The 108,093-nt window shown below is 39.3% G+C and overlaps 2 protein-coding genes across 17 annotated transcripts; one reads left to right on the forward strand and one right to left on the reverse strand.

The window, feature by feature from the left end:
- The first annotated feature begins 12,208 nt into the window (after window positions 1–12,208).
- Window positions 12,209–49,142, forward strand: HPS3 (HPS3 biogenesis of lysosomal organelles complex 2 subunit 1). Of its 14 annotated transcripts, none has more exons than XM_081063976.1 (18): window positions 12,474–13,059; window positions 19,321–19,812; window positions 20,410–20,581; window positions 20,684–20,769; window positions 23,826–24,018; window positions 28,112–28,193; window positions 30,193–30,347; window positions 31,866–31,974; window positions 32,138–32,179; window positions 33,840–34,021; window positions 34,882–35,062; window positions 35,940–36,173; window positions 37,399–37,584; window positions 37,931–38,119; window positions 39,060–39,167; window positions 43,708–43,914; window positions 44,574–44,664; window positions 48,271–49,142. In XM_081063976.1, the coding sequence occupies exons 2-18, from the start codon at window positions 19,425–19,427 to the stop codon at window positions 48,396–48,398; spliced, it is 2,733 nt and encodes a 910-aa protein (XP_080920102.1). In that variant the 5' UTR covers window positions 12,474–13,059; window positions 19,321–19,424; the 3' UTR covers window positions 48,399–49,142. The 14 variants fall into 14 exon arrangements, 7 of the variants coding, with proteins under 7 accessions (XP_080920099.1, XP_080920102.1, XP_080920097.1 ...); XR_013994279.1 differs by having other exon boundaries at window positions 12,564–12,890; window positions 44,570–44,664; XR_013994282.1 differs by having other exon boundaries at window positions 12,564–12,890; window positions 43,739–43,914; window positions 48,271–49,140.
- Window positions 37,663–98,294, reverse strand: CP (ceruloplasmin). Of its 3 annotated transcripts, none has more exons than XM_081063852.1 (20): window positions 97,797–98,294; window positions 89,534–89,781; window positions 87,530–87,742; window positions 86,354–86,527; window positions 84,326–84,580; window positions 83,162–83,333; window positions 81,745–81,884; window positions 80,410–80,556; window positions 78,649–78,863; window positions 65,531–65,681; window positions 63,534–63,746; window positions 62,241–62,448; window positions 60,597–60,736; window positions 59,281–59,409; window positions 56,684–56,790; window positions 54,855–55,071; window positions 54,338–54,477; window positions 53,074–53,236; window positions 42,179–42,280; window positions 37,663–38,116 (listed from the first exon to the last, which is right to left on the reverse strand). In XM_081063852.1, exons 1-19 carry the CDS (start codon window positions 97,940–97,942, stop codon window positions 42,180–42,182), a joined length of 3,279 nt encoding a protein of 1,092 aa, XP_080919978.1. In that variant the 5' UTR covers window positions 97,943–98,294; the 3' UTR covers window positions 37,663–38,116; window position 42,179. The 3 variants fall into 3 exon arrangements, with proteins under 3 accessions (XP_080919978.1, XP_080919980.1, XP_080919979.1); XM_081063854.1 differs by lacking the exons at window positions 37,663–38,116; window positions 42,179–42,280 and adding exons at window positions 49,447–49,681; window positions 50,795–50,833; XM_081063853.1 differs by lacking the exons at window positions 37,663–38,116; window positions 42,179–42,280 and adding an exon at window positions 49,447–49,681.
- Window positions 98,295–108,093: the final 9,799 nt, after the last annotated feature.

The following is a 108,093-nucleotide window of genomic DNA, read 5'->3' on the forward strand; positions in this document are numbered from 1 at the left end:
CTAAATACCAGCATAACATTGTTTCCAAAAGCTAGTCATTTTCCCAGGTACATGTCCTTGAAACAAACTGAATTGTTTCAACTCCCACTCTGAGAATTCTGTGGTGTTCCAGATTACACAGGCCTTACCCAGGAGATAGTGGTTTCCTCCTCCCTTAGGCCTTGGCTTACTAAGTGTTCCTCCCATGTGGCAGAAGACCAGAGTTGCTGAAGCATCAGGCCTGCCTGCCATCTGTCCCTTCCTTTGCTTCCTGCCCAGGAGCCTTTTCCCAGCCTCAGGAAAGCGTTTCTCTGGGCCATGGAATTATTTCAGGTTCTTGACATGACTGTGGTCAAGGTTCTTTTTGTTTTAATAAATATGGAAGGATTGGTGAATATTTTTCTGCCTCCTTTATGGCTAGAAAATTTAAAGGCAAAATTGCAACTCTAAATATACTTTTGATACTATCAAAACTACTATTTCTTTTTTTTTTTTCATGTGGGAAGCTATATTGTATTGGCAATTCAGTTTTTAGTCATCACAACTTACCAAACCATTGCATTTATAAGCATACCTATGCTAACCCTAAAATTAAGGTCTAACTTACCATTTCAAATAGTCCTTTAGAAAGTTTTATTTAAAAAAAAAACACTGCAGAAAACCAAATACATTACTCAAATTTGAAGGAAAAACAAAGCTTACAAATAGATTTTTAGAGGAATTTAATCTCTTGATCTAATAGAAGTTTCAAGAGACTTAAATTCATAAACAGATTGAAGTTTTAGGATCAGAACTTACTAATATCCTGCTTGAAATGCTAATTTTGTAATATTTATAAATAAAATTTCACTTTCTCAAATACTTTGGGATAAGGTATTGGGTCAAAGAGAAGTAAGGTTAGATGTACTCCCAGATGAACATGACAGCAATGATGACCTAGGTCAGCAAGCTAAAGGCAACACAGCTGGCTGTAAAAATTCAGAAAAATGGAGCTTGTCAGGAAACATCAATAGTTGGCTACATTATAAATTTGTGGGGGAAAAAAGATAACTCAAGAGCAAGACATACATGTTTACCCATAAAACTAATGTAGGTATTTTAAAAGGATGAAGAACGCAGCTGCCTGCTTTTCTAAGAGGAGCTCTTTCAGATATTTCTGATAAGAGATAAATCATTATGCTCTTGTTTAAAACTTACTATTTATTTGAAAGAAAATTTCAATTTAGGAAAGAAGTGGCAATAATTGGTACGTACATTGTTTAAAAAAAATTTTACCAAGTACCAAAGAGAATAATTTTCTGAAATTATTCAAGAAACCTTCCCGTTTGTTATTGGAAGATTGTTTAAAACTTAACTTATTCAGGTTTTTAATCAAATTTCTAATTAACTTTAACAAACTTGAAATGTTATATTTTGAGTAAAAATAATTTTTTAAAGCTTTGTTAAATCTATATATCTTCATTGAGGGGATATGTTTAATTTTTTATACCAAAAATAGGTGAATAAACATTACCTTTGTTAGGAGTATGTGCCAGACACTGTATATACAAATACAAATGAAAATGAATAACATATGATCTCTAAATATACAAAAGAAAATAATGTACGTCTTGCATGGTTTATACAGCAGCAAGTTACACAAAAAGTGATACAAATCACTAAACCGCAAGGGAGACGAACAAAATGGGGTAATAGAGATAAAAAATATTGTGCTCTGGGAACGAGGGAAAGGGTTTCATGGACTATGTAGCAGCTAAGCAGGAAGGGAATGAGGAGTGGATTTCAGTGGGGGTGTTGCGAAGGGGTCTTTAAAGCTAAAGAAAAAGGCACCAAGTCACAGAGACACAGACCATTCAAAAGATAATGGAGTGTTTACTTTGGGTAAAAGGATGTCTAATGAGAGACTTCATAAAACAAAGAAATTAAAATTTCATCCCACTAAATCCACAAAGAATGTAGTTCTGTGTTTCTGAACATCAAATTCCATGTAGAATCTGAGGTGACCTATAAAATTACAAGAGGGTAAATAGTTCCTAAAGACTAAGGCTTGACATGGTTTTTGTTGACATTAATTAGCCAATAGGTTGTCCTGCTGTCCTCTATCCACTCCTTACCATCAATGCCACACTTAGTGAGAAACTTCCTTAATGGATGTTGTCTTTGACCAAAATAAACTAAAACTAAAATAATACAAAACAAACAAAAATCCAAAACAAAACTAAAAGAGACCATTACAGCAGGCTTTAACCCTTCTCTCTTCTTTTCTTTAAATTATCATGCTGGGTTCCTCTCTATTTAGAAGGCATCTCTTATCTCCAGGTGCCATCATTTGTGGACAGTCACACTAGCCATTCTTTAGTATTTAATGGTCATGGTTCAAGTGTCACAGCTTCCTTACAAGTTTCCTCCCTAAGCAGTTGCCCTTTGGAAATGAAACCCAGAGAGGTTAAATGATGTACTCAAGAGAGTACACAGTGAAAAGGAACAGACCCTGTGGTGTGTAAGGGGACCGGTCAGGAGCTGAGATCCCAGGACAGGGAACTAGCTTGATTCTTTGTGCCCTTCCAAGTCTAATACAGCATGTGCATTTGTGTGAATGTTTGTCTGTTTACCAATACGTTGCACTTTTTGAGTCCACATGAACAGGCTGTATAAATGGCTGGGTGTCTCCTTCAGTTTATTTTTAGAATATGATAATTTATAATAAGGACATCATTGAATATGAATGTTTAGGTACACGTGTGTGAATTTCCCTATCTAGTGAATGGTACCACCATACCCCAGGCCAGCTTCAAGTAATGCATCATCCCCTGTAAAATCAGTAACCATTCTTTTTCTAGCCTACCTCCTAAATACTACCAACATATCTCATTGTCATAATATCACCTCCCATCAACCTCCACTGCTCCTAATCTAGAACCCAGGTCACTATCTTTTCTTCCCACAATTGCCTGCTTTCAATCCTCTCATAGACTTCACAATGAAGCTGTTTTTTTTTCTGAAACCCTATTCAGAGCAAATAAGGCCTCTGCCTAGAGATCTAGTGTCTGCATACTCATTGGGGATAACGTCTACGTTGCTCACTCCTGCTTTAGGTGGTCTTTCTTAGGGGAAGGTAGTCTTGCCCTCACCTCTCTCCCCACAAAATGGTGAAGTTCTATTGATTAGTTCCGTTCTCTTCTCTGGGCCTGTGGGAGATGCCTCTGCCAGGGATCTCGGTGCTGGCTGTACCCCTTGCCGGGCTCCTGCCTTTTGGTTCTTCTGGTTTCAGCTGGAACCTCGGTGGTGGCTCTGGGACGCTTTCCCCACCCACACGCTTCCGCGAAACGCAGTAATTAAAACACAGACCCTTCTACCCGTGCTGTTTTGTCAGTTTGCTGGTTAGCCTTTTCCAGGTCGTGAGCTCTGGAAAGAATAAATCCTATGCTGTAGGAAGGTCAGATAGAGTCTTGATTAAGAGGCAAAGGGAGGAGCAATAGTCACGCCCACAGGCCTTCGGACTACACCAATCCACGCCTCAGGGGAGGGCAGGACAGCACGTGCCTACTTCCCACAAGATAAAGCCCCGCGCTGCAGAGCTCAGCGTGCGCGTGGAATTGGGCACGCGTATCCGGAGCCTGGAACCGACGATTCCCAGAAGCTTGTGGGAATGCATCCTCTTCATCCAGGACTCTTACTTCCCAAAAAGCCCCGCAGGGCTTCGCTCAGCTTTAGGAAAGTTTTCTTTCACCAGAAATGCAGAGGGAGGGATTAACCCGTATCTTTCCCTCCGTGGGCAATCCCTAGCTTCCCCAGGATGGCGTTTGCGAAGCCTCGTTTAGATTTGTCACAATTCATCAGATCATGGTGTCATTAGAAGTTCGAAGAAACGGAAATTTTGCAGGGAGTGGAAGGGGCGGGAATCTCCTCACGTATCAGGTCTGCTACAACTCACACTGGCTAGGAAGGTCACTTGGTCCCCAGGGATCCCAGTGGCCTAGGAGTCACTACAGGTGGTGGCCACGGGGAATCTGCTGTACAAAGCGAGGTAGGGGCCGTGGAGTCGCAGGCTGTTCTCAGTCTGTTTCCAGGGAAGCTACCTAAATGGGGCGCCTGGCTCCCCTTCTCCCTTGCTCTTGATCTTCAGTCCTCAGATTCCACTCCATTCCTGCCTCAGGGACTCAACTCTGCTAGTCTATGTGCAAGGATCCATCCCACCCCGACCCCACCCCGTCCCTAAATCTTCAGCCTCTACCCTCCAACACTGATATCCTAGCGTCTTCTGTCCGACCCTACAATCCCATACTTTATCCTTGTACTCTGGCATCATCCAGTGTTACCTTGTATTGAAAATGTCACACCTCTACTGCCACAGGTTAGTCCTGGGCTTTCAGAAGCCTGCCTTGAGAGAACCGTTCTGTACTTGGGCCTCAGTTTCCCCACTTGATTTGAAGCCCCTTGGATTCAGGACAGAGAGGTAGGTGTATGTCAAGATGGCTGGGCTAGGAAATACCTTTCATTGGGCCTTATTCCCCTCATTTATGAAGTGGAGACAGTTATCCTTCACCAGAGGTCCAGTCTGTCAGCCTTCCCTAGCCAGCAGTGCAACGTCTGCCTTCCACCCCACAAGAGAAATCAAAACTGCAAGGCATAGCAGAGAGACATCACCACTCCTCTCCGGATACTTCTGGCTCGACTCAGTTATGTCACTGTGTTTGGCAGTTGCAGGAATCAGGGTCATGCTTAGGAGCTAGAAACAGAACCTAGAAGCAGCTGGTGAAGGAGCATGCACCGTGGAAGTTGAGAAGATGAGGCCACCTATGGGGGAGGACGCCCCAGAAGAGAAGGGGAAGTTGGAGAACCAGCCAAGTTTCAGTTCCACAAGGCGTCAGTGATTCTTGTGTGATCTTGATGACCTCACCTCTCTAGGCCTCTGTTTCCCTTTCTAGATGTTGTGGTGCAGGGACATGGGGTGGAGGAGAGTGGTCACTGACACTGTTTCCCTGTGTTAGGAGCATTCCTGCAAGAAAATCAGATTTCAGGTTTTCATTGCACCACCAGAGGTCACTATTGACTAGGTATTTATCTGAAGAGCCTTTTAGTTTACAGTTTGAAGACAGCCCTGTTATTTTCACAATTTCATGCACGTTAGTTAGAAAAATGAAACAATGTCCCAGGTAAAGGCTTCGAATTATTCAGCGTCCTGAACACAGAAGGAAAGCCAGTGGTTCCCAAAATTTATTGCATATTGGAATTTTTAAAAGATACTAATGCTTGGCCTTTGTTTCCAGACGTTCTGATTTCACTGATAAAGGGTGCAGTGTGGACATCCGTACTTTTAAGCTCCCCAATAATTTCAACTTCAAAGGAGAAAAGCGGGAGGCCTTGGGGAAGCAGCTCCAACTGGAGACAATAATGGCTCCTCTGTGCCATTTAGATTCCCAGGAACAAGAGCCTCATTGGAGTGACCAGGGACTTAATTACAAAATGATGATAGCAGCTTTCACTTACTAAGTACTTATAATGTGCCAGGCACGTCTTACCCTTAACAGGTTTTAGTTCACTAGATGCTGTCATTTCCACTTCACAAAGAGGAAACTGAGACACAGAATGGTTAATTTGCCAACCACCACACAACATAACTAGCAAATTGGAGAGCCAAGGTTCAAATCCAGGCAGTCTGTTTCCAAGAGCACAAACTCTTTACCACTATACTATTCTACTTCTTAATCCACAATGAAGTTTCCCCTTTTTTTCCCTACTTGGTCAATGTTCCCTCCATTAGTGCTCAGATCCATTTTCATCCCTCCTTCATCCTCTACTCTCATCTCCAAGGCCTATATTTCTGGCCATTGTTCATTCTTAAATTACTCAGGTTTTAGCACCACATAACATTGTGTTCTGTGGGGAGATCCAGGAATATAACAATTATTTTCTCACCATTTGGCAGGCCCCTCACTAAAAACTTTATGTGTATTATTTCATAAGAGGTTCACAAGAGCAGAATTGTAGGTGAAGAAACAGTCTTGGCGAAGTGTAGTAACTTGTTCAGCTGAAATGGGTTGGTCTCAGGCTCTCGGCCCTGACTTTACTCAGGGTATTTCCATCTGTCTTACCAGGGTCCCAGGAAATATTTATCAAAAAGGGAAAGAAAAAGAAAAAGAAAGGAAGAAAGGAAAGAGAAAAAAGGAAGGAGAGGTTTCTTCTGTTAAAGATATTAATATCATAGAACAGATACAAATTTCCTTAGTCTGAGACTGAGTGAAGAGGTGGTTTTCCCAACGTCGTATCTTCAGGATGCAATTTTGAAGCACTCTCATCTGGAATTTCCCTTTGGCGTGGGCTGGTATCTTTTTCTGGGTATGTTATCTGTCACCAGCTAAGGAGCAAGCTCTATGTTTCACATTTCCTCACTTCCCTCAGTGTGTTGGCTTGTATGTAGTAGAATCAAAGAATCATCCGGTGCGTTTAGAAATGGGTGACATCTTGGAGATCATCTTGTTCACTCCCATCAGTCTGCAGATGTGGAGACTTGGGTCTCCGGAGACTGAATGTTTGCCCCATGATCACAGTTAGTTGTGAAGCTGGGATTAGTTGCAAAGCTAGGATTAGTAGGTCATCTTGACTATTGATTCAATGCTCTTGACATTCTTCCAAACTCAATAAATGTTGATTTGTGCATTGGTTTCTTCTAATGTCAAAATGACCCATGTCATGGTTGGTATAACATATAATACATAAGAAAGCTAAAAACTATTTCTTGAGATAGTTACCGATGTGAATAGTTTTTGGCTTTAATAAGATTTTAGATTCATCTAGCCAAATAGTTTAGTGAATGGTTCTCAGAGTTTGATCTGGAGATCAGCAGTATTAATATCACCTGGGAATTTTTAAGAACTACAATGTCTCTGACTCCACCCTAGACTTATTGAATCAAAAATGCTGGGGTTAGGAACAGCAAAATGTATTTTCACAAGTCCTCCAGGAGAGTCTGATACACACTCAGGTTTGTGACCCACTGGTTTAATGTGAAGTGTCTATTCGTTTGACTTAAGAAATATATAACTAGAATGAAAAGACTAATTGTCATTAGTCTTTGCAAACGGAGGGGCGCTCACAGTACGAGTGTAGGTTATCAATGAATGTAGGGCAGAATGAGGTGTGGAGAGCAACTCTCCATTTCTGTAGAAGCCATCAAACCGATCTAAACACCAAGAGCAGTAAAATTCACTTCAGTACAAGATTATGATCTTCGTGTCACTTTATTGTCATAGTGCCAGCCTCTGACTGCCCTAGCTTTGCACAGGGGTGTAAGTGCCAGACCATCAGTGGAGATGAGGGGTGCCCAACAAGGCCTTCGTAGTCTTCTGAGATTTCCACAGCTGGAGCCCACTTCTGCTTGAGGCCTCTACAATTCATATTAATAACAAGGATTCTGTTAAAATAATGTGTCTTCCCGAGTTTCAGTTGTGATTATGAGGCTTGCTTTCAGCAACGCATAAAGAAGAGGGAGTCCACGTGGTCCGCCATCTCTCCAGGCTGGAGTCTGCTGAGCTGTTTGTATTCCCCATTGATTTTCCATAGTAGGTCTCTATACATTGTTGCTGCATTCTTGTGACTGGGAGGCTTTTCCATCAGTTTCCCGTTCTTTCCTTCCACTCTGGACTAGGGCTGTAAGAACCCAGAGGTGCCGTGAGAACCCCCACCACCTCCAAACTATTCTTGGCTGCATGGGAACCCTGATCATTTCCGCCCTGCCCTGGGGTACATGTCAGTCCTCACCTCAGCACTTCTGCAGGGCCTTGGGCGTCTCTTTGGGCCAGCTTTGTTTTCTTGTTGTTACTTTCTGGTCCTTAGCTCTTGGATTCTTTAAATCTGAGATTTCTGTCATCTTGTCCCCTCTGGCCCATCTTGTGACTAGTGGGGAGCCTGGGTTTCGACAGAGCCAGGCCCGTTAGGGACACACAAGTCCTTTAACGCCCTTGTGTCCCACAAGCCCTCCCTCTGTTACTCTATTTAGTATTCTTTGGAAGGGGTTGACCCCAAGAAAGAAGATACCTACCAAAAAGGGCTGCTACTGTCTAAATTTAACAACAGAGCCTAGCAGCCGTTTCTAAACAGAGGTCTCTCATACGAGCCACACTTTAGGGAGAAGCCGGCATTAAACTGCTGCCTCCCACACTGACCTGCCTGTCTGCACTGTTCCTGCGGGCTGAGCCAACCCTCATAAAGGAGTTCCTGAGATCATATCTCAACCAATACGATAGAGACTGTCCCTGTCCAATTGGAGCTGTGCAGCCATATCCTCATTAGCATCTTCACCAACCAATCAGGGAGGCTCCATTCCATGCAATCAGGATAGTGCTTTTTGAAGCAAACAAACTGAGAATTTGGAGTCTGCATTTACCCAAGGATGGGCCAATCAGTGACCACGGGCAGGGACTTCTCGCTCTGTAACTCAGTTCCTCTTTGCCTCCAGTAGTGCACTTTCCCTTTCCACGAAAGGCGGAGGACTGTTTCCCCAGCTGGACCCCAAACACTAAAGACATCTCCCTGGAACAGAGTTGCTGGGGTGGAGCAGAGCAGAGCTGTTTGCGAGGCGCCTCAGCGAGGACCGCCGCATAGCCATGCTGTATCACAGCTGCACTGTTTGCTGTTTGAGTGAATAACATTTCCTCCTCGTTGCACCCCAGATTGGGGCTTCCTGTTGGTGCTGAATTAGTGCCAAAGACCATCATTTGACAGAGGCAACTGGTCCCACCTGATGGCATAATTTTCCAAATCTTTTTGTCCTATGAATCAACCTAAGCTTTTAAAACGTCAAAGACAAGAATTAGATTCTCTGATCCGTTGTGTCTTCCCTTCCCTGAGGGCAATGGGTATAGAATTCCCTGGCTCCTGCTGCCTAAATTGGGAGAAAGGGTCATGGGTCACAGAGAAATGGCAGAAGTAACAGGTAATATATCAGAATGTAAAGGACAGAGGATGCATGAGCCACTTGCCACGTGCCAAGCTCTGTGCTAAATGCTTTAAATGCCTTATCTCATTTAATCCTCTTGACAGTTTTCTAAGGTAGGAAATGAGGAATCTGAGGTTGTGAGAGACTAAATAACTATGACTATATAACTAGAAGGGTTCCATTCAACTGGATCCAAGCTCATTCATTCAGCAAATATTTATCGAGCACTTACTATGTGTCAGGCAATGTTCTCGGTACTGGGAATATAATCATGAAGAAGACAAAGTCTCTACTCTCACTTTGCTTCTTATCTAGTAGAGAAGAAAGACAAACAGCAAACAAGTATGTCAGATAATGATAAAAACTAAATAAGAAATAGAAATAGAAATAGAAAAATAAGGTAGGGTGAGGTGATAGAAAGTACCAGGGATCTGGGGTGACGGGTATGTCAGGTGGAATGTCAGGGAAGTAATATTAGAAAGAAATGGGGGCAGTAAGTCATGGGAAGATCTGGGAACAAGTTCTGGGCACAGGGAACAGCAAGTGTGATGTTGCTTGCAGGATGAACAGCAAGCTGTTCTCCTTATTCTGAGAGAACAAGCAGAGAAAGGGCTTCTGTGTCTAGGGTGCAATGAAAGAGAGTGGTAGGAAATGAGGTTGGAGAGAAACAAAGAGGTTGGCCAGAAAATGTATGGCCTTGCTGGCCAAGCTAAGAAATTTGAGTTTTAATCTGAATATCATGGGAAGCCATTGGAATGTTCTGAGTAGGAAAGTGACACCAGATCTTTCTCCCTCTCTCTTATTTTAAATTTTTGAACAAATTCTTATGAAGTAACTGCTATGTAATTGAGGTTCATACAATGAGATTTACTTTGCCTCCACGTAGCAATAGCGTTAGCCATTCTGTCTTGTTTTCTTAACAAAATTCCACATACTTACAGTATACAATCTCATAGGTTATGACATGTACACACACATAAACCCATTACCAAAATCAAGATAATGAACATGTCCATCACTCCCGAAAGTTTACTCGTGCTCCTTTGGAATCTCTCCCTCACACCCTTGCCCCCAACTCAGAACTAGGCAACCACTGGTATATGTCACTATAGATTAGGTGGTATTTTCTAGAATTGTATATAAATAGGATCATTTATATAAATAATAGTATGCACTATTTTTGTCTAATTATTTTGAGATCTACCCATGTTGTTGCATATCAATAGTCCATTCCTTTTTATTGCTGAGTAGTATTGCATTGTATGGATCAAACAAAATATGTTTACGTATCCATCTGTTGATGGCTATTTGGATTGTTTCCAGTTTTTTACTATTACACATAAGGCTGCTATGAAAATGTGTGTACAGAATTTTAAAGGATATATTCCTTCAATTCTCTTGGCTGGACACCTACAAGTGGAATGGTTGGCTCATACAATAGGTATATATTTAACTAAGAAATTGTCAAACTGTTTCAAAAGTTTTTGTATCACTTGACAATCCACATCAGTTGCTCCGTATCCTCACCAGCACTTGTTATGATCAGTTATTTTTCATTTTAATCATTTTAACAAACATATAGTGGTTTTTAATGTTGGTTTTGACTTGCATTTCCCTAATGACTAACGATGCCAGGCACGTATCCGCACACTAATGTCAAATGCGATGGTGTTAGAAGCTGGGGGCCTTTAAAAGGTGATTAAGATATGAGGATAGAGTTCTCACGAATGAGATTGGTGCTCTTACAAGAGATCCTACAGAGCTCCCTAGGCCCTTCCAGCAAGTGAGAACACATCAGTCAGCATTCTGCAAGCCTGAGGAAGGCCCTCACCCAACTATGGTGGCAACTTGATCTTGGACTTCCCAGACTCCAAACATGTGAGGAATACATTTCTGTTGTTTATAAGCTGCGCGGTCTGTGGTCTTTTGTTAAAGTAGACCAAATGGATTAAGACAGGGGTCATCTGCAAACCAATGAGAGATGACTTAGGAGAAATTGGACCTGCAGACACACCTTGCTCTAGGACTTCTAGCCTCCAGTTAAAAATAAATGTACGTTGTTTAAACCATTCAGTCTGTGGTATTTTGCTATGGCAGCCCTAGCAGTCTACACAGCCTCCCATAAAGAAATGAGGCTGTGCCCACTGCTGCCCCTGCTTTTCTAAAAGGAAAGCAAGTGGGCAGCCCTACTCACAGCTCCCGACAAACATGGAAACTAGGCATATCCCTGACTTTCCCTTAGCTAGCATGTCTGTTTCCTAAGTATCTTAAATGAGTCAAGGGTAGGGACCCTGATAAAAAGGGAGAAGTGGCTTATCTCTAGAAGGGATTGGGGTTCCAGGCTTTGAGCAAATCTTAACCTCTTTCTCCAAAACAGACATTTTATTTTTTATGCAGCTGAAATTACAATTAAATTGTACTTTTAGTTTTGAAATTTTAATTTAGTACTGAAATTGCAATTTTCAGGCTTGAAGGAGAAAATTAATGAAACAGGACAATACGGCAGATATTTGCGAAGGAAAGGGGTGTTCATGAGGATAGTATCTAAAACAAGTGAGTTGCGGTTGTTTTCTTGAGCAGATTTCCGTGAGTTCTCAGCCCTCGCTGGCTGGACAGAGCAACCTGCTGGTCCACACATCTGCCTCACTGCATTTGATAAACCAGTTGTTTCCCAGAGTCCCTCCTGGTTGAGTGAAGCAGAGAATGATCTCACTTAGGGGTACTTGATTCATCTGGAGGACATAGGAAGTAGAGGCAGAGTTTAACTTCGATCGAATTGCACCTACTTTGTCAATTCTTGTAAGGAAGGGCTCATTAAGGTGGCTGAACTAGAAACTGACTGAAGGAAAATTTGGTTTCTTTTTAGTTCTGTCCCTGCGTACCAAAAGCAACATCCCTCAATGTATATTTACATACATATTTTCTGGATTAATTGGAGAGTAACAACAATGGGTTTCATCTAAATCTGTTTTAAAAAATTGGGATTACAGCTACAAACTCCATGTTTGCGATGTCAGGAATAGATACAGGGTACAGACTACGGGACAGTTTTGGGCTGAGAGCCAGAGGATTTAGTCCTTGTCTATCCTCTGGTGCTAAAACTAATCTTTTGTCAAACACCTGGAGTTCACTAGATGATGTCCATGGAGTCTTTCATTCAGCAATTTTTTGTTTTTGTTTGTCCAAGCATGTTCCAGGCATTGCTCTTTCCAACCAAACCATTCTAGAATTCTAAGTACTTCTGAGCCACTCTTCCGTGTGTTTAGCCCTGGGTGGAGCCGTGTGCACCTCACTTCAGTTTTCGCAGCCCTAATCTCCAGAAGCTCATGGCTACTGGGGACACATGGGTGATGCCCCTGAAGCAAGTACGAATGATACAGGACAGCAGATGATGGAACGCTCAAGCTTACTTAAGGGCCTACGCGTCTCTCCTGGCCCAAAGCGAAGGGAAGGACACAGGGGTACCTGCGCCCGCCACCCTCTGAGCGCGGAGCGGTGGCCAGGACTGGGCGGCTGGGTGCAAGGCCCTGGGACCCCGCGCAGGCGGGGCGCGGGCGGCGGCGGGTGTGGCCGCTCTGCCAGCTGCAGCCTCACCCGGCAGCGGCCTCTTTAAGAAGCGGAGCCGCACTGGAGCCCGGCTGGCGCTCACATGACTTAGCTCCGCGCACTCGCTCGCGGAAGTGGTCCCACCTCCGCAGCCGGCGCGGGGTGTCCGGGAGCCCCGCCGGGCCGGCCGACCCGCAGCCCGTCGCCAGGATGGTGCACTTGTACAACCTGCACCCCTTCGGGTCGCAGCAGGTGGTGCCCTGCAAGCTGGAGCCCGAGCGGTTCTGCGGCGGGGGCCCCGACGCGCTGTTCGTGGCGGCGGGCTGCAAGGTGGAGGCGTTCGCCGTGTCGGGCCAGGAGCTGTGCCAGCCGAGGTGCGCCTTCTCCACGCTGGGCCGGGTGCTGCGCCTGGCCTACAGCGAGGCCGGTGAGTAACGACGGGCCGGGGGCGCCCGCGCCCCTGCGCCCCCGCGTGGGCCCGCTTCGCGGCGGAGCGGACGTCCCCGGCGGCTGCTCGGCGTGGGAGAGGGTCTCCGCGCTTCCGGGACCTCGCCGGACGGTCTCGCTTTGCGGCGAGGTTGTCGTGGCAACCACAGGTGAGCGCCCGCGTCTGTAGCGGAGGATGCCGGCTGCTCCACGCGCCCTAGCCAGAAGGGCCTTGGTTGGGTGTCTTGGTTCCACGCAACCCCTTTAAACAAACAACAACAAAAAACAAAGAAAAAAATCTTTTAATATAGAAAAATTAAACCTGTGACAAAAGTAGGGAGAATAGGATCCTGAACCCTCAGGTACCCCGAGGTTCAACAGGTATGCCCTCTCATGGCCAGTCCTTTTACATCTGCACTTTACCCACTTCCTTTTGGAAAGCTCACATTAATCGCTGATTTAAAAACCTGTATAAGTGGAATTCAGGTCTTACACCACCCTGTAACCCATCCCCAAACAGCGCGGCAGCACCCACTACTCTTTCTTCACCAGAAATGTAAAGATATACTAAGAGGGTCCTGTGTGGGTGTGTGTATCCCTATTTTAGAAAACTCCAACATTTAATAATAGGTGCTGTTTCAGATTACAAAAGGATTCACCATAGGATTCTTTTAATTAAAAATATACTTAAAGTTTGATTCCTGCTTTTCAAGAAGGGTGTAAAGATGTATCTTGCAGTATTTATGGTGGAAAACCCCATGGCAGAAGTACTTACTACTAATGAACGTTTTCTGTCTGCAACTGTTGGGATGTGAGGTCATAGAAACTTTTGGGTTTCAGTTTCTATTAAAAAGAAGACAAAAAAAGTAAGTTGAATCACTACATCAGTGATTTCCAGACACTGGGATTTTGTGGATCATTAAACTTGGGGCTACCATACATAGTATCTGTTCATTTTGTCAAGTAAATATATATATTTATATATATGTATATATATATATATATATATATATATATATATATATATATATATATAAACAGCCTTACTCTTTACTGTCACATTGTTTATAAAAGAAAACAAAAACACTTAGCCCCAAGTTTTGGATGTCTTTGCTTTATGACCAATCTATGATACTATTACTATTTTTTTCTTTTTGCCTAGTGAAGACATTAGCAGGGGTCTGCACTGGTCTACAGACGAGTGGTATTCAGACGAGTGGTTTCAAATTGTATTTGAAAACCATTTGTTAGATCTGTAAGTTCTCTTTGAGCAGAAGGTTCTGATTTTGGTATTTGTTATGAAATCTTTCTCATAATCATTTCATAATATTGGTAGTGTTCTCCATCCCACCCCTCTTTTAGGCACAGGAGTTCTCACCTTTAAGAGCTCTCTCTACTGAGTGGCAAACTCACTAGTTTCAACTTTAGAGTATGAGAGAGGGAGGGAGGCAGAGAAACATTATGTTGACAGTATTTGCTCCATTCTTCCAAATGGACATTTATTCTAGAATTGGAAGAGACAGACATTATGTAAACCTCTAGCATTCTTGGCTGTCAGTAGTGATTCTGGGGATCCTTGGATGCCACTGCTGGTGCATAAGAATCACCTGGGAGAGATTTAAAAAATACTGATGCCTGGACCACAACCAGGAGAAACAGTGTCAGTTTCCTGGAGCATGGCCCAGAATTGGAGTGAGTCTAATATTTAGCCAGGACGAAGAACCACTGATTTAGAGCCACAGTGGCTGCTGTAGGCAGAGTAAAATGGTGACCTCATTAATGAGGCCTTGAAAAACAAAGATGTTTTTATAATCCAGTTGGCTGTCTTAAAGAAAGTTCAGGAGTCATGTGGAACGTATTAGCATGGGTCATATAGCTCAAGGGTCACTTCGGGTTCTCAGCTTGAACTTCAGCCTCTGGGTACAGCTATTAATCTGCACACAGCTGACTCCTAGCTATGCTGATATTCAGATAACTTGTCTTCTGTGTCTCAGCTTTTTCTTTTTGGTCTTCTTTCTACCCACTCACAGAAACTTGGACCTGGGGATTCCTGCTCTAAGCCCCCAGTGTCTTCCTCTGTAGCACATCTCCCCATGTCAAAAACAGAATGAATCTTAACGTCAGCCATTTGTTTGCTGTAAATGTTTTGCAGGTCTCTTACCCAAGCAGTAAACACTTTCAATTTTTTTGTTGTTTTTGTTTTGGTCTCTAATTAGCAGGATGATTGTCTCCTTTTATAAAATTTGAGAGTGTCAGGGAGAAAGTAGATAGAAATTTTCAATGACCGGGGTACTCTAAGGTCATTGTCAGTAATGGAAACTTAATTTAGGCATTGTGTATGAAGGGCGGAAGAGGAGATATGAGAACTCATTGCTCTCAAGGGAGAAAGGCCCAGTGGCCCGTGTTGAGTGCTGTGTGGGGAGCTCTAGTGCTGGACACTTGTTTTGGGGGTGTCTAGAGGTGGTGGGTCAGGGAGGACAAGACCACATGGCCCTCATCGCCTGTCCTTTAGCTCAAGTATACTAAATAAGCTCTCTTCTGTCTGGTACCTCCCCCCAAGTCCTACCCTCCCTCAACTTTGCCAAAGTCATAAAACATATTTTGATGAAGCATATGTTATTTCTGCCTTCTGATGTCAATTTCGTCATTGGAGTACAGCGTTTTCCTTAAGCTGGTATCCGTGTTAACCAGATTTATGACCTTGCTACATAAAACAAAAAGTTTACTTATTTTTAAAAATCATTGACTCTCAGCTCAAGAGTAAATATGACAATGATTTTTTAATTTACTTAACGAAGACAGAGCTGTTATAAAATAAAGCCCTGGGCGCATAATGCTTTAAAAAGTTTAGTTCCTTCCTCTTGTAAAGGACTATAACCACCACAGAATCCCCTAGATTTACATCTCCTTTCTAACATTTTGAGAGACGATATAATTGGGGAAATGAGCATCAGCTTTCGAGCTAACCAAATCCAAGTTTAAGTTCCAGCTCCTTCCTTGGTTGGCTGTGTTGCCTTAGGCAAATTACTTAGCTTGTCTGAGCCTCAGATTCCTGATCTCTAAAAGGAGAAGGAGGGAATATTGTAAAGGTCTGTTGTGAGGATTAACTAAGAGAACACTAAAAGTCTGATCATATCAGGTAGACACATTTAGCAAATTCTAGGTCATTATTTATAAAACAAGTTATTAATTTGAAACCACACAAGACAGCCTGGGCACTATCTATAGTTTGCAGATTATATATAAACAGTTGATATATAGACTATCAATGAAATAGGCATATATTTATAGGTGCCTGAATAAAACACTTTTATTATAACTAAACAAATACTCCTAGTTTTAAAAGTAATTTACTGCTAACCTGAATATGACACCAAAGCATGGGCAACAAAAGAAAACAAATAGATAAAATTGGACTTCATACAAATTAAGAACTTTTGTCCAACAACACTGTCAACATATAGAAAAGGCAGTCTGCAGAATGGGAGGAAATATTTGCACAGCATATATATGATAAGGGATTGATATCGAGAATATGTGAAGAACTCCTGTGACTGAACAACAACAACAACAACAACAATAACAAGAAACAATTGAAAAATGGGCAAAGAATTTGAATAGACTTTTCTCCAAGCTGTCAACAAGGACAGGAAAACATGCTCAACATCACTAATCATCAAGGTAATGCAAATCACAACCACAATGAGGTACCATTTTACACCCATTAGGATGGCTATTATAAACAAATAGAGAATAACGGTTGGTGAGGCTGTGGAGAAATTGGAACCCTTGTGCATGGCTGGTGGGAATGTAAAATGGTGGAGCTGCTGTGGAAATCAGTATGGTGGTTCCTCAAAAAAAGAAACAGAATTATCCTGTGAGCCAGCAATTTCACTTCTGGTTAAAGACACAAAATAATTGAAAGCAGGAACTTCTGCAGGTATTTAGACGCCAGTGTTCATAGCAGCATTTCTCTCAAGAGCCGAGATGTGGAAGCATCCCAAATGCCTGTCAACAGATGAAAAGATAAACAAAACGTGGCATATGTTTATCTGTTACGCTCATGTTCATTATAGCATTCCTTACAATAGCCAAGACGTGGAAACAAGCTAAGTGTCCATCGACAGATGAATAGATAAGCGAAATGTGGTGTATACATACCATAGAATATTATTCAGCCTTAAAAAGGAATGAAGATCTGACACAGGCTGCAACACAAATGAACCTTGAAGGCATTATGCTGTGTGAAGTCAACCAGACACAAAAGGACAAATACTGTATGATTCAGTTTATATAATGAGGTAGGGCAGTCAAATTCATAGAGACACAAAGTAGCATGGTGGGAATGCTGGTTGTCGGAGTTTGGCGTGGGCTGGAATGGTAGGGTTGGGAGGTACTGCTGAGTGGATAGAGTTTGAGGGAAAATGAAAAAGTTCTGGAGAGGGTTGTTGGTGACAGATGTTCTACAACATGAATATACTTAATGCCATTGAATTGTACACTTAAAAATGGTGAAAATGGTAACTTTTATGTTCTGTGTACTTTACCACAATAAGAAATTTTAAAAAATAATAATTTACTGAGGGAGGTCTAGGAAGGTGGAGGCCACAAGGCATCCAAACTGCTTCTCTGGAACAGAGTGAGTGAGCCAACTTACTGAGCCCGCAGCGTATATTTAGGCATCCTACCAAGGTCTCCAGGGACAGAGCAGGGACAGCCTCCATCTCTGTGGCACCCGAGGAAGCAGCATCCGAAGGCTTGCCTCTCTGGAGCGCTGGTGCATTTCCGAGGACCAGGTGGCCGGCCCAGCCCAGTGAGCATGTGCAGAAAGGGGCTGCAGCTGCTTCCTTGCTGCATGCAGATACAGGAAGTCAGTGTGCTCACAGTGGTGTTTCCATTGCAGTTCATTGGAAAAGGGCTTGTTTCCCTAATAATGTCACTTTATAGTCACTTCTACATTTTGAAGAACGCCGACTTGTTCCCCCCTCACCCACAAAGTTCTAAAGATTAAAAATTTGAATTAAAAAAAAAAACACTAAACTAGAATATTTTATTTTAGTGTAATTTGGAGGACATGGGAGACTGGTTAAGCAAGTTTGGAAACTCAGACTGCCGAAAAAGAAAAGATACCTATCTGACTACAGATAAATACCTGATACATTATCTGACTAAAAGGTGCCTGGTAAGAGATGCCACAAGCAAAGTCAGAAGTCAAACGATAAACTGTCAAAACCCATTTGCTGTTCATGGCCAATTAACGATTACTGTCACCTTTACCCAGAGAGCTGCTATTAAGAAAAGCCAATCAAACCCCATAAAAAAAGTGGATAACGTGCAGAAGAGAAACTATCCATGGCTGGTGAACAGACGAAAAGATGACCAGCTTTATAAATGGTCTGGAAAAATAACCTAGCATTGGCCAAACATTTTCACTTTTGGGAATCTATGCCATGAAACAAACCCCCAGTGAAAAAATATATATGTATAGGCCTGTTGTTACAGTGTGAAGTATAGTGGGGGGAAATAAACCACAAAAAAACCTGGGAATACTTGAATGTATATCAACAGGGGAATTGTTGAATAAATTATGCCACTTGTATATACGGGATAGTATGGAGCTATTGAAAAAAATGTTAGATACCCGTGTATTGACCTGGAAGGAAAGATTTATTGGTGATTTTTAAAAGTTGCAGATTGTTAAAAAAAAAAAAAAAAGCAGAATACCACCCTGTGGTCCATGTTTATACGAGAGAAAGGTATATAGAAAGGTGCATGCCGGCCTCTGTGTTTTTAACATCGGCTCCTCACGGCCTGCAGGGGAGAAATCATTATGCTTTTCATTTTTTATCTCTTTACCACTTTGACGATTCACAACAAAAAGTAATTATAAAATTACTTTGTAATAAAAAAATCTAGTAAAATCAACAATTAAGGGGGAATTAGCTTAGATTTAAATGTTATTTAATATATATGTACAACTTTTATCCTATTTCTCAGAGTTTACATGAAGATGTGACTTTGTGGGAAGGGGAGGGGGTTGTAGTGTAAATTCTGCTAAATTCAAGAGTTCCTTAATTTATATCTAATTTTAACATCAGGCTAATACTACTGAAGGAGAGCTTTGGAGTTATCGATTCAGAGCTATGAAAAACACTTAGAGCTAATATAAGGAATGAAATGCAAAATTTCTATGTAAGCTACATGAATAATTAATGGGTATGACATTAAAATGGAGAGAGATTGTATTTCAGAAGCTAAATACCTAATATCAGTTAAAAATATACTTAAGATCCTGTTACTTAGGGTTTTGTTCTAGTCAATCTTTGATTCAACCATTTACATTAGGATTCATTAGTAGTTCCTTTTTGCAATGCAAGGTAAGTGGTTGTTTCTAATTACAAATTCTAAGTATAATCTTATTCCCTTCTCAGGAGACTATTTGGTAGCAATTGAAGAGAAAAACAAAGCTACGTTTCTACGTGCTTATGTGAACTGGAGAAGTAAAAGGACGGAAAACTCCCGCGTGTGTATCCGAATGGTCGGCCATGATGTGGAGACACCCTTGTGCGAAACCTTCCGAGACCAGATGTCTATTATTGAAATGCCACTTGCGGAGGCCCCCTTGTGTTTTTCCTGTTGTCCTGTGAAAGGAGACCTTCTGGTGGGCTGCACAAATAAATTAGTCTTATTTAGTTTGAAGTATCAGATCATTAATGAAGAATTATCAATATTGGACTTTGAACGCTCTTTAGTTATACACATACGTAATATCACTCCTGTTGAACTTTCTTTTTGTGTTGGACATGTCGCTGTCATGTCAGACTTAGAAGTCTTAATCCTAAAATTGGAGTCAAACCCTAAAAATGGAGAGAGTGCTAACCACCATCCACATAAGACCAACAGTCCAATGAAACCAGCAGAAGGTAAATGATGAATTTAGCTTGCTTTCTTGTTTTAAGTATAGAGAAAACCCTCACTTCTGGCAATCTCTGAAGGGCTCTGATATATATATAGCCAAACCATATTATTTATAGATTTAATTATTTCTAAAGCATGGGGTTTGGATTTATCATGTGGCTGCCTGTATCTTACTCTGTAGCATGTACATTTATTTCGTAATATTTACCAATAGAAACAATGGAACAACTGCTACTAGATGAGGGGTTTCTAGTCCCAGTTCTCACATTTACTAGTCGAATGACCTTGGGTTCTGAATACTGTCTGAGTTTCGATTTCCTTGTGTAAAATGGGGATGATAATAAATCCTGTTGTACTTTATCAGTCGTGATGAATCGATGAGTAGGTGCTAAAACTTCAAAACCACAAGGCTTCCAAACCAGCCTTGTTAACACATGAGATGTGTGTGTGTGTGTGTGTGTTTGTGTGTGTGTGTGTGTGTGTGTAAATAAATAAAATTACTGTATGTCCACTACATCGGTAACAGGAAATTGTAAAGTCTAATTTTCATTCAAGTATTATTTGGAGTTAAGAAATTCTTTTCTTGAATATTATCTTTTAAGGCATCAGTAATGAAGCTTTACAGCTCGAGTCAGATGATTTTGTTATCTGCCAAAAGCCCATGGAACTTCTTGGTGAAAAAAGTGAACAGTCTGGAATATCTGTTACACTGGAGTCAACGGGTCTAGATGATGAAAAAATAAAATATTTCCATGTTCAGCACCTGCTCTATAGGTATGAGAAAGTTTTTTATTCTCCAGCATTTCATATGTATTTTCCTGCTTAAACTATATGGAAATTAGATATCTTTCCCTCTCTCTCTTTTTATACTCACAGACGTTTTGCTCCTGATATTTCATCCTATGCCTTGGCTGATGACATTAAGTTGCATTCACTTCAGCTGCTACCCATTTACCAGACAGGTAAGTATGACAGTGACACAGTGCAGTGAGGTGAAGGACTCTGGGCTGGGAGGGGAGACTGACATGGGTAATGGGTTAGGTTTTTCTACAGTCTCCCTGGGGCCTTGGATAAGTTCCATAGCAAATCCCTGTGAGCACTAGAAAGGGAAATTGTGTCTGCTAGGAGAAGCCATGGAGAGGACGTGACAGACAAAACCCGTTTCCCTTTTAGAAAAATGGTCGCTAGACTCAAAAAGGGAAATCCGAGCCCTCCTATAGCCAAGGCTTATCTGGGTTCCAGCTGGGTACCTGGCAAAGCTTTTCTGATGATCTTGTGAGCAGTGTGGGAATGTGTGGACTGAAGGGAGATTCGTTTAGAGCAGAGTTTTTCAGGCTTGCTGCACATTGGACTTACTTGGATGCTTTTAAACATAGTGATGCCCAGGCTCTGCATGATGGAGATTCTGACTCAGTCGGTCAGTTCTGGAGCCTGGGCGTTGATATTTTTGAAAAGCTCCCCAAGAGTCTAATGGGCAGCCACGTTTGAGAATCAGCGTTGGGTTCTGTGCTTAGTCCTGGCCTGCTTAACATCTTCAGGTGTTGCCTAGGGAAAGATACAAATATTATTCAGATTAAAAGTGTTTATAATCTCAGTTTTTAAAAATTTATTTTAGTAAACATTGAGTACCTGCTGTGTTGGGTACCGTGCTAGATACCAGGGAACCAGTAATGAGCAAAAGCAGGCAGAGTGCTTGCACACGTGGGCTTATTTCGTGGGGAGGCAGACGATTAGTGATCAGTCCTGAAGAGGAGAGTAGTTATATGCTGAAATGGGTGCTGGGGAAGAACCCTGCCCTGAAAACCTCTAACAGAAGATCCCGACCTCAGTGTTGGTCAGGGAAGGCTCCCCAAGAACAAGGATCCTGAATGATCGGCCCTGGTTTGGGGGTAGAGGTGGTGCAGAAGCAGCAGCAAAGGCGTGTGGGAAGGAGAATCTTGTTTGAGGAACTGAGAAGTGAGACTGCAGGGAGTTGAGCCAGGGAGTGAAGGTTGTGAGAAAAGGCTGGAGACCAGACGACCCGTCGCCATGTTAGAGGCTCCTCTTTTTATCCAGTGGCTTCCCATAACACTTGGGATAAAATCCCCGATTTTTTCCATGGTCTGCATGGCCCTCATTCAGGGCTTTTCTTGTCCCACTCATCCTGCTTACTGTTATCCATCCATGTGGCCTTTCTCTGTTCCTCGGATATGCCACGCACACTCTTGTGTAAGACCTGTTATTTACTGTGCTTAGAATGTGCTTCCCTCAGGTCTTGCATGACTGATGTCTTTGAGTCATTCTGCTCTTTACCCAAAAGTCAACTCACCACAAAAGACTTCTTCAGACCTCTCTCTCAATTTAGCCTGTTCCTTCTCCACATACGGCCGTGTGTTTATCCTGCACCCCAGTCCATGTTCCTAAAAGGGATGTATGCTGTTGTATCCCCGGAACCTAGAACAGTGGCAGTTAGTAGTAGGTATTTGAGGAATATTTACTTAATAGGCAAATGAATGAATATTTACATATTTGAGTGTATATTTGAGTAGAGCTTTTAGAAGATGGATAGTTTGGTGAGGGGAGCCAACATGTGCAAAGTATGAACGCATATGTGTTTGGAGATGAGCGAGTGGTTCATCTGACCAGAGCACAGATGTGTGTGGGAAAGAAGAGAGAAAACACTGGACAGGTTGCTTTGGGCCAGTTATGGAGGATGCAGAATTGGATTTTCTTCTGTTATTAATGGGTATCCTTGAAGAGTATCAATCAAAGCTATACTTTTTAAAAACCTTTGATTTTGAAAACTTCCAAGCACGTAGATGCAATGAAACCCCTGTACCCATCACACAATTTCAACAACGTTGCCTCGTGGCCACTTCTACCCCATCCCATGCTAGATTACTTTGTTGCAGATACCATGGTTTATACCATTTGAGCCATAAATATTAAGTTGGTTTAAAAGTAATTGGGGTTTTTGCAATTTTTAACCTTTTAAACCGCAATTACTTTTGCCCCAATCTAATAGCTCAGCATCTGTTTCTAAAAGGACAGGATTCTTTCTTAAACAAACCCAAAATACATTTCACATTTTTAAAAAGTTCAGTGACATCATCAAATATCCAGTCAGTGTACAAACTTCTCTGATTGTCTAAAGGTTTTTTTCTTTAATTTGTTTGGGTCAGATTCCAAGTAAGGTGCATACATTACAATTGGTTGCTATGTCTCTAAAGTCTCTTTTAATATGTAGGCTCTCGCTTCCTCCCTCTTTCTCTTTGCAATTTTTTTAGCGAGAAAGTGGGCTAATACTGTAGAATTTCCCACAATCTGAATTTTGCTGATTGACTCCCCACAATGTCATTTAACACATTCCTGTCCCCTGTGTTTTCCTGTGATTTGGTAGTTGGATCTAAAACTGACTGTTTAGTATGGGAGCCATTAGCCAGCTACATGTTGCACTTGAAATGTGACTCATCCAAACTGAGATACACTGTAAGTGCAAAATTCACACTAGGTCTTGAAGACTTAGTATAAAAAAAGATCATAAACTATCTCAATGTTTGTTGATTGCTTGTTGACATAATAGTATTTGGGTTACATTGGGTTAATACAATATATTTTTTGTAAATGTGATTACTAGAAAACTAAGTTACATATATGTCTCACGTTGGATTTCTATGGACAGTGCTACTCTAGACTTAGGCTTGATCAGATGATGATGATGATGATTTTTGGCCACACAAGTAGTGTTGAATTCTTTTGGAAGGTACATAGTATCTAGTTGACTCTTTTTGTGCTGTTAACAGCCATTAGTGATGATTACCTAGATCTCTTCAATTATTACGGTTGCAATATGGTGATACTGTAATTGTATCATTCTCTTTTCATTTTTTAACTGGCATTCTTCTATGAAGAGCAACTTCCCCTAAACAACTCTTTGGTTATCTACTGATAGACTTTTTTTTCTTTGCATACAAAAGTCAAGATATTTTTCCCTTTATTTACTGGTTTCATGGCATTTTGTTTTCCTTTTTTCATACAGGTTCTCTTACTTCTGAGAGAAAAAATTCGTATCAGGAAAAAGAGTTGCTGAGTCTCTTTTGTTTTTTCTCATTGCCTCATGTGGGCTATCTCTACATGGTTGTCAAATCTGTTGAATTAATGTCAGTTTATCAATATCCTGAGAGGTCCCAGCAGGCCGTGCTCACGTCACAATTTTTGCATGTCATCACAAGGTATGTTAGTGTCACTTGCCACCCTTTGAGTCACTTCTGTAAATTCTTGAGGTGCTTTCTAAATCTTTAAATGAGAATTGTGTGAACCAGTATATAGCACTGTAAATTAATGATATCCGTTTGTCTTTTGATGGCCCATACCCGCCTTTTTACTGTGTTTCCGTGAAAATAAGACCTAGCCAGACAATCTGTTCTAACACATCTTTTGGAGCAAAAATTAATATAAGAGCCAGTATTATATTATATTATATTATATTATATTATATTATATTATATTATATTAATTATACTATATTCTGTGTAAGACCAGGTCTTACATTAATTTTTGCTCCAAAATATGCATTAGAGCTGATTGTCCGGCTAAGTCTTATTTGGGGGGAAACACGGTAATATCAATGATTTAGATTCTGGTTTTGCCTTTGTTTTATTTTCTTAGACTGGGTGGGGATCTTTGTAAGGAACTATAAGGTTCTTCATGAGGGAAGATTTTCATAGGGAATTCTAATGAAATGTCGTTGGGATCAGTCAGTATATCTAGATTTCTTTTTAGATTTCCTAATTTTTTTTTCACTGCTATTATATCATTTCTGCATGAGTTATTTCATAGTGGTTTAGATCTGTGAAGGGGCCAGAAAGACTATCTGAATGTCCCCTCTGATTAGTGCAGATGGCAAAATAGCGCAGAGATTGGGATTGGTCAAGGTCATGTTGCTAATTGGTGGCAGATGTCTTGAGTCACCTTACCTTAGTATGCTGACATGATCATGGGTTCCTGAGCAGGACTTTGATCTCCTTTCCTTTTATCTCAGCAGTAAGTGATGCTTTTGGTTCTATTTCCTGTGTTTTTTAACTTAGATTTTGTGCGAGGCACTGCATTGGGCCCTCTGGACAATGAACAAGGTACACCACCTGCTTTCTATGGCAGTGACATGAGAGAGGCCCGGGGACACATACACTAGATTGGTGAAAAATGTCCTAAGACTTTATGAAACTGGTATAAGCACTGGCCGGAGAGAAATTACTTCTGGCTGAGTCATATGGGAAAGTTCTTTGTGTTTGAAGTGAGGCCCAAAAGCTAGTTAGAATTTGACAGATAGAGACTGGAAGAGAAGAGCATTATAGATGGAGGTAAGACTATACATAAAGGCTATGTTCAGGAGCACCCAATAATTAATTGTATTGTTAATTAAATTATAAAAAAGAGTAGTGACAACTGAGTGGAGTTGTCAGAATCTCCAGCAGGTGCTGGAGTCTGTTTCAAACAGCACAGGACCCACCTGGAGCTGTGATGCCCCCTCCTGGTGTGGGTGCTGCCCCCTTCTCCTCCTGCTCTCTGATGTAAGGAGAAATGCTGTTGTGTGTTTCTGAAGTGTAGACGGTGAAGGTAGCTAGTCTTCTCAATCTCCAAACTGCTGTACAATGATGTTCTTTAAATATGAAGCAACTGAAATGTCGCTCAGGGCTTTGAAAATCAAACTAAGGAATTTTTTAAGGTTTTGACCCAAGAGAGTGATGTGAGCATTGCTTTAGGACAGGTCGTGTGGCCATTATGGAATAGGGATTGAACGTAGATGAAGAAACTATTGAAGTGGTTCCAGTATGGATAAGGAGAGGTTACGTTTGGTCAGGGCAGTAGCAGTGAGAGGAGAAAGCAGAACGGATAAAAGAGGCTTCGGCAAGAGAGTTACAGATTTGATGTCTGATGGGATAATGGGAATGGAGGAGGCATAAAAACCCCACCACAGTGTGAGCCTGCTTTTACTAAAGAATGGAGCCTGGCGTAGTGTGGGGCGAAAGAGAATTCTGGTTTGTACATTAAAGTTTGAGGTACTTCAAGAATATCAAGAGGAAATGTTAAGTAGGCTTTTGGACACATAGGACTGAAGATTAGGGAAGAGAGAAAAACTTAGATGTTTTATTACCACCAAAAAGAGATGGTTATTAAAGTAGTAAGTATGGCTCCAAGAGTGTGTAGCAGAGAAAAGTGGTTGAACTGAAAACTGGTGAAAGTGATCTTCAGAAAGTGAGAGGAGGCAGAGAAAGAGCTTGAAGAATGCGAGGAAACTGTAGCATCTCAGAAATGAAAGAAAAAATAGAGGGAGAAAGAAGGAATGAAATACTAATTCCTGTACCAGAATATTGATGCCCAAAGACTAGCTATCTTTTCTTTATCTGATTGTGTAGATGTACAGGATACTGAGTTTAGAGAGTGGACACTCTAAACTTATCCGCCCCTCGTCCCATGTCCCCTTAAGTATATTCATGTTTCTTGAAAACTAGTATGTTTATATACCCTAAAAAAAAAAAAAAAAAAAAAAAAAAAAAGGCAACAGAAAAAATTTTTAAGGATTCTGTGAACAATATATTAGGTTGGTGCAGAAGTGACTGCGGTTTATAAGGTTAAAAATAATTGCAAAAACCGCAATTGCTTTTGCACCAACCTAATAAAATTATATAAGATGTCACCCTCAGAAATACATAAATAGAAAAGCCCCCTCCTTACTCCTCAGTCTTAAGCCATGTCAATAATAGGTGTATATTCATCCAACTTTTCAAACAACAATGCATGTACTCCTGTGGTTTGTTTTTCACGGAGGTGGCTCATGTCTCCGCTGTTCAGCAGTTTGCTGCGTCACTTAGCAGCATGTCCCAGACATACCGGTGCAGCACATCTCAGCTCGCTCTGTTCCTTTATACCCCTCCGAGTATTCCAGCAGTAGCCCACAGCTGGACTACTGCAAGTGGAGGTGAGTCAGAGGAGCCAGCCTTTTTATCTCTAGAACCTAACGGTCATTTCTTTTTGTTGTCATAGCCCCGTTCATCTGTCATCCTGGCCCCACCAGGTGTTTTTTGTTGCTCCTCATTGTCTCAGAGTCCCTTCCAATCATTTTAATTCCAAAGAGTGCTCACTCTCTACCCCAGATTTCTAAGCATTGGTGCACCTGTCCCAGCTCTTGTCATGACTCTCGAGGCCATGTCCCAGAACTCTGTGGAAATGGACAGAGATGGCAGTGGGCCGAGGCTGAAGTGGCAGCCCCAGCAAACAGGTGGACAGAGCCCTCACTGGTGCCTCTTATGTGTGCAGTCTCCCACTGTCACGTGTCAGAATACCTATCCTGTTCAAGAGGTGTTTCTCCTGTTTTAAGATCATTGTTAGGTTTGCTGTTAGCCCTTTATCTATTTATTTATTTATGTATTTATTTATTTATGTATTTATTTATTTTTTAATAGTTCACTTTTACTTCTCTAACTTTTTAGTTTGTTTTTAAAAATCATTCCTATGAATTCACTACAAGGTGGGTTTGTAGCAGTTTCTAAGTTAACAGTTTTTAATGTCAGTAGTGGAGTGTTGAATTATCCACATGTCACCGAACCACCAGGCATCTATCTCGCACTTACTGGGGGGTCCCTGGGTTGGTGCAGAAGCAGCTGGGGGTTGTGGAAAGAGATAGAGAGAGGAGTGTGAGGAGTGAAGAGACCTGGCATCTAATGTGGCTCCATTCTCCAGAGAGGCCTTGGACCAGGCATGAACCTTCCCTGCCCTAATCTTTAAAACAAGTTGCTGGAGTAGGTAATTCTGAAGATTCCTTCAGTCTCTGATGATCAGTTCTACCATTGGATGTGGGTTTGCATAATCTCAGTGTGTTGCTCAGTGTAATCCAGGCTCAGTGTTGTCCTCAGATGAGTGGGACAGAGATAATAGTCGGGAAACTTGGGTTCCGATCTTGGTTTTGATAGTGACCTCTCTGTCCCTTGGGCTGACCCTGGGGGCTTCATTTTGTCTGTAAATGAGGGCATTGACCCAGATCCATGGTTCTTAACTAGGAGTGTACAACAGCCAAACGTGCCTGCATTCAGCCCCTAGAGATTATGACTCAGCAGGGGTAAGGTGGGGACCAGTTATGTGTTTCTGTAAAAGGGCTTCTGAGGTGCTCTGCTTGTTAACAAGCAATCCGCCTCGTCAGCATTTGACAGATACTTGAGTCTTCCCCCATGCCGGCCATTGCTCTGCTCACCTGTGAAATCATCCCAGCTGTGGACACGTGGCTTACTGGCCCCCGCCTTGCTCAGTGGCCTCTCTCTTCTTCCTTAGTAACTACCTGCAGTGTTTCACTGTGCGGTGCAGTGCGGCCGCAGCTCGGGAGGAGGACCCAGACATGGACTCCACCGTCAAGGTCAGAACTGGCTCCTGGTGACAGTGAAACGGAAGACAAAGGGAACGTATGAATGCTCATTCACTCTTGGGTCTGAGTGTGGCTAATAGGAAAGATCTTAAAATCCTGTTTATTGAATTAGAACTTTTGAAGGTCAAATAGTATAGGTTGTTTTGTAATTCATGATTTAGATGACAGTATTTAAGATTACTTTGAAAACATCTCATTCAGAACCTAGGTATAATGCACTGTTTTAAAAGATTAGTAAAGAATATGCAGTGTAACTTCCAAGAGAGTACTTTGCAACTAACCCCCCAGTTAGGATTGCCTGTATTTTACAAGTTGGTTTATGTCTATCATAAAAAGGCACCAGGGATGCCTTTTCCTGGAAAAATACGTGTTTAGTAGTGATGGCCGTGTTAACCAGTCAGCCTTCTGTAGCATGGCTGAGGTTCTCTACTACTGTTATACCGTGTTCACCTACGTTCTGATACATGGTAGCGTTTTCTGTGACCTCACTTCTCAAGGACTCTCTTGCTCTGGCCCACCTGTAGCTTTCTGTTGCTGCCCAGGCTGACTGCCTGCCTCCAGCCTCTTGGGAAACCAGAATCACAGCTTCCCCTGTGCCTTTCTGTCTGTGGTTAAGATACACACACAGCCTTTGCAAGAGATTATGTGTTTTAAAAAGAAAGGTTATTTCCCTAGTAAAAATTGAAAGCTGACAGATTCTTTGTTCCTCTCTTCTCCTCATACCTTGCCACTACTTAAAAAAAATTTTTTTTTTTTTAAACCGCAGAAAGATATAGGCTTACATAGATGCTGATTTTGGAGTGAGGGATATATAATACATCAAGGCAGGATCAACCTACATTTGAAAATAAATCATAATTTCAGGTCTCAGCCTCATAAAACTAGAGGGAACAAGGAATAGAGAAAGGGAGAAAAAGGAGGGGTGGGGGGTAGCTGGTGGGAAGGCTGCTCTTGAGACCAGCCCTTCTGATGGTGGCGTGGAGGGAGGACAGTGGCAGCCACACCTCATGGCTCTCCCTTCTCTGCGACGCCACCTTTCTGAAATCCGAGATGCCACCCGAACAAGCACGCAGGCATTTAGCCCGCTTGCTGACTCGGCTTTGGGAGCTGGGTGTCTGAGAAAGATTTCACAGTCTCAGAGTTTGGTCCAAAGTGCACATTATCTTTATCTCCTGCTGCTCTGAGATTTCATCTCCTTGGCACCAGCCAAGGCCACCTTGACTATTCTTAGCAATGAAAAAATAGACGGAGGTGTTTCCCCAAGCACTTAGTACAAAGGGACAGGGAAGATGGCCTCTGAGTCAAAACGGTGTTAACGGAGAGAGCATGGGCCTGGCAGCATTGTGTGTGAGCCACTAGAAAGAGCTCTTCTGGTATCTTTTCTTATCCACTCCAGTTGAATTAATGTTCCCTTGCAGGGACAGCAGCCTGGCTCCTGCTCTAAGGTTTCCTCCAGTTTACCTGATACACCGCAGCCTGTCAACCATTTTAGGCAGTGTTCACACCTGAGGATGAAAGAGTTAGGGGCCATCTGAACACACAAGCATTTCTATCCTATAGACCCATTTCATGTATTCTGTGTGCATTAGAATGTCCCTTTGTAGTGTCTAATTTTGCCTAGAAACTCCATTCAGCTCACTGTTAGTGGGCATTTCTGTGGTGCAGGTTACCACCCCACGGCCGTACTCCTGGAGCCATGCGGGAGTTCTCTCAGCTACCTGTGAGCTGCACCCTTTGTCTGCATTCATTCAGTCAGTAAATACTGAGTAGCAATTTGGCAGGCACATATGAAATAGGTTGTTGGTTCCGTTAAGTTTAGATAGGATAACCTCCTCACTCTGATAAGAATAGGAATTTGAGGTTGTTTTTTGGGGGGGTAGGGGGAGGTTGGGTGGAGCAGGAAAGACTTTATCAAATAAATACACTGAATTTTGAAGATTAAAGTTCATGTCCTTTTTCTTGGTTAAATTTGTGATTTTTCCTTTACTAGGCTTGCCCACCTGTCAGTATGGATGTCTGTGCTTTAAGAATACAGCTTTTCATAGGCTTAAAAGCCATCTGTCAGTTTAAAAACCACATCATACTTTTGACCAGGGCAGACCCTGAGGCCATTCCGGAGAGAAGAGAGTCACCCAAGAGACTTCTGTAAGCATCCCTCTCCCCCAGACATTGCTGCTAACGTTTCTGGAATGAATTGCTACTGGTGTATTTTGTGTGCTTCTTACTGTAATTTTTTTTTTAAATCAAAACGTTGATCAGATGGATTTTCTTGGGTGTTCCCCCACCTTGCCCCTCCCCGCCCCTGCTCCCCCAAGGAAGAAAATAAGGTTTTAATGATCTCTAGAATATCTTTTATAATTGACCTTCGAACCTTTAGAAGAAAATGAATTTTTAAATAGTTTCAGTAAAAATCTGGAATTTTAGATGAGAAGTTAAGGGACATGCTTTTCTGTGTAATTAACAGGGAAGATAGAGCCTCTAATGCTAACCCAAACCACACCTCTATGACCTGTTTTTCTCCTTTGACCTTTCAGTGGTTACACTTTTATCCAAAGATTGTTTTCTGATATTTCAAGTCAAAAGAAATTCACAGTGCATTTCTTACCTTAAAAGCATATTCTTGCTATATGGATATGTACTGATTTACCTTAAAATAAAATTGCAATTCGATGGCACTCATTTCTGGTTGACTCTTTGATTTTCTGCGTTCACACTAGAATGCTTAATTCCAAACCAGTTATGCTTCTATTTGACCTTTTCTGTACTGTGAACTTAGTGGTAGGGGATGCAATCTAATTTGAACAGTCCTCTGTGGAAAATTTAATCAGGAAAGAAAGCTGTTTGGGGAGAAGAAACATGTCGTGTGTTTCAAGTCAAACATTGGTTTTTCTTTTTAACATAAGTTTTTGCTTTTTGGAATTGCTTGTGCCTATGCTTTGTTCCTCCGACAGGAATTATGTTGACTTGTTAACGGGTCACTTACAGAATGCACAGAGTGGTCTGATCTTAAAAGCTTCTAGCGAGAGGAAAAACAACTTGTAATCTTTCACATTTGACATTTGTACAGTGTTATGTATTTTAAATGATTTTTTTTAAATTCTGATTTATTTGAAAATTCATTTGGTCGAAGGTCTGCGTTTTAAAAGTTTGTCAACTACAGAAAATGCATCACATAGTGAAAGCAAGATTAGGGGAGTGCTTTAAGCAGACTTGCAGTTGTGTGAGTCTTGTGCATTTTCCCAGCAGACATGAGTGCTCTGAGGATTGCTCTGTTGGAGCTCAGCTTAGATTTGTGGTATAGGGCGTGCTGGACTCACGGAGGCCACGTGCAGGAGAGATGCCGGGCTCGAGGACTTTCACAGCCAAAGCTCTCTTTCTTTTGAGGGCTCTTGCCTGTTCTTTGAGCCTATTGCCCATTTAAGAATGCTTGTGGAATGAGTTGGAAGTGATTGATTTATCAATTCATGAGAGCTGTAGAATATTACATACTGTAGGCCTGGGGCAGCGTTGTGAAATGATACTCTATAAAAATAGACTGTACAGTTACTACTAAATGAAAATATTTTCATAGTTATTTTGGGTATCAAATGTTTACCATTTAAAATTGCCATTTATTAATAATATGTCTTATCTTACAGTTCTTGTCCTTTGTTTTGCTTTTAGTTCTAGAAAAGCTACCAGTGTTAAGCACAAAACACCGCCTGTAGCTGAGGCTGGGTGGAATTTGTATGTTGTGAACACGATCTCACCAGTGCAGCTCTACAGAGAAATGGTACTCCTTTCAGACTTCTGATTCTTATTTGTAGAAATTTAAAGTGGAATTGATGACCACAAATTGATTTTAATTATCATACATTCAGAATGCTATACCTACCAGCTTACAAGCTCTGTCTGACAGTGGCGTGTATATCTTTTTCCACCTTCTCCTTTTCCAGCTCCTGACGTTTGAGGAGCCGGTAGAAATTATCTTTGCTAAAGTAAGACTCCTTTATTCATACCCACCCCTCTACGAGGATCGATTAACCAGTCTAAGTATAAAAAGTCTTTGACTTGTACTTTGAACCCTAGTAAAGACAACCATGAAACGAAGCTCAAAGAAATCTTAGATCATTTATCCCTGTCTCACTCTTCCTTGAACTATTCGCAGACTGTCCCAGGGCACTGCAGCAACTATAGCACTGTCCTGTGGGTAGGGGCCAAGAATGGACATTCTTACTCCTTTCCTAAGAGTGACAGCTGCCAACTCATTTCTGCAATTTTTTAAAACTCTTTATTTTGAAATATGTAATTTCAAACTTACAGAAAAGTTTCAAGAATAAGAATAGTACAAATAAAACCTGTGTGTTCCTCACACAGATTCACTCTTAGTCAACATTATACCCTTTTTGCTTCTCTCGCTCTTTTTTTGTTTTTTGTACTCTTACACTTTCTAAATACACACACACACACACACACACACACACATTTTTTTCTGATCCTTTGGAAAGTAAATTACATAAATCATAGCCTACAACTACATACTTCAGTGTGTGTTTCCTAAAAAATAGGGATATTTGCTTACATAACCATAATGTAGTCACAGGGCTTCAGTAAATTTAACATTGATGCAATGCTTTCTTTAGTCTGTCATTCATATTCCGCGTTTGCCAGTTGACGCAATAATGGTCTAATAGCGTTTTCCCCCCACTCTGGTGCAGGAGCCACTCTGACATCAGGTAATATTTTTAATTGTCACGTGTCTTTAGCCTCCTTTAATTCAGAATATATCCAAAGCCTTTCTCTGCTTTTTTATGACATAAACAATTTTAAAAAATATATTTTCTTTCCCCTTCCACCTTTTTCATTCACGGTGAGATTCAGGTTATGGATTCTTCTTGGCCGGAACATCATATAGGTGACACAGTGTGGTTAGTGCATTTCCCAGGGCGTCCTATTGCAGTGCATGGTCTCCATCTGCCCCTCGGGGTGTTAATTGTGATCAGCAGGTCAAGGTTTTGCCCGCGTTATCCCTGTCATTTTCATGCTGAGTATTATGTCAGCTTTAATGTCCTATCTTTTTATGTCCTATCTTTTTAGTTTTGCTTAATTGAGTGTCTTAGACTTCATCTAGGTGATTTGCCTACTGGAGTCTGAAAATACAGATCCACCAACACAGCTGGTGATAATTTTTATAAGCCAACTGCGAGTTACAGAAATAGATGTAACAGAATTTGAATTCACCAATTGAAACTAAAATAAAGGGATACTCAGTCTGAATTTGAAAAAGATTTAAATCCCAGAACTTTTAAAAAAAGAAGTTAACTGTTTCAGATATGTTCATTAGCTTTATCAAACTGTGACCAAATTATTGCTAAGTTAACAGTATTATTAGTATCACAGTATTATTTGTACCTTCTCTAATGATTAGCACTGTTTCAAGGGAGGGTTTACAATCACGTATGTATTAAACTGGCTTACAGATTGTGGGGGGATAGCTAAACCCTAGCAGAATGATAAATAATCTCTTCTTGTTTTTTAGGATTTAATGTGCACAAACATTAACTTGACTAACAAAATATATAGATAGTTTTTTAAGAACGGGGAAAGTTTTCAGAGTCTGTCTGCTGCAACGTTAGCTGTTTGCCTTCCTTGTTTTAGGTAGACTACAGTAATACCTACAAGACTGCAAAAACCCAGAGCTGCATCCATCTTCTCAGCGAGGCTCATCTGTTAGTGAGAGCTGCCCTGATGGACCCCAGTCAGCTGGAACCGGCAGAAAAAGCGGAGCTTTTAGAAGCATTTAAAGAAAGCTGTGGACACCTGGGAGACTGTTACAGCAGGTTGGTGATGCTTCTTGGAAACTTGTTAGAGAAGCCATGCTGAGCTCTGGGTGTACTTACTAGCTTTTGCATCTCTGGTAGTTACCTGATAAATGGGGGTACACATGAGGGGAGGTGCTTCGCTTATTCATTTATTCCACAAGCATTTGTTGAGCACACGCTGTGTGCCAGGTATTATGCTAAGCTTAGAGATAGAAAGATGAATGTGACCTGTTCCCTGCCTCTAAGGAACTACAGTTTATTAGATGAGCAGCGAGTCTCCAGTTCATGAGGCTCCCACTCTTAATTTAGGAATTTGAAGTTTCTTTTCAGGCCTTGGGTCAGGGGCAGGCATGACCAGTGAAAATCTCTTAGGCAGACGAATTAGTAGTTTATTGCCTGTTGGCTTTAAGGGGAAAACAGCAGTTGGACGGTCTGTGATTTTAATCTTAGTATCAATGCTTTTATGATGTCAGAAAAGGACATTAGTATGAATAGTAATTTTTATTGCTGAGAATGATGTTTGCACATTTTTTTGTATATGATTGTTTCAAAGGCTTACTTGACCTACGGGAATGATTTTAAATTAATAAAACAGACTTTTCCTACCTATAAACACGATTATTTTATAGCCACATTATGAAAATAAAATTCGTCTAATTTTAAAATTTTTATTATGAGCGAGCAAAAGCAACTACTTTAATTAGAATGACTTTGCAGAATAAGACTGAGGAGCTTGTTTCAACTACTGATGATGGCTGTAGAAAAACATTTTGAGATTTATGTCATTTGGAAAGCATAATCTGTTTTGTTATCAAATGTATTAGCTATCCAGGCTTAAAAATGACAAATTTGAGGGGGTTTTGCTTCCTTTTCCGTAGGCTTGACACCCAGTATTCCCACCTTGCCTTGCCATACTATAAGATGTCTGGTTTGTCTATGGCTGAAGTTTTGGCTCGAGTGGACTGGGCAGCAGAGCATGGATCACAGAAATATGAGAGGGGATTAATCTTTTACATTAATCATTCCCTTTATGAAAACCTGGATGAAGAATTAAGTGAAGTGAGTATAGTTTTCTATTCAGTTATATCTAATATTTTTAACTTTTCATTATAGCAATTGATTTTATGTAATACTATTTAGAAGTCAAGTTCCAAATATTTTTCTTGGGTAACACATTCTTTCCTAAGAAAGGTAACTAACGTGCCCCTTTCTTCATTAATAATTATAGTTATAGCTTAGAAAAGAACTCATCAGCGTCATCTTCTCATACTTTCTCATTATATAGACAGGGAAGTGGCCCACCTGCTCAGTGTGACAGTGGCATGTCTTTAGAACAGTGACAGAACGTGGGCCTTACCTTCCTTCTCAGCTGCAAGCCTTTCCACAACCCTGGTCACCTCACAGTCCAAGGGTCCAAAGCTTCACTTACGAAATCCTGGCCCAGTGACCTTAACACATGATTGAGGATTATTTTTAACCTCTGTGTCTTTTAAAAAAGAGTTGAATACACAATATGCAAAGTTACATATTGTGATACCAAATGTTTTAAGGTTTTGAGAGAAATGAAATTTTCTTATAAGCTGCCTCATTAAGTATATTTTCTACTCAGCTGTAACTTTTTATAATGGATTTTTGAGTGTAATTTAATCCAATATTTAGTTTCTTCTTCTAAACTCTTGCTCAAATTAGAAATGGTGGCCACAATTTGGTACATATTTTTACTGCTTTTTCTTCATTTTAATTCAGCAAAGAGTCACTCGAGGTCTCCCACATTATTAGCATCAGCTCTGTCTTTTTAAATCAAAACATACTGCTATAATTTTATTTTAACTGGAATGTTGTATCTTAGCTTTGTGTCTTTTTTATTCGTTTTTCCTGACTTTGTTGCTGTCTGTTGGCTGACTGACCTTTCACCTCTTGTCCACGCTCCCCAAAGGAGTTAGCAGCTCGAGTGGTTCAGATGTTTCATGTGGCGGAGCCAAAGCAGCTTCCCCACGTTCTCTGTAGCCCTTCCATGAAGAATGTTAACCCTTTAACTGCCATGCACTATCTAAGGAAGCTGGATACATCTGGGCTTTCGTCAGTCCTAGTGACACTGAGCAAGGCAGCAGTGGCTCTGAAAGTGGGAGATCTTGACCTGCACCAACAGGAAATGAGGAGCCATTCAGAGGTATGGTGCCCTGCCTGCTATTGGGAGCAGGCTGAGTTAGGACCTGCTACTCCTGAGGTGTTGAGCTTTCCTCTGGCTTCTATCAAGCTCATTTTTCCTTAGTTGTAAAGGAAAATAGACTTGATATTAGAAAGGAAGTGACCCAAAGTGGAAGTGCTCGGGCTTTGGCTGGCAAATGAAAAATAGGAATGATCAGTGGCAGCAGTGGGTATCCAAAGACCTTTCAACTTAGTGTCAGGTATGTTCAGAGCACGGGGAATCTATAGGCTCTGTCCCAAGCCCACAGTGATGTGGCGTGAGGGAATGGTGTGTCCACTGAAAACAGAACAGAGTGGTGTGTATTCAGGTATACAAGTGGGATATTAACTGTGAGCTGTAGGAGGCCAGTAGTTGCAGAAATAGCCTGCACTTGGGAAAATCACAAGTGACTTTATTAAGGATTGGGCATTTGAACGTGTAGCAAAGAAAAGGTAGCTTTCCCTTGGAAAAGAGGCCATTTAGGGGCATGAGCCAAAGATGTTAATCATTAGTGGAAGAAATTAAGTAACATTAACTGAGTATTTATTATGTCCCACGCCTATTCTGAGCCCCTTGGATGTATTCTCTAATTCTTGCAGCAATGCTTTAAGGTAGATGCTGTTGTATACCTGTTCTACAGATGAGAGAACCAAGATAAAGAAAGGTTAAATGACTTGTCCAAGGTCACCCTGCTAGTGAGTGGAGAACCAGGATTTGAAGCAGATCGTCTGGCTCCAGATCTTATGTTCCTATACTGTTGTTTCCTTGCCTACCTGTGGTCAGATACCCACAGTATCGCTTTGGTCTCTAAAACAAGAGCTGGAGTGCTTTGTTTCTGTACAAGTGACACATTTATTATGTCAAAAGGAGCAAGTCAACATTGAGGTATCCGTTGCTTTGAAGACTAGAACTCTAGACAGATGAATTTTTTCCATAGTTTTGAGAAAAATTAAAGTAATAGTGTTGTTAAATCAAGTACACCTAAATTTAAAGTTCTCTACAAAAATAGGACATCTTGATAATTAAGTTTTAATAACTTCTATGAAGATAGTCAACAGTGGTGTTCTTAGAGTGAGAACTGATCTTTATGGTTAAAGAAAACATTGAGATTAAAGTAGATTATTAACAGAATCTTGACTGCACTAGCACGTATTTCCAAGATGAATGCAATGTACATTTTGTTCCTAAATCTCTTTTTTATCTTAAGATGAAGTTGGTATGTGGCTTTATTCTGGAACCTCGGCTGCTGATTCAACAGAAGAAGGGACAGAGTGTTCCAACTGAACTCGCACTTCACTTGAAGGAGACTCAGCCTGGATTGCTCGTTGCTTCAGTCCTGGGCTTACAGAAGAACAACAAAATCGGAATTGAAGAAGCAGATTCCTTCTTTAAGGTTTGTCACTTTGAAAATGTTAATTGTTCTGGCTGGCCTGATAAAATTAGTGGGGGTCAGGTAACAGAATAAGAGAAGTGAGTTTTCATTTGTTTATTGAAAAAACAGACTTAGGCATAACCAGTTTATAAAAGTGCATATTAAAAGAATATATCTAGAAAAATTTCATTAATGCAAGCTAGAATCTGTTTTCTGTTAAAATGTCCAAATCTGCTTTGCTGTAGCACTAATGCTAATGCCAAATTATTAAATGCATGCCCACACAATGGAGTGCTATCAAACCAGCTGAAAGTCAGTCAGTACTGTACTAATCTGGGATGTGGGGGCTTGTTTCACTGTTTTCAAGGTGCTTTGTGGTAAGGATGAAGATACGATTCCTCAGCTCTTGGTAGACTTTTGGGAAGCTCAGCTGGTAGCATGTCTCCCAGATGTGCTGCTGCAGGAACTCTTTTTCAAGCTCACGTCACAATACATCTGGAGATTGTCTAAGAGGCAGCCCCCTGACACCATACCATTGCGAACATCAGAGGACCTGGTAAGAGAATGGAATAATACATAAACTTAAATTTGTGCCTTACACATTACAATAATGTACCTTCTTATTTTTGATGGCTTTGAATCAAACCTAATTTATACTACCAGGAGTAAAAAATACACTTAAAACTTGTCCGTGAGTGAAGTTGCCCACATTTAAATAATTTTATATTCTAAGGAACACTCCTACTTCTCCTGTATTACTTGCTTGCAATGGTACCTCAGTAGCCATAGCATGGTCTCCCCCAATGTTGGCTTTCCCCAGAACACATTTGTGCTTCCTCGGGATGGTCATGATGTGGCACATGAGAAAAAGAGACCTGCAGACCTCCCTGATGGGTGAGGACCTGCAGAAGGCTTGCGGGAGAGACCTCCTTACTAGACCCCACTTCCCATTGGCCACACACACAGGGCTGTTCTGTGGCCCATGAGGCGGCCCTCAGACAATGGCCTTTACCCTCCCTGCTCCCTCCCCCCGCCCCAGCTCCTCTGCTTCTCATGGATGCCACAGCTAAAGTGGGTTCACTGGAAATGTCACCAACTTCTTGAATAAGGGGGGCTTGATGGGCATTATCTTGAGAATTTATGGAAGAGATTTTGCCTCCCAAGGAAAGTTGTAGAAATAAAAATTATTGCCAGTATTACTGTTAACTTTTACCTTAACAACACTATTGCTCTTTTTGCTAGAAAGTGCCCCCTTGGAATTTTAAAATGTAAAATACTAGGAAATATTTAGTGGAGATTTGTTCAGTGAGAAGCAGCAAGGCTAAACTTTTTCCCGGGGAATAGATTTTAAAAGACTTTCCTTCCTATTCCCAGAAAATTGAATACTTAATTCTGTGACATAGCAGAGGATTAGCGATTGCTTGCTCTTTTTGGAATAGATGAAGAACTCTTGTTTTGTTGTATTTTGTTCATGACAAACTTCTTTTACATTTTAGATAAATGCCTGTAATCATTATGGCTTAATCTATCCATGGGTTAATGTCTTAATATCATTGGATTCCTTAGCTGACAAAAATTACGCAGAAGATCTCTCCAAATTACAGGTAAATAAAAAATGCTTTTTCTTATGAATATGCCCATTGCAATTTAATGTAGGATATCAATTTGCTAAGATGTCAGGTGTCCTGCTAACTTAGAGTGTATAATTTGGGGGTACAAAATCCACAGTTAGGCATACTCAGGACCTCTGGAGGGAATTGCTGTTTCTGCCTGAAACTGCTTTACAGGAAGACTGGTTCTGTTACCAGCAAATGAGTGAGCAGCACCAAGTCCTATGACTGTCTTGCCTAGTTTTCAGATGTACTTGAAAACACTTTGTGAAGTGCCAGTATGGCAGATGTATAGTGTTTTTATTGGTATGATACATGTTTTTTTTAGTGTTCACTCAAACATTTCAGGCCTCTTACCCAGCCCAACCACTGCTATCTGTTTTATAGGAAATAGGTCAAGGTAGCCAGTGTATCTGGGTCTTGAAAAGGATTTTTTTTTTTTTAAATAAGAAGTACGATCAGAGAATGTATATCATCCTGCGAGAATTCTGACCGTGACAGTGTTTTGACTGGAAATGAGAAATGAAGTCCACATGTGGCTTGATGGATCAGACTGGGCTCAAGGTGGATGTGATTGTATTTAATGTAACTCAGTGGCCCAAGGACCAGATAGGACCCCCAACTCTGTTTGGTTTGGTCTGCCCAGTGTAGCTGCCAACATATAAAAACGGAGATTTCAAATTAAGAATTCTGAGTTTCAAGTTTCTGTTGAAAAATTCAGCAGGATTGATCACCCTGGGCCCTCACTGCCTGAGACCTGTGGGTTGGAGCCGAGTGACTTAGCGTGGGCCGTGCTCCTGCTGTGCAGCCTGCCAGTTCTCCTCCTGATGTCATCCTGGTCCAGACAGTGAATGTGTGGTATCCGTTTTCCTTACACCCAACTGGCTTCGTTCATTCTCACCATCGGTTTGACCTCGTTAGGTTTTTGAGTTTGCAACTCTAGATTTTCACTAGGAACAGGTGTAAGTGTGGCTTTATAGACACCAAAATGTCATACTGGGGTTAGGGGTCAGGGAGGGAAGCTAACAGACCACATTGCTTAGCCCCTGGAAAGCCCGTGTTGTCTCTAGAAATGAACTTACTTACATTCTTAAAAAAAATCACCAAAGAAGATTCTTATTGGTTCTTATCTCTAGTACCCTTCAGATACAGAGGCTACTGAGCCTCAGATTGGTTCATTGCACAACTAGTTCTTGAGCATGTGTTGTGAACATGGTGTATGGCATGGGACAGTGCAGGCAGGGTCTCGCCGTCCCAGGACATACGAGGTCTGACAGTGAAGTTCGAGAACTCATCTTAGAAAAAGTGCTCCATATTTCACTGCTGCATAACACTACGGTCACCTTCGAAGGACTCCCCTTGGGAAGCTGTGCACTGATGCCAGTGCCTAGTCCACCCTTCAAAGCAATTTTGGAACTCTTTTTCTGAAATGGCCATCAGAGTTGTCATCGTATTTACCCTTGATGTCCTGAATGTCATCAAAATGTCTTCCTTTCAATGTTTCCTTTATCTTTGGGTAAAGAAAGGAGTCATTGGGGGCCAGATCAGGTGAGTGGGGAGGGTGTTCCAATACAGTTATTTGCTTACTGGCTGAAAACTCCCTCACAGACAATGCCATGTGAGCTGGTGCATTGTCGTGATGGAAGAGCCATGAATTGTTGGCGAAAAGTTCAGGTCGTCTAATTTTTTCATGCAGCCTTTTCAGCACTTCCAAATAGTAAACTTGGTTAACTGTTTGTCCAGTTGGTACAAATTCATAATGAATAATCCCTCTGATACCAAAAAAAGATTAGTAATATCGTTGCAACACGTTCGCGAACTTAATTGTCACACCTTATACGTACTAATAGTGTATTTCAAGTCATAATTGTAATAAGTGCTGTTAAATCATCTGATAAACGTCAAAGCGTATTTGTAATCACTGCTTGAAAAAGTATAACTTAGTGATCTTTTCAAAATTTGTTTTAAAATTTTTAACAGGGTAGGTTCTTTCTGGGAATCTTTGCTGTTAAAGAATAGAAATGTGGTTGGCCTAAACTTTTCTAAATCATTTTCCTAAATACAGTTCTTTCTACATTATCTGTGGGTCGATTAGTCTTAGTCATTAAGAAAAATTAACCCTCAAGAAACAAAAGGATCTCATTTGGTTCTCCCCTAGAGGAATAGGGAAGTTCAGAATCACCTGGAGAGTTTTTCAAAATTATTCGCCTCCCCTCTGCCAAATCTCCACCCCACACCATGCAGATTTGATGTCAGTCTCCGTCTCTTGTCCTCAGACACTGTAATGGTGTATTTGTGCAAAAATTAAAACAATCTATAAATCATTCACATGTCAAAAACCTGCATTTGAAATGACACAGTAACTGGCAAGCGTCCTGCCCTTGCCCAAATCGTCATGGTCCCCCCCAGTCCCCACCTCCTTGCAGCCACCTGGCCTTGGAGCTGCAGCTGTGGCTTTGTGGGTGCAGAGGACAGAGAAGTCTGGATCCCAGCCCTGCAGAGGCGGCTGAGGATGAGAGATCTACATCAGGGAAGAGAGTAAAGAGTGCGCGTACTGGAGGTGGAGATAAATCCATTTCCATCCTGAAGAAGAAAAAAAGGAGCACTCTGCTAAGAAGCAGGCAATATTAAGAGTATTGTAAAGAATAGCAGTAACCTTTGGACCATTTTTTTATTCAGTAATGTCCATGTTGCCTGGTGTTTCTTATTTTTAAACTTCTTGATGATATGGCTAAAACAAAGTAAAAGTTCATGGCTAACCCATTTGCACCAAGCTTTGACTAGTTTCATTTTAACCCTGGTTCGGGTTACCCATGTCTTGCTCCTTCCTGCCCAGCCCATTGTTCTGATTAATCAAGAATGTAGAAATAATCTGTGTGTTTTTTTCATGTTGGGAGATCCTGTGAGTGGCAGATTATCACCTTATTTCATGTTTGCTATCTTGTTGTAAGGAAATTATTCAGATTAAGGTGATTATTAAACTTGCAGGAATGAAAAGGACCAACCTCATTTTCCTAGCTGTTCCTTGGTAGACATTTGGAATAGAATAATCACGCTGACTGCAAACAGATAGTTCCCATTCCATATCTGCCTGTGAGCTTGAGAAGCTGTAGCAAAAAAGGATACAGGAGGAAGAAAATTAGTGTATGATCTTCTCATCTTTATCCAGAAGAGAGGAAAAGCAGAGATTATTTTGGTAGTAGTACAGTTGAACCTTGAATGATGCGGGAGTTAGGGGCATCAACTGCCCTGGCAGTGGAAAATCCACATAAAAATTAAGTCAGCTCTCAGCATATGTGGATTCCCAATTGCCTGTTGAGCAACTCGTGTTTGAACTACGCAGGTAACTGAAAAAAATCCGTGTATAAGTAGACCCGTGCAGTTCAAGTCCGCATTGCTAAGGGTCAACTGTATTTACAGTTTAAATCAAGGGTGTCCAAACTGCGGCCCCGGGCCAACTGCGGCCCGCAATCCATTTTTTATTGGCCCGCAGCAAATTCCAAAAATATATTTAGTTTACTTAAATAAACCAGGTGAGGCAATACGTACTTCACCTGGAGTGAGTGGCCCAGTTCTTTGTGTATTTTACCACATATGGCCGTTGGTGAAAAACGTTGGAAAAAGTTTGGACACCCCTGGTTTAAATGCTTAAAAGTAAAATAATTGGTTACAGTTCTGAATAGTGAAATAGTACCTTTTATTCAGCTTGTGGCAAATGGTATTGGTACAGATTATTAGGTTTTTAGCAATTGTTTTAGTTTCCTTAAATGTTCAGTTTTATTTTTTGGTTATATATGTAGTTCATGCTTATTATACAAACTTTGGAAAATACAGGGAAGTATGAAAAAGAAAACAAAACGTGGGTTTTGTCCTCCCATTTATTGAGCTGATCTCTGTTTCAAATTCTATGTTCTTCCAAAGGCATTTCTATATGTGTATGTACCTATGTAGTTCTTACAAAACTGATCACGCTCTGAATATAATTTTGTATTGAGATGTTTTTACTCATTATTTTATCATGAGCGTTAGGTCATTAAGTAGCCTTTGAAAAGTTTTAATCGTTATATAATATTCCATCATATGAATGTACCATAATTTATTTACTCATCCCTTTTTGTTTAACATTTAGGTTGCTTCTAGTTTTTCAATATTGAGTACTCTTATGGTGAACACCATTGGACATAAGTCTTTGACCCCAATGTTGATTATTTCCTTAGGATAGAGTCCTAAAGCATTCCCATTAGTTTTAATTTGCAGTCTATCCAAAGCAAATAAAATCACGTTATTTTACAAATGATTGGTTTCTATTAAACAGATTGTTATTCTTTAACTAGAGTTGGTTTAACTATTGTTTAATACTTCAGTCCACTTAGACATACTAAATAAATATCATGCATGTGCTCTAAAATTTCATTCTTTTCTTTCTCTTTTTTTTGCAAGTGAAGTTTAGTCTTTTTAAAAAATGGTATTCTGTATGCTGTGCTTTAGTTTTTTGGGTGCCTCATTCCATAACATTTTACTTTTCTGTTCATAGTCTCTTATATGTGGTCCTTCATTTGACATAGCTTCCATTGTTCCGTTCTTGGAGCCACTCTCAGAAGACACTGTTGCTGGCCTCAGTGTCCAGATTCTGTGTCAGACGCGTTTGAAAGAGTATGAGCAGTGTATAGACATACTGCTAGAGAGGTGTCCGGAGGCCATCATTCCATATGCTAATCATGAACTGAAAGAAGAAAATCGGGTACGCTTTTCAGATTATGTTTTTTTTAGGCTTGATCAGTGATAATCCGATTTGATAATCTTTGTTGCCTTATCTGCAAAATGGGGACAAATTATGCCAGTCCAACCTCACGGGGCTGTGCGGGTCAAATGAGCATGTATGTTTAATCTGTTATGTGTTTTGCGTATTGTTCGAGGCCATTAAAGTGTATGGTGATAGTAGGTTCTCGTCATTAAAAATCTCGTTTGAAGATGAAGTAGGCTATTTATTACCTGAAAATCCGGGAAACATAATGTATGGTGGGAAAATATTTTCTGGGCATTTTTATTTTAGAAATTAGAGTTTCAGACTTTAGTACTTTCTTTTTCCTTCCTTCTTTCCTTTCTTCTTGCCACCTAAGAGATGATACAGGACATGTCTATATGTCTTCTTGAAAATAGCCATGTATTTATGTACAATATACATATTATTAGATTTTTCAAGTTATAAATCTGACTTTTATATTATAGTTTAAGCAGAAGACTGGCTGCTGATAATATCTTCTGTTATCACAAAGTTTGCTGCCTTAACCAAAATGATGTATTTTTGCCCTGCACTTTCCTGCACAATCTTCTTATGCTTGTTGGAAATCTGAATAAAATGCATCAAACTTAAAATTTATTCATTTTTTCCTAAGATAGACCTTGTGGTGGAAAAAACTGCTGCCTGAACTTTGTCAGAGAATAAAATGTGGTGGAGAGAAATATCAACTTTACCTGTCATCGTTAAAAGGTAAGTGATCATTTTTGCTTGATTATAAATTTAATTGTGTCTTCGATTTAGTTTCCATAATTTGCTGAAGGCTTGCTTTCTCTAATTTTTTCATATTACTATTAAGTGAGGTGAAGAAGGTCTTCACAGAACTACCGGGAGAGCTTATTTTCAGCATATATACACTCCATCCTGTCATAGATGATATTCATCTCTTCTAGCTACAGAGTTGATGCTTTTAAGTTAATCTTTTCAAACGCTTTCCAAGTTATCACAGTCATAGAAACTCATAACCTCAGTATTTTAAAATTTTGAATACCTATTAAAATGATTACATTTTTATTAGTGATCTCAGTACTTAATGTACTTCGTATAGGAAATTAAGATGATTACCAGTATTAATCAAATGGTAAGCAAGTATTGAGGAAGGACAAGGTTCTCAAGGATTTAAAAGGTGAGTGTCTCTAAACTGAGCAGTATTTTGCAGCATAGGTAGTTATTTGAATTTTCATAATTCATAATCATTTGTAAATCTTGAGAGAGTATATAGTTATTAAGTTCTCTACTCTTGTTAATTGTTGGCCTAATGACAAAAGGTGTGGTTATATTGATTTCAATATTCATAGAATAGAAGAAATTGATAGTGTTGGAATTGCATTTTCCAGCTGAGACAGTTGCTTTTTAAAGTGTTAGGCAGAGCCAGTGGCCATTAAGGGTATTTTACTGAAGATCCCCATTTAAGTAAAGTTAGACATTTAAGATTGGGAGGAGGTGACTTTATAGTAACTTTTTGTCCTGCCCATCTTCCTGAGTGATTTTTTGGTTTTCAGAAGGGGAAGTGTCAGGTGTTTGATTGCCCGGCCCCACGTGGATCGAGTTTATCACATAACTTTGAACTGATCGTTTGTGTTGGTGGGTCACTTTCCAATGCAGACGTCTTACATCGTCACACCTCAGCAACACCGTTACCTTAAGACTCTTTCTTCATCCTTTTCTGATCCACGTCCACAAACTCTCTGTTCCTAATTTACCCATAATCATTCCTACAAACGTTCCATTTTCCTATATCTTTAAAGTGTTTGTGTGTGCACACACGTGTGTGTGTGGCTCGTGGGACTAAGTGCTGTGTGTGAGTTACCTTTGTTAGACTGTGGTACCTCAAGAGCTGTATAGTGTTTTAGTTGTTTTTCATGTCGCACCCACCTTACAGGCAGCATGCCTCTCCTTAGAAAGCATTCCTTAGCTATTGATTTCAAAGGGGAGAATCTGAATACCTTGAGGTCTATTTTCAGGGGAGCTCTTTCTGTCGGTAAGTATAGTACACCAGGAAGAGCCAGGATTGGAGTCTGGAGAACTGGAACTGCGTCCAGGTCTGCACTTACTGAGTGACCTGAAGCAAGTCAATGTTTTAATATCTTGGGACTAATAAGTTCAGGGTTGACTAGAGTAAAATCTTAGTCAAACTTGTAAGGTGGTAGGATTGAAGATGGAGACCAGGGACGTATGCGATATGCTTAGGAAGCTTGGATTTCTTATCTCTAATGCAGTGTTTCTCATCCTGACACTTGACATTTTGGGAGGCCAATGCCTTATCCATTAGGCAACTGGGACGTCTGACACTTTTGACATTTTGGACCAAATAATGTGTGTGTGCAGGTATCTCCTGTACATTTGGGGATGTTAAGCAGCCTCCCTGGCCTCTGCCCCCTAAATACCTGTGGCACTGTTCCAGTTATACCAAAAAAAAAGTCTCCAGTCATCACCAGATGTCTCCTAAGGGGCAAAATCAAAATCACACTGGCTGAGAACCATTGTACTAATGCAGAGCCATTGAAACTGGGTTAGTAGTTGGCTTGTTTGTTTCAAGGAAATATTTATTTGTTATTGTTTTTGTGATAATCAGTTGTGTTTATTATTAAAAATTCTCATGTTGTAGTAAATTACAAAAATAAAGTTTAAAAAGTCATTTAAAATCTCACAAGCCAGAAATAACAATTTTCAAAATTTGATGAATATTTTCTAGGCATGCTGGAGGATTGAAAGTGCTTTAAGGATTTAAGAAATTGACCTTCTTCTTGGAATTATAATCTATATTAGCCCCTTACTGGCTGGCAGGAGAGGAGAATTGGATAGTGGCAAGATTTTCGTTGGCACTGTGACTACTCTGCACTGGCCCCCCAGCTCAGTGTTTTTGTATCTAGGATACGACTTATAGGCTCCACATTTAGGCTAAATAAACTGGTTAGGTCAGAAAGCACTGGTAATTCATGCTTTTCACATGGGTTTTGAAACTAGTTAGTAGTTATTACTAAGGTTCTGTTATATGTCAACTGTGCATCATTGTATTTTAATTCTCAAAAGACTGGAATCTAGCAGATGGTTACTGCTGCTTTACTGGTGAGGAACCTAGGGCTCAGGAGGCCATGTGACTGCCTTCAACTCACCCGTTAGTGGGTGGGAAAACCTGATCCCTGCCCAAGTCTGTCTGATTCCGGAGCTAGCAATCTTTCCCATACGCCACTACTGCTCCATTCATTAATTTTTTATTAATAGCAACAGGGTGTGTCATTCCTTTGTGTAAAGAAAGGGTGACTTAGGTTGCTGAATTTTGGATGGTGCCTTTGGATGGATACACACACACCTGAGCAGGAGATTTTATATTTCAGTCACTTGGCGAGTTGAGTAAGTGGTGGGCATGTAACGATCACACCAGGAGTGGCACTGAAGTACTGGGGGTGCCAAAAAAATATTTCCCAGTGGACACTTTGGTCAGTGTTGCTCAAGCAGTAGGTTTGCCATAATCAGAAGTGTCTGGACGCTGATGGGAACCACTTTGAGCACCTGTTGTAATTGCAGAAGTGAAACGTGACTTGTATTCATCTTTAGTAATTAGTATATATTGAGTATTACAAATAGCTTTTTCCCTTGTTATTAAAATGTGTGTACATTTTTTTGGCACTCTATGTTTCTTGGGAACATTGTTCTTACATAACACCACCTTCTCTTCCCAGCAGAGGGCAGTGTGTATATATCAAGAAGCAATAGAATCCTAAAATTGCACGGTTATAGTTATCTTCACAAAAATGTTTACTAAATTCCTTTACATTTAAAACGTTCACTAGAGCACATTGTGTTGCAGCTTGGGGAAAAATGGTAAATGGTCATGAAAACAGATTTGTGCTTATTGATAACACGAAAATCTCATAATAGAGAGGAAATGATTTAGGAAAATGTCATCCAACAATTCATAATATTTCCTATCCTAGCAGACAATCTTTATAAATTAGCTGCAGTATAGTTCTAACATGAAAAATAATACTCAAGCGATTGTATTTTTCTTTAGAGGATAATAGAAATTGAAAAATAATGTAATAATCCAACAATGAAATAGTAAATCCAAATCGCCTGGTGCTAATATGAAATAAACTTCAATGGATTTTAGAAAGAATAAATAAGAAGTTGTAAAACCATAAAGCATTCTGTGGATTTAAGAGACTTTTTTTTTCTTTTATGGTTATAACATTTTGTTACCTGCACTAGCTTCTACTTGGTTGAGTGATAAGAGAATTGGATGAAAGACAGACTTTCACTTATAGGTCTAACTCAGATATTCTTTCCTGCAAACAGAAACACTGTCAGTTGTTGCTGTGGAACTAGAACTAAGGGATTTCTTGAATGTACTTCCAGAAGATGGAACTGCAGCATTTTTCTTGCCATATCTTCTTTACTGCAGTCGAAAGAAATCATTGACTTGAAGGTATCATTTGAAAAACACCACAATGGCATATGAGACTGAATTTTTGCAAATTGAATGCCAGGTAAAATGTAAATAAAGGATTTTCATATTGAACATGTACATATATTACAGATGCTTTTAGGCTGCTTACCTTACCATGTCATTGTATTTCATAATTTATGACCTGAATCAATTTAATTTTCCAGAATGTACAAAACTATTAGGCATAAGAATTTCCTCAAAGAAGGCATATATTTTTAAAGGTAGAGTAGAATATTCCAAGGAACATCCATTTTACTGTTGTTGGAGACATGACAATCTTTTTCATCCCAGGAACACAAAGAAACATTTTGCAAGTATGCTTGAAAGAATGTTACTCCAAGTGGTCCAGAATTTAATTTTTTTGATTTTTCCAGATTTTTCTATTGGGTCACTTTTTAAAAGTTTTCTTTGAGAAAGATGTTAATGTTTCCCACAATAAAAGATTTCAAACTATTTTCTTGTTACAGTTAAAACTCATGCTGTGTTTCTGTCTGAATCAAATGAAGTAGAAGTTTACAAAGCTAACTTTCTTCCTGTCTGGCTATTAACGTGATATGGCAAATGCATGTTTTTCAGCCAAAGTCTTATTTCGATTTTTTGTTGACATGTACTCTTGCTCTTTTAGCTAGAGTGTATGTGAGAATAAAGGAATATATCATTGTATTCACAACTGTGTGTTCTTTTTGAACCTCTTACTAAACAATTTTGAGTCCAAGTTCAGTTCGTTGATAGTGTGCTTGTCTTTATTTAACGTTGGGTAAAAATGCTCCTCATCCGGCATCTGCCACAACTATTTGTTAAAACTTTCCTTCTGATGGCAATGTTTATCTTTATCAGGATTTAATCTATAGAATTGTTTCTCATATCTGCCTTTCTCCAGTTCCAGATTCACATCCATTTGACCATTTCTTCAAGGATTCACAAAACTCGGAATCTTTTTATTTTATTTTTAATATTTATTTCTATTTAATTTTTATTTAATTTATTACTTTATTTTATTTTATCATATTTTGTTTTTTAATTTTACTTCCTGTACACCTGTGCCGCTATGCCCACTGGTTCGTTAGGAATGATGGCAGCAGCCTGTTACAGGGATTGATGGGGAAGCCAATGGTTGGAAACATTTCAGTGATTCTTACAGCCTTTCCAAAGTAAATATTCTATTCAGCACCTTCACATACATTGTTATGAATCATTAGTTTTTTGTGTGTTTTTTTTTTCACTTATCACCAATATATTTCTTTCAGCCAGACTTGGTCTCTATAGAAAAAGAAATATTAAGACCATTATTAAAAATAGTATATATATCATATGATTAAAAAATAAGTACATGATGCTTTAAATGTATTCTAATTTTTTAAAATGTAGTTATTTTGTTGATTAGTGTTGATTCATTTATATTTTTTCCCTTTGGTATGTTTAAAAACATCTCTCTTGTTCTAGGACTGCTTTATTTAAAGAAAAATTACTTCCCTCCCCATTATATCCTTATGAATTATAAGGCAAAAATAGTAACTTTACATGGAGAAACCTGGCAGACACCTCCTTAATCAAATGCTCAAATTAACATAACCATCAAGGGAACAAATCAGCCTTTTTTGCCCCTTGACCTATGTACTGAGAAAAACAATACCATTTCTGTGAGACTCTTGCCAAAAAAATGCATATTCCGAATCTAATCAAGAGGAAACATTAGACAAACCCAAACTGAAGGACATTCTACAAAGTGACCGCCCTATATATATATATATATATTTTTAATGTCAAAATTGTGAAAGCCAAAAAAAAGACAGAGGAACTATTCCAGACCCAGGGTGACTAAGTAGACATGCTAATCGATACAATGCATAGGCGGGATTTTCTTTTCTCTATGAAGAACATGATTAGAATCATTGGTGACATTTAAAAAGGGTCTGAAGTATTGAATCATTCTTGATTTCCTGGTTTTGATAGGTGTGTTGTGTTTATGTATGAGAATATCCTTGTTTTTAGGAAATATGAGTATGTATATTTACAATATATTGTGTGTGTGTGTTTGTGTGTGTGTTTGTGTGTATGAGTATGTGTGTGGAGAGAGGGAGACAGAGAAAAGGATAAAGCAAATGTGACTGCAATATGTTCACATTTGGGGGGTCTGGGTGAAAGGTATTTTTAAATTGCTCTTGCAATTTTTCTATGTCTGACATTATGTCCAAAAAAGTTTTAAAATTTTATTTTCATTTAATTAATATGTAGCTAGGTATTTATCAAGCAGACTATTGTATTGGATTTGGTTACTTACTAGAAATATAGAATATACAGCAAGCTTTATTTCTACAGACTGCTCCAAAAAGATTATCTGACTCGTAAAAATGTCAGTCTAAAAAAAAGTACCTTTTATATTTGTCACAGGAGGTCTTCATTATGCTTCCTCTGGTAGGGGAAATGAAGCATTACATTTAAGTATGACAGGATATCCACAATTTTTTTGTACTGATTTTTTTTGGGGGCGGTGGTAGAGGAAATTGTCTGTCTCCTGGTATAATATTGAAAGATTTCACTTTAACCTCATGTGCTCTTCTTGTCTGTGTCATGGTAGGAAGAAATTTGTCTAAGATTCAGAATTAATATAGACTTGCCCAGAGCTTTATCAAACTTTTATTTAAAGATATTTCAGACTGATAAATATGACTCCCCATTTTTCTGTATATAGTTTAAACTATCTTTTCTATCCATTACTGCTTCTTTCAGTCCTACGCAATGCCTTTTCTCTTTGTAAATGCCAAATTTCTCTTTAATCTTTTTTCCAACGTGTATTTTCCCTTCACATCTGCTATTTGTTCTACAGTCTCTCGATGTTTTTTTTTTTTTTTTATAAAAAACAGTGCCCCCTTTTTATTTTTTTTTTAATTGAAATGTATTGGGGTGACAATGGTCAACACAACTACATCCAAGCAAGCAATCGCCTCACTCTTGTCCTTCTAGGCTTGTTATGCAGGAAGGTTAGCCTGTCTGTGTAGGGTTAGACTGTAACAGGTCCATTACATGTCAGCCATTTGTGCACAGGAAATTCCTCTCACTGTTTCCTTGCTCTTGGTTATTTTTCTGAGCAGGACCATCCTTCTGTGTGGTAAACGTGTGCTAATGTTCTTTAAAAACTAAAGTTTTCTTGCTCATTTTTGACTCTTCGCCTTGACCATTTACTGGCATTAAACCCAGTGGCTTATTTGCCCGTTGGAGTCTTTGGTGTTCTGGTGCTCTCAGTACCTCTGTAATAATGGATTTTAACAGAAGTAGTTTTCCATGGTACAAGGTGTTTACCAGGAGAAATTAAAACTTTACATTTGCACTAATAGTTGATCTTACAGTGATTTTTAATTTTTGAAATATATCTACTTCTATATTTTCTTCCATTTATATATTTCCTTTTATGCCTATTTTTAGGAGGAAAAACAAGTTTGTTTGCTTTTTTTCTACATAATTTCCCCCTGTTGGAATTGCCATTGCCAATTCCAACAATTCTGAACTCAGAAGATCCAGGAAAGACCAAGGCCTGCAACCACAAAGCAAGAATTTCATTCGTCATACAACATATTGCATTAGTGTTTATTCACAAAAGGGTTGTTTTTTCCTGTGGTTTTGTGTGTGTGGTGTGGTGTGTGTGAGTGTGTGTGTGTGTGTGTGTGTGTGCGCGCGCGCGCGCGTGCGCGCGCGCGCACGCTCGTGCATGTGCGTGTTTATGTGTGCCTACATAGGAGGAAGTGTTGCTGCTGGGGTCAGGGGAACAGGGAATTTATATTCTATTTTGTTCCTGGATCTTTCCTATGGTCTGAATGTGTCCCCCTCATCCCCAAATTCATATATTGAAAACCTAATGTCCAAGATGATGGTGTTAGGAGGTGGCCCCTTGGAAGGTGATCATGTCATGAGGGTGGAACCCTCATGAAAGGGATTAGTACCCTCATAAAAGAGGCGCCAGGGAGCTAGCTTGACCATTCTGCCATGTGAGGATACAATGAGTCTGGAACCCGAAAAAGAGCACTCACCCGAGCATGCTGGCACCCTGATTCCAGACTAATAGCCTCCAGAACTGTGAAAATATTTTTTTGTTCTTTATAAGCTACCCAGTCTGGTATTTTGTTATAGCAGCCAAATAGACTAAGACAATCTTTCACAAACAGTAATCAAGAATGCCCCTCTCCCCCCAGAAGCAAGAAAGACTGTTCTGCCTAATTGCATATTTGAAATTATATTTATTATTTGGGGGCTTTTTGGTCTGGTCGTGGGGGGAGGGGATTTGTGTACCAGGTACTACCAAAAAAATGTTTTAAAAAAGATATTAAATTCTAAATGTTTCTGTAAGACATGGTTAGTTCCTTAAATAATACAACTGCTCTTCTACATCAGTTCTAAGTATAATTACACCACATCAAATTGATGTCAATTTGTGCTAGGTTTGAGAGTATTGGTGCTGTTTTCAGAACCAACTGTTGGAAAAATCAGCATCCCACACCATTTAGCAGGAAAGAAAAAATTCCTGTTCAGAGGTAGAGAAGGAAGAAAGGGTAGCAAATTCACAAATGCTTCACATTGGGGAAAGGACTTCGGCAAAGCAGTACATCTTAATTATCTTCATGATACATGACTTCTGGAGTCACTAACATGATACTCACCTTCATTTGGCAGAACGGTGTAAGTGGTTTCCATTCCAGCATGAATGTGGTCTGTCACGTGGCAGTGGAGTAACCAGATCCCAGGTGTCCTTGGAAACATTTCTAGGGTTTGGTATGTCCCAGGGAAAATGTCAAAGACATCAGAACTATAAACGCCCCTGTGCTTAATTAGAAAAATGACAAATATTGTGTAATGTTTATTATATGTGAGAATTCATTCAAATAATCTTTCATTGGCCAGCTCAGGGATATTAGAAACATGGATAGATCTGTTTGAAAAATGAGACCCTGCATACGTCTACGTTTAATATAAACAGTGAGATATGTGGTCCTTGTATTCCTGCTAACCCCTCAGCACTGTGGGCCATCAGGTGAGTGTGAAGTGAAGATGGGATGACATTGAACCCATCAATCAGGACTGCCTGTTACCTCTGACACTTCAACTCTGGTTTGCCTCTTTATCAGAGCATTTGTGTTAGACAAGGGAACTGAGCTAGGGCCCCATTTCCCCTAATCTCACTGTTGCTCAGCCTATCCTAGATTAACTTGTCTGGGGCAGATAGGGTAAGGAGGGGAGCAGAAAAGGACACCAATGGAAAAGCCAAAACTAGAGGTAGTTCAGGTGGCACTAGACACAAAGTCCTTGGTGTGTATTTCCGTAGGGAGAGAATTAAAAGGCCAGTAACAATAGAACATCTATATAAATCAAAATACAGATAATAAAATAGCCTTTCTGCAGTGTGCTTTTTGGTGGCTTCTGAATTTTCCACATTGACTCAAAGGTAAGAAAAAAGCATTTCCAAAAGGGCTGTTGAATCCTGCTGAAACAAGTACTGGGTGAGAAGTAGAAGTAGGATTGAGATCTAGGGACCGACGAGTCACATGGCAAGAAACAGGATCTTGTTCATTTCAGGTCATTTAAGATCTGGAGCTTAGGACAAAGGATATAATAAAGCTTTGTCTACTCTGACCTATCATGTGAGCATCCTTCATCTCTGCTAACAATTCCGTTCAAATGCCTTGTCCAAGAACATGTGAGCAGAACTCCATGAAAATCCAATACAACTGCAAAGCCCGGGAAAAGACCCAGATTTAACAAAGGTTGGTAATGGCAATTGAAATTGCTATGTGCCACATTTTTAGAAAAGAATTTAGTTGTCTCTTGAAACTTTGAACTTTTTATAAGTCTCTCTGAGGAAATATTTTCATCTGTATCAAGACATTTTCAAAGAGAGCAAGGACAATGACCGTGGACGACTCTTACCTTGTATCGGAAGCTGTGTCCATGGAAGTGGACCGAGTGCAAGTCTATTTCATTGCCCATTCCCATCAGATACCAGTTGACTTCATCTCCCACATGCATTGTGAGGCCTTGTAGGTTCCCAAACATCCTTCCGTTAATAGCTGGGGAAAGCATAGGATTTTCATATTACCTTTCAGGATATTTTACACAGAGCTATTTCACATAAAATATGATTATTAGATTAATGAAATGGATACTTTAAGGTCACATGTCCCACAGCTGTTGTAGTCACTTAGCACCAAAAGCCTTACTCCTAATTTTGAGTTTATTTAAAAGGAAATGAGATTTTGGAATTGGGAGAGAAGTTAGTGGACGATTTTGAATGTAGTCCCCTTTTTGCTTGGAACAGAATTCTACCTCATGTACAAAGTGAGGCAGAAGCGGTTTATTGTAAAATGAAACAAGTGAATAGTCTTCAAAGTAATTTTATTTGAAACAAGAAAAGGGAAAAAACAGGTTTTAGAATAATGTATCGTACCGTGCATTTTATTGCTTTCTATAAACTCATCATTGTCTTTCTTTACTTTCTCAGGGTGCTCGGAGTATGTTTTGATGTTGTCATCTAAGTACCAAGATTCATTCTCATCAAAAACAAAAAACAGAAGGAAAAATTCCAGTTTCTTTATGGGATTCACTACTTTCAGGTAATGTCTCCGACAAACAATCAGTGGGCCAATTAATCCACTGTAGAGATCCTGAAAAAAAGCAAAAACTTCAGTCATCCTTGTGATACAGGTCAGGATTTCGGAGAGCTGGGATCGTATTGCCCACGACCTCAGGAACTGGAGCAGGACTGATATAGGTAGCAGACTTTGCCCAATGTAGTGCTGTCAAGTCCGTGACTTGCCACTTGAAGTCGTTAAATGGGAGCAGTGGTGAGTTGCAGGTAGGTTTTATGGACGATACTGAAGTAACAAATGTGTGCAAAGACCAAATACCAGTGCAACTAATGAGCAGCAATGTAAAAGAACCCCAAACGAACAGTGCTGGTTTGCCTATCGCATAAACCAAGCACATGCCAGTCACTAAAAATCCAGAGATTCATCAGACAAAGCCTCTGCCCTCCAGGAACTCAGTCTAGTGGGGGAAATAGAGGAACAGAAGAAATGAACCACTTGATGCGGTGGAGGTACACACAGGGCTAATGAACACAGAGGAAGAAGACCGCATTGACTAACATCTACAGGAAGTTTGATTTGGCTGAGTAGTGGCACATTAGTTCTTGAGGGCCTTTGAGTTGTATCATGTTCAGGAATTTTAGGCTTTGTCTTGTGGGTCATGGGTAGCCATTGAGAAATTGAACAAGGAAAAACAGCATATTTGCATTTTAGACCAATCATCCTGCTGGCGAAGGGAAAGAAGGCTTGGAAGGGGAAGCATCTGGAGACTGGGAGGCCATTGAGGTAGTTGAGGCAAATTATAAGGACCTGATCTATGGAGATGGAGAAGAGGAACGGACGGAGCTCTATGCAGGTGGGTGAATTGCCCGGGTGAGCTAGGGGGAAGCATTAGATACTTCATATCCAGGGTTAGAGCTTGAACAACTGAGTAGATTTGTGCTTGTGGTGCTATTTATCGCAACAGGAAATACAGGAGGAAGTGGAGGAAGAGCTCAACTTCCATTTTAGAGTTGCAGAATTGCTAGTGCCTGTGGAACACGGCTGATGGAGATGTTCAGTTGGCAAGTGTACAGACAAGTCTGGAACTCAGGACTGAGATTTGGACCAGAGATTTAATTCTACAAAAGAATTTTGGGACATAAGGTATAAAAATGTCAAATCACTATATTATACACCTGAAACGAATATAACTAATATAATATTGTATACCAACTCTACTTAAATAAACAAATAAATAAATATAAAAAGAATTGTACATGTTGTGATTTGTAGTTGAGTGTTTTGTTGGCTTTGAAATATTTAATCAAACACCAATGTCAGTTGTGCTGTGGTTGATGGGTAAGGTCAGCATTTTCATTATGTAATAATAGAGCTCTAAAATCATGTTCCTCAGTTCTTTGAGTTTAATGTCTTTTCAGATCAAAAGGGAAATAAAATACTGCATTGATTAATGTTTAATTCTGTGCTATCCATAATCAGCAGTCATAGAGTTAATACAGTTATAATTGTATCCTTAGAAACAAACAACCCACCCCTTAAAAAATGAAACCAAAGGGTATTGCAGAGCAGCCTTCTTTCCTGGGATTTGACTATAGAACTGGACCACAGGAAAACTATAACCTCATCTTCCTTCAATTGTGTGTCCATTTTGGGAATTTTTACAAAACACAAATGATTTAAAATTTACCTTAACTCGATCCACAGTTGAATAGTAAGCCCATGGAATACAAGCAGAATCCTCTGTTCCACCTCCAGATCTGTCTGGAATTTTCCATTTGTAAGTGCGAGTTTCACCTAAATTAATCAAGTGTTGATGTGTCTGATTATAGTTGGTATATATTTAATACACACATACACACACACACGCGCGCGCACACACACACACACACACACACACACACACACACACACACACTCTTGATAACCAATGACCCAGAAACTGGAAATGTCACAGTAATTAGTTTTACAAAGCAGTGGTACTCAAATCTGTTTTCAGGAATTTTGTTTTAAGACAAATGGTAAGACACTTTTATATCTTCTTTATCAGTTATGAATTAACTAGCCACGACAGATGTAATACCACAAAAGCCAGGAGGCGGTAATTCCAACATCACAATTTAAAGAAACTTTGCAACAGATCTTTTCTTAGCTTGAAGTATATTACTCTAATATACTTTTTTTCTTTTCAACTGTCAAGTGATTTACTCCCAGTGCTAGTGCCTTCCCTGTGTCTGTGTATCTGCACTATGTGTAATTCTCTCAGCTTCACTGTGGCCTTCTAATTCTCCTTTTTCACCACTGTCCTCAGTGATTTCATGATTCCTGGCAGAGAGCCATTAGACCTCAATCTCCTGGGTCCCTGACCTGTCACAATAACCCCCTCTCCAGGCTGTTTCCTTCTGTCACCACAACTCTGTCACATACCGGCCCACACCCTGACCTTGACACTTTGAAGATGGCTAGTTGTTCCACCCTCTTGTCTGGCAAAGGCCTTTACTCTCTGCCATTTGCCTAGGTTCTTCCCCAGCCTGATCTCTGCTTCCAGTCACCTCAGGGCTTGTCTGTCAGCCATGGCCACTTGCTGCCCACTCCATTTAGGTAGATCTCACCATTACATATCCATGCTGTCAGACTTTCATTAGCTGAGTCTGACAGACCTTTATTGGGGTATCAGGCAGGACAGAGTCTCAAGGAATGTGGTGGACTTTTCTTTTCCCTCAAGATTCCATCTCACCCACTCGTATGTATTCACCCTTTTCTAAGCAGAACTTTACTGAGAATTATGCACAGATTTACCAACTGAACATATTGTCTCCTCATCTATACTCCTATTTTCATAAGCTGAAAAATGACATTTCCTTCTGTCCTCCATTCCCCACGCCAACCTGCTCTGTCACTACAGGGCTCAAGACCCCAAACCTTGGCCCGGTCTTGACCCCTCCTCCTTCCCTAATTCCCCGATGACAAATCTTTCTGCAGGTCCTTTTAGCACCGCCTTTAAAATAGACCCAGAATGTGACAACTCATTACTTCAGCTGCTTCTACCCCGGTCCCAGTCTCACTATTATTTTACCCAGGTTGTTGCAGTAATCCCCTAAGCGAGCCTTGTCTGTTCCCTCGTGCCCACAGGCACTTATCCACACACCAGCCACCACAGTCCTTTAAAAAGATTCATTGGAGTATCACTCTCCAGCTGCGACCCTCATAGGGAGTTTAGAATAAAATCTAAGGTCCTAACCATGGCCTCTGAGGCCCCGTCCCTCCTATGGCACCGGCCCCCTGCCCTCCCTGCCTCTCTCTCTTCACATTCTTTCTCCTCGTTGCTCTGCTGTGGCCTTTGGCCACCTTGCTGTTTCTCAAACACACACATCAAGTCCACTCAAATCTCACACCTAGAATGTTCTTCCTCCACAATGTCTGGTGGCTCATTCTCATCATTTAGGTGTCTTCACAGGTGACATCTCAAAGAAGCCCTCCTGACCACCCTACCTAAAATAGCACCATTGTTACCTATTGTCTCTCATCTACCTTCAGTGTTATAGCACTTTTTATAACACATATGTTATAACTTACATATTTAAGTTATAAGAAGACCATATATATGTGTCTCATTTTGGAGAATATGCGGGTCCTAAAGGCAGGGCTTTTCATTTCTATTCCCCTAAATTGACAAGAGCTATTTTAAAGAGTAACTTCTTTTTTCTCACTTGATATATTTGGGAACTACTAAATTTCTGAGAAATGCTCCTTTCCTAGAAGCCAACTTTACAACTAATAGATGAAAAATACAATTTTTATTAAAGAAAGTACAACCTTGTATTTAATCTATTTCAGCTTTTACTCTGTGTTAAATATTGAGTTCCCAGTACATTCCAGGTATTGGACTAGATACTGGGGATTTAAAATGTTAAGGGGCAGCCTCCACTCTTGGGGTCCTGTCTTTGGAGACCGGCATGGAAACATGGGGCCACATGCTGCGCAGTAAATGCTATCTGGGGAGACAGCATCCCTGCTGACAAACCTGAGTATTTGTAGATGTGCAGCACCATCGGGGGTTTTCCTTACAGTCCTCCTGTGGAATTTTAGCTATGTGCTGTAGTCATACACTCATGCAGACACACCTCCCTGCGTCCCCTCCTAACCAGCTCCTTCTTCACTTCCTCAGGACACACTCGTTTCGAAGGAATACCTCTCAGACAACAGTTGTTTGTGGAAAAGGAGTAACGCCTATTGCAGGCCCCTGTCCCACCCCCGACACCTCCCAGTCTTCCCCCCCCCCAGTACCTGGTAAAGTTGGAGTAACGGTAGAACTCTCTGTTTTCACCCCATGGGCATGTATTGAGTAGGGCCTTGTGGCCATGTTTTTAAAGACAATATTAACTTTGTCTCCAACATCTGCATGAAGTTGTGGACCTGGCAATAGTAAAAAGCAAGAGTGGCTGATGCACCTGTCAGATTGGAAGTTCTAACTCAGTACTCAGAGCGAAGTAACTCAGCCTTACAGCCGAGAGTCTGAGGTGTCCTCCCCACCCCATGGCTTCATGCTATAGTACTCTTGGATTTAGACCTGTTTCCAGAGAATTCAGGGTAAAAACATGAGTCATGGCTCTCTCTACAGATGGTAGTGCATCTCTTATCTAGAGTGCTATGAAAGTCCCCTGCAGTGTAATGGCCCAATCCTGGCAAGTCAGCTGTGACCCATTCCTGGGCAGGAGTCCTGAGGAAGCACCTGCTCTCATTTCTCAGCATTTGGACTTCCGCTCCCCACCCCCAGCTTGAATTGCTGGCAGTCCTGCATTGGACAGGGTGGGTGGGGCTAGCCCTTCCATTGTTCCCCTCCAACCAATCTTCTGTCTCTCATCTAGGAGAATTATTGCGACCCTGCAAGATGCCTCTGCCTTGGGTACGTCCCTCCTTGGGCTGAGGATTACCAAGCCTCCGGGGACCTTGTCAGTGTGGGAACACAGTGGGGCTGGGAGCGTCCCCTGCACTGGATGATTTTTAAGAAAATTCTCAAGACCAGTGTTGTTCAAGATCTTAGACGTTCTGTCTACAAATGATTACTGAAAAACTGAAGACAACTTTTCCCCTGCCTTGTGCAAGGTGACACTTTTATCTTTTCTTATTTCCTTGTCTATATGTACATTTCTTCTTGGAGTTAATCATTTACATCTTAATTTAAAAAGTAAATAGCTGTGCTATTTTTTATTTGGAGGGGTGGGATAATGGGAAGAATTTGGTTAAGAATTTCTTTAGCAAGTACTTTCTAGAATTTCACCAAAACTAAAGGCATCAGTTTGACAAATACCAAATATATATAATTTTATGAGTATTTTTGACAGAAATAAGTAATATTTTATTATGCTATATTCTTTAGTAACTATAGACTTCTCATTTTATTGAATAATTGTTATTTTTATTTTTTGAAGATCTAATGTGCTTTATTAAATGATTCATGAACCAAGCAGCATCCCATCTGGCAACTAGAACCTATTTTTATTGGAATATCTTTGATATATGAACCAAGAAAATTAAGCCCATCACTGCACATGGAAGCACGTCCCTGACCCACATCATACGAACTGGAGCTGTTAGAGTACCTAGAACACCCAGATGTTTCTCTTCGGCTTTTCTCTCCACTGGAACTCGGAACGTGTTATCAGTATATTGCCGATACACAGCTTTCTTGTACTTTGAGCCTATGTAAAATTCTTCCTTATCTAAAAATGCATTGGAAACACTTAAAAAAAATACACACAACTAAGGTTAGTATTTGTCTTAATGAAAGTGGAAGGTGAGTTTTAAATTTTAAATATTAAGCAAGCATACAATTTTTATTTAAGTCATTATGCTAGTTTTTAATATTACTCTCGCCAGCAAGAAAGAATGACTTTGAAAATAGACCAGTGTGCTAGAAAGTGTACCTAGCTGGACGTGGAGCCATCTGACTCCTGGCCCTGACTCTGCCACCAGCTAAAATGACCCTCCAACAGTCATTGCCTGTTGGAGCCTCTGTTTCTTCACCCCTAAAATAAGGTATTCTATGAGACTATCGCTAAGGTTTTTTGTATAGCACTAAAATTTTGTGGGTCCAGATTTCACCAATAAAGTGTTCTTTGGTTACTGCAATGTTTCTGATCTATAGGAACTAAAATGGCCATGTTTTTCTAAATGTTCCCTTTACCTAGAGTTTGTATTGACTCCTAACGCTGCTGGAATCTTTTAACTATTTTACCCCAACCACTGAAATAACCTCTTACTCCTTTACACCACAAATCATACTCACCATCACAGTCAAACTAGCCAGCTAACCATTGCTTAGCTACAAGTTGCCAGTCATGTTGTGCACCCCAGATTGAAAGACATGTCCACCCCAGTCTCTCTAATCACATCCTCAGAAGGTTAGTGCAAGACGTGTGAGATGACATGTGAGGGAAAGTGCTTGGAAAAGTACAAAAGGGTGAAGCTCCAATCACTATCCTTAACTTACATTTATTCATAACTGAACTTCTTTTTACATTTTCTTAATGCACTTGTTATTGGTAGTTTTGAAGGCAGAGACCATATCTGCTATACTGCCCTTAAGAATTTAATATATTCTTCCCATACATAATAGTTTTAAGAATGTGAAATAACTGATTACTAGACTAATAATTAAATATTTGGAGGAAAGATTAGATAAACAGCACATACGGGGGTGCCAAAAAACTGTACACATTTTAAGAGATGTTATCTATGTATTACTTTTCGAAGTTGAATTGAATTACAGTACCAATGTGTAGTATGACATTCGCTCAAAAGCTGGCATTAATCAAACAAATTCTAGCGTCATTCATTGCATTACAATTTGAATACAGTTTTTTCCTTCCTTAAAATGTGTATACATTTTTTGGCACCCTCTGTAGTTGGCAAGGAAAATAATATTTTAGCTCTAAATTTAGGCATTAATTTTGATTTAAGTTTGAAAATCAGTGACAAAGTAAGAGCACATGAATGTGAGAAGACAGTCCAATAGAAGTGAGAGTAAGATGAGTATTACAAAGAATCAAATGAGACAAATGGAAATTTTCCTGTGAGAAAATTGAGAGAAGCAGAAATTAAGGAGGAAGGATTTCTAGGTAGTGTTTTGTGGTTATTGTTTAATGCAACTGTTTGTTTTACTACAATTAGCATACATCTTACTTCTCTGAAAGAGAAACTAAAAAAAAAAAAAAAAAGAGGGAAATCAGAGTCTAGAGAATTACTTAAGCTCTTGTAAATGATGCAGCTCCTTTTCCCACTTCCTACTTGGGGAATAATCCCATTCCACCTCCACTGCTGCGATGTAGTAGGTCCTCTCTCCCAGGTATAAGGTTGGATTCTCGGGCAGCTGCCTGCATTTGTTCACAGTATATTTTTGCTTCATGCCTCCGGTGTAGTGATCAGTTGTAAGGCACTCAACATCAAAAGTCCCTGGAAAGGTAAAGAAGAAAGCATGTCACTCCTTTGCTCACGGCCTGCTGTGGCTCCTCACCTTACTCAGAATCAACCAAAGTCCTTGTGTTTCCTGGGTTAGACGATCGGGCTTTTTCTGCCTAGCATTTGCTCTGCTCGAGCCACATAGGCCTCTTTGCTATTCTTAGGACAGGTCAAGGGTGTGTCTGCCTCAGGGCCTTTGCATACATGTGCTGTTTCCTCTGCTTGGAACATTCTGTCCAAAATATCCATATGGCTCTTGCATTCATTCAGCCTCTCCTTAATTGTCACCTCCTTAGAGAACCTTTCCTCAACTCCCCCCATAAGTCACCAGCCCTCTCTTCTGCCCAATTTTTCTTCGTCAGCCCTCTCTTCTGCCCAATTTTTCTTCGTAGTACTTACAATCATTTGATACTTGCTGGTCTGTCCTCCTGCATTAGAATTTCATCTCCATGAGAGCAGACACTTTATTACTCTTTTGTTTCCTGTTGTATTTACAGTTGTCTAATGAATGAAGGAATAGGTGACACTGGAACTGTCTTACGTTTTAGTGGCACATAATGAACCAAATAAAGCCTGAAGTAAGTCAGCATATCTTCACATTTTGGTTAAAATTCTTTCTTTTTTTGTTTTAGTTTGTCTTTCAGAGCCAGGCCTGTAGGTTCCTCTGAATTTGCATGGCTCTAGTTCTCGGCTAGGACATTGAGTGTACATACCTGACCAGCTAACACTAACTACACCCAGGCTACAGAGATGTGATGAGAAGTTTAGATGGAGAGCCTTTGTGGGAGCCATCCCCTTTCTAGTCTAGTTTGCCTGCTCTATAAAAGGAGACTGTCTTGAGGATTCTGCTTTGTGGAAATGAAAGGAATCAGTCCACTCTTTTGTCACTCTCTTCCCTCCTACCAACTAACAGAAAATGACCTATCTGGCATGTAGTGGCCCTGACTTGCTCTCCCAAGGGAAAGAAGGGTACTTGAGAGGCTTGGGGAAGAATGAGCTTATCATCCAACACAAGATTTTAAACCAAAACCTCAGGATTTGACCGAATAGAGACTTTTCTTGACTTTAAAGAAATATACCTTCAGTATCGGGCTGCATGGAGAGTGTAAGACTTGTTTGAGGAAAGAGGTTTGCTGTGTCTCTCCTTTCTCCTCTTGACATATATGTATTTCCTGAAAAATAAATCCCGTGTACATCGGCCTCATTTCCGACACTGAATAAGTACCACACGACCAAATCTCCTTGGCACATGTTGAGACCAGGCTGATTCCCGTACATAAATCCATTCATGGCTGTAAAAAGGTGGGAAATAACATTTTGAAAGTGGTTTACCTTATCCCCACTACCTGACAACCTCCCACACTCTCCGGAGCCAACTTTGTTTATTTAATTTTAAAAGACCCATCCAGGCCTGTCTACCCCTTTATGTGTCATGACTGGCTCTGCAACTCATTGCTGTCCCCAGCCCTTCCAGAGCCAAAACCAACAGAGCTGAGGCAGGGTTCTGGAAGTTCTGTGCCCAGGGGAATATCCCTGTCCTTCCCAGCTACCACTTCTCAGTTCTCTCACAGGTCATGTTTGTGAATACCCAAATGTGTGTGAGTAATAACAGCTTTTCCTGGGCACCATAGACTGGGAATGGATTTGTGGTTCCAAATGGAAAATTCTCTGATTCATCATGAATAACAAGGCAGAGTCTTTGCAGTAAGTTTTCTTATTTCCAATAGGTAATATATCTTTGACTCCTCCAAAATTTTTAATGTGCGAAATAAAAAGGAATATTTTAAAGATTGTGGGTAATGTGACTAGTATTGATCCAACTTAAAAACGAAAAAAAGGTCTGTAACACAAGTGCAGTTTTTGTTCTTGCTACAGTGATTATCACATGAGGTCTGTTAGTGCTCTGGCTGTTTTGAACAATTACTCACTGTCTCTGAACCCTAACTGTACTTTAGAATTACACTGGGAGCTAAAAATAAATCTGAGGCTAGGTTTCAATTAAATAAAAATCTCTGGAGATTGTCCTGGGCATTTAAAAAATAGTTTTAATAGTTTTTAAAAGCTCCCAGGTGAGTCTGCTGTGTAGTCAAGGGTGAAAATCTGAAGTTCACTGAGATCAGAGACCACATCTTTCTTCAGATCAAATAACAAAATGAGCCTGTCATTATTAAACCACAGATGAAAAAAGTATCTAATCCAGCAGTTCTCAAACTAGAGCTTATATCAGAATCACCTGGAGGGTTTGTTAAGCATAGACTGCTGGCCCCACACCCAAAGTTTCTGATTCAAGAGGTCAGGGCTGGGGCCCCAGAATTTGCATTTCTAATAAGCCCGAGGTGATGCTGAGGCTGCTGGTCCAGGGACCACATTTTAAGGACTATGCATCTAATTGACATGTTTTGTATGTTTCACCCTGTGTCACGCAGGAACTCAGCTCCCGCTCCCCACACAAGAATGCAGGATATGGTGAGGCCAAAAAGGAACACCCACGGAGCCATGGATAGGGGGTTCATACCACTATATTCTCAATGGCAGCTGGTCAAAACACAAAAGCAAACATCTGGTACCCCAACAAGGGGTCTTCCTGCACCCCCGTCTTGCTAGCGGCCGAGGAAAGACACAGGAAGCAGGATCAACACAATTCACAATCCACAATCCGCTTGCCAACCCCACTTGCTAGCCACAATCCTCCAACCGCTTCTCTGCCAACCAACCAACCCCCTAGCCCAGCCATGGCAGTTATATTAGTGGCTAATGGCTAACTGGTTACAGCTGCTGGCCATCTGATCACAGCTGACGGCCATCTACTACCCGAGCCAGCAACTTTCCATGTGAGGCCGAGAGCCTGGAAACTGCTCTCTGGGACTTCGTCCCCACACCCTGGATTAAGTGAAATGAGGAGTCATTGGCCGATAACCTGAAATGATCGGTGATACTACCCTCAAAGCACTATTGTATTTAACCATTTATTAATACTTGATCAATGGGCACAGCTATTGGAATTTTGCAATGATTCAAGCATTCCACGTGCACTGCTGAACTAACTTGGTAAAGTGGCAGATGATGCAGTACTCACAGTGCATCTTATTAGATTCCTGAAAGTCTTCATCTTCCTTATCTACCCGGTCAGGTGCAGTTGTAAACATTCTAATATTATCATCCAGGAGTAAACTCTCATTCTCATCAAACACTGTGGGGAACAAATAGAACTCTTTGTCTACGTCTTTCTGCAAATCAAAACAAGAACAACGAGGTGAAACAGGAGAAGTAAAGCGGAAAGACTTCCTTGACACAATACTATTTGTGCACAAACACACTAAAGGAAAGATAAAACAGAAGTTTCCATGTCTCTTCTTAAACTGGGGCTCACAGAATACTCCAGCTGACCACCATATTTTTCATGATATCCGTGTAGTGGGTTTTTGGTTCAACATGATAATCTAAGCCTCTCACTGTACCTAAAAGTTCTGACTCTCCTCTCCATACCTTCCTGCTAGCTCTGCCAATATTAATTGAACACACCAAAAACAATTGTTAAAATAGGGGGAGTATACACCTGTGCTAGAAATCAGGGCAAGTGCCATTCACACTTGTGAAAACATGGAATTTCTATAAAGCAGAGGAGATGGAAACAGAGCGAGGAATCACCTGAAGAAAAGAAATAGCCTGCCAAGTGAATTGAAACAGGAAGTGAAACAGCCTCCAGCCATTCCCACAAACATTCTAGCTCCCCTTCCCCATCTCTGGTGAAAAATAAGGAAGTAACAATGCTTTCTGGTCTATGAAATGATTCAGTAGTTCAGAAGACCTACAGTCTAAGCAATCAAAGCATATGAGCCTCTGAGAACAAGTTACTCTCTCAGAGAAGATAAAATTTTACAGATTATTGCACGTCTTCTTTGTTAGGTTATTTTTTCAGATCAAAAGCATGATTATCAAATTATAAAAATCAAATTAAAGCAGAGACCTGAAGGTTAGATTCTGCAAAAAACTGAATCAATAATGGTGATGATCTTAAGAAAGCTCCCATAAATCAAGAGAAGATTCAAAGATAAAAAAATATACACATAGCAGAGAGGAGTTATAAAAGGGGGAGACATAAGAATAATAGATAACAGTGTAACTGTTCACCACTAGAACTGAAAAAGACTAGAGTATTCAGATTTAAAAGTTTCACTGAAAACAAAGCAAAATTAGTAGGAGACCTATACCTAAAAATGTTCTGGTAAGATTTTTGTACTACAGAGAGAGAAAAACAAAAAGATATTCTCAGATGTGTAAGGATTCCAACAGGAGACAGCTACAATCGCTTATATACTAATCAACAGAGACAACTTTGGTGAAAAGTTAACATGTGACATTTTCTGATCAACAAAACTAAAAATTAATAATAAAAGCACAAAAGTTAAAAACTGAAAAGATCGTATTTAATCCAAATAACTTTTAGAACGAAGAGAAAACAAAGATGGTTTACTAAGTATTTGGTAAATAATGTCCATGAAGACACTATGTGTCCTGCATGTACCATAACTAAACATATAAACTGAGTCTGAAATTCTTTTTATTTTAAGCAAAACTAAATAAAAATAAATGTTGTAAATATCTAAATATTTTAGAAAAATAAAATTAAAAAGAAGGAAGAAATTAATAGACAAAAACGGAAATTAACAAATTAGAACACAAATTAAAATAGCTAAACTGAAAAATGTATAGTTTGAAAAATCAATGAAATACACAAAACTGGCAAGTCTAATTTAAAAAATTGAGATGGAACCCAAATATTCCACATTAAAAATGAAAAAGAAATATAACTACATGTATGGGGGAGAAAAAGTTAAGACCTTTATGTACAGTACGTGTGATCAGTTGACTTAGAAACAGTCACCAGATGAGACCAATATCCATAGGTGAAATAAAAACAGTGATTAAAACATAAATAACATAACCACTTCTTCAAAGTCACAAAGTCGAAATAACTTTACAGGTAAGTTCTTTCAAATTTCTAAGTAGCTGATGGGTTCATATCTATTTACACTGTTCCAAAGTATTAAAAACATAGGAATCCTCCAAATTTATTTAATGAAGATAGTATTAATAATCATAATCATGATATAATATTTGAAAAGGCACACAAAATTACACTAGTATCACTTATAGATTAGATGAGAAATTCTAACTAAAACATTATCAAATTCAACACAGAAATATATTGAAAAACACCATGCTCAAGTAAAGCTTTTTTCCTAGAAGTGCAAGGATGGTTCAACAGTAGGAAATTCTTCGTGTAGTTGATCACACTTCTATGTCAAAGGAGAAAAGAAATGTTTTATGTATCTTTTGTTATTTTATTAATAATTTCAAGGAAATTTAAAATAAATCTTTATAAAATTTGACATTCTGGCATTATTTTGTTGCCTTTGCTTTCCCCCCAGATTTCTGCAAGGCTGCCTCCTTGAAATTTAGATGTCATCTCAAATTTTCTCTACCTTATCTAAACTAGGATTTCTATTCACTATCATATTATCCTATTTAAAAAACAAAACAAAAACAAACAAACAAAAAAAGCAATTGTCACTTTCTGAAGTTATCTGTTTCCATTTTTATGTGTTTTTGCTTATCTCCTCTCCTCCGCTCCCTGTCACACTTCCTCCTCTTCTCCTTGCTGTACCACACACTAGAATCTAAACCTTATTAAAACAGAAAACTGACCTGTCTTATTTACCAATGAACTCGTGCCTAGCCCAGGATGTTTTCTGAGCAGCTCAAATGATTTTAAATAGAAAGACATTTTCACTGAACCATAAATAGAACAAAAATGTAACAACTGATATCCAGTGTCATACTTAGTGGTAAAGTAATACAGATGTTCTCATTAAGATTAGACACTAAATAAGGCACTATTTTACATTATTCTGAATATTCTATCCAATCTGAAACCATATGGCTAGTAAGTGAAAAGGCCAGGATGAGAACTTTTAATGTTTCCTGTAGAGCTTCCTGTGTTGTGACTCCTGCATTTGCAAAATAAAGATGATGAAATATGTAGAGGATAAAACTTACATTTTAAATCTCAACTCACTGAATATCAGTTCCTTCTCTGCAAAAAAATGGGGATAACAATACTTCTTAGCCTCTTCAGAAGCTGTGAAGGCTAAATGAAGTAACATGGGTGAAAGTGCCTGGTTGGAGTTCAATAAACATTAGTCTCCTTTTATTCCTTTCCAAGGTGAGCACAAGATCAAAAAATGGAATCCAGTGGTATAAAACCATTTTGTTTTTCCAGTAACATATATAAAAATTTTAAATGATGGCATTACAATAGCCAAATAAAAATAAAAATATCTAGGTATAAGCTTAACAAAAAAAATATCCAAAGTCTATGTAAGGGAAACTATAAAATACTTTCAAAAAACACAAAATTAGTCTTGAACAAATGGAAAGATGTATGTTTTTGTGTAGGATGTTTCAACTTTATAATGATGTCCGTTCTTTCTCATTTAATCTGTATATTAGAGACAATCCCAATAAAACACTGTCAGGCTTTTCTTTTCTTTTTTCCTGGAGCCAGGTAGGTTTTTATAAGATTCATTAGAAAGAACAAGTAGCAAAAATAGCCATTAAAATGATGAAAAAGAAGTGCAATGAGGTTTAGCTACAAATCATTAAAGCATATTATAAAGACTTTATCATACATAGTATTGGTGCATGAATGGATAGAAAAGAATGAATTAGAATAGAAAATCAAGAAGAAGACTTACTTTTGCATGCAAATTTTAGAATCTCATAAAGGAAACATTTAAACCAATGGGGAAAAATTAGACTTTTTAATAAATAGTGTTGAAATAACAGGATAGCCATATAGAAAAACATAAATTTGATGCATTCCTCAACTGTATGCTAGGATAAATTCTAAATGGAACAAAGATTTAAATGTGAAAAATAAAACCATACAAGTACTTGAAGGTGGCATGGGTGAATTCCTTAATAACCTGGGAGATGGGCAAACTTTTTAAACTATGACTCAAAATCTATGAACAAAATAAGAAAAGATGACAGAAAACAATTTTTACATGGCAAATAACAACATCTGTAGACAAAGTAAGAAGGCAAATGGCAACCAAGAAAAAAATATTTACAACTCATAACTCAGACAAAGGGTTTCTATTCCTAACATATTAGTAGCTTTTAACTAAGTGAAAAAAAATATAGAAAAGTTAGCTAGAGATATGAACAGTAACATAAAATAATTTAAAATGGTTCTTAATCCTTTAAAAAGATGCTCAACTACTAATAATAAGAGAAACAAATAAAAATTGCAGACATACTATTTATGTCCCATAGGACTGGTAAAAATCCCCAAATTTGATAATACACTCTGTAGTAAAACTGTGGGAATGCAGATAATCTCATATCCTGTTGGGAATACAATACAACACAATTTTTAAGGAAGGGAATTTGGCAGTATCTAGAAGAGTTATATGTATATTTACCTTTGTCCCAGCAATACCACTTCTGGGAATCTATGCCAAAGTATGCTGGCAAAAATACAAAGGGACATACGAACAAGGCTGCCCATTGTATTGTATTTGTAAGAGCAAAGACTGGAAACAACCCAAACATATGTCAAATAGTGGACTGGTTGTGTAAACTGTAGTATGTCTACACAGTGGAGTAATAGCTATTGTAAAAAGAAATGAAGTATATCTCCATATATTACTGTGGAAGGAATTACAGATTTTTTTTGCTAAGTGGGAAAAAAGCAAGGATATGAATACACTCACACACACACACACACACACGTTTATTTAAATGAGAAAAGAATTAGAGAAAAAATCAATAACAGTGAAAACAGAAAATCGATAGAAAAAATAAATGAAACTAAAAGGTGATTCTTTGAAAAGGTCAAAAGAAATAAGTTTCTAAACAAAATGAAAGGAAAAAGGAGACGAAGATTTGATCAAGATGGTGGAGTAAGTAAACACTGCGTTTACCTCTTCTCACAACCATATCAAAATTATAACCAAACTATAGAACAACCATCATTGAGAATTGCCTACAACTAAAGTCCTACAACTAAAGACATACAGAAGATACCATCTCAACACTAGTAGGAGGGGCAGAGACAGGTAGGCTGTTCCCACACCCATGAATGACCATTAAAAATTGGGAGAGATATCCCAGCTACCAAATCTCCCCTCCCCAGAAGAACAAGGGGTCCCAGCTTCAGCTTCACACCAGGCTCCCCAGCCCAGGGTCTCAGGGTTGGGGAGAGAAGTCCCCGTAACTTCTGGCTGTGAAAACCAGCAAAGATTGTGACTGAGTGAAACAAAGGTGACTGAAATCCCAGGCCCTCCTCTTAAAGGGCCCATTCACAGACTTACTTGCTGATGGACTCACTCACTCTGAGTTCCAACACTGGGGTAGCAGCTCCCAAGGCACTGGAGACAAAAAAGGAGGAACTGAATTGTCTGGCTTCAATGCAAGGGCTAGATAGGCAGCTTTTTCCTGGATGGAGGAGCTGGCGCAAACCATTATTTCTTTGTTGAGATCTCCCCTCTCCTGGCACACAGAGGCAGGCAACCACCATATCTGAGTTTCCATCAACCTGATAACATTATTCACCATGATTTCCTGAGACCACGCCCCACCGAAATTTTGGGCCCACCCAAGCTGCTTCCAGTGACTTTTCCTTATAAACAGCAAACCTTGGCTCATGCTGTGGACTTTTCTAAAAATTCCCAAAGGTTCAAAAAATCCAAACCAGCAGCATCTGACTTCAGCATGTCCCATATCTCTGACTGAGCAGCCTTAAGCTGGGCACTAGCAACAGCTGGCCTCAGTTCACAGCTTGGCCTCTTGAGGCAGCTCCACGCACAGCACAGGTGTCAGCCATCTGTGGATTGCTTTATGGCTCATTCCAGGTGGCTCTGGAGAGGACACAGGCTGCAGCTGAACTTGGCCTGTGGTGGGGCCCCTCCCAGGAGGTGCCAGGGCTGGCATGCCCAGTGGCCAGATTCAGACCCATCCAAAGCATCACTGGCTGCCTCTGGGGATGTCACATCCAAAAGGCAGCCTTGGCACGCACCAGAACCCTGCTAAAGCAAATCTGGCTCTATAAGGTCAGCCTTTGCACAGCAGCTCCTCTACTGTAGTCACAGCCAGTCTTCACAACCAATCAGCCTGAGGCTCAGTACCTCCCACTGATGTGCCAACAGAAACCAAGGCTCAACATCAACAGAAGGGCACACACAGCCCACACAGAGGACACGCCTGGAGCACTCAGCTCAGGTGACCATGAAGACTGCACACTGAACCCCACAGCACACCTGCAACATAAGGTCACTCTACTAAGACCGGGAGATACAGCAGCTCTAACTAATTCATAGTAACAAATACAGGGAAGCAGCCAAAATGGGGAGACAAACATGTCCCAAATAAAAGAACAGTACAAAGCTCCAGAAAAGAACTAAATGAAATGGAAACAAGCAATCCACCAGATGCAGAATTCAAAACACTGGTTATCAGGGTGTTCAGTGATCTCAGGGAAAACTTCAACAAAGAGATAGGAAACATAAAAATAGAGATAGAAAACATAAAAAAGAACCAGTCAGAAATAAAGAATACAATAACTGAAATGAAGTACACATTAGAGGGTATCAACAGTAGATTGGATGAAGCAAGGATCAAATAAATAATTTAGAAGAAGAATAATTCAGAAAACATCCATTCAGAACAGCAAAAGGAAAAAAGAATCCAAAAGAATGAGGATAGTTTAAGGGGCCTCTGGGACGACATTAAGCATAACAACATTCACGTCATAGGGGTACCAGAAAGAGAAGAGGAAAGCAAGGAATTGCAACCTATTTGAAAAAATAATGAGAAAAAAACTTTTCTAACCTAGCGAAAGAAACAGACATACAAGCTCAGGAAGTGTAGAGTCCCAAACGAGATGAACTCAGGCCCACACCAAGGCACATTATAATTAAAATATCAAAGGTTAAAGACAATGAGAGAATCTTAAAAGCAGTAAAAGAAAAGCAGTTAGTTACCTATAAGGAAGTTCACATAAGATTGTCAGCTGATTTCTCAACAGAAACTTTGCAGGCCAGAAGGGATTGGCATGAAATATTCAAAGTGATGAAAAGCTAGGACCTAGTTTACTCTACACAGCAAAGCTATCATTTAGAATTGAAGGACAGATGAAGAGCTTCCCAGACAAGAAAATCTAAAAAAGTTCATCAACACCAACCAGAATTACAAGGAATCTTAGAAGGACTTCTTTAAGATGGAGAAAAGAAAGATAAAAAATATGAATAATAAAATGGCAATAACTACATCTCTATCAACAATTACTTTATATGTAAATAGATTAAATGCTCCAATCAAAATATGGGGGGCTAAATGGATAAGAAAACAAGACCTTTACATATGCTGCTTATAAGAGACTCACTACAGATCGAAAGACACACACAGACTGAAAGTAAAGGGATGAGAAAAAAGATATTTCATGAAATGGAAATAAAAAAAAGATCTGGGATAGAAATACTTATACCACAAAAAAATACACATTAAAACAAAGGCTGTAACAAGAGACAAAGAAAGACCCAGCAATCCCAATTTTGGGTATTTATCTGAAGAAAGCTAAAGTGCTACTTTGAGAGGAAATGTCCATCCATATGTTCATTGCCGCATTGTTTACAATGGCCAAGATGTGGAGGCAGCCTGGGTGTTCAGCAATGGAGAATGGATAAAGAGGATGTGGTACATATATACAATGTGGTACATATATACACCTTAGCCAGGGAAGGGAATGGGTTCTTGTCATCTGCAGCGGCATGGATGAGCCTAAAGGGTATTGTGTTGAGTGGAGGGTCTGACAGAGAAAGACAGACACAATGTGATTTTGCTTATATGTGGAATCTAAAGAATAAAATAAACAAACAAATAAAAGAGAAACACACTCATAGATCCAGAGAACATTTTGATGCTTGCCAGATGGGAGGAGGGTTGAGGGTGGTTGAAAACGAGGAAGGGATTGAGAAGTACAAATTCATCATTACAAATTAGTCATGGGGATGTAAAGTAAAGCATAGGGAATATAGTAAAAAATATGGTAATAACTATGAGTGTATACTGACAGGTGGATACTAGACTGGTGGATACTAGTCAGGGGGATCACTTCTTAAGTTTTATAAACTTCTAACCACTATGCCATTAATATAAAATAATACTGAATGTCAACTGTAATTGAAATTTAAAAGGGGGGGCAGGGGAAGGGAAATAAGAAGCCTAAATTGCCAATATAAAACAAGTAAGTCATGGGATTGTAATGTACAGCATAGAGAATATAGTCAATAATATTGTGATAGCGTGATATAATGTTACATGGTTGCTGGACTCATCATGGCCTGGAGTACCCAGCTCAGGTGACCATGGCGACCACTTCTTTAGATATATAAATGTTGAATAACTATTGTGTGCAACTGAAACTAACATTATATTGTATGTTGGCTATATTTTAACAAAAATCTTTAAAATTTTTCTAATTTAAAGAAATTAAGTTTCCCATTTTCAGAGAAAGAAAACTAATTAAAATTTTAATTTCTTCTGTGTGAGATCAAATAAAAAGGAAGACGAATTACTATTATCAGAAATGAAACATGGGACATCACTACTGATCCTATGGATATTAAAAGGACAATAAAGGAATACTATAAACAATTCTATGCCAATAAGTTTGATCACCTAGATAAAATGGATGAATTCCTTGAAAAATACAATTTGCCAAAACTCACACAGGAACAAATAGACAATCTTAGTAAATTTACATAGATTTCAGGTGTACAATTCTGTATTACATCATCTATAAATCCCATTGTGTGTTCACCACCCAGAGTCAGTTCTCCTTCCATCACCATATATTTGATCCCCCTTACCCTCATCACCCACCCCCCATCCCCTTAACCTCTGGTAACCACTAAATTATTGTCTGTGTCTATGAGTTTTTGTTTCTCACTTGTTTGTCTTGTTATTTTGTTGTTTTTGGTTTATATACCACATATCAGTGAAATCATAGGGTTCTCTGCTTTTTCTGTCTGACTTATTTCACTTAGCATTATACTCTCAAGATCCATCCATGTTGTCACAAATGCTCCTATATCATCTTTCGAGAAGGTGGAATTTGAAGTAAAAAATGATACCATTTATATTGGCATCCCCCCAAATGAAATATTAATACTTAGGTATAAATCTAACAAAATATGTTCAACATCTATATGAGAAAAGCTATAACTCTGGTGAATGAAATCAAATAAGAACTGAATTAATAGGAAAATATTCCATATTCATGGATGGGAAGACTCAACACTGTCAAGTTGTCAGTTCTTCCCAACCTGATCTATAGATTCAATGCAATTCCAATAAAAATCACATTATTTGTGGATATCAACAAACAGATTCTAAAATTTATATGGAGAGGTAAAAGACCCAGAATAGCCAATTCACTATTGAAGAACAAAGTTGGAGGACTTGCCAACTTCAAAACTTACTATAACACTATAGTAATCAAGACAGTATGGTTCTACAAAATAATAGACAATAGATCAATGGAAAGAATAGAGCTCCAAAATAGACCTACATAAATTTAGTCAGTTGATCTCTGACAAAGGAGCAAAGAAGGCAAAACAATGGAGCAAAGATAGTCCTTTCAACAAATGGTGCTGGAACAACTGGAACAACTGGACATCCCCATGCAGAAAAAAAAAAAAAAAAGGATCTAGACACAGAACTTACACTTCACAAAAAGTAACTCGAAATGGATCACAGATCTACATGTATAGGCAAAATCATAAAACTACTAGGAGATAACATAGGAGAAACTCTAGATGACCTTGGATATAGTGATAACTTTTTAGATAAAACAAAAAAGGCACAATCCATGAAGGAAAGAATTGATAAGCTGGACTTCATTAAAGTTAAATTTTATGTTTTGTGAAGATAATTGTTGAGAGAATGAGAAGGTAAGCCCCAGACTTGGAGAAAATATTTGTAAAAGACACATCTGATAAAGGACTGTTGTCTAAACCACAAAGAACTCTTAAAAGTCAACATTAAGAAAGCAAGCAAACCAATTAACAAATGGGCAAAAGACCTTAACAGACACCTCACCAAAAAAGATATACACATGCTAAATAAGCATATGAAAAAATGTTCCACATCATATGTCATTAGAGAAATGCAAATTTAAATAATAATAATAAGATACCACTACGCCCCTATTAAAATGACTAAAACATGGAACGGTGACAACACCAAATGCTGATAAGGATGTGGAACAACAGGAATTCTCTTTTATTACCTGTGGAATGGAAAATGGTGCAGGCCACTTTGGAAGACAGTTTGGTGGTCTCTTACAAAACTAAACATCAAAGTCAGACAATTATGTTTGCAAACTTTCCACTGTGCACTTACACTGTGGAAAGTTCACGAAATTAATTGTCCGACCTTGTACTCTTACCATATGATCCAGCAATTGGGCTCCTTGGTATTTACCCAAAGGAGTTGAAAACTTATGTCCACACAAAAACCTGCACATGGGTGTTTATAGCAGCTTTATTCATGATTGCTAAAACTTGGAAGTAACCAAAATGTTCTTCAGCAGGTGAATGAATAAATAAACTGTAATAAATAAACATCCAGACAATGGCATATTATTCAGTGCTAAAAAGAAATGAGCTATCAAGCTATGAAAAAACTCAGAGGAAACATAAATGCATACTAGTAACTGAAAGAAGCCAATCTGGAAAGCTACATGCTGTGCGATTCCAACTATATGACATTCTGGAAAAGGCAAAACTATGGAGACAGTAAAAGACCAGTGGTTGCCAGGGGTTGGGGTTGAGGCAAAGGGATAAATTAGTGGAGCACAGGAAATGTTTAGGGCAGTGAAAATACTCTGTATGATAGTATAATGATGGGTACATGTCATTATACATTTGTCCACACGCATAGAATGTTAACACCAACAGTGTCTTTGTCTTTGGCTGATAAATGATGTGTCAGGTAGGTTTCATCAATTGTAACAGATGTACCACTGTGGTGGGGATGTGTGTGGAGTAGGGGGCTTATGGGAAATCTCTCTATCCTTGATTTTGCTATGAATCTTGATGTGCTCTAAGAAAATAAAGTCAATAAAAATAATAAATAAATAAATAAATAAATAAATAAATAAATAAATAAATAAATAAAAGAATAAACTATATAGTTAAAAAAAAGTTACCTGTAGTGAGAGAAAGTTACCTGAGGTGAGGGGAGAAAGAATAGAAGCTGCACTTCTTTGACTATACCTCTCTTTATAGATTTGGTGTTGGAACCAGGTAAATATTTTACATAATTATAAAATAATGTTAAAGTGTTAAAAGAAACCCTCACCCCAAAAAAAGAAGAAGTAAAATAAATTAAATAAATCTGTGTATCCTGTGGGTGACAAAACAACCAGAGAGGAAATGTTCCAAGTGACATTAAATCTGTAAGTTGACTGACCATCCCTAGTGGGACCTACTCTAAGGTCTGCAAACAAATCTTAAACTGTTTTCAGTAATTATTGTTGGCTGCAGTGATATAATTGTGACTATGAGACTGTTGTGTGTGAATTATGGGATGAATTGAGTGAACTTTTATGTTGGTGTCATTGAGAATGAAGATTTTTCAGTGCAGTTGAAGGGAGATACAGATGTAAGATTAATGAAGTTAAGAAAACAACCAAAAAAAATCTTTAAACCTGGATTGAATAGAAGGTATCAGTATGAACTCATGATGAATTTTATCTTAAAATTTTTGTTTCCAGTTCTGCCCACTGAAAAGGCCTAGAAACAATAATTAACCCAATAGCAATGAGCACCAATAGTACCCTGATTGTGGTTCTAAAAATAATTTCTTACTGAAAAGAACCAGAGCTTTTTGGGAGAAATGGATGATTCTAGGTATGGAATGTGAATTGTGCAATGTGAACCTGAAATTGTTTTTTATACTAGAAAGCAAAGAAACTTCAAAGACTACTAAATTCATGTAAAAAAAAGGGTAAATACAGGGAAAAAATCAAGCATTTGTCATTCCTTTCTTATATAATATGTACCTCGAGGTAACCAAATAATCCATTAAGGGAAGTTTCTGTCTATAGAAGTAGACTAATAAACAAAGAAGTAGCTAATAAACAAAGAAGAAATGATGGAATCAGACTATTGCTATTGTGCAATACCTGATTAGTTTATGAATCTAGGAAATGGTTATCAGTGGCTGATAACACTTCCAATTGAGAGACAATTATATAGCATCTATTCCCTGATAGAAGTACCCAGTACCACACATGAAGTCGTATTACAAAAAAAAAAAAAAAAAACACCCAAAAAAACTACCCTGAATTTGATCAAGTCTGTAGATCTCCCAACTGATTTATAGGAAATGGAGGGAAAGAGAAAGAAACAGAGTAAATGACAAGATAGGAATACAATCAGTAAAATCTAGACATGGGAAACTTCTGTAAGATAAATGACCCTTGCAACAGAAAAAATGCAAGAAAATATCTTGAGAAACTTGTCAACTAATTGTAATGTGTGAATTATTTGGGTACTGATTCAAACAAACTTGAAACAATTAGAAGACAATTGGGGAAATGTTAACATTAACTGGGAATTTGATGATATTAAGGAATTACGGTGATGATTTTAAGGTGTGGTAATTATATTGAAGGCATTTTAAAAGGAGTTCTTATCTTTTAAAGCTTCATATTAAAATCTTCATTTTAGATATAAAAAAAAAGTGAGGTTAGGTATTTCTAACTCTAGGTCAAAGAGTCATTTTCTCAATTCCAAAGCATATTTTCAGCAATATTTTCCTCAGTGAATGTTGAATAACTTAATATCATTAGCAGATAGTTTTTTACGTGTGTGTTGAAGTCTAATTGCATTATAAAAGACCTTGGATTCCAAGGAAAACTTTGTTTCCAACTCATCTTGGAACAATCATGTTAACCAGAGAATCTCTGCACCAGACAGATCTTATAAGCCTGAGACAATTTTATAATAAACATTATGTGTAGAATCCTCACTGCCTCAAATTTTGCCCCAGAATTTTCCTTATAATAATGATAATTCAAACGGGTTGGGAAATCATTTTCATTTCCCTAATTGGACTTACCTGTCTCCCATTTGCCTGTAAACTTCCTTGCTTGCATATTTTCATTGGCCCGATAAGTCCAGTGAATATATCTTTGGTGGGATCCACAGCAGAATAATACATCTTTGCTATACAGACAGGGTCTTTGTAAGTGGGTCCCACTTCTTTGGGGACAGTCCATTCATAGGTGAATGTTTCTTTGGGTCCCACATGGGAAGCTGAAGGCGGTGGCACTCCTGGGAGAAAGGTCACATTGGTGAAGTTAAGTGTATGCTCTAATATGATTTGAGCCACAAAGCGGACTGGATTTAGTCTAGAACAACCCACTTCTGAGCCCCTTATTACTTATTAGAATGGAATTCTACTTGAATAGAATCCTACTTGGGCTCCTGTGTCAGGTCACTGATGGGTGTGATTTCTCACAGGAAGCCTCTAAACCTCCATCTGAGACAGGTGCCTGCCTACAATCCGAATGTTTGTGTCCCCGCCAACCCCAAATTTATACAATGGGGATCTTGATGCCTGTTGTGATGGTGTTTGGAGGTGCGGCCTCTGGGAGGTGATTAGGTCGTGAGAATGGAGCCCTCCGAAATGGCTCGGTGCCCTTGTAAGAGAGACCCCACAGAGCTCTCTAGCCCCTTTCACCATGTGAAGATACAATGAAGTCTGAGAGCCAGAAGAGGGCCCACACCCAGCCATGCTGGCATCTCAATCTTGGGCTTCCAACGTCCGGAACTGTGAGAAATAAATTTCTGTTGTTTGTCAGCTCCCCAGCCTGTCGTATTTAGTTTCAGCAGCCTGAACAGACTAAGACAGCGCTCCTCTTTGTGTTCCCACAGTCCCTGAGAAAGTCCCTGCACCTTCCATGTTATGCTGTGTGTATCCCTCCTCCAAAGAGAAAGTAACCTTTTTGAAGGCAAGTGTTGACTATTATTTCCATCAGCTAGAACAACATCTGGAAATAGGGGATAATCAATGAATTTTCTATTGAACAAAACTGACATGAAAATAATTTTAGAACTGAAAGGAAGCTGGCAGAGATGACCCTGTTCAAATCTCCCAGTTTTACATTTGAGGAAACTGAGGTTAGAAAGACTGAATAACGTGTCCAGGGTCACACTGCAAGTGGTGGCAAAGCCGCTAGTCTTCATTGGTCAGCCTTGACATATGACAATACCTAAGTATACTCACAGAGTGGAATATTTTGTATCATGAAAACTAAAATGCTTATAATGCTAAGAAAATGCTTATAATGCTAAGAAAAGAAACTAAGTACAAAATTAGAATAAGCTTTTTTATACTCATATACTGTGACCTCAGCCACATTTAAATATACATTATATATTCAGAAATGAAAGTGTACAAATTACATATAAATATAATGGTGGTTGTCTATAGAACTACGGATAATATTTTTGGCTCTACCTTTTTACATTTTCAAATATTCTACAACGAGAACCTAATCTTCTTATAATTGCAAGAATATTTTTCGAATTTAAAAATTGCCCTAATGGTACTCCAGAAATGTTTACTTGATGCAATCCAAATAAGTTACTAGCAGCATTGTCAATAATCATTCAATGAAGGAGGGTCAGAATTCCATAAAGCAATGGAAATGGAAGGAAAAGAGGTTTACTTGCTTCCTGGCATGATGCCTGAGAATGGTATACGAGCAGTTTCCTCAGAAGGTCTTGCCTTCAGTTTGTGAAGGACCGTTTTCCTGAGGTAGTGGCACAGTGGATTCTTCAACATTGGTGATTTGTTACCGAGTGCTGTACTCACTTTTACTCTTCGGGTTGGAAGCGTAGTATGTGCCCTCGTTGCTCTTACTGACTCTCACCCCAACTGGCTCAATACTGAGGGGGTGTTCTCCTTTGTTATGGAAAGTGACTCTGATGGTGTCTCCCACCTCCGCCCAAATGACAGGACCTAGGGAAGAAGAGACTGTTATCCTCCCTTGGTATATAACATGTAGAGTACATAAGACACTCGTTTTCTTTGACTTGTCCTCTGGCAAGAACCACTGTGAACAACATGCTTATCTGTAGCACACAGAATGCTTGATTTTTAAAAGTCCATTATCAATTCGACATGGTGAAGCCGGAAAGAGATGAGAAGGGTTCTCAGATTCAACTTCAGGTTAATGAAATTTGTTGTCTTTTTCACCCAAGTCAGTTCACAAGCTTTATCCATTTACAAATAAAACTATTCAGAGTGTCTATGCCCTCCTCACCATGGTGTTGTGTTGGCTAGCTGTGTGTTACTTATCCCAAGAGCCAGGGGCCTGCTGTAAACCTCGTCCACCCAAAAGGGGTAAATTAAATTGTCTTGGCTGTGAAGAGTGACACTGGGGTGGATTTTCCATCACCAAAATTAACATTGTCACAAAGTATAGAATAAAAACCTAGTATATAGTACATAAATATTTATGTATTACATCGAATGCTATTTATTGAGGGTTTCCTATGTTCTCTTCTGAGTGTTTATGTGAATTAACTCATTTAATCCTTACGACAACTTTATGAGGTAAGGACTAGTATTGTTATTAATACTATTGTTCCCATTTTATAGAAGGCACAGAAAATTGAGTACTTGCAAAGGTCACACAGCTAACAGGTGAGGAGGGAGGGTGGTCTGAATCCACTCACTCTGCTCTTCTGCCTGAGCAGAGAGAGGGGTTTCTGGGCTGTCCCTGAGGGCACCCCACAGAACTCTAAGACAAACCCAGCCATCTCAGTAGTAGCCTGGAATTTATTTCTAAGGGGATGTATCTTTAGCTAAGAGCAGACGCTAACAGTTTCTTTGTCTATTTAAACAATGTCAATGAACATATAATTCCCCTTACCTCTTTGAAGAGAAAAAAATCCTCATTTGAAGTTAGCATGGTTTTTAATGATAAAGATTTACTGTTGGTAACGTACATTTGGAAAAGTAATTAGCTGCTGCATTTTACTAATGATTGATCTTTATGCTGCTGCATTTTACTAATGATTGAACTTTATGTCCCCAGTTTATTCCCAGAAGTCTTGCTGTGGGCCCTGACGTTTCTGTTCTTTCTAAGGTTGGTGGGGCCCAGGGGAAGAGCGCAGTGGTCATATATGTTCTGCACGGACTTACCCAGAATGCCAAGGTGTTCCTCTTCAAGGCCTCTCTCTTTTCGGTTTGTGAAGGAGGCATCTGTGTACTCACGATAAACCAGCTTTTTATAAGAGCCTCCAATTCTTGTAGGACCTTGTTCAAAAAATACCTCTGACGCACTACCAAAAGACAAAGGGTTTTTACCGCTGGAGTTGAACGCCGAACAGCAAGCAGGTATTCACAGAGGAGACTAATTGAAGAGAAAAATTCTGACCGGTTCGTAGAGATACTTATGACCCATGACTTACCAAATACTTCAACAGAAGTGCTAGCCCACTTCATGGAAGAGTGTTCACTTAAGGAGTCGAGAATAACAGCATAGAAGTGTCACTTTTTCGAGTGAAGTGAAAAAAATTCGAGAGGGCCCATGTCAACCCTTGACAGTTAATAAATTGTTCTGAAATGGAATCTTTTTAATAAATTATAAAATGTTTAAAAATACAGCATCTACTGCTTATCACATATTGACACCAGCTGGGTGTCCAGGTGTTGACGTGGAGAAATTGGAACCCTTACACACTGTTGGTAGGAATGTAAGATGGTGCGGCCACTATGGGAAAAAGTATGGCCTCAAAAAATTGAAAATAGAATTACCATATGATTCAGCACTTTCACTTTCCAGTGTAAATCCAAAATAATTTAAAACAGGGACCTAAACAGATACTTGTACTCCAATATTTATAGCAGCATTATTCACAACAGCCAAAAGCTGCAAACAACCCAAATGTCCATCAACAGATAGATAAATAAATAAAATGTGGTCTATGCATACAATGGAATATTATTCAGCCTTAAAGAGGAAAAGAATTGTGATACATGCTACAACATGAATGAACCTTATAAATATGCTAAGTGAGATAAGCCAGACCAAAAAAAAATGGACAAATATTGTATGATTTCACTTGTATAAGGTACCTAAAATAAGCAAATTTATAAAGACAGAAAGTAGGATAAAAGTTATCAGGTGTTGGAGAGTTATTGTTTAATAGGTACAGAGTTTCTATTTGGACTGATGAGAAATTTCTGGAAGTGGATACTGTTGATGATTGTACAATCTTATGAATGTACTTAATGCTGCTGGATTGTACAATGCTTTGTTTCGGAAATGGAAACAAAATGAATTGATCTAATTGTATTCAGTGTTGTTGGGGGTTTTCATTTGTTTGTTTTTGGATTCTGTTAAACATTAGATAACTTTAAACTCACCTTTTTTCATAGACTCAAAAGTCACAGTTCTCAAACTTGGGCTCATCCCAAACACTTGAATAAATATTGAGCAATCTAGTTACTCAATTTTAGGTACCAATTCAAATTTTAATTGCTAAATGAATCTTTTATGATTTTTTTAGGGGGAGGCATACACATATTTTGAAATAATATTCTTTTTCTGAATTACCTTTCAGGTGCTGTTAAGTTTTCTTTGGTGAAGATGTCTATGCTGGAGGGTGCATAGTTCCAGATGATTTCCTCAGCGGCAATGTAGTAATGTCTAACATGTTTCCCACGGATGTCATCCTCTGAGGAAGGCTTGTGACAGTCTTGTACCTGGAAAAAGGCCTGCAACCCAGCTGAAAACCACACAGAAAGAGATGTGTTAATGGAGCAGTGTTTCTCCTGTTGCCTTGTCAACATTGCTGGTAACATGACATGTACACTGAAGGAATAGACAGCTAGGAACAATATTATAAACCAGAGCAAACAATTATAAATAAATTACTGATGGAAAATTCAAGCCGTTTTTTTTTTTTTTACACTTCTCTATACAACATAGAGGAGAGATCTTAATCAGTGATGTTTTCAAAAATATGGTACCAGTTTCTGTGGGCTTTCACATAAGAGGTCTTTTCATGAGAAAAATGACACAATAGATAAATGAAGAAGAGAGGCTTTGCCATATTTTAAAAAGTAGGAGAGAGCCTCTATAGTTGTTCTGTCACACAGAATGGCTGTGCACCTGTTACACTAGGCCTTCGGTGGCCAAGGTCATATTTGGTAGGTGAGATTACATTTGAAAGTCATAGTAACATACACAACGATCCAGATTCAACCTCATTTCTTTAAGGAGAACAGTATTACAAACTGACATCTTTCAATGACTAGGAATGTTTTATCATACCATATGAAAGAGATACAGAAAGCATTTATCGAGTTAAACCAAGGAATAGCTGGACTCAAAGGAAGAACAAAGTTGGTGGTATTTGATAGAGCAAGGTTAAAAAAAAAAGGCTAATTTTCAGCACAATATATAAATGTTATGGTGTATACAATATTGTGTATTTTACAATGTTGAGACTCTACATGCAGTAGTATACTTTTAGGGCCAATTGTTCTATTTCCAAATTAATGTATTTTCAGATTTCATCACTTTATAAATGTTCCAGTCTTTCACTCTTTTTTATTACATTATGATACATACCATCATAGGAATAAAATTACCAGTTCAGAGCTCATATCGTTCCAAAGGTAGATTCTGATTCCCAATAATCACCCCATTTGTAGTGTAACTGAGACATGACTATTTTTTTTAGCTGATGTCTAATTTCAGGTAGAGATGACCTACCTTTCAGATGGTTTAGATTCTGACAGCTAAGCATCCATTCTCCAGGATTCTGGGCCACCATAAAAGCATCAAAGAGGGTAGCAGGAAAGAGATTGATTGTATCAACACGGTAGTTCTTGTTAGTCAATGTTTGGCCGTGGAAGAAAGCTGCATGCACGTCTACTTCATTACCCATACCAAAAAGGTACCATTTCACTCTGTCCTCGGCACACATGGAGAGTCCTGGGAGACTTCCAAAAGCGTATCCATTCACAGCTGTTAAGTCAAGAGCAGAGATTGTGACTAACAGATGTTAGTGCCTGGGTCAGTGATAGCTACCTCTAGAGAAATTGGGTCAATTTGCAATGGAAACTATCTGGCATATACGCTGCTATTCCTCTCTCTTTCATACCCACATACAGAGGTGCCAAAAAATGTACACAGATTTTAAGAAAGGAAAAAGCTATTAAAATTGTAATACTCAATATATACCGATAACAAAAGATGAATACAAGTGACGTTTGACTTCCACAATTACAAGAGGTGCTCAGAGTGGTTACCATCAGCGTCCAGACACTTGGGATTATGGCAAACTACTGCTTGAGCAATGTTGACCAAAGTGTCCACTTGTATACAGTTTTTTGACATCCCCGGTATTATTAATCAATCACAGCACTCTTTAAATATGGACCTGAATCCAGCCTTGGGATTCCTGTCAACACAATATTAGCAGATGAACACAACACTGAAGATGAAATCTATTTGCTCTTTTTGTTATAAACTATGTACATTGGTCTGTACACGTGTGTGTATTTGTAAATACTAATGTGTGCATATATACAAAATGTCTACACACATAGTGCATAGAAAAAGACTAAAGGTTATTTAATAACTGATGTTTCATTATATTGGTGGTAGTACTATAGATGATTTTAATGTTTTCTGTTTGCTTATCAGAACTTTTCCAATTTTCTACAGTGCATATGGATTGCTTTTGAAATGAGGACACAAGGAACGCTTTTTTAAAAAGATTGGAAAACAAAATAAAAGAAATATGAAGGAGAAAAAAAATGTAGGGGAAGAACAATAGCGACCAAAGACCAGAGCCACAAAGACCTAAAAGTTCAAAGCAAATGGCCTGAGACCCTTTCAAGAAACAGCATCCCTGTTCAAACTGGGTGGTTCTGGGAAACACCATAAAAGCACCAGATACATCTGGGGCACCAACCCAGACCCGTCCACACTGGAATTTTGAGTACTTTTTCTAACATCTATTTTTGTTGACACATAACAGCGGCAGAATTAAAGTATGGAAAGAGGATCTTCCATAGAGGATCTTCCATCTGCCCAAATATGCAAAAGTTGGAAACAAAAATCTGTACTTTCTTAATAAATTTAGTTCTCTGCTTTGGTATTTCAATAATTTTTGTATTATCAGTTTCTTATTAAAGGTTATTTTGAAGAAGTTAAGTACAAGCAAACAAGAACCTATACTTATTGGTCTAGTTGATGCTAAGGGATTTGATTTCCTCTGCAAATTTTGAATGACAGAAAATCTTACTAAGCTCATTACTTGGTCTCTGAGAACTAAGAAGAAGCCTACGAAATAAAGGAAGCATTTCTAGAAGAAACGAGGACAGAGGGACAATGTATATGTAAAAGAAATACTTTTTAGAACTATTTTTCTAAATATAGTTCGATACTTTAATATATAAGCATAATTGTAAGCATTTAGTTTAATAATTTTAGGCTGCCTCAAATAATTTTTAGAATGAGTTTGGAGGATAAATAAATATAGAAATATAACATAAGTATGCATTAAACCATAATTGGTGATGTTTTATCATTATCAGTTTGGGAACAATTTGGTGCATCTGACTTTATCTGGTTTAGAGTTTTGATTTGACCTGTATAGCTGAATATGAATTTGCACGCCCAATATATTTTGTTATGAGAACCTCAGATTAGAAACCACTTATGTGAGGGAATAAACCTAGCAGAATTAATGGATCGAGAAAAATAAGATAAACACGTCGTTAGTAATCTTACAGTACATTCTGTTACTCTCCTGGAAGTCTTCGTCATCTTGGTCAACTTTCTCTGGGTCGGAGCAATAGGTTTTAATGTTGTCATCTAGGTACCAGCTGAAATTTTCATCCACCACAGAAAACATCACCACAAATTCTTGGTCAATATTTTTTTCTTTTTCTTTATCCAGAGAACCTGAAGTGAAAATTACTATTTTAGGGGCAGCGGGTTGGCTCAGTTGGTTAGAGCGCAGTGCTCATAACACCCAGTTTGCCAGTTTGATTCCCACATGGGCCAGTGAGCCTCCACAACTGGATTGAAAACAACAATGACTTGACTTCGAGCTGATGGATCCTAGAAAAACACACTGTTCCCCAATAAAAACTTTTTTAAGAAAAGAAAAAAAAGAAACTTACTATTTTAATCTTTAGCATGGATTTTAACATGATTTACTGTTTTAAGAAATTTTAGTATTTATTTTCCTAATAAATCTGGACTAGTCACTTCTGTTTTAAGACATGGGGACACTTAGGAAGTTTTATTTATTTGTTTGTTTATTTGTTTGTTTGTTTGTTTGTTTTAGGAAGTTTTATGTTCAGTATTCTGGGCTTGGCAGACATTCATATGTTTGAATGTTCACTGACCACACAAGTATTCAATGCTTTTTGGCCAATGAGAAGGTTGGAACTCATACATGTATACAAGTCTTCTGATACATATAGCCACAAGCTGACACAACAGGTCCTTGCAGGTAACTAATGATTGTTCACGTAAGAATTAGATTTCAAGCTCTTGAGCTATGATGTCTTTTTCATGGAGTTAGAAATAGATATTTTGATATTATATTTACCAACACAAAACAGATAACCAGAGCTATCTCACCATGCAGTGCCACGAGGGAGTCACATTTGGTAAAGTCACATAGCTCGTCAACACTACTGTAAAGTGAGCTACAGCGAACCTGACCCCAAGGACAGCATATTTCCTGCAGCTTAGCAATGTGTATGGATGGTTGTCCCACTTATCCCTTCTCCTTATCCTGTCCTGCTCTTTCCTCCCTTTTTTTTAGACTCACTGCCTCTCTACCTTACCCACTCAGTCACAACACAGAAGACTTGACTTATATTTGAAAATGAACAAGCTGCCCTGTCTCTCATCATTTGGTCGTATATCATGAGCAAAAATGAGATAATGTACCTTTTTTACAGATTATTAAAGGTCCGATGAGTCCTGAAGCAATATCTCTTGGAGCATCAATGTGGGAGTGGTAAATCCTGGTCACGCAATTGCTGTCTTGCTCACCAGGACTTTGTTCTTGGGTGGCTTGCATTATGTATGTGTATTGCTCACCTGGATACACTTTATCATCTGCTTTATGAAAATCTGTGGTGTTATCAGGATAGACAGCTCCTAGGAAACAACATGCAATGAAATTGCAAGTTGAATGTGTTTGAACTTAAATGAGAGAATGGATGTTTATTAATTCATTCAGCAAATGTTTTTTCAACATCTAGTAGGTGCCCCTTGGAGGTACAGTGATGTCCTCTTTGAACACAGAGGAATGAGAGACTACTAACTAAAGGAAGGTTCCCAGAAAATTTTGTCATTACTTTTCATACTTGACTGAGTCTCCAGGGAGCAGTAATAGATATATTACAGATATATCAGGAGCATAGAGACTTTTGGTTTGCAATTTAAAGAACCGCTTTTCCCTGGGGTCATGGTATGGAAGTATGAACAAATGGCTGCCTTTTCCTACACTTGGAAATATTTTATATAATATCAGATTTTTACCTGTGAAGTAACCACGGAACTTTTTTAATTTTGTAAATTTCCAAACATATGCAAAAGTTGAGAGAATAATATGATGAACCTCCACGTACCCATCAACCCAGCAGTAATAATGACCAACTCAAGACCAACCTTGTTTCATCTATATCCCCACCAACTCTTATCTCCATCATTCCATCACCACCTAATTATTTTAAAGTAAATCCTAGACATCATATCATTTCATTCTTAAATACACGAGTATGTATTGCTAAAAGACAAGAACTTTTTTTCTTTTACAGAGCCACAGTACAATGATCATACTTTAAAAATGATTCATACCGTAAAGTACCATGAATTTTTTTTAAAAAAATAAGATGGTAGTCAACCTTTATGTTATGAATGTACTTGGTGGGTTCAGAAAAAAAGAACCAAAAATATGTGGTTTAAAACATTCACCTTCTAAAACAATAACTCTTTACAAGGGAAGACTAGTAATCAAACTCATTTTATCTTAATTTTCAGAGTTGATCCTTATAATTTTGATGAACTGTATAACGGCCTCAGCATTTTTACTTATGATAACTGTTGACATTTCTAGAAGTATTACTACATACTGTCATTGTCCCTGTTTTATAGGTGAAGAAAATGAAACACAGAGAATTTAAGTAACTTGCCCAAGACCATTCAGTCAGTAAAAGGCAGGGTTGCACCTGAACCTTGGTCTGCTAATTTTGAAGCCCTTTCTCTTAACCACAACAAAGCACAACTCTTTTCATCATCATCATCGTCATCATCAAGTACTAAGAATTAGATAACAGTCACCAAAACTAATCTTTGTTTTTCCCGAACCATTATTAAGGCTTCCAACTCCTACATTCAAATGACCTTTTGGCTAACTGTGTCTCAGATGTGACTCTGAGGTCATCCAGCCACCTGTACCATTTGGCTGATGTATGAGACTACCTACGCTGCCTTAGCTGGGACAGTTTATCCAAAGTTAGGATGGGAAGTGACAATGGCCACAGTATGTTTACATGAGGGAACTTCAAAGATAAGACAATCCTGTCTTGAGTCCTGTTTCTTTCTTCTGGATGTTTGCCTTTTCTAGACCTTCATGTACACTGCTTATTTTTCTTATTCTGACTATTTGGCTGGAAAGAAGTTGGATGCTGGCCCAGCTCTCACTGCCTCTCATTATATGTGTCCACCCAGAAATCCTATCACATTGACACTTCACACAAACAGGTACAACCAAGAGAAACATAGCCATATTATGATGAACCAAAATACTTACAATAAAACAGTTTAGAGCTAAACATCATAGTTACAGGTCTCACTCAGAAGAGGAGTCTATATTCTTAGAAGTTAAAAAGTGTTCCTACTGAAAAGTAAGAGGAAATTTCCAGCTGGAGTATGAGCTGAACTTACCCTCATGTTCCTTTTGGTATGTTATCCCATGTGCATGAAAAGTGTAGGGCCTAGAGGCAAAATTTTTTAAATGTATAAAAACGTTATCTTCAGTTTCTGCTTTGATAATAGGTCCTAAAAACCCCAGCCAGTCAGGTTTTGCTATAGTCGTCGTAAAGTTTCCATCTGTGTACTGAAGATAAAGGGCCTTCTTGTATAATCTTCCAATTCTATTGGGGCCACTTTGAAGATAGGTATTGGCATGTTCCCTGCAAAGGAAAAGAAAACAACTCTATCAGAAGCCATCATTCCTGGGGGTAACATTAAATTAAAGAGAAATTAATGGTCATATCACATTAAATGTTTGCCCATTGTTGTAGGGATGCCTACATGAAACGAAGAGAAGAGCAGTCACTTAGCCCTGTTGTTTCGACGATGTGATGTGTCTCACATCAGATATGAGGCAGAGAGCCATCTGTAAAGGGGCCATGAAAATATGGTGCATCTTACCACAGCATTTTCTACAAGATTTTCATATTAAAACATGGAGGTATTATGGAATAGAATATAAAATTAAAGTGAAATATTAAAATAAAGACATTTCTCACGTCTGATGTACCTCTTTTAGCTACTGGAAAAGTTTGAGTTTATATGCAATCAATCTGGATATTTGAGACACCAAAGTGTGTGTGTGTGTGTGTGTGTCTGTGTGTGTATATGCACACACATATACACTTGTATTCCTAAATAAAGTAAAAGTAATGATGCTAAATTAATTCTTTCATTTTTGTTTCCATTAGTAGCACCAAATCAAGGTTGGAATTGCTGCGCACAATTGTGTGTGAGTTATAAATTACCTTTGGATTCAAATTACCCTTATGTTTTTTTTAATCGCTTGCTGCCAAGAATACTTGAATGTTGAACGTTTATATTCTGATTAGTAGCCTATTAAAGGCTGCTTAAAACTTTCCTGAAAAAATATCAGTAAAGTAAATAGAAGCCAGGAAATACAAAGAAAAGAAAGAAAGTGAGCTTGGTATTCAAAGACTGGAACTGATTCTTAAGTTATTATGCCTGGATAGCTCAGTGGGATCTGTGGGCACTGCCGTCTCGCAGTTTAGGAGGACCCACTCAAAACCCGGACTTTGGCAAGCCCCTCCACCAGCAGCTGAGGTTTCCTCCTCTAGAATAAAACCTGTTAGCACTCAAGCTGATCATCCAGGGTGTGTGTGGTGTGTGTGTGTGTGGTGTGTGGTATTTGTGTATGTGTGTGGTATGTGTCTCTGTGTGTGTGGTGTGTCTGTGTGTGTGTGTGGTGTGTGTGCCCGCGTGCATGTGTGGTGTGTGGTGTGTGTGTGTGTGTGTGTTTGCCTACTTTCGCTTCAGTGACCTTTGATGCTTTACCATTTTCCACCCCTATGAGGCCCAAATAACCTGATTAAAGAATAAACATCATCTTGTTTCCCCAGCTGTGAGCTCATTGGAAAGAGTGAGAGACATTTTCCTTTCCGTTCAAGACAAGAGTAGGACTTGTTGGGGTATTCTTGATTTTTGTTGTTGCAGAGTTTAAAGATCCAGCTTTTATAAAATTCAGGGATCTAGACTACACTTTCTTAAGTTTTAATGTGTGTGAGAATCTACTCAGGACCTTGATAAAATACAAGTTCTTGGGGCCCAGCCCCAGTGATTCTGATCCCATGTGTCTGGGGTGGGAAATGGGCATCTGCATTTACTAAGAACCCCACCCCACTCCACTGTGCTCAGATGCTGCTCTGGGCTCATGGGCAGCCTGAGTGGGGGAGGCTCGAGGTGAAGGGGAAGAGAGCTGTCCAGTCCCAGAGGCAGTGGGATTCCTTGAGACCAAGAGACAGAAAAGTGGCAGGGTCTGTATCCAGACCAGACCTGGTAGTGGTCAGGCCACTGCTGGTGTGTTTGCGTGGGGGCATCACATTAAGCCTCAGTGCTGGAGCTTTGGCAGGGGTCCTGCTGGCAGAGTTTGGGCAGTGGGAAGAGGTGTTGAAAACAGCAGAGCCATTGTCTCTGGATTGGCCAGAGAGCTTCGACGATGAGCATCTCAGAGTTGTTACCATATACCAAATACTCCAGTTTTCCTGGACTGTGTAAACTCCTGGAGTCGCAAATTGTTCACTTAAACATGAATGACATAGGGTCACCTTTCCCTATCCTTGGGGAAGAGGACCTAAGCAGGAATTTAGAAAAATAAAGAAGTGACATCTTTTGTACCCCATGTGGGGTGGCAAATCCATGTTTATGCCTTCATTTCTCTGTCATTTTCTGATTGTTTGTTACAACAAAATAGAAAAACAAATTCAGGAAGGTTCAGAGAAGCTTCAAGGACATCAAAATGCATGGAAAAACAGCAGGACAGGTGTGTGAATTCTTCTTTCTAAACTGCAGCATTAGTATGAACAGGAGTAGTTTTAATAAGGAGATGTTTTCACAGCAGCACAATTCTGAGGCACTGAAAGCCACTGAGATGAAAGGCAGATTCATTCAGTCCATACTGAGAGAAGGTCAGCAAGAGTACGGTTTCAGTCAGGCACACAGCTGCAGCTGCAAAGCTTACAGGACAGAGACGGAGGCCCTCCCGGTCCCTTCAGGAGAACCTGAAGCACCCCATCTCACAACGCAAGGCCCGTCTAAGCCCAGGGTAAATTTTCTCCAGTGTCTGTTGCTAGGGGATTGGTCCCCATGATACATATATAGAGATTCTAATCTGTGTTCTACCATGCCCCTTGATATACATCTTACAGAAGGCCAAAGTTTAAAAAAAGCTCACTAATTCTTATGGTTTCATTTAAATGCAGTGAGAAATTACATTTTCTGAATGTGACTCTAAAGCACGTAGGATTATATCACATCCCATTTCAACAGCAGCGGGTTTTGTCAAAATGCTTTCATTGCATTGAAATTCTCCTGTATTAATCACTTCCTGAAATAGGAGGAGCATTGCCTAAACTTTGAGATTTATTTTTTTGTGTACAATGATTTTGGGGGAGGGGTGAAAATTACCTTTAAAATAGTTGATCTGAAGTTATAGTATATTCAAGGTTTTTAACATTTGGAATTCTTTTCTATACATAACAATATGCAAAATATATTTCTCATCTTGTCTTTTTGGATGAAACAAAATTAAGTCTTAACCAAATTGAGAAATATTTCACATCATGTGATACTTTGGGGAGGGACTATTTGCTTATATTCTGTCTCCAAAGGAAGGTCAAAGGGTCATCAGGGGATATCTATTTAATTTCAAAAGTACAGCTTGGGGACAAAAGGTCAGTTACTGGAAGCTTACAGGAAGTTTGCTAATCAGATATTCTGTCAAGAGAATCTTTTCTAGTTGTTCTTTGACCTAAACAAACAATTCACATTAATTGTAGTTCTTCCGGTTGACAGTTGTAACATGCTTTTTTCTACTCATTAAACTAGATATGACCCCTCTCCATAATCACATCCCTCCTTTTTAGTACCCAATTTCTATAATCCTATAGCTGACTCCTATAATTTCTGGTAATTCAGACACAGAAGTGAGTTCTAATGATAGGGGAATTTAAAAAAAAAATTTATACTGCCTTTATTAGATAATGCTAATGCTATTCCCTCCCATAAATTCAGAATGCACTCAGTTTGTGTTCAGACAGGATTACTAAAATGTGGGTAATAAATAAGAAAAGCTTCTGGGTCCTTGGCTTCATTAATTGAGACATAGTATGTTAGTTCCCTACTAATGCATAAAAAATTATCACATAGCAGCTTAAAATAACATCCATTTATTATTTCATAGTTCTGTGGGTCAGAAGTCTGGCAAGGCATGACTGGGTTCTTTACTTAGGTCATCACAAGATGCTGGCGGGGCTGCATGTTCGTCTGGAGGCTCTGTGGAAAAATCCACTTCCAGGCTCATCTGTGTGGTTAACAAAATTCAGTTCATTGTGTTTGTAGAATATAAATCCCAGTTTCCTTACGGGCTGTCAATCGAGGACCTCTCCTCATTCCTTAAAGCCACCTGCATTCCTTCTCAAATGCCCCTTTCCATCTGCAAGCCAGCAACAGTTTGCTAAATCCCCCTCAAATCTCTTTGAATCTCTCTGACTTCCTCTTCTTCCACTAGGGAATTCTCTGCTTTAGATTGGTCCCACCCAGGTCACCTCCCTATTTTATAGTCAACTGTGCCATCGACTATAACATAAATAAATCATGGGAGTGATATCTCATCATACATCGTATTCTGGAAATTTAGGGTAGGACATCTTTGAGGACCATTTCAAAGAGTCTGCCTGCTACACATTGGAATCACAAGGGAAAGAGTCAAAAATTAACTGGTAGACAGAGACTCAACTTTGGTGTACAGGGCACAAGGTTCGAACCAGCAGGACTTCACTGGCACAACATAAATACACAATCCATTTGTCAACCTTCTTTTGTATCCATTCTCAGGGAAAATAGTAACTGTGACAATAGATCAGAGAATTTGAAAAGTGTGAAATCTTATAGCTGCTTAATTAGCTCCTTCCCACAGGCTGTCCTGTGTGAAGTATTTGTATCAACTATTGCTTGCTCTTTTTTTATTTGGCAACCTTGGAGAATGAGTCATTATAACTGACTTTATCCAGATTATTTTAGCTAATAATTGTACCTCTTTAAGAATCATATAAAAATTTTAGGACCATTTTTGAAGGAGTGAAATGAATGTCTTCAGTGAAAATGTTTTACTTAAAAATATTTTGTTTGCTTTCCTATTTGTTTAAATAGGGGATACTGAAAAAAAATGTCAGCTTTTTTTTGATAACAATAGTAACTGTTAACATTTGTTGAATACTTTAGATATTCTGTTCACTTAGTGTCATAATTATAATAGTTATCACTCTACTATAGGATGAAATGTTCTTAGTTTGTCCTCTGTTTGGTCAGGATTTGAGCTGCTATTTCTTCTTCATTACTGGTTCTGCTTATAATAACATCTTCAGTAATTTCTCAAAACTACGATGGGCTGAAAAACTAGGATTGTCTGTATGTTAAATAAGAGTCACCAAGCCTGAGTGAGAGCCTACAAAGTCAGTGCAAAGAGTTTTGTGATAGCTGTTCTTGTGCTTAAAGAATTTTAAGGACAAGAATTTTAAGCACACACACACACACACACACACACACACACACACACACACACACACATATGTTACCAGGAAAAAAATTAACCTGAAGATAACAGGAGTCAGGAGTACTATTTTTTGTTGCCATTATATAGCTAAGAAACACAATAAATATTTGATTAGTGCCTACTATAGACCCAGAACACACTGTTGTGTTTACTAATTGCTTTTATATGTATGTCTCTTATTATTATTTAAATATAAACGATTTAGGAGCAGAAAACTATATTTTATAAAATCTCTATTTATTAATTTGTTGAAGTAACAGATAAGGCATTCACCTTAATAAGTGGCACTACTGAATATAACAAAATTACTTTCCATCTCATTCCATTAGAAATAAGTATTATTGCTATTAACAAAGAGAGGTAAACTATTTTCCTAGTAAAAAAATCCATACATTTCTCTCTTAATACCTGGTAATGTTTTCAGTTTCACTAACCCCATGCATAACTCCATAAACTGATTTTTTCTATTTCATTCTATTGTCTGATTTATTCCACAGTGTGAATCTCTCCACATTGGAAACAAGTGAAAGTTTTTACAACACAGCCTGTAATTTCTTCTAGCTCCCCATATACCTTTTATTTATTTATTTGCAGTTATTCATAAATATTAATTTAGTGTCTCTTATGTTCCAGATACCAGTGAACAAGCAGTGAAGGGAACAGATGCAGTTCCTGTCATCTCAATACATCCTTTCCTCTTCATTATCCCAGATCTTCAAGGCCAACGTCAGCTTAAACCTAATTCTCTGCCTAGCACGCATCTTGCACTCTTTCAACCTTGTTTCTCAGCATACTTATCTCCACTCCTTTTTAGCCTTCACAGGACAAAGAGTGCCAGATATAGCTGGTGATATCCCATCATCCCTGCTGATTGGGTTTGTATGTGGTATGAATATTTATGTCTTCCCCCAAATTCAGTTGTTGAAATCCTAGCCCCTAATGTGATGGTTTTGGGAGATGAGGCCTTTAGGAAGTGCTTGGGCTATCAGGATGGAGCCCTCACGAGTGGGATAAGTATGGTACCTCATAAAAGAGGCTCCAGAAATCCTTAGCCTCTGTCACTGTGTGAGAACACAGTGAAAAGACTGGGAACCAGGAAGAGAGCTCTCAATAGAGCAAGTCCATGCTGGCACCCTGATCTGGGACTTCCCAGCCTCCGGCACCGTGAGGAATAAATTTCTGTTGTTGATAAGCTACCCAGTCTGTGGCATTTTGTTATAGCAGCCTTAACTAAGACAGCTGGACATGCTGGTAATCAGAGACAAAGAAGGGGGCATAAAGCTGTAACTAAACACATCCATACAAAAAGTTTACCATAGTATTGGCAAAATTGATGAAGCTCTAGTCAACATTTGCTGTTCAGATGCATTAAAAAAATAAATAACAGACAGAGTAAGCAGTGTCATCTCGAGTTTGCATGACCAGGCTGTTAAAACCGATGTATATGGCATAACCTCCCTAGCACAGATAGGACACGGGAGTATTTAAAAACAAAGGAATTCTTTTCTCACCCATCCCCGTTCCCCCCAAAAAATCTTAACAAATTCCCTCTCTCTTCTATTCTCTAATTTCTGGAATTAGAAACTTCTTTATTGAATCGTGCTCGGTGCAATGTCTTGCAGTTAGTTTATGCCCAATAAATCTGATTTGATATTTGATCACGAGTAATAGCAGAAAGATGGTGGGTGGAAGCATGAAGTAGGGCAGTACTTTTCCTTAAAAAAATATATCTGGTTTCCCTATAGAAACCACATATAATTTACATTACATTTAACCAGGGAACATACTGAATTTATACAAAATGATGGCTTTAGTGAAACCATGAAAATATGTCACAGTACTAAGACAATACTACCTCAAAACCACATTAAAAAAATAATTGCAAGATGTATTAGTTTTATTTACAATCAGTTATTTTTAGGTCAGAAACTTTCCTTCCTGTATGTTACTAAATTAATAACTTAACAATTAGATACTACTATAATCTATGTATCTATTTTTTTACTGTGAAAAATTTCAAACATATAAAATTAATAAGAATAGTATATACCCCAAAACATTCAACAATTATAAAATTTGGCATACTTGTTTCACTATTTTTAAAGATACAGTATTAGCAGGTGATGGTCATTGGGCTCATTTGTGCTTTATCACCATGAAGATACATTTTTAAATGTAATGAACAATGCCTTTGAATGCTATATTTCAAATTTGGTGGTAAATGTTTGTTAACATTATTAAAAATGAGGACCTCAGTATAGGTAAACTTCCATTACAAAAAACTTCAAGGATTGTACACCTGAAATCTATCTAAATTTACTAACAATTGTCACTCCAATAAATTTAATTAAAAAAAAAACTTCAAGGAGAACTATATTCTTGAATTTTTGTATGGTGACTATTGCTTGAAATAAGGGGGCTTTCAACTGAAACATGAAAACATTAAAGTTACATAGAGTTTGGGGAGGGGCCTCATAATAAATAGATCACATTTTTTGCACATATATCATCTGCCCAGCACTGTAATAAAAGCTTTACAAGCACCCACTCTTCAAACACTCTTGTTAGATATTCTTATTATCTTCATTTTGCAGATTAAGATGCTGAGACTGAGAGAGATGAACTCAATTAATTGTCCAGAATCATCCAAAAAGTATTAGACACAGCCATATTTGTTAAAATTGTATTTGATTTCTATGAATGACATTTGAAAGGATTAAAATTTTATCCTTACCACCAATAATCAATAAATGGTATATAATAAACATAACATTTTATAAGTCATTATTTTAAATTAAGGAATGTCTGCATAAACACACCAAAGGACTGCACCCTGATAGGAAATGCAATAACAAACAGAGGAGGTAATAAGAAGCCCACACAGTTCCCTGGGACCAAGGAAATAGGAGCAGGGCAGCCTCTCAAAATAAAATTTAAAAAATACCCAGGAATTTAGGGGAGATTTATTAACGTATCTTGGGTTTCAAACCCATATTTTGCAGTTTCTGCACATAAAAAGTTAAAGAAATATTTTGTGTTATTGGCTTTATTTTCAAATTAATAATTTATAAATTTGGTCTATAAACAATAAAAATAGTGACTTACGTGTCAACTGAAATAAGTTTCTTTTCCCCATTGTCAGAGGCATAGTTCCAAGTTGTTTCAATAATTCCAATGTAATAATGTTTATCTTTTGCCCAGGCTGTGGTACTATATAAAAACAGAAAAATACTCAGAAGCAAAATCTTCATTTTTTTCCCCTTCTTGGAGCTGAGAAGCAACAAAGTGAAATCAGAAGCAGGCAATTTTATAAATAAGGCTTTCTTCCTTTATTTGCTTGATTGACACAATTTAATGTTGCATAAGAGTAAATTGTTTCGTTAAAGCAAATAACAGTTTCCACTTCAGTTCAGTTCTCGTAAACCCAGAAAAAAAAACATAGCTTTCCATTGCCAAGCTTCTCTGATTACAAATAAAAAGTCAACAATTATTGCTGGAGGGACTACAGTGTGCATAGCTATGTGCCTCTTCCATTCACTGTGGAAATTCCAGGAGGGAAGAGATCATCTCTAAATGTTCCTTTTGTTCCTCCAACAATATGCCACAATACAATGCCCTGCACACTGTGAACTTCTAGTAAATCGAAAATTATGCAAACTGGAACAAAACATGTGGTTCTTTACTTTCAAAAAGCCTAATAATATTTCATTGCAACTTTAAGATATGAGACATGATTGATTTTTAGCATGACAAATTTTATTTTGAAGGATTTATCTATTTTGTGAGCTCTGAACACATTTGCCAGATTAGTGAGTTTACCAGATTATTCTTGATTTGCTACATGCAAATCAGTAGGAGAGCATAATAGAGGTTGATAATTCTGTGTCTTAACAATTTTTATTAATAATATAGTAAACATACAATATTATATTAGTTTCAGGTGTACACCATCATTGTCCAACATTTATATATCTAAAAAAGTGATCACCATGATAAGTCCAGCAACCATCTGACACTGTACCCCACTATCACAATATTATTGACTATATTTCCCATGCTGTGCATTATGTCCCCATGACTTGTTTGTTTTATACCTGGAAATGTGGACTTCTTATTCACCTTTACTTTTCCCTCCTTTTTAAAATTTTTCAATTACAGTTGACATTAAATATTATTTTATATTAATGTTGGGTGTATAGCATATGGTTAGGAATTTACATAATTTAAAAAGTGAGCCCCTGCCTAATCTAGTACCCACCTAGTACTACACATAGTTATTACCATATCATTGACTATATTCCCTATGTTTTATTTACATCCCCATGAATTTTTGGAACTTCCAATTTTTATTTTTTTAAACCCTTCACTTTTTCATCCTGCCCCTTAACCCCCTCCCATTTATCACCCTAGCAAATTTAGTACTCGTGTGACACCATACATAGTTATTACAATATTATTGACTATGTTCCTTATGCTATACCCTATGTCACCATGACCACTGTGTAACAACAAACTTGTACCTTTTAATCTCTTCCTCTTTTTTCACCCACACAAGCCCCTCCCATCTGGCAGCCATCAAAATGTTCTCTGTGTCTCTGAGTTTGTTTCTGTTTTGTTTGTTTGTTTGTTTGTTTGTTTTGTTCTTCAGATTCCACATATAAGCGAAATCACATTGCATCTGTCTTTCTCTGACACTCCACTCAGCACAATACCCTCCATGTCCGTCCATTCTGCTGCAGATGACAAGAAGCCATTCCCTTTCACCGCTGAGCAATATTCCATTGTATGTATGTACCACCTCCTCCTTATCCATTCATCCATCAAAGAACACCCCGGCTGCCTCCACATCTTGGCCTTTGTAAACAATGCTGCAATGAACACATGGATGCCCACGTCCCCTCGAAACACCATTTTGGGTTTCTTTCGATAAATACCCAATGTGGGATTATTGGGTCCTTCTTTGTCTCTTATTATTGCCCTTCCCCCTCCCTTTTCCGCCTCCCCGGTCACTCCGGTTCAAGCCGTTGTTTCTCAGTCTAGTATAGGACACAGCTCGCTGGCCCATGCTGGTGTTATGAGCCTTGGGCTCCCCGGCTCTGCTGAGGCAGTCGGTCAGCTGCTCAAGCTCCCGCTGGCTGCCGGCAGCTCATGATGGCTTCCAGCCACTTACATTAGCCTCTGGCCACTCCTGGCAGCACACAGTAGCCCATGGCAGCTCACGCAGACCTCCAGGTGCTCACCGCAGCCAACTAGCTCCAGGTAGAGCTGTTGTTCACAATCTTAGCTGTGGAGGGTGCAGCTCACTGGCCCATGTGGGAATCGAACCGGCAACCTTGGCGTTAGGAGCACGGGGCTCCAACTACCTGAGCCACAGGGCCAGCCCATAGCCTTTGTTTTAAAGACTATTTTTTCTGGTATAAGAATTGCTATCAGATCTTTATGTAATTTCCATTTTCATGAAATATCTTTTTCTACTTCTTTACTTTCTGTCTGTGTGTCTGTCAATCTGAAGTGAGTCTCTTGTAGGCAGCTTATGTAAGGGTTTTGTTATTTTATCCATTCAGTCCTCTTGCGACTTTTGATTGGAGCATTTAATCAATTTACATTGAAAGTAATTGTTGATATATATGTAGCTATTGCCACTTTATTATTCATAAGTTTGATCTTTTTTTTTCTATCTTGAAATCCTTTTAACATTCCTTGTAATACTAGTTTTGTGGTGATGAACTTTTTTAGCTTTTTCTTGTCTGGGAAGCTCTTTATCTGTCATTTGATTTTAAATGATAGCCTTGCTAGGTAGAGTACCATTGAATGTAAGTCCATGCTTTTCATCAGGTTGAATATTTCCTGCTATTCCCTTCTGGCCTGCAAAGTTTCTGTTGATAAATCAACTGACAATCTTATGGGAGCTCCCTTATAAGTCACTAGCTGCTTTTCTCTTGCTGCTTTTAGGATTCTCTCTTTGTCTTTAACCTTCGCCATTTTAATTATAATGTGTTTTGGTGCGGGCCTGTTTAGATTCACCTTGTTTGGAACTTTGTACTTCCTGGATTTGTATGTCTATTTCCTTCACTAGATTAGGAAAGTTTTCAGTCACTCTTTACTCAAATAGATTCTCAACCTTTTGCTTCTCTTTTCTCCTTCTGGTACCCCCATGATGAGAATGTTGTTATGCTTGATTTGTCCCAGAAGTCTCTTAAACTCGCCTCGTTTTTTTGGATTCTTTTTTTCTTTTTGCCATTCCAATTGGGTATTTTCTGCTACCTTGACTTCCAAATCATTGGTTCAATCCTCCGCTTCATCTAGTCTGCTGGTGTTTCCTTCTAGTGCATTCTTCATTTCAGTTATCGTGTTCTTCAATTTTGACTTCTTTTTTATGGTTTCTATGTTATTTTTTAAGCTTGCTATCTCTCTGTTGAAGTTCTCACTAAGTTTCTTGAACAGCCTAATAACCATTGTTTTGAACTCTGTACAAGTTCTGACAATTAATTTCATGAATTTATCCTAGAAAAAGTACTGCATACCTTATTGCTGAATATCACTATGGTCACCTTTGAAGTACTCCCCTTGGGAAGTTATGCACTAATACCAGTGCCCAGTCCACCCTTCAAAGCAATTTTGGAACTCTTTTTCTGGACTGGCCATCAGAGCTGTTGTCATATTACCCTTGATGTCCTGAATGTCATCAAAATGTCTTCAATATTTCAATATTTCAATATTTCCTTCATCCTTGGGTCAACAAAGAAGTAATGGGGGGCCAGATCAGGTGAGTGGGGAGGGTGTTCCAATACAGATATTTGTTTACTGGCTAAAAACTCCCCACAGACAGTGCCGTGTGAGCTGGTGCATTGTCGTGATGCGAGAGCCTTGAATTGTTGGTGAAAAGTTCAGGTTATTTTCATCTAACTTTTTCACGCAGCCTTTTCAGCACTTCCAAATAGTAAACTTGTTTAATTGTTTGTCAGTTGGTACAAATTCATAATGAACAATCCCTTTGATATCCAAAAATGTTAGAAACATCATTGCAACAAATTTATGAACTTGATTGTCAGACCTTGTATCTGGTAGGTTGCTTGCCTCCATTTTGTTTAATTCTTTTTCTGGAGTTTTCTCCTCTTCTTAATTTGGGGTGTATTTCTTTGTTTCCTCATTTAGTCTGTCTTTCTGTGTTTGTTTATATGTACTAGATAGATCTTCTTGGCTGGGTGGACTTATGTAGTAGGAGTCCTGTGGGGTGCTAGCACAGTCTCCCTGGTCACCTGCTCTGGGTGCTCCAGGAGTGTCCCCTATGTGGGCTGTGTGTGCCCTCCTGGTATAGCTGAACCTTTGTTGCTGTTGGCACATTAATAGGTGTGGTTGGCCCTTAGGCTGACTGACTGTGGGGACAGAGCCAGGAGTGCAGTTTCCAGGTTCTCAGCCTCACGTGGAAAGGTGCTGGCTCAGGTAGTAAATGGCCATCAGCTGTGGCTAGTTGGCCGTCAGCTGTAACCAGTGAGCCATTGGCCACTAATATAACTGCCGTGACTACGCTAGCAGAGGATGGGGGCTAGCAAGAAGATGGTGACTGAGCTAGCAAGAGCGGATTGCAGTTAGCCAGTGAGGTTGGTTGGCAGAGAGAGAGTGGACAGCAGGTTGTGGATAGTGTGGTTCCTGTTTCCTGTGTCTTCAACCCAGCTGCCAACGAGACTATAATGGTATGACTCCCCTACCTATGGCTCCGTGGGTGTTCCTTTTTGGCTTCACCATGTCCTGCATTCTTATGTGGGGAGTGGGACCAGAGACCCCACATGCCACCCTGCATGACACTGGCTGTGGGGATTGGCCACATCCACAGCTTGTGGGCTCTGTGCAGGGGGCTTACCTCACCAAATGGGATTCTCTCTAGCAGGCTCTGGTGCCTGTTGAAACTGCTCGTTGTGTGTGCCACTTGTGGGGTAATTGGGCTGTGCTGTGCTGTGGTCTGAAGCCCATCTCCAAGTATGTTGGTTCTGGGGCCTCTTGGGAGGGGCTCCAGTGCAGGCCCAGATCACTGACTGCCTGTGACCATCTGGAGAGTACTTGGTAGGAGCTACAAAGAGGTTTTTCACTGCCTGTGCTAAACCTGGAGGTGTGTGGGAAAGGTCACACTGTGAACCGAGGATGGCTGCCAAGCCTGGGATAGTTCTGCAAAAAGCCAGGAAATCCTGAGGCCTGCTGCCACCTGCTAGCTCCCTTAAGGTTCAGTCACTGATAAAGCCTCATGTGGTTTGCAAGTTGGAAGAGGCAGGGTCTCAGGGAGTCACTAGAGTGGGAAGAGTTGTAGTCACCAGGTTCATGTAGATTAACTAGATTTGGTGCCAGTACTGCGCCTGGAGCTACTCAGCAAAAGTCACAGAGCAACCAAGGCCAGTCGCTGTCCACCTGGGGCCTGTGGACTTTGACAATTTTCCAAGAAATAGTGCAATGTGGGCAGGGCTGGCTGCTAGCTAAGAAACTGCCTCTGGTGTTGGGGGAGGTGGTGGGGCAGGGGCCCAGAGGAGCTCACCAAACCAATTCAGATTCAGATTTGGCCATGGGCATGGGAGAGGGGTTCAACACAGGACAGAATGCATCCACCTGCTCACTGCACAAGAGAAGCACCCCACTCAAGGAAAATGGCAACTGTCCTCCAACCATCGTCTTGAAGCCACACACCTCAGTCTGACCCCTGTGTGCCTCCAATGCACCCCATGTCACTGTCTTTCTGCCAGAGCCGAAGGTGAGCACCTGAGAGTGACAGAGTGTGTGCGCAGGCCCTTTTAAGAGGACATCTGGGTTTCCCACAGCCTTCTGCCCAATCCAGATGGTTGAAATCCCCACTGTTTTTCACAGCCAGATGTTATGGGGGCTCTTCTTCCCGGCACCAGTACTCCACGCTGGGGAGCCTGGTGTGAGGCCAGAGTCCCTCACTTCTCTGGGGGGAACCTCTGTGGCTAAGATATCCCTCCTGATTCTCAACTGCTGCATGGACGTTTGGAGCCAGCCAGTTTTACATCTCCACCCCTCCTAAAAGTCTTGATGGGGTTCTTCCTTATATCCTTAGTTATGAAACTTCTGTTCAGCTAGACTTCAGATGGTTCTCCAGGTTGATTTTTCTATAATTTGTTCATGGAAAGAAGCAGGCACAGTGTATATCTACTCCGCCATCTTGGATCGACTCCACTCTTCCTGATAATTATGTTTTAATCATCAAAGCAATCAGACATAAATCGACTTTTCTTCAAAGGCAAAGGCTGGTCTTAGAAAATACTAGAGAGTACCCTTCTTTATTAAACTGATATTTCTCTCTTTGACATGGACATGAATTTAAAGGTAAAAGACTTTTTATTAGCACTGTCTTTAGTCGTGACATATTTGTCTAAAAACATAGGGTAGCTCTTTTTAGCTGAAGAAATCCTGGCAATAATATGCACATTTTGTGCTAATATAATGTTTTTCTTTAGAATACCTCGATGCATTAGTACTTGCAAAAGTTGTTTATAGAAATTGATTGCTATCAGAGAATGTACCCTGATGTTTGAACAGTTTATTTAATTAGTATTACTGAGGAAGCCCACTGTGCCCTGCCCCGGGATAAGCACTAGGGTTACAACAGTGAATAAAACAGATGTGAATCCCCACCCCCATCAACTTACTCTCCACTTGGGAGAGACTGACAATGTACAAATGAAGAATAAAATACCTAGTATTAGTTGCAAGTGTTATGGAGAAAAATAAATCAGGGAAAAAGAATAATGAAAACAGCAGGATAAAGATCAAAATCTGATGCCCCACTTGATCTCAGGCAAGATACTTAACTTCAGCGTCAGTTTCCACATTTGTAAAACCTCAGGCTCAGAGAACTGTTGTCCAAATTCACTAAAGTGATCCATATTAGGGCACACAGTGGAGGTGCTCCTCTCATCAGCTAGTACTAATCCTAACTAATTGTCCTGATATAGAAAACTGAGCCACAGGATGTCCCACAATCTCCTCCTAGAGTCACCTTCAATGATTGTGCCCTTCTGTCTACTGAGAGGACTTGAGCAGGACCAAACACTTGCCCAGATTCCACTGGCCAAACTCTGTGCCTTGCAAGATGCTGTTCCTTTTAAAAATTGGTCCACACCAAGAGGGCACCTTTTAGTGATTCATTCTCCCATAGGGGACACTTTTTTTCTAATTAGCACAAAGATACTGGATAAGCCAGCAGCTTTCTGAGCATTTTCTTTCTCTTTCTCTACTCCATGTTCAAATTTAGCCCTGTGGGTTGAAAGGATCGTGATCAGAGCACAGCAACAATTCCTGAAGTCTCTTCTTCCAACAAATTCTACCCTAAAAAAAAATGCTCAGATAGTTACTGAAGGCTCCGGTATGTATACTTGCAGCCTCCCTCATCTTGGTGATAAAATGAAAGGTTAAACTGTACCACCCCTGACCAGTACAAGTGAACGTTTTATGGTGTAATGCAGGAAAGGTCATAAAGTCCATATTTCTGTCCTGTTTTGTGATAGTTACCCTTCCCATTAAAAAACATGTAATGGCTGTGTGGCAGGAAGTAGGGAGAATGTTCTGAGCCTCAGGCCAACTCTAAATAAGAGACAGAGGCCACTGGGGATTAATAAGCAACCAGCCATTGACAGAATCCTTTAATACTATCAGTCTCCTTACAGTGATTCCGGAGTTGATACCTAAAAGTGATCTTAGAATAATGTTGCTATTGAGAATTTCTGCATTCAGAAAAATGCATCAGGATCAGCATAGACTGGAGTGAGACAGACTTAGAGCACTGCAAGAAATAGAAGAAGAATCTCGATTACACCAAACAGCCTGTTCTCTTAGCTGTGTCTGCCAAAAGTTCTTTACCACAGACCCCCAGGTATACCTTTGTGGTTTGTTGTAAATGATTATCACATGCCTAAATTAACTGTTTAGTAACCTAGGTTACATAGCACAAGTTTTAACTATTTTCCACAACTTCTTTTCTTGTCATCTTAAAGATTCCTGGACTGGGTGAGTCTTATATTCATTTAGCAATCGAGATTCTGGGGCTGATAATGGTTACAATCAAAGAAGCAGTCGTTCTTACAGAATACTGCTTCAGCTTTATTTCTGTCTGGCAAGATGCAAATTCTCCTTATCTCCACTACTCCTGCTTGTGCATACTAGTTTCTTGCTGATTCACGAGAACTGACTTTTAACCTCCCCTCCATGATATCAGAATTGTTAAGAAACAAACCACCAAGGACAGTCTTTCACTTTGGGACGGGAAACACAAAGCATAAAACAGCAGGTCATTCTGTCCATGACCAGTCAGACTACCACAGTGCTATCTTTTTCACAGAAAATTGTGTAACTGTGGAATTTTATCAGCGAGTGCGGTCATTACAGAACTTGGATAATGAGTCCACTGACTTGACTGAGCACAGTGGCTGATCTCCTCTCTGCTATTGGTCAGTTCATGCTTATTTAAGAAATTATGACACAGATAGGTCTTTGGTGGCTCCATCCCCTTTGGCTGGCCACAAGTGGGCCAAGGCCCTGCTCACCATTTCCTGGCATGTACAGGAGTCACGGGAAGGGGGAGGGAGAAAGCCTAGACTCTAATCTAGCAAAAGTCTTGATGGTGCTGACATCCACAGTACTATGGGAAAGGGGAATTTTTTTTAATGGCATAAGGATTTCAATTATTCCTTCATTCTTGTTCTCTCACAACATTGAATGAAGTAGAAATCAAAGCATATGATTTTTTAACAATGAAAAGGAATCGCAATACTAGAATTACTTTTACAAAAGATTAAAAAATAATTTTTTCAGGAGGCTGGCTTACATGGAACTTCACTATGTGACTTTCTTGAAGTATTTTTCTCCCTTATCATCATTACCTCTTGCTTCTATACTATTCTGGGGTAATACAGTCTGCGTAGCACTTAACACTTTGATTTGTACCCAGGTCTTAATTTAACAGGTGACTGAGTGGTGACATGAAGAGACCAGTGACACGGAAAGAAAAGTTTGTTGTCACTCACCATTCCCCTAGAAAAGAGAGGCGCATATGTCATGCACGGCCACATGAAGAAGCACCAGAGGTTTTTTTAGGAGACAGAAGCAAGAGCCAGGAGCATAAGCCACAGGCTTTACTGGGGTTTCTTGGGGGAAGGACAAGGCAGAACAGAGTAAACAGTTCAGGACTGACCACTTTGAATAATCCCAGCAGGCTGTGGGGCAGAAGGACTGTCTCTGGTGGCCTGGTACTTGGCTTTGGTTGATTCAGCGCAGTGGAAATGTTGGTTTGGTATGTGAGAGTTAGGTAGAGGTGGTTGGGGATATGGACTCAGATTGGTTAGTTTGCATATGAAAGTCTGGCTCACCACACAAGTTGTTTACTATCTCTAGGAATTAACTAGCTCTGGGAGGGACAGTCTCTCCCAGATAGCAAGCCCCCCCCCCACCAAGATATCATAAAACATTAAAAAATGATCAATATATATTTCATATCAGAATTATTTATGTGACTGTTTCCTTAATTTGGCTGGGCCTCCTGGGAGCCAATGACTATACCTTGTTTCCTATTGAATCCCAGGCTTAACACATAGCTTTACAAATATTGAAAGAATAAATAACTATTAACTATAAAAACAGTCACTAATATTTACTAGATGATCACTGTGCCAGCACAGTACCAAGGTCTTTATAAACTGTATTTCATTTAAGCCTCACAACAACCTATTAAATAGATGGGGTTTTTTTTATTGCTGCTGCAACAGATTGCCATAAATTTAGTGGCTTAACACAACATAAATTTATTATCTTACAGTCCTGTATGTCAGAAATCTGACACATGTGTCACTGGACCAAAATCAAGGTGTCAGTGAGGCTGTTTCTTTTTGGAGGCTCTAAGGGAGAACCCACTTTCTGGTCCATTCCAGTTTCTAGGGGCTGCCCACGTTCCTCAGCCTGTGTCCTCTCCCATCTTCAAAGCCAATCATGGAAGGCTGAGTCCTTAGATTGTATCACTCAGCCTTTTCTTCTGCCTCCCTCTTCTACTACTATTGAGGACCCATTATGATAATCTTGGATAATCTATTTTAAGGTTAGTTCATTAGTGACCTTAATTTCATCTGCAAATTAATTCATCTTTGCCATTTAAGATAACATAATCACCTGTTTTAGGGATTAGGATGTGGACATCTTTGGGGGGCCATTAATTTGCCTAAAGAATACCACAAAAGGTATTATTATTATTGTCTTCAATTTACAGATGAAAAAAACTATGAATAAGAGAGATTTTATACCTTGTCCAAGACCCCACAGCTAGGGAGTGGGGTAGGTGGACTTCAAGTTCAGGCCTGCCTGACCCAGACATTCACTGTGGTCTTGAAGGCATTAGAGCATAGCTGCAGGT

The sequence above is a fragment of the Rhinolophus hipposideros genome (genome assembly GCF_964194185.1).
Source record: "Rhinolophus hipposideros genome assembly, chromosome: 2".
NCBI classification, from domain to species: domain Eukaryota; kingdom Metazoa; phylum Chordata; class Mammalia; order Chiroptera; family Rhinolophidae; genus Rhinolophus; species Rhinolophus hipposideros.

What these genes read in the sequence shown, in the direction of transcription:
- HPS3 (XM_081063972.1), top strand. Translation starts at nt 12,674, where the DNA reads ATGGTGCACTTGTACAACCTGCACCCCTTCGGGTCGCAGCAGGTGGTG. An exon ending in CCTGGCCTACAGCGAGGCCG is followed by an intron (nt 12,891 to 19,320) that starts GTGAGTAACGAC and finishes TTCCCTTCTCAG; the next exon opens with GAGACTATTTGGTAGCAATT. An exon ending in ACATGGACTCCACCGTCAAG is followed by an intron (nt 28,194 to 30,192) that starts GTCAGAACTGGC and finishes TTCCTTTACTAG; the next exon opens with GCTTGCCCACCTGTCAGTAT.
- CP (XM_081063852.1), bottom strand. Translation starts at nt 97,942, where the DNA reads ATGAAGATTTTGCTTCTGAGTATTTTTCTGTTTTTATATAGTACCACA. An exon ending in TTCCAACCCGAAGAGTAAAA is followed by an intron (nt 78,864 to 80,409) that starts GTGAGTACAGCA and finishes CCTTTCTCCCAG; the next exon opens with GAGTGCCACCGCCTTCAGCT. An exon ending in CACCGTTCTGCCAAATGAAG is followed by an intron (nt 42,281 to 53,073) that starts GTGAGTATCATG and finishes TTTTTGCTACAG; the next exon opens with CTTCTCAAGCTCACAGGCAG.